Raw genomic sequence first — 142,833 nt, forward strand, 5'->3', positions numbered from 1 at the left:
ATGCGATAAAGATGCCAATTAATCCTGTGTTAATTGCCGTGGCGCGTTCTCAGAAAACACTGAAACATGCACATGCAAATGGGAGACAGGGCCTGCTGTGCCGTCCAGGATCCAAACTGCAAAATGTTGAGAGCATATTTACATAATGATTATGATGATGATGGTCGCGTGGATAATGATGATGATGATGTTGATGATTATGATGATGAGCGTTCATATCTAGACTGTATTTACTGTAGATTTTGAATAATGGTTGTCCCCCAGCTGATCACTAGCTGTAACTACTCTGATCTGAGCATCTCAGAGCGATGAGATCCGTCTCAAGGCAGAGCCCAGCCCAAAGTCAGACATTTGCATTAAGGTAATATTTGGTGACTGATGCCATCTCCTAATGATTCTGCATGCCGGGGCCAGGTAACCTCTCTCAACACTGTGTCTGCACCCCAAAGTGCTGAGATGACACTGTGCAGTTGGTGACCTCATTATCACTATTAGTGCAGTCAGGGAATTTATAACATGCATGTCTATGATGACAAATTCTATAAATCATTGCATTAAGTCCTGCTCAGAAGTCCTTTGCTGTGACATTCTCCTCAGCGCCGATGCCACCACAATCCATTTTCTTTCATGTACTCTAATTGCTGTCCTCATAGTTTTGCTCTTTTTCTTGCTGTGTTGACGTGCCGTAATAGTCAGTCCATCCAAAGTGGCTGCGTTGTCACTTGTGCCATTATGCGGGCCATTTTCATTTCATCTGCAGAGGTCCCAGCTCCTCACCTCGGTGACAGCCTCCCCCTAAATCATCCTCATGTGTAATTGCTCCCTACTTACCCAAATGGCTATGGCCTTCTCTATTTGCCTAAGAGCATTTACTCAGGCTTCTCAGGAATTCATGCTCCTGGTTCAAACCTTTTTGACTAGTCCTTTATGCCGGCTTCATTACTATCATTCACGGTGACGTCAGACTCACAGTGTTGTTTTGCATACTGTGGGAAAACCTTAAATTTGTCATCCCTTAACTTGAAGGATTACAGTGCCCTGGATCGGTTAAGTGTGTTGTTGATGACTCTGTCCATGAAGTCTTTCAAAACCCATCAGAATTATTATACCTGAAGGAAAAGTACTGTTAATTACAACTATTAAATAACACTGTGTTCAACAGAGTAACTGCAGAGCTCTATGAATATCTCTGGGAAAAGGTAAAAAAAAAAAAGCAACCATAATGTTGCTAATAATTTCTTATTGTGCAGGAAAAACATGAGTTATGCATGAACAGTGAGTTACAGTGTTTGTGGAAGAAAGGTTTCTTTACCTTGCCTAGCTGCACAAGCGGGGTGATATCCCCCCCTGATGGATAGTGTTTCTGTGTGTGTATTGGCGGATAATGTTACCTGGGAGGATTTCATCAGAAGATTAACGTTTGGGGCTGGGCCGTCAAAGGTCAAGGTCAACAGAAAAATACAAGCTTATATAAAAGTAGTGTCTATATTCCTACTGGATGCAAAGATGGTACATTTTTTTGTTCATTATCTGACTTCCTCATTGTGATGGAAGTCTTCTGGAAGCTGGTGAAAGGAGAACTCCGGCAGCAGCTGAAAGGTTTTTTCTGAATATTTTAATGTAGACTTGATGCATCAAGGGCATCCGAAGGTGAAACAATAATCAAACGCTTACAGAGTAACATGAGCAATTGTCAACCCCAAGTCTGAAGATGTCTCCCACAGCATCACCATATATTGTCCCTCACCTTGCGTCACCCATTCCAACAGCACATCCACGAAAGCATGCACACCTAACTCCTTACGTCTTGGTGTTATACGCAAAGGAGTTGGAGTTGATGCCTCTCTGTCTGGAACATCTGAGTTAGATATAAAAGTCAATGAACGTAGGCACTACAATGTGCTGTTGGTTGGCCCTTTATCTATAACCCGACCTTGGGTACTTCTGGAAGAGAAGGGAGTGTCTGTGGTCTATGTGCCTATATTCTCCTCATGGTGTACAGATGTAATAGGTGGGGATGGTCCAAATTCTCTCACACTCATGACGTCACTTGTCATATGATGTCATGTGACGGAGAATCACCTATTTTACCCTTTCATCTACTAGGTATATCCGTGCTTCTCAGATGGTAGGAAGGAGTATGAAATGGCTTCAGGCGGCGCTGCGTCTCACACTCTCTGAAACCTACGAACTAAAACGATATTTTGGACAAGTAGAGGACCCTAAAGAGGGATAGTTCCAAAATTGTATCCCATAATGTCCATTCAAAGCCCCTTTCCACTGGTCAACAAACCCTGCAGATTAATATTTGGCTTTTGTCTGCAGGTGGAATGGATCATTCCACCTGGTCCAATTGGCCCGCAGCGAGCGCAAAAAATAGAGTAGACCCCAAAACCATCTCTGTAGATCACGATCCGATCTGCCCTTCCTGGCGCTACCTGGTGCTTTGCTGGCGGTGCGACCAACCCAATGATTAACATGTGCGCGGAAATGAGGCATACAGCTTTTTGTGGCGCTTCATGGCACTTCCGCCAACGGTGTGCCCCCGGGGTTAGAGGATGATGGTGTGACGTAACTGCATTGGTCAACAGTGAATGTATCACGTCATGATAATTCAGCCTCTTGTGCCTCCCTCTCCGCATTTTGCGCCCTATGAGCCGCCCCTTGAAAATAATGACGCCATTAATGCTATTTACTCCTTTAACTCATGACAAGCAACAGCCTCAGAGGTTATTCACTTGGTCTGGTTCCTGCTAAACTTTCTCTTTGGAGTACAGTTGCTGAGCTAATTACACAGTGCAGATTTATTGAAATGCTGTTGCTGACGGAAGTAAATTGTGTCAAGAAATGAATCTGCCAGGCTGAAAATCTTGAGGATTAAAACTTTAGATTAACTGACACAACCTGTCAAGTTGGCATTTTGAAGGTTTCTGCCTGACGGCAGAGATGTTAAGGCCTATTTATGCTTCTCCGTTTTGACGGACACGGACCGATAGGGCCGCCTTCTTTGCCGTGGAACGCCCTCTCCGGGCTCCGAGGAGAGCTTTTCGTGCAGATCAGATTTTTGTAGCGGAGAGCCTACGGATAGCCATTTGCTGTGATTGGTCCGCTAACGACAGCATTTTGGAACGACATCATTTCCGGACCTCAAACTTCTTGTTTCATTTCCTATATCACAATAAACCCAAACACAACTACGATTCTACGATTAATGTGACAAGTGTGTTAAGCCAGCGGTTATAACGAACTTTCATAACGCCGCTAGCGTCCTAGCCACCATGCTAACTGCGGTGGTAACTGTGCAAAAACATGCAGTCACGACTTTAATTCCACGGTTATCATGACACTGTTTCTCAAATACCGACAGGTTAGAAGCAAACACTTGGTAGTAGTTAGTATCCGGAGTCCCTGCTGACTGTGTGTGGAAGCTGGGGGGGAAGCTAGCTGCTTCCGTGTAGCTTCAAGTAGTTGAATTAGCAACGCAGTTCGGAAACAAGACCGGGGAAGCGCTGCGCTAAGAAACGATAGCATAAGCATCTTGACCCACTTTATTTTATTTAGTTACCATCGTACACTGTGTGTGTGAAAAGCCGGGGGCAGGTAAATAATGAACGTGGACTTCTTCTGATAACTCATGAGGTAGGCTTCTCTAAGCTTGTCTTCCGTTGCGCCACCTACTCTTCTGGCGCCCAGTTGTTTTCAGCACCGGAGAACTAAAAATCAAAAGTGTCCGATCTGTCCGTCTGTCCGTCCGTAACAGACTCGGAGAAGCCTACATTGGCCTTTAGTCTTGTATTTGTGTTTATTCATGAGATAAAAGGTGACACCAGGGAAGACAAAGATGGCCTCAAACGCACGCACACACTCAAAACATGCACTCACACACACAAAGCAGCTGGCAGATTGTGGCTATCCAATATCAATGATAATAGCTTCGTCCATTGTGATGTCTCGCTTTTAATTTTTGATTCCGGGAGGTGAGGGAAGTCATTCCATTGCCGCCCTCACTTGATGTTGTGAACAATCCAAAGCCCCAGAGACTCTTCTGCACACAGACAACGCACACAAACCAGCAGCCACACATGGACAATAGATGAGCACACACACCACAGCGAGTCAGCCCACCCCTTGCTACCCACCCCCACCCGAAGTGATTTGCCCTGCCATTAGGCCCACGACTTCCACAGGGCTCCTGAGTGAATGGGGTGTCCCAGACCCACTCAGCGTCAGAAACACATCACTTAACCCTGACGGTCTCGCTCGCCTTTCCTCAGCATGAAAGCCAAAAGCCTTTTGCAGTTAGGCCCTGCCTGTCTTGCCTCCATCGATTTTGTGACAATGGAAAAGTCCAGTGTCAAATCAAGGAGCAAATCATTGAAAGAAAGTTTCAATTAGTTTTTTTTTTCTTCTTTCCTCCTCCTGAAATTAAAGGCTACAGTGGATTCTGCTCCATCCTCCTCTGCTCCATCATGTCATGGGTAATGGTCTGATGGCAGAGGCTACACAGGGCGAAGAAGAGGTAACAAGACCACAAGCCTTTTGAAAAAAGAAAGAAAAAAAGCCCTGAATTTGTCTGGTGTTTGGAAATGTTCACTGCAGTCATGGCATGCATCGACGAAGCATGGAGCCAATGGTAATTTTCACCCCATCATAATTAGAAACCAGCTCTGTGTAATCTGGCACAAACAAAACAGTCTAAGAATAAAAAACAATAGGAACTCACGGCATCACTGATGAAAGAACCAGCCAAGTTACATTTTCAGACATTGTGAAGATGTGATTCTAAACCTGCTCTATGCACACAGACATATTTGCAGATGATTATTTCAAATTCTCTGATGTAATGTCTCTTAATGAGGAGTGTGGGTTCAGCAGTGATTGGATTAGTTGAGGTTGCTTGTCTTCTGACTTCAACATACTTGTAGTGGAGTTGAAACTTCCTCTAAAGTGATTACTGTCTTATTTAATCGTTTCAGGGGAAAAAAATGTTCTAATCAATTCTGCGAGTGTGCAGCCAGATGTTTGGAGTTTCTATAATTGAGTTATTTCAGTCAGACAAACAGAGACGTGTTTGGTCTAATTAGACTCTGTTGTCAGGGAAATCAAAAATTCTTCAAGCAGGAGCTGAATGCCTTTACCACGCTGTTGAGTGATGTATCATTTTTAGAATTAATTTCTGATGCAATAAAAACTTGTCTGATCTTTGGATGTTCCTGTTCATCAAGAGCTGTCAGTTATTTTTGTCATAATTCCCTCAGAACAAACTGCTTAAAAAGCACATTGTTTGTCTCAGTTTGATCTTGCCAGAGCAATCAGGCACTCACAGATATTTATAGCACTTTTCCTCAATCTGGGATGGAATTAATATTTGTGCAAATGAGTTGCCTCTCTACTTCTGTCAACGTATGCGGGACGGAGATTATTCTTTTTTGTTGTTGTGATGTTAAAGCATATCTGAGCATCTTTAGTGTTGTGTATACATGCAGAGCTTTGAAGGGAAAAAGCATCTTTATATTGGATTGGAATAATGGCCTGATTTTCTTCCTGGCAGCTCGTAGCCTGTGACTTCATTACCCCCCCGTCAGGCCCGCCAAGCACATAGGCTAATTACTCAGTCAGTCCAGCATTGGCAGGTAACTGCACACATATTGATCAAAGTGCTTAAGGCAGGACTCTCAAGCAAAAGTTAATCAGGCATTATTTTTGCTGAGTGAAAATATTAAATCTTCAAATGATCCGTCTTTGATGTGATGTGAATGACGTTGGTGTTTACAAAGCAGTTTATACATATATATATTTAATTTGCTGGATTATTGCCCGAACATGCTATGACATCAGGCAATATGAATCATTGTGCAATGATGCAGAGGCAAGCCGGGTACAGGAGTCACTCTAATCAGAGTCCAGTCAGCAAGTCAAAGGTTTCTGAGTCTAATAACGGAGTCCAAAATATTCAGCCTCAGTCACAGTAAGACCGAAAAATACCCACTAATGTCTGCCTCTGACCTCGCCATGGAGCTAGAGCGCGTTTTTGCATTAAAAAGCAATTCAAATAAACTAAATGAAATGTGATATTAACATATTGTATATGTATAGTGAACTGAATTGTATTAGTTTCATAAATGTGTATGCACGGAACGAATATTTCTCTCTATTGCATTAACTATTTTCACTCTTGCATTGACTTGTTTTCCTCTCTTCTCTTCCTCTACAGTTTTTCTCTGTATGTTCTCTCCCTCCATGCTTGTGGTGTTGAACTGTTGAATATCTTTATATAAACCATATAATATCATATATCTATTAATATAATAAAATATTGTGAAATAGTCAAATTGGAGTTTTTTTTTTATCAAACAAACCGTTCTGTTGGTTTTGCGCACTGAGTGTGTTGAATTATTCCCCTCTTGATCCATGTCCATCCATTATCCAGTTGCGGGGAGCTGGAGCCAATCCCAGCAGATGTTTGGCGAGAGGCAGAACACAGTGTATCACAGAGTAAACATACACAGACAAGCAACCATTCACCCTCACATTCACATTTACCGTCAATTTAAAGTCTCCAATTAACCCAACCCCAATCAATGTCTTTGGACTGTGGGAAGAGGCCGGAGAAAACCCACCCAGTCGCACAGAAAGACCAAAACAGAATTCTTGCTATGAGGCAACAGTGCTTATCACTCCTCCCTGCAAATACAGCTATGTTTATATTCACTTCTATTGGTCAGCAGCTTGTCTTCACTGCCTTTCTGATGTTTCCCTGCATGTAATGAAGCATTATAACCACCTGTAGATCAGTGGAGTGTGACAAAAGCGCCGGTAAGACTGTATACATGTGTGCATGTACCACTTTCTGTGCATGCACTACTAGACAAACTGCACACAAACAGCTCCGTGGTTCCAAGTAAAAACAGCAACAGCAAATACAAATTCTGAAACAGTTTTGAACCCTGAATTTTTTTCTGAATCAACAGGGCAACAATGCTAGTTTAGTCAGTTTATTGCCATTTAGCAATATGATAATATTACAGTTTAATGCCTTCCCAACCACATGTACACAAACATGCACACAGAGACATTCAACATAACAGGTGGGGATTTCTAATTTCAGTTCTATTCAGCAGTGAACTTAATAATAACTTAATGAGTAACTTAATTTTCCATTAGGGGACTTTTTAATTAAATATACTCACATTTCACATTTTTTAGTTTACGGTCACTGTAACAATTTGTCTGTTTCCATGTGTCCTGATAAGCAAAATGATGAGTTGTAGTGTGTAAATTTGATCAGTGTCAGGAGTTAAGATGAAAGTATGTGCTCTGTAGCTCCGTGGATTTATCTCAGGTCATTTATGTAGCTCGGTGGGCTGCCAAGAAGCCTGGATTGAAACGTACATACGTCAGCAACGTGATTAACGGATAATGACAGACCCGGGTGTCGATATGTTCTGCACTCAGATTTGTAGTGTGGGCATTATCACAGGCTCAGGGCCCAGTATATCATCCAAAGGGAGTCAGCAGAGAAGTGTGGTGGGAGAGCAGTGTACGGGGGCTATAAGTATTCTCAGGAAGGGGGGGGCGGGGTGAAGAGAGAAGATTCGCGGCTCCCCTGATGCCGCGTGGACCTTATTTCTCATTTTGGTGTACAGACAGTAAATACCTTGCTTTTCCATCTGTGCTCCTGACCTGAACCCGTGACCTCCCCTTGGTCTCTGATGATACTCTCGCGGTCCCCTGCTCAAGGCTGCCGAGCAGGCAGCACGGCCAGATCCAGGCCTTGTAATTCACAGGCTTCTAGATCGCCTGCCACAGTGTATTGATTTTTGTTTCCCCAAGCTCCAGGAGAGAAGCAAAGAAAAGATTAAAAACACTGTCAGTTTGAAGTTGAATAAGAATCCTGCACAGGGGAGATACCTTGGAGAGCACGGGGTCACAGCTGAGGTACGAACTGTGGATCTCTGTATAGCTTTAACCCTGCCTCGGCTTGTATTCCAATTATCAGCAAACTGAGACTGCATGGGGTCAAAAATGTTAACCATAATTATTATTTTGATAAGCACATTTGATCATGCTAATGAGAAATCTGCCTTTTAGGAAAAAGAGCTACAGTTTTTAAATCTTCTTAGGATACCAGTAATGGGTGCCAAATTAATTTAGTGTCTATGTATGAAATGAGCTCAAGAGGAAAACAACATGTTTTCAAAGTATCTGGGTCAAAACACAAATCAGTATCATTCACAAAAGTCCATGACTCATCAGCTTATCATCAGTGCAGATGCATGTACAAACAATTCTGTCAACATGTATCGCTATATATATATATATATATTATGATTATATCACACATAATATACATAAACTTGGACTCATCTACGGCACCTTTCAGAGTGGATCTTCAGCTCACTATTTTGGTTTTACAGTTGCAAACATCACAGTTTTTTCGCCCCGTTCTCATCAGTCAAATGTTTTAGCTGTATAAAAACTCATAGTACACTTTGAGTCCAGAACTAGTTGGCAGACAGGAATCAACAAGCTGGTGAATGTAACAGGGAGCAGCTAAAGAGCCAGTCCAACAAATCTGGCAGCGTTCGATTCAGGGTTATTTCTGGAGGGTGGGAGGAAGTGGAGATGTGTCATCTTTTCACACAGTCTATGGCAGCTTGTCCAAACTGCTTACAAGATAGCAATATGTTTATATTGACAATATTGATTTTTTAAGTATATTATGTTATACTGTGGTCAACACGGGGCAGCACCTGAGATTTTGTAGAAAACCAGCTCTGTTTTCTTTAATTATCAAATAGTGAATAATTTTTTTCTGCTCTTTACTGCTTTTCAGTCCTGTGTCAAATTACTATTTAGGTAAAGTTACTTTTTTAGAGAATCTTGGCACTGCAGGATGATATTACATGGATATGTTTATGAATTGAACATGCCTTGAAATATAGAGGGGCTAATATAAATAGACTCCGTACCTCAGCCTTGACCTACATATTTTTCATAATGTAAATCAACAGTAGGCTAAAATACGAGGTTACATTAATCACACAATCTCATAAAAACAACATCATTAAATATATCTGACGCAGTGCACGCAGGCAGCCAAGACTCAACCGAAAGCAGGATTTCAAGGAGGAACCTCCACATGTATGTTTCCACCTTTCTACATCACAACAAAGCGAGCCATTGTTGAGCAAGGCTGGTCTCGTCAGTCATCCCTTCAACATCACTACACACACTGACCTGATTACCCTCTCACTCAGTTTCAGATAGTTTGCATTATCATCTGTAAGTGAAGTGCTGCTTCTCATCTTGCTCACATGTTTGATATTCTCAGGACAGTGTGTGTGTGTGTGTGTGTGTGTGTGTGTGTGTGTGTTGGTGTGTGTGTGTGTGTGTGTGTGTGCGTGTGCGGCGTGTCTGTGCTGGCATTTTGATCATGGCAGTCAGGCCCTATTCATCTCTGTGGTGTTGAAAAGGCTCCTTATTGGCCCTGACCCTACATGAAATATTGTCTTATCAGCTGAGCATGAGTTGCCATAAGACATTAGGGCTGGCACATATCTCCAACTCCCCTCTCCAACAATCCCCATCCACTGGAAAGAGATCACAGAAACACCACTGTCACTCCCTGTCCGCTGTGTTTACTTGATTTCTATATATCTGTGGTCAAAGCTGGGATGTCCAATCAAGTCAGGCTCTATGCGACTGTGTTTTAAATCTTACTCCAGTTTGCACTTTATTCACATTTTTAAAGAGAGCTGATTTCACAGATATAATTTAAATGTCACAACTTACAAGATTAAATATATCCACACTGCGAATTTACAGTAACCACAGGCCCACTGTACGAGGGACATTACACAGGCAGGGGATAACCTTAATAAAAGATGACAGAAGACATAAGAAAACAAATTACAGGGGGACAATTTCCACAGATGCTGTCAACCAAGGTTGAAATGGCAGACACTGTGTTCTATTATTTATTAAGTTAGTTGATGAAATGTCATCTATGATTTTGATCTTCACAGGCAACGCTGACGTCTAAGAAGTTTAAGTGACACGCTTCGCCGTAGCCTTGCCAAAAAGCATGTACTCTTCTTTAAATATTGAAGGCCTACATAAGGAGGAACATGTACTCCTTTGTGCTGCCTGTCATTATTAAACATGTGTCGGCTGGTGTAAATTAATTGTTTGGAATCCGCTTCTTTTCGTGCACTGATTAAAGGGAATGAAACACCTTTCAGAAATGGCCCCTGTGTAGCTTTTGCCTAGACCAGAAACATAAGAACTGAACACATGACTTGTGTTCTCACGTTTACTTTTACTTAATGGCTAAATTAGGAGCTTTTAATATTCAATACAAGTCAATATTATTCGCTGCTAAATGTTATACCATAAGATCTTTTATGAAGATTATCAAAATAAAATGGTAACATGGATACAAAGGAAACTGACAGGAAATACAGCTCCATAAAAAATTTCGGAGCACAACATTTTTTTTATGTTATTCATATTAATTTGCCTTCAGGCGACTTCACGAGCTTAAAGTCTCACACAATATGCCGGGCCTCCTCAAAGGGCATATTAGCGTTCGCTGTTGCATATTAATTTAGCATCCAGAATGACTGACTAGATACAAACCACCATGCTCCTTTATGCCTTCTCCTCACGCCCTGGAGGGGTAATATTGCAGGATTATGAGCCCTGTGTGTTATATTTATATATCCCCCTCTTTCTAGTCCTTTTATCTCAAGCAATTATGTATTTAACCCCATCAAACTGTCACTCAACATCTTCTCATACTCTCGGCTTCGCTCTGTACCACGTTTTGACCTTTTGATAAATTATCATTTGCAAATACAAAGATATCAAGTCAGTGCACATGATCATCTGAGGTTTGGAGAAGGAAGAAAAGACTGCAACAGAGAAGTCGTTAAAATCGAACCACTTGCAGAACTCGCAGAAAAAGTAAAGAAACACATCCCGTAGTTGCTCGTGGCTGAGGGCAAGATACAGCATTTGTATGTAGCATTTGTTACATACATTTAAGTTATTTTTTGCCACGTTGACGTGTCTCCATATGGCTGTACAGGTGTGAGGGGGGAATATGTGAGGAATCTATCTCTACTGTACCGCAGCGGCACTAGTTATTTTTGTTTGTCCCATCCTCTTTGGTGGAACACGGGGGGCTCAGGGAGCGCGGTGAGCAGAAATTGTGCGAGCAGAGGATCAATGGAAAAGCACACAAGCCCATGTGCATAAAAGAGGAGAAAACACAAACAGGACACACACACACACACATACACACACATATTCAAACATTATAAATACACGGCATAAACCCAGGTGGATTTGGTGCAAGCTGTTTTCACTGGCAGCAAGCTCCCCCTCCCCAGCCCACCATCCCCCACCCCCCATTCCCATCCCAGCCCTGTTCAGCAAAGCTGTCACAGCGGCAGCACTCATAATGAAGGGTAAAATATTTTATTCAGATTTATTAATTTGAAAATGAAGCATGCCTGTCGACAGAGGGACAGTTCTTCTCAATCTGTCAACACGGAGCCACTCGGCGCTGACACCAGGATTCATTTGTCTTGTCGGCTCTGACAGTCGGATTCTCCCAGAGCTCTACGGAGGGGGATCGCCCAGGGATTTTTTTGAGCTGGATAAAACGCATTCCGACAAGGAACAGCCTCTTTATTAATGCAAATTAGGCCAGAAAAATTCCGGCAACAGCTACTTGGCTCCAGAGTCCTGGCTCAGTTCTCTGGGTTTTTTTTTTTAAAAGGGGAGGGGGGGCTGTATTAATAAAAAGCAGCCTCTGAGTGTTTGTGAGAATAGGGCCTGCAGGAGGACCTGTCACACCGCAGCTGTGACACTCTGCACACACATGGGACCTACACCAAATCTTGGAGCCTTTCCTGCACTTCTAGGTGTCCTCTCCAGGTATAATACCTCACGTCACAACAATGAATAATTCCTCTAGTTTCTGGAAAACACACCAGACCCTAATGAAAAATGAAAATCCTGCAATGTGGGTTCCAATTTGAGTTTCATTTGCAGCAAGCACTCAAGCATTAAGGTTAACCTATTGAATTGCTTATGTTAAATAGGTCCACCACGCACTGCCCTTTATTTTCGATTCTCCTTTGCATTGGGATGTATGGATTAGTTTCCCTCTGCCCCACCTCTGTGAGTCTGTTTAGACCAGAGGCCAGGAGACTCACGAACTGTGGCTGACTTGTGCTTGCCTGGATGAGTGCGGGCGAGTTGTTGTTTTATTTCGCCGAGAGTCCTTTGACATTTATCTCTCTTCACCTGCTCCGTGATGGTGATTCCAAGTGACAGGGTCTCCTCTCTCTCTCTCTCTTCCTCCTCCGTCTTTTGTCCTCTCGCCCCCTTCTTCCTCATCGTTTCCATCTCTGCTCCTCTTGTACCATCCCCCCCTTTAATTTCTTCTTTCCTTCTTTTTATTCCCTCTCTCTCCTCCAGACCTCGCTGCAGCTTTGGAATGCGTGCATCCACGGCCACCATTGGGGCCGCTCAAAGTAAATTGAAGTCGGTGTGCTGGACCCTTAAAAAGGAGACACTGTCAGTCTGAGGCATTTGTCGGGAGACAGCACAAGATGGGACCGCAAGGGTGAAGACATGCATGATGGGATTGCTCTCTTATAATGTTTGAAATGGGGTGGCCTCTCCAATCCTTCAATTACTTAAATGGATGAGATGGGGAAGGAGCCCACACTGGCACTGTATCTCTACTGTAACGCTCAGATTAGTTAATTGGTTAACCTCAAGAACAAGGCAGAGGTTGTATTTCACTCAAGCAGACAGCAGGCGTCACTTGTTCTAAGTCCTCCCTCTGTCAATATAGTGTAACAGAGAAGGGTTTCTCTCCGGTGTCCTGCAGTGTGGGTTTACTCTCTCTGGAAGATGAATGTGGCCCATATGTGACCACCACAGGCTGTAGCTATTTCTCAGCAGCTCCATTTGTGCCAAAAAAATTCGGAGCAAAGACGTCAGAGAGAGTGGTGGCTGTTTTCATTTTGTTTTCATCCTGTGAATTAGCCAGCTCTTATGGGAAAAGTCACCTTAATTGCAAAGGCTTCAATACTTGACCTCAGCATCAGTTCATTAACCCGGCAATAAAAGGAGCCCTCATTCTAGCAGAACTGCAACCGCTCTGCCCATTTGAAAACCATCTCACTTCCACAGCCCCGTTTTCCCCCAGTGTAAACACCTCTGCTTTAGCCACCCACTTTATCAATTGCCTTCATAATTTTAAAAGCCTTTTTTATGTTGTTGTTTTTCTCTCATATAGTAAATGGAGCCATAATTTAATATTTTAATGCATGTTAATGTGTTGTTTAACCTTCTAGCAACAATCAGGCGTCTCTAAAAGGTTAACCTTGAACGTGAGCCAGTGCAGACAGCAGCACAATAACGCGTCAATCTTTGAAAAACATCTCTGTCTAATGGATTAGTGGTTGATTGCACAGCCCCATCTCGAGGTAGATGCCGTATATATTGGATAGGCATTAAAACGAGCATTTCTCAATTTTCTCGCTGCCGGCCCTCAGGGTCAATGGATCGCTAGGGCAACAAAACGCTGAGTCAACACTTGCCTGTTAATTTATCTTGGGGTTTGATTATAGCTTCATTTATGTCCCCGGCAGCCCAGCAGCGCAAACATTTAACAGGTTGGATTTAGAAGAAAGGAGGAGTCCCTTCAAAGTTCAGTGAGAGAGTGTTTTCCCCTCTCGTACCCGTTCACTGCGGAGAGTGTAGAGTGTGAAAACACACCGATCCCGCACTGACATGAGAGGTAAACAATATTGTAGGACAAATGACAGACACTGGAAAAGAGATAAAATGAATGAGAGAAAGTGTGTGCAGCTACTGGTGTGTGAAGGGTAACTAGACTGTCAGTAACTAGTATATGATAGGTTGACTGTATATCTATCATATTAAGGATTTGCCAGGTGGAAAAGCAGTGCTCAATCATGGCTTCAAGACTTCTCTGAATGTAAGTCAAGTCACTTATTTCCTACGACCTGAGTTATAAATTAGTCTGATGCTGTGTCTGCAATCAGTCACTAGTCACCATATAATCATATAGTTAGCTTGTCATTTTGTAGGGCTGTGTGAACGTTTAGTGAAAATTGCTCTACTCTATGTAGTGGGATTGTTGTATCCCACAATGGATTGTTAAAGGTAGAGTACAACCTGTGGTCACTATAATCGAGAAATATAAACCATTCCGCTGAGTGATAGACGAGAGGAGAGTTTACTGTATGATGTGGAAACCAAATTCTGAGTAAAAAGCCTCACACATGACTCAATTAAAGCAGCAGCAATCATAAAAGCCTTGATTGAAAAGACCTCAAAGCAGTCACCAAATATTTTTGGTTCATTCATGGGGGAAAAAATACTCAGTATGGTAACTACTGACCAACGTAAACGAGGTCTATTTTAAGTGTGTGACAACAATGAGCCGAGCAGTGTCCAAAAGTAAAATATTTTCATTTTCCCGCTGAGCTCAACATATCAATGATTCATTTCAGACACAATCTGTGATTCTGTATTTGGAATTGGGCAGATGAAGATAATTTAAACACTGTGGCTGACTTATTGCCTGCTCCTCAAGTGTTGCCATTTGTAACAGGTATTAAATGCTTTCAGCTTGACACATGGTCACATGCGCAAGTTAGTCTGAAGCATTCTGAGGTCAGAACTAAACAATTTATACCCGTAGGCAAAAATCGTTTAAAAGTGGTTAGTCTTGTGCCGTTTAGCATATGAATCTCAATTAATTAAACCTACCATTCAAATAATAAACTGTATTATAATCTCTTGTTTAATCCACATAGATGGCATAACACTACACAATGTGATTTCATAGGGAGGTAATGTACTTGCACGACTGTTTCATGGAAAGGAGCACTGCCTTTATGGTTTTTCATCCTGGCAAAAATCCTGGTGATCACTAGCATTTTTTTCTGAATGCTATGAAAACTTTTCTCATAAGTGAAGACAAGAGGGACAGTTTCTATCAAAACTAGGTGATTCCTGAATGAAGGCTCACTTTAGCTAGTCAGCTAAAATCATGTATAACATTTTAAGAAAACTACTTTGACTAACTATTCCTCTTGAGCTATCTGACTCTTCACAGCCAAATGTATAAGATAAATAATACAAAAAAAGAATTACTGTAAAATATCACTAAGTTCTACTCAAGCTTGGTGAAAACATATTTTAATTCTGATAGAATAAAATGTTAATTTTATAATGATGGACAATTTGCATAACACACTTGTATAACAAAAAGCAGTGTTAGTAAAGCAGCTCGTTGTCTGTCAAAGGAGATGTTTATCTATCTGCTGCCCATGTCCCAGGTTTCCTCAGTTTATCCACCGTCCTCACATCTGTCTTTATCCCTGCTCTGTAACCGGAGGCTCCTGCCCTGAAAAGGTGCATGTGAGATGCCTGTGATACACAACTGTGACAGCGGTTGAGCAATGGGCCTGTCTTGTTCTTGGGTCCCGGCTGAAGCACAGTTCCCCTTTGTTCTGTGATGTATTGATCCATTCAGACCTCCTCTTCAATGTGCTCCGCTGGTGCTCACTCTGCTCAAACCAGCTTGTACCATCTTCCTCTCCGTACACGGCATCAGGTTCTCCGCTAAAACCCTGACACTCTTAGTACTACTTTGCTGTAAAAACTTTATCTGTACCTGTCGAGCCAGTTGTACTTTCTGCTCATATCATTTGATCAGTTAATGTTTTTAACCAGTTTATAAATAGGGGTTCAGGCATATCAACTGATTGTCTCACTCAAGTCTTCACAGGAAGTATCATATTTTGATATAAACTAGTGCCCTGCCAGTTCTAAACCTGCCTGTTTAGAATGTGCTGTTTTTGTGTCCCGTGTTAATGCTCCAGAGCACTTTGTGTGCTGGACGTTGTGCGCAGAGCTTTTCATAAACATTCAATGTTGCAGAGTGAAGTTTTCCAAATTTCTGATCATCCCAACTGGTTTATCTCTAATTAATTCATAGTTAATGTTTTTCATAAAATGAAACTAAACTTGCTATTTCACTGTTCATGTATGTGGGTATATGTAAGATTGATTGATTTATGACTCAGCTGGTGTTATTTTTCCAAACACTGCATGTCGGCTTTGTCAGTGGTCTGTTAAGCAATTTGCTAATTTCTACCATAGCTGTAGTGGTAAGGACAAGGACATAGAAAAAGACATGTTCAACTTGGTCCACAGACTGAAGGCACGCTGCTTCACCTCAATTGACTCCGACGGAGCGCTGCTTTCTGGCTTATTTCATTTTTATTCATATTGAATAAATCGCGTGGCCTAATCACTAAAATGAATATTTCTCAAGTGGAAATTGAAATGTAGATAACCTTAAAAGATTGTTATTTTTTTGCATCCAAAATCTTCACATATCCCGGAATATTATAGCAGGTGAAGGAAGCATATACTGTAGTAGAGCTGCTAGGGTCTCTGATGCCAGGTCACTCAGAGCATAATTAACATGCAGCCATGGTGACTCATTGGCTGTGTCACACAGAGGCAAAGGAATGTTGGATTTAAAAACAATCAAGGTAATACGTCAACTGAGGAGTAACCCCGTGCTTTCTAATAAGACTAAATGCTTCTTTGAAGGAGTGAAATAGCCCACTTTTCAGGATTCACTGCCATACGTGCATGCTCTGCTGTACGTTTTAAAACGAAGCGGACATGGAGCTCCCATGCATCATTTTCTCAGTCCAAGCGTATTAGAATCAAAGAGAGGTTTATGTGTGTGAATCCTTTCCATTACTACTGCCTCCACACAGGCCAAATGCCGCTCAGGATGAAAGGGAGGATTTATCTGCACAACCCCATCACATGGTGTGACCCGGGGCCTGAAGTAGAAAGGTCTCTCTCTCTCTCTCTCTCTCTCTCTCTCTCTCTCGCAGGTGCCATGGAAACCAGCCCTCCTCTGGCTGCTCGTCCTGTCGTCCTCCAGTCGCCCTCTTTTTCCCGCGAAGATATGTGAAGGTTTCTCAGGCCTGTTGAATGTCTAAATCAGCTTTTTAACAGAATGTCCAAAAGGCGTAAGAACACTGTTTTTTTTTAATTCATGCTTCAATTAATGCACTACTGAAATCTCAAGTATAACATTCCTTTGCACAAGCCTATATCATCTCCAGACCTTGTGCTGGAGTCAGCGAATCCTTTTAAGTTTGTTCAAATAAACAGAGAAATACATAGAGAAAACCATGCAGCTTAGATAAACTGGTTTCACTACACTACCCTTTAGGTGTGAACGTGTGTTTAGCACCCTAAATTCAGTGAGCCACTCCACTCCACTGAGACAGGTGGAACAGCTATCCGATAACAAAAACACCAAATGAAGATGGAAGCAGCACTAACCATAACTTCCTGAGAAGGTGGTTTGAGACATATCCTCACCAAATGTTGAAAAGGGGATCATACATCCATCTTCTACTTGTTACAACTCCAAAGTGTAACCATAGCTGTCTTTCCACCACAGGATCTCTCCCCAGGATCTAGGAACCTTTGCAGGAACTCTGTAGATTCCGACATATTGCAAAGCCCCTTGCATGGGAGGGTAGCACTTTATGAAATTCCAGGAAGCTTTGGGATGAGGCTTGCAGTGCTAAAGATGCCTGAGTGATCGAGTGCTCGAGAACGGTTTTCACCCAACCGATCCCTGAGATGGCTTGTAAAATGTGTTTACTTACTTTGTTACTTGTGCTTGATTTAACAGCCTTTATTGAACAATAATTCATTAACAACAGCAGCACAAATCCCCTCTGCCAAAATATCCAAGAGATGGGTTCTGCTATCTTGCACGTTTGATGCAAGATAGCAGGTGTGGAGACAATCAGTATAAGTGGTGAATCGTCACATTTCAACCCGTTTCTATAGCATATAGAATATAGCATCAAATAATTAGATAAAACCAAACTTAGCAAAAAACGGATCAATTAACTAAACATGAGTGTGTTAACAACTACTACGACAGAAACCAACTTAGAGCAAAAGTTTATGACCTATACCGTAGCCAGCCACCAGGGGTTGGATTCGGTTTCACTTTTGGGAAGCTGACATGTCATCCATCTTTATGTAAAGTCTATGGATTTATATAGCGTAATCTTGTTGTATAGTAGCCTGACGTTGTCAGACTCACAATTCTAGTCAGAATGTGAGTCTGAGTCCGCTCCATTGGGCTGTGATTATGGGGCGTGTTTCAACTGACCAGGAAACAAAATTCCTCTTCGCTCAATTGGATAGACCTACAACCAATCAGAGCAACGTAGTATGTGACGTATGTTAAGCAACCCATTGTGAGTTATTTACTAACGCCGGGTTCACACCTGACGCTGAAGCGATGCCGAAGCGACGCTTCAGCGCAGCGCCTAGCCTTAAATAACAGCTGGCTCCCATCCACTCCCATGTTAAAACTTTGTGCGGGTCACACCGGAGGCTGAAGCACCGCGCTGCGCCAAGGCTGCCTCGCTCCGTCCAGCGATCGAGTCTATTTTTTTTTTTGCTTGACGCGAGCGTATTGCACCAGGAAACACACTGCAAAACGATTTTAAACTATATTGATAACATATCTTATATGATATAAATGATCAAATATGAAGTCCCCTTCTGTTGTCCTGTAGTTTTAATTTGACCAATGACATTATTAAATGTCCCCTTCTGCCCATCCACTACAGCCACACAAGCAGTGATACAGATAAAAAGAGAGCGAGAGAGGGGGCTACGTATTCTCCACATAGGCTTGAGTGGAGAATACGTAATTTACCCCCGACACCCGACATTTAACGGAGCAAACAGCGAAGTTCTTCAACAAGGATGACATTAAATTAATAATTGAAGTGGAGAAGTACAGGGAGTTGTATGATCCTCGGAACATGTTGTATAAAGACAACACCAAGAAAGACAAATGTTGGGACGCTGTTGCTTAATGTTGGAGCAACAAGTAAGTAAATGCTTTTATAACAGGTGATATTATTAGCGCTGCCCGGCGGTTCAGCAGCGCTTCAGTGTCCGGTGTGAACAGCCAAGCACCGGCGCGATAGGGATTAGCGCGGTGCTTTGGCGTCGCCTCCACGTTCTGTGTTCCTCTTTCAAAATGAATGCGCTGTCGATGTCTTCTAAAACAGACTCAATGGCAGCATCTACACATCTTAGCTCTCCAGCGGCAGGCATGTTTGTTGAAAACGAATTCAACCCAATGCCACTTTGATGACGTGGTTGATTACGTTACCGTTGATCATCTGTCCATCATTGTATAAAGCCCGCCCTGACAATCTGATTGGTCCGGATGATTTCGAACCGGGCATAATTTCTCCCCAACGGAGCGACTCCAGACCGAACTTCCCGACCTCAAATGTTGTGGGCGGGGCTAAGTTCGTCTGGCATCCAGGCTAGTTTTATAGTCCTCGGCACTAACACCACCTCGTGGACTGGAGCTATATGGCTTTATGTAGCCATCGCTCGTACATCAACAGGCTAATTCGTCCAATCTCTCTTGGTGTTTAGGCCACAGTGGAAATGGAAGTGAACAACAACCTGTAGGAACCTTGAAAAAGATAATTGAAGCAAAAGTTACAGGTAGTTTCGTTCAAAATGCAATTTATGTCCAGGAGCTATCTGTGGAGCCACAACTGCACTGACATTGAATTACACCTGTGTTATTGTCATTATTGTTTTGTTTATTTCACTCTCATGTAAAGCAATTGGAAGAAAGCTACTACAGCTATTGGACGGAATCTAATTTCATCATAGGGAGTTGTAAAGAAAACATGATTTTCTGTTGTGGTTTTTATATAGTCCTTGATCAGTGCTACCGTTATATCTGTATGCGAAAGGAGGCAGCCTGAGTGTGGCCTTGTGAAGATGAATGCAGCTTTTCTGTCAGTCGTCGTCCATCACTGTGGGTCACCAACGTGTTTGCTTCAGTTGACGGAAAAGCTAAACCATTATTGTTACAGCTAAACAGGGTCTTGGATGTCACCAAATGGTTTTGGGCGGATTACCACTGGCCTCTGGGGGAGTATACCCCATTGGCATGTAGTTTGGGAAAATCAAGACAGATGCAATCGGAATTATGATATAGTTTACATAAATACATTTAATTAACAGAATCTGGATTTGATCGAAAACTGAGATAATTACATAAATGACAATTGGGCGTAAATGTCTCATTTTGGACTGTTAATCCAAAATGTCCACTGTACCTCACCTATTGCACTATTAATTCCTTTAAAATATTCAAATTATTCAACTTTTTGAATGTTTATGGTACATTTTGCGTTTGGACAGGACTTCTCCACAACACAGCATCAGTGCAGAGGTGTGAGGGCGGCTGTTGTGTCGCCCACACTTGGGCGTCATAGTTGCCACTTCTGTTCAAGTTTTCTGTTGTTTCTTTTAATAACTGTGACAGTATCCCAGAATCCAGCAGTGAGGTCGGTACTCTGGCATGAGGAATTCATGTATTCAGCCCAGTGGTCCATAATGTGTTGTTTACTTCTCCTCTGCAAATTAAGCATTTTACAGGACGTCTATTAGCATTTCCCGTTTGATCCCTGATGAGGGGCCAACCATACAGTACACCAGCATGGCTATGAATGGATGGAGCTCACTGCCAGCTCTGCAATTTGTTTGCCTTGCCGTGTAGCCTGAGAGTATCAGCATATATTTAGATTTTTAAATGCCCTGCTAACATAACTTAGCAGATGTTGGGGAGTCATATGGATGTTGGTGTAACAGAGACCCCCTTAGGTATTCTCATTATTCTACTACTGAGCAGATGGCAGGGAAACTTACCACACTTACCATTATCCATCATACATATTCTGCTCCCAATTTACATAGGCGGTGCCTCAGCTGAGCTCCTACGGGGAGAGTACCTAGCTCCAGGATCGCTCTGCAGCTCCACCTGAGGCTTAGGAAGACAGTCTGAGATGTCACTGCCACTACACTTCAAACTCAAATATGCTAATAGTTGTACAAAGGACTACCGATGAGAACATCCCAGTTGTATTTTGAATTGCGAGTAAGGAAAATCTGCAGCGAGGTGATTTTTAAATAGTTTAATATCAATCAGGTGATGTTTTACTATGAAACATCAACAAAATCGTTGCCTATGTTGTATTCAGGAATTATTTATCAGGAAGCTAGGTTTCGCTGGCATTTCAATAACCCAAAGGGAAATGTCTGAGCCTTTAAAACTCAAATTAAGCGACAATTTTATCTTTGAACATGTAAAGGCCTTAAAAATCCCTCCACATGATTCTTTTTACGAGTGATGATATTAACAAATAAACCATCTCTGCTAAAGTGATCCCGTGATTCCACTCGATCTGCAGCTGGCGACAACATTTCAGGAAACGCAGTGCGCCACCAAAGCACAGGTAGTGTAGCCCTCATGAACGTCTCGTTTAACTCTGGATCGATTTGGAGCTGCTCACAATGAAACCCTCTGGAATTTTTTTAATATTTAAATACCATTCTTAATATATGTGTCACACATGTAAATATCCAGGCCGACAATTTGCACGCTACCGTTCCTACTTTACTTCCACACTGGAGGTTCTGTTTGCCCTCCTCCTCCTCCTCCTCCTCCTCTTCCCTCTGCATGGCTTTAGTAGTGGAGGGGAGCAGCGGCAGTGAGGCAGCACTGGGCCTGAAGGGCACTTTTCAGCCTGGCCAGACACACTCGGGTCTTACTGCTTGGCTGCGCAACATGGGTCACCGCCTTACATTAGGAGGACCCAGCTAAAGGCAGCCAAGCAGCGCCCTTCAACATACCTGAAAAACTAACAGAGTCGATGTACCATCGCCTACAGCAACTAAACAAGCGTGTTTGACTGTAAGGCTCATTTTATGCCATAAATATGAAATATTAATTATATCAGAAAGGTGTTTTTCACTATGTGTCTCATCAGTGGATGTTTTTTCCCTCTGTCCATAAATCCTTATTATGCATCCAATAATTTTCAAAAAATGAAAGGGCTTGTCCAGGTGTACCTTACATCATGGCACCACATGGGGATGGGGGGGTTTCCTGTGGGTCCTGATAAACGGATGCGTCTCTTGCTGAGGTCAGAATCAGAGACTAAAGCAGAACTCCGGTGTCAGACTTAGAGTTATTTATTTTGGGGTTCAACCTCTAGTCATCACCGCGTTGCCACTCCGTACCGTCTCGCTGCTTTTAAAGGCAGCAGCAGTCACCTTTCCCAGCTTGTACCCGGCATCCCACCCTCACAGCCCCAATGATCGACGTTTCACGAGAGGCACCTCAAGGTGGGGCTAAACGGTCTTATATTCCCAATCATGTCGCGTAGGCGGAGTCTGGCATCTCATGCGCTGTGCTACGCGGCTGCCTGTACTGTACATGACAAAAGCAAGGGGATGGAGTTGTTGAAATAAATACACACTTCTCATTATCTCTCGCGGCCACTGTTTTCCTTTTTCGCTCAATTGGCAGGAAGAGGTGGTTTCGGATCACTGCGCAACGCCACAAGAGAACGTGTCCTAGTTGGTGGTAGTACTAACCAGCAGCTTTTTACGCACACCCTGCTCCAGAGAAGGCAGCAGCAGCAGCTCAGATCAGATTTCACATTCAGCTCCGACCAGCTGAGAGAGAGAGACTCAGCCACAGAGCAGGAGGGCGCGTTTCTCCGCTTCCCCCTCATCCGATCCCCGCGCGCTCTGCTCGGCGAGCGCCACCAGATCCATCTGCGAGGAACCGACGGGTGCGCAGCGCAAATTATAAAACAACTCTCCATTGGGATATTTTTGATCCCCTGCCTCCCTTTTTTCCTTCTTTTTTGTATGAATTATTGCAGGATTTCAGCAGCGAGAGCTCCACACATAATTAGATAAGAGGGGGAAGAAGAGATGGACGAGCAGACGAGGCTGATGCACTCTCACACCGGGGTAGGCATGGCAGGACACCCCGGCCTGCCTCAGCACATGCAGGACAGCACCGGAGGGTCGGACGGCGACGGCAGGAAACAGGACATTGGAGACATTTTACAGCAAATCATGACCATCACAGATCAGAGTCTGGATGAAGCGCAAGCCAGGTAAAGATCCGCTCCAGACCCCGCTCTTCTCCCGCTGCCCGGCTGGCAGGAGGAGGCGGCGGCAAACTAGACCCAACATAGAATAAAAGATGGAAGAAAATTTGAAGAAATTCATAAAAAAAAAAATCTAAATCAACAAAACTACTCAATCGAGATAGGAGAATAAATGTCAAGGAACCACATTCCCTCGTGGAAAAGTCGACAAGACAACGATGGATAGAATACAATCCCTAAACTTCACATTTGAATAAGTCGCTCATGTGGTGTTTATTACTGTCACATGCCAACTTGTCGCTCAATGGGAGTATTTAAAAAAACACTTAACACCTCAATAAAGTCAGGGTGCATTCAACCTTCAACACAGATACAGCTGCCATGCAGGATCTTTTATTTCCATAGCTTTTTATTTTTTGATATCTCTTATAATTAGTGAGAAATAGTTGAGGCAGGTTTTTAATAGCCTGCAGCTTATTTACAACTTTCTTACTTATGATACATAATTTAGGATTTAATCCATTTAGTGTAATCCAAATTAAATTCAAGTGACCAAGTAAGAGGCAAATATTCTACATTATATTATAATATGTGTTTTGTCTTATGAAGATAGGTAATCAGAATTGTATTTATATTATGATGAAATTATACAGTTAGCTAAGAATACATCTAAGAGTAAATCTTTTATCAGTTTTTTTCATTCATAAGTGATCTAAGGCTCTAACAATGAAGCTGCAGCACTGAAACAATAGTTTTGCTATTGGTCCTTGTAAAGCTGTAGATATGTACACACGCAGCTTTATTGTCCAGTGATTGAGAGGTTGAACATGTTTGGATAGGACCCATGTTTTTGTGGTCTGCTCATGAAGCCCCCTCTCTGTTTCAGGAAACACGCTCTCAACTGTCACAGAATGAAGCCAGCGCTCTTCAATGTCTTGTGTGAAATCAAAGAGAAAACAGGTACGTTCCCACGAACACTGCACTCTCCTGAACACCGAACACTGCTTCCGTCTCCACGCCGTCCACAAGAAATGCTGCGAGTCTCTTTAACCAGGCTCCATGGCCACACCGGTGTATGCACAGTGTTTTCTAACAATGGAACATGTGGCAAAAATGAATTCACAGAGGCTGTGTGGGCTGTCCTGGTATCAATGGGACATTCACTATTCACACTCCAATTCACTCTAATTCAAATCTAATGCTGGATATGCAGCTACAGCACAATCCAGCACATACATTTCCCTGACAAGACACATGTTTCCTCCTGTAGCTGCAAAGTGTGAACGTTTTCACTCTTTCACAATAGCAACTCTGGACAATTACCTTTGAGTGGTCCTTATCAATTATCGTGTCAAACTAAGAATGAGCTCTTTTATTTGATGCTTTTGTGGAATAATGGAGAGTGTTGAGCAAAATTGTCACAAGCACGTTGATGTCTCCCCTTGTGAGTTAACTGTCAAGTCTGGTGGATACGTCTCTTTCCATTCTGTGTTGTGTCTCTCTATTAAAGCAGTTGTGAGCGAGCATGTCAGAAGAATAATTGCTAGGAGAGAAATATCGTAACATAGGAGGCGTAAGTCATGTTTCCAAATCATTATCCCCGTGACATTTTTGAAATTGGCACAGATAGAATTCAGTGCACTTCCGACTGATAGCGTGCATCTCATCTTTTATTTCCCTGTCTTCCCACTGATGTGCTGTAGGACTCCTCAAAACTTGTACTGCAGAGATAGTCCGTTGCCAAAGCATGCCAGTTTACAGCGAGAGGCAGCGCTTTCTGCGTGTTTCAGACTCATTAGTGCATGAAATCAAATGGAGGGGATGGAGGATGAAGGAGATATTGTTGTCACTGTCTCCAAAGTTGCACTTGCTCATACTTGACCTTTGTGGCGGCGATGACTGGCGCTGTTTATGTTGTTTCCCATTTGTGTGATCCCACCCTCGCCTGGTGCTTTCATGAATGTTTTCATTGAGGTTTTCATTGAAGTTCACCTCACTGCCTACCCCAAGCCCAACAATTTATCTGGAGTCGGCCAGTGCCTCAGGAGAGAGCCGGGGGCCTTTTGAAGCCTGCTGGCTCGCTCTTCTTTTTTGTTGTCTTTGCTCGTTTTTTTTTTGGAGGGGGAGTGACACAGTTATGCATAGTGTTTTACTCCCCGGCGCTTCTCGGAGTTCATCCAAAGTTCGGCTCTGCAGAGAGTACAAAGTAACTTGGACCTCTTCCTGCCTGCACACCCATTCTTTTCTCTTTCAGCTGGCAACCTATAAATACAAGGTGCAGCTTACGGAGCTTTACACAAGAGACAAGGTGCTTGTCTTGTTTTTGGAGAGAGATACCTTCACATTTACTACATTCTGTAACAGTTTCTCTGATTCAGGTACACTCAAGTAAATGGTCTTTATCTCTTATCCTTTCAAATTTAAAATAATAATGTACCATGCACGCATTTAGAGATTTGGAGAGTAAAAATATTATAAATTGAATCTCTCCCTCTCTGTCTATACACGCACACACACGCCTATATATATGTATGTGTGTGTGTGTGTGTAAAGTTCAGCGAAATTATGGTTCAAATATTATTTTACTCTGTCAACACTTTACAGTTTACAATTAAATAAAAAAGATGCATGTTTCGTGTTCTCTTTGTCATCCTTAGGTCCACAGATCAAACACAGAGCACTTGAATTGAGCTTGGTAATTCATATTTTGAATCATAATCATTTTTACTTAAAGTATTATTTTACATTGTGGGTGAGCTCAGTTCACTTTAGCTGAAAACGTATATTTTTTAAGTTTTATTTATAGTGAAGAAGTCGCAGCTTGTTGCTCCCTCTAGTGGTACAGTATCCTTTTGAAATGTAAACCATATCCGTGAATTGACTGAGTTTGCGACCAATTTCATTTTTTATTGTAATTTAAATTACACGCAGGTCCAAAGTGTTCGTAATTTATAGAAATTAAATTATAGTTGTTATAGCCAGTTTATAGTAAAAGTTAGTGGCTTTTCAAAACTTCTAACGCTTTTTAAAACTTCTAGCGACATTTAAAAGTGTGTGGCTCTGATGTTGCCTCTGTCTTACTGAGAGCAGCCGGCTGACTTTCAGGTTTTCTTTCTCTATGATTACTTTGACTGAAGTGAAGGAACAAATTATGCTTTGTTTAAAAGGCTAATGATACATTTTCCCAGAACATACACAACATTTCCTGTAATTTACTTTCCATTCCACAAAAAGGCTTTCATTTAAATATTGTTTCATTTCCCGGAGACAACTTTCGGAAATATTCCAGAGTGTGCACAGATCGTCAGAGTCCAGAAGCACTGGTGTGGTGACTCTTCGAAGCTGCAGTGGAGCCATTGTAACTTTGCCCCTCATTACCATCTGAGTGCAGAGACAGTGTGTGTGTGTGTGTGTCCACAGAGCTGCTGTTTGCTTGTGTATATTTTCCATCCCTGGCTGACAGCACCTGCAGGACACAATGCTAGTGTTGATCTAGGGCCTGAACTTCTGACCCACTCTGTGTATTTTTACTGGGATGAAATGAAGGATGGCCAACAGAAAGATTGTGCAGTATAAACAAGCACAATGCAGCGTGTGCAGCAGAGCCTTGGGAGGAAGGGAGGAGGAAGGAACACTTAATATAAACCAATGCTTCTTTTTGTTCTCTTTTTTTTGATAGACATCAGCTTTGTCTTTAACCATGTTCATTCCGGGAATATTTGGGTCTTTTTTACTTCAAAGGAATGCGGTTTTGCAGTGTGTGTCAGTGTGTGTTTGTGTGTGTGTGTGTGGTGAAGCACATTCTCGAGGAGAGATGAAGCATGACATTTATAAAACATATTAATTATACCACTCAAACGTGTCCGAAATGTGGAGCAAAGGTAAAAACTACGGCAGGGTTTGTGTTAGTGTTGGTCCCAGCAGCGTTGGCGTGCTCAGCCCAGAGAGATTCTCACAGAGACTTTCCAAAAATATAACCAAACAATTTGACTCCACTGCCACTGGGCCATGAAACTTTAACCTTTCACTAACTGAACCCTTGAAGTTAACAGACGGGTAAATATTGAGGCATCAAACGAGATGACACAACAATTTCTTTCATATGTGTGCACTCTGTTTTTCCCGTTGTGTAACGGATTTTTTAAGGTGGACTGTTTTTTTTCAGGCTCTTTTTTTATGATTGATGAAAAGGCCTCTTTAGATAAACTGATTTGGAAAATGAGCCGCCTTGACCTCTGTAAACACTTCAGCAACATCATAAATCTCTGGCAGTGTCAAACAAAACCACTTCTTGACGGAGCTGCTCAGTAAATGTGCTGCCCTGACTTGCTTTAAATTTTTTTCCCCCTCAACCCAAACAAAAGGCTGGCTTTCTTGTGGCCCGTGTTTGTGCAGTGTAAGGTTTCAAGCCTCAGGGATCCTCCATTTATAAAAATGACTGGGTCGAGTGATGTAATGTTATTTTTTGAAGGGTGAAAATATGGTGTTTTACGGCGGGTGTTTGACAGGATGAAACGAGCCAGAGGTCTGATTATGGAAGGTGCATGGAAGCCTACTCTACATTGACTTGTCAGTCCATTCAGCTGCTTGGCATCTGCCTATTTGTATGACAGAGAACTGATCTCAGCTGAGCCCAGCTGAACGTCACTGTGTAAACACTGTGGAGCGGCCGTCACCGCGACCAGGTACTATATCAACCTTAAAACATCTGGCAGTCTGGAGAAGTGCTGAAACTATTATTTATTCTTAACTGATAAGGTGATTGACAGAAAATGGATTGGCAACAGTTTTGATAAGTGATTATTAAACAAAAATGCAGATTCTCCTGTTCCAGGCGGGATTTTTATTCTTATACATCATTGTAAGATGGATATCTTTGAGTTTTTAGTTGTACTGTTGGCAGAGCAGCTACTATTGTAACAACATGTCTCTATTGATTAATCTTCCAATATTATTTTGTCAAATCAACTAAATACGTTTTTACCAATTCAAGACCAAGAATAATACTTTGCATTTGACCGTTTAATATTTCTGTATTAAATGAATTAAACAATTATTCAATTTCAAAAATAGTTAATTAATTCATTTCTGTGTGACCAAACTAAATAATTGATCAATATCTGCACAACTGAAAACAACATCACCTTGACATGAATTTATTATAGACTAAGATATGAATTCATTCATTGGGAAATTAACCAACTGATTTCTCAATATTAACTGGTTAATTGTTTGGTGTCAAGAAACTGCTGATGTCGTCAGATCAATAATTTAACCAAAAGTCTAAAAAGTTCAGTTGAGTGTCACATGAGAGCGAAAATAGCCTCATATCCTCATATAGTGTTAATGTTTGAAATTAGATCCCGTTTGTCATCGAAGGATGAACTGAAAGCAGCTGCTGATTAATTTTCTTTCAATGGATGAACTAAAAACGAATAAATAATCTGGTGATAATAGAACAGAAACATCCTGTCTTCAGATTTCTTCAGATGAGTTGGGAGTCACTATTAATTGTAAACCAAGTGACAGTGTGTGGCTCCCTCTCAGTATGACATGTTGGAGCAGATATGTGCTCTGATAGCGAGCATCGCGTCACGGGGCTGTGCCTCCGCTCTCGTGCGCGTCTCTCGGCGGACACACAGGCGACTGGGATATGCGCAGCTTTTGTCTCCCTCCCGTCCTTCCTCCTTGATGCTGATACAGCAGCATTCAAGGGAGAGACAAATGCCAAGCTCGCCGCCCCAGCTGTTTCCCCCCGTCTCTCTGCTTAATCATCCACAGAGAGGGGAAGAACCGAAGTCTGATCCAGGGAAAACTGGTTTTGATTAACCAGCACCAGTCCCACACTCAGTTTTTTTTATTATTATTTTTTTATTGGATGCAGAATCATAATCACAGAGTCATCAGTGAGTGACAGCATTGTAAATGGGATGTTAATACCATTACAGTAGAGAATAATGTGGTTACATTATACATTATGCAAATTGTCAGTCGCCTAATTGATACATGTTAATCATATTAAGGAGCTTAATTATAAAAATCTTACTGTGCTGCGATCTGGTAATTAACACTGACATCACATGTAGAAGGAAAGTCATCTATTTTCATTTTTTTCCTGGGACAAGTTTCTCTTTTCCACTCGTCCTTGTTATATTAATATTAAAAGAAAGCAGCAGTGCACACAAAACTGTGTTTTTGTGATATTAACGATAGATATTTCCCCCAAAATTCCTGAAGTGATGAATATTTTTTTCCGTCTCTTGTGAAGGCCATTTGTAGAAAAATGACACTTAGCTTGGAGCAGCCCTGCCAGTGTGTAGCTTACAGAATGAAGGCAGGACCTGAGCAGACTCATAGAGGAGCGTGGGCCTCCTTCTTATACCTGACGGTCGCCTCCTGTTCTCAACGCTGAGAAACGGCTGCTTAAATATCGCTGCTCTGCCATTTACCTCGTTCAAGGCTCTCTTAGCAATCTCAGTCCCTGCAGGTTTGGTCGGCCCTTTTTTTTACACCAGCCACCTTAATATGTTACGAATTTAATCAAGTCCGCAAATTTGTTATGCACGTTAAATTGAACATGCAACGGCACATTTGAATGTGGTTGCCATACCAACCCCCCCAGGAGTTCATTTTCCATAATGTAGTGTTTGGAATCTCATTTCCTCCACTCTCCCCTGCTGCTACTTGCAGACGCCACCTCCAGGCTTCCACTGTATGTTCACTATGAAAGAAGCTCAGCTGCCACAGCTTTCAAACACTGGAGGGAGGGAGGAGAGGAAAGAGAGAGGGAGAGAGAGGCCTCTCTCCACGTAGTGGAAATGACACAAATTAATATACACTACTTAAACCAGACCAAGATTAATGGTTCCCTTTCGCTGCAGCTTAGTCCCACTGTCAGTTGCCGGGTGCTCGTTGGACAAAATCAACACTAATCAACATTTATTCCACTTTTGCCCTGGGCTCTCAGGAGTCTGGCAGGACTGCGTGTCCCCCCCACTACTCCCTCCCTTCCCTCCCGGCAGTACCCCCACCCCACCCCTCCTTCCCTTCGTCCGTCTCGCTACGCTTTTCACCTCTCATCCAGCTCCTCCATACATCACCCTCCTCACACCGCTCGGCTCCTCAGAGGAGAGTGCGCCCCCTCCTATCAGGCCGCATTAGAGTCATGATAGATTTTCTCTTTTCATTTGCATCTGATATTTAACACAGCAAAGCAGTTGCTCTGTCACTTTACTGTACAAGTGTGTGTGTGTGTGTGTGGGGGGGGGGGGGGGAGTATGTATGAGCACAGGTTTTGGTCCGTCTGTGTTTTTGAAGCAGTCCTCCCAGTCAGTAATCTTATCTGCACTATGTCGCCACTGCATTATGAGAAACAGGATATGCATTCCCTGCTCAGTTCGCTTTGTGTGTGTGTGTGTGTGTGTGTGTGTGTGTGTGTGTGTGTGTGTGTGTGTGTGTGTGTGTGTGCCAGGTAGTGTATTTATACAACACTTTTTTTGGATTTTCTGGAAAGTAGTACTTTAGATTTCCCCCCTACTGGGAAACTGGACTCTGGGAAACCGGAGACTCTGCTAAGTTATGAGCTTCTTCTGACAAAATGTACGACTTTTCCTAAAATTACACACAATGTTCTGTTCCAGTCCAGACCAGAGCCATGTATCGTACATTTTCCTTTGATTTCAGTGTGTGGTAGGACTGGCTTTCACACTTCTTCACAGAGCAACATTAAGCATCTTACATAGCTACTGATCGGCTAAGCTGAAGCTGGGCCGCACTTCCACCGCTGCTCTTTCTTCGCCTCCATCGGCTCCAATAAAAACACACTCAGAGCTATTGAAAAATAGAAATAAAATGAAACAGTGTCTAAATCCTAAATATGAATCGTAATTCACATCATTCGAGATAGAAAGAAGGAAAACATCACTGAAAGTGCCACCCACAGTAATTACGAGTAGTTTATAGAATTTCGTTATTGTCGCTGCTGTCATTGCCTGGACTTTGATGTGTTTTAGTGTTTAATCACCCTCTTTGATTTCCCACAGTAGAAACACATGTTCTTCATTTGGGATTTTTGTGGTGATACACAAATAATTAATTTAAGTGAATGGAGATGCTAATTGTGCTAACTTCTTCATATGATAAATGATAAACTAATGAGGCCCATTTGTTGTATGTGTTGCTCCAACATTGTTACTTTTAGTATTTAAGTTTGTTTTTCCCCTAAAATACTGTGGTAATTCTTTCAAATTAGTGGTGTTGTTCCTTTAAATCGTGGTCGTGAAGAAACACATATTTAATAGTAACTTTTCTTTATTTCAGGAAGGAAACATTATCCCTTTAATCTGTTATTGTTATTCTATGATGAACATCATAGTCAAACTAGATACTATCTCCTTATATATTTGGTCCTGGATAAAAAGCATTGATATTCATTCATAAGAAAAGGTTGTTTTTTTGTATGTGAAATTTAAGGAGTTTGAATCAAATTTCATAGCCTATTCAAAAACAAGACACCGCTCCTTATACTCCAGCATGGGGGTTGGTATAAGACTGCACTCCCTGTCTGACCCACTGCTGGTCATGTTGTGCTATCATTTCACCTGCTGTTTTCTTCGCTATCACAGAATGATAAATGGATTATCATGACAGAGGTTATATGAGGAAATATCTTGGGTTTGACGCCATAGATTTGAACAGTCCTGAATAAAGACTGTTCTCTCTGGTAAGATTTACGGTGAAGGAAACTTGACCCCCTCTTAGTTTTAGTGAGAAAATCAGAAAATCAGTGCATTGTGATTTGCAGTTTATTTTTACATACATTCAGATTTTCATTCATCAAGATATTGTCTGAAGCACTCGTCCTATTTAGGGAGCTGTATGTGCTGGATCTATTCCCAGCATGCGCTGGGTGGAAGCCAGGGAAACACCCTGAACTGGCAAACAGTCCATTGCAGCGGCTCAGATTTTATTATCGTCCAGTAATCTGAGGTGGAATCCTTCCTCAGACTCAGAGTTTGCGTGTGTTTGCTTGATTCCCGTGTGAAGATGAGATTGTGCAATTAGCTGATGCATGCTTTCCTTCTTTGCCAAGATATTCAGTGCAGGGTTGTCCATCTTGTAGGACTGCATGGCCACAGGCATTGTCATGGAACCAACTGGCCTCATTGAAGTGACACAGTGTGCTTTGTCAGCTTCGCGTCTCAGGTGCCAACCTGCGCTTCCCAAAATAAACTGTCATGCAATGTGGCAGGACAGAAAAATGTAGAGGTGGCATGATGGGGCCCTGTGCCCCAGTGAAAGGAAACAAATGTTCCATAGCAGAAATGCATTCTGGTTTTGGGCACCTTCCCAGAGCCGACGCCAGCGACATGGTGTGGGAACGTAAAGCGTGCGGTGTGATCGTCTGCAGCATCAGCAGGGGTCACAGCAGGTGGGATCACAGACACAAAAATTGGAGTTTCTCTGCCTTCCTGACGCATCTTTTTATTTATTTTTGAAGTGATTTATTCCACCGTGGACCTGTTAGATGTTGACAGCTCTTTGTTACTTGCAGACATCCTCCTCCAGAAATAGCTTATGCTTACTGTAGTTAGCTCCTCTTCCTGTTTTGTAAATGGTATGTCATTCTCTCTCTGCGGTGCAACATTACACCAGGGGAACGAACGGAGGACGTGCTCTTGGCTGAAGTCGCTCTCGGACTGATGTCAGGGAGGCTGGAAAGGGTTAGCGCCGGGGACACGTCACATGCAGAGATTCCTTAGCGGCCTCCAGACCGTAGCCACTGCACGTATCTGCCCTGCTGGGTTTGGCCCTGAGCGTGTGATTCCTGTTACATCTCAGTGTGGCCTGTGTGCTCTACAGCTGCCATGACATTTTTATGACTAGTGAACTGAGGTAGAGGTGGGAGCCATGAAGGCTTGAAATGGAAGTTCAGTCCTCACCTCCATAATGAGGAAACAGTACCTAATCATGCAGACAAGGGAAAGGGATCGTGTAGCCAGACAGCAAGAGAGCTGTAATGATGTTTCACTAAACATGGACTGCAGAGCTGGGTTATGACTTGAACAGTGTTGGAGCTAGGATCGTCTCTGAGCTGGTGAAATGGGCCCATTAATACTTTTCCACGGGGTCACCGCTCTATATAAGTAGGAAAATAAGTGGTGCTGTTGAAAAAGGTGCACAATGAGAACTGACATTAGACATAATATCCACCGCTGAGCCACAGCATTAGAACCAGTTAATATATATATATATAGCTTTGTTGGAAAATATAACCAGTAAACTTAAACCTTTTGTCCAGTCCGATTGGTATTTTTAGAAAATTCTCATTAGTTCCATTGAATGATGCTCTGTAGTATTATATTGTTGGAATGATATGGCAAATAATAAATTGACAGATGGATATAAATCTAAATGTCATAGTCATTAATCACCAGATACTTGCAGGTTCCAACATCTCACATATGATGTTTTTCTACCTTTCTCTGTTTCATATAATTGTAAAGTGAATGTGTCTATGTAACGATGGGCTCCAGGAAACTGGGATCAACACTATTTTCTGACACTTTATAGCCTAATCAATTAATAAGTCAATCAAATACTTTAAACAATTGGGAGATTAATTGATAATCAAAATAATAGTTAGCTATTGATTGTAACAGCTTGTGGTCCACTCCATCATTGTTATTGCTGCTGATGAATTCACAGCGCTCCGGCTTCTGCTGTAAAGAGATTGTGTTGATAAGTTAATATTCCGACAACACTGACGAGATAAAGAGGTTTTAGGAGTTTGGAGGATAGCGTAACCTTGATAAAACGCTCATCTCAGTGACATTGATTTTCACCATCCATCTTCATCTGATATGAAGTATGCAAATGGTGGCATCGGCTGGGAGTGGAGTACAGTGCTGTTAAATGGCCCATTTCAAATGTTCTTTGTACCATGCTGACTCCCCCCCCCCAAAAAAAAAATCACTGTCAGGCAGCTCGGCACACGCTGAAGTCTTTCTTGGAGCCGCTTTTCAACCTCTATCTTATACCGTCGTCTATTTCTACCCATGACTTTCCCCCGTTTTTTTCCTCCCCTTCTCCAGCCTCTTCCCTTCCCTCTCTTTGTGGGCCATACAAATTATAGTATACTGACAGTGTCTCAACGGCTACTCATGAAATATTAACAGCTTGTAGAGAATTTTACATTGCTGCATGTCTCTTCATTTTAACTATGTCAGCACAGGCTGTGGAGCATTTATTTGTGTGAGTTCAGCAAGGCTATTACCCCCCCAGCTTCTTTTTTTTCTCTCATGTTGTAGATGATATCCATTAACCCTCTTTCCAGATGCATGTAGTCTCACCTCACTCCAGACATCCTTTCCTTGCAAATGGAAAAGGCATGTTTATTTGTACCTATACCACAATCTGGTACATCATCTGTGGAAACTAGATATGGATGGAACGGTGTTTAATCCCTTATGAAGCTGCTTATTATCCCTTTATGAGTAAGATAAGACCAAACACTTTGCATTAAGCAACATAGGGATAGCAAAACCTAACTGTGATATACAAATAAGTGCAATAAGGTGCTAGAATCATCTCTTTCCTCTTTGTCTGTTTTATATTTGCTTTTATTTTTATCTTTCTGAAAATCTCCCGTTCATGATTGCTCTCCAGGAACATTCAGCTAAGTGGGCGGGGGTTGCCTCTCTCTCTTTCTGCCTTTTTGTTGGATGGCCCCTGAGAAGATGGAGCTGTCAGTCATCTGCACACTCGGCAAGTCCTGTAAGGCAGCATCGGTTCTCAGTGAGGGACCAGAACAATGACTTTTGTTGTCGCAGATGTGCAGTTCTGTAGAGCATTCTGCGGACAGCGTATTACCCTTTAATTAAATTCATCCTTTCAGGCTGAATGACGCTGAAGGCAGACAAACAGTTCACATAGCTGATCTGGGTTGAATGCCACAAACATTTTCAGTTTATTACAATTTGGATGTTATTGTCATAGTTTCACACATCATTTCCATCAGTTCAAGTATTGCAATCCCAGAAACAATTGCTCAGATGTTTTGACAAGTTGTTAACAAATTGCTAGCTTGACCAGATTAGTTTACCCAATCTAACTGGAGGTAAAAATGAAGTCAGTATGTTGATAATAATCCTTCATTCCATGAAAAAAAACCACTGTACAAGATTATATTGTTTTAAATTTTTCAGATAAGTTTTTCTAAAGGCTTTGATCCTCAAAGGTTTATCATCCTGCCTGGTTTCTGTTCAGTTATGTTGCCTCATTAAGATGTCAGTCATTAACTATCCTTTTTTTTATGTTAAAAACCTAGAAAGCCCATAATTAAACCAATTTTCACTTACATTTTTATTTGAATTAAACATTTTCTTCTTGAAAATCATTAAGGGGTGGATATGGTTACAAATAACTAGACAGATTAATGTATTTTCTGTAAATAAAACAACAGAATCAGGGTTCTTATGTCATCACTTTACAAATCTTTTCAAATTCAAGCAATTCCACAAAGCATTGCTGCTCATTTGTTTGCCACATTGCCCCCAGTGATTTAATATACTGGTTCCCTCGCTGGGGTTCGTAACACAGGATAAACCAGTGGTTTTAACAGCTACTGGTTTTACAGCTAAATCTGTCACGGTTCACAAATTTGTATCATCTTATGGTACTTTATGTATTATACATATAAATCCATTGAAAACAGCTCACCTACAGATACAAAGATGAAGGTGTAAATATTCTGTCTGTGTTGCTGTAAAAAATAAATGGGCGGAAATTAGTTAATGAGGTGTATCCTCCTCTCTTATCATACGGGGCTGGGGCTTCCTCTCCTCTTGACTAATGATGATGTGTGGCACAGGTAGCTGTCAGCACGGCATGATTAATTAAAAGGAAAACTAGGCCAATTTGTCATATTGTTCTAACTGTGGTCAGAGAGCAAGCCAAGTGGCTCTGCCTGTGCTTCCACACCCTCCACGGAAGCTACACATCCATAACAGGTTGGGTTCTGTTGCTATTTGTGAGGAGTCTCATCAGCTCTGGGGGAGTTTTTATCAGCTCCTCTGCACGCACTGTCTCAAACACAGACCAGATAACAATTAGGAGGCGTCTTGCTTTGGAAGGGGGCTCAGAAATATGAGTGTGCCGGGCGAGGTTGACATAATGAACAGATTCAGCACAGAGGAGAGCACTCCTCTCTGTGCCGAGTTTGAAGTCTTGGAGAAGCGCAGTGTCTTTTGCTGCTTACAGAAATACAGCTGCGTTTGATTTTCTGTGTTTGCGTTTCGGAGGTCCATCCATGCAGCTGCGATTAGTATTGTTGGGAAGGCAGTGGCTCACAGCGCTGCTTTCAGTGCGCGCTGGCTGAGGCTTCTCAGCTACCAGCTGTGGGTCCCACTGCAGGCCCGCTGAAGAGAGCAGGAGTCTTATTTGTGCTGGACTGCAGTGTTGCTCCCAGCATGCAGCCTGGCCCTTGTCAGTGGCCTTGTCATATCTGTCTCGGGCCTGTCCCGACAGCCAGCCCGGACGCCCGCGTCACAAAGCCGGGCTCGTCCTAGGAGAGACAGGTGTCAGCAACCGACCGCTGCCCCCTCTCTCTCGTTCAGGCAGATGCCTGCTGTGACGGAGCCACATATTTGAAACTGAGCAACTTGGAAAGAAGGGTCATCTCTGCCACCCATTCTCAGTCGCAGTATCACAAGAGACCGGAGCTTCATCAGCGTGTGAGAGCGTTCATGTCAGATACGGAGTGTCCACCAGAGGAGACTGTCTCAGTCCAATAGCATTACAGACTGGGGCTGCGCCCTGACTGACTGACACACTGACTGACAGCTTTATTGTGTCCTTTGAGGAACAGGGATGAAAGGCTCTCATGAAGAGGCCGCACAAACACAGACCATACTCAGCCGTGCTCGACAAGAATTACTCGTTCCTTTGTGTGCATTGTTGTGTCTTTGTATAGCGTCCACGTCTTTTAGCTGACAACACTCTTTTTGTAATTGTACAAAAGCAGCCATGAAGGGATCTGACTCATTATATTCTGGCTGTAAAACTTCAGCCCCAAGGACTCAGGCTTCAAGAATTCGGGAGGATGTTTGCTTCTTGTCTTGTGAAATTCCTCTGATAATTGTTAAGCTCACTTCTACTAATGGCTTTTTTCATACGACAGGGGATACTCGCTACAGAGTAAGCAACCATGACCATTCCAGCCAGGCTAACGGCTTATTTTTTTACTATTCATCACAGACGCTTAGAGCTGACTAAATCTAAAACAACAACTTAACAAATTAAACTTGAAAGTCCATATTTCTAGTTTTGACCATATTTTATTCGCCTTTTGCAATGGGACACTGATCTCAGTTATAAAATACAGTGCAGCGTATTTCGTAAAGGTGCTTCACATTATATGTTTCCCAGTGGGGAGCTTTAAAGTGATGCTATATAACTTATGGCCAGATATTGTAGTAGTTGTATTGTATAGTTAATGTACTAATTGGTCCCAGAAAAACCGACCCTATCCGAAGTGAGGAACATTTGTTAGTATCAGCAACCACTACTAGGACAAGGCTACACGCTGAGGAGGCCAGGTAAAGGTCTGTTTATTAATCTAATTAATTCAACTATGATTTAAGGAGGAAGGACACATTTTTTATCTTTCTGAAATTACTAACTCTTTCTAAAGGGTTGACCATTGTCCCAGTCTTCCGTGTGCACTGAGAGCTATACGTACACGCCAAACGCTCAATTCAAATGGAAATAATGGCGTGGAATGTGTGGCATTTCACCCATGTGCACCTGATGCCACATTCTATACACTTCCATTCCAGTTGGTGTTTTTTTTTTTTGTGCCTGGACGATGAGCAGTCAACACGTACAGTAGGGGGGTCAGTGTGTTCCCTTGCAGACCTGGGTGAATGACGACGTTGATATCAGGAGGACTGTAACAGAGCAGGAGCTATGAATGTGCCGTAATGTAAAATACATAGCACAGTAATGAAACAACAATGCAAACCAGAAAGATATGCCACTTTTGAGCCGATGTTATGTTGCGATAGGATGAGCCAGACATCCAGCAGTGGACAAGTTGCTTGTTGGGTAATGGAGCATGGAACCCCACTTGTATAACTGATGCTAAAATTTAAAAGCAAACATGTCCATATTCCTGCCGTTCTACCTGCCAGTGCTTGACATTCCTATTCAAAGGAATGACATGATATAGTGAGAGCCAAATTACTAATGTACCATTTTCTCTCTCTCTCTCTCTCTCTCTCTCTCTCTCTCTCTCTCTCTCTCTCTCTCTCTCTCTCTCTCTCTCTCTCTCTATACTCTGATGCTCTCTCTCTCTCTCTCTCTCTCTCTCTCTCTCTCTCTCTCTCTCTCTCTCTCTCTCTCTCTCTACTCTGATGGCTATAGCCTCCCTATGTTCTCTCCTGTGTTATTTTTGTAGTCATCTAAATTGATCCACGGTGAAGCCAGACAAAGATTGCTGTATATTTAATGTCTTTCAGCAGCCACATTAAGAGTGCAGTTTGTACGGAGGGGGGGCGCGGGGGGGCCTGTGACATTAATAATTTAATTGCAGTCATGTATCTGAATGCTGCAGGAGCGTCAAGTGATGGATGTTTTTAATGATATGAAGAGTGAAGCCCAGAAAGATCAGCCAGCATGCACACGCACACACACGCACACACACACACACACACACACACACACGTGAGGATGATTGTGCTCACACACTAATATTGTTTTGGTCCACAAGCCGTCTGGTCTGATCTTCCGGGCTGAAGGTCTCCGGCCCAAATGACTCTGTCCCCTTTGCTGGTGCTGTCAGAACTGACAGTCCTCATGTTTATTTCATTTTGCGTCTGGGCTGTCTCGTTTCCCTACCCTCCAATGTCATTAACGCTCCGAGCCAGGACCCTGCAGTGGCGCGGCTAATGAATTCCTCTGCGGCTCCTTACTCCCCACCTAGTTACCCCAGCTCAAGGTGTCAAATTAAAACAGCCAGGGAAAAGAGAGAGGAACTGCTCTTGTATGTATGTGTGTATGTTTGTTTCATGTCCACCCTGTTGCATTATTTATTGTGTTTAGAACAGCGGTTTGTTTCAAGGGGAGAGTGTTGACCATTGAGAACAAACGCACACAAAAGGAACTTTCCCTTAAAAATATTGGACAACAACAGACACCTCTGTGCTGTAGATTGATCCTGTGATAAAAGAGCCGTTTCTGACACAGGCGTACAGCTTAGGGTGTCTTTGTCGAGGATCAGCGTGATCAGCGTGATCAGCGTAATCATGCGTTACTTGATGAAGATTTGTTGCTCTTAACATTTGGGATCTCTGTGATAATTTGGGGAATGAAATCAGAAGCAGTGAGAGGGCCTGGTTGACTGCTAATTGTGCTTATTTAGATGTCATTGTGATTAGCGTAATGAGGCCAGACGTGTTATTGAGCTGTGAGGCTGCAGTGGGAGAGCAGTTTTCTCACATTCACCATTCATCGATGGAGCCTGTGAAAGGAGTTTTTCATGTTTATGGGCAATGTACAGCGCGAATAATGTTGTTATCAGTCTGAATGTGATCATTTTTACATGTAGTTTGTTTGGGCTGCACTGATCTTTTTGCTCGACTGTGTGTTATAGTACAAAGTGCATATAAGGGTCAAGTGAGGCCAGCGCTGTGTGGTACAGTGTACATCCACTTCCCAGTGGAGAACCTTTGGAAGTGACCACAGTGCTGCTGCCTGAGTGTCAGAGGAGCGGCCTCCCTGTGTGGCTCACTCTCTTTTCCCGACAGCACTGGAAGATGGAAAATGGTGTCAATCAATTTATCAGAGCAACACGGGTGGCTGTGTGTCGACAGAACTGGGGGCATGGTAATGGCAGGGTGCAGGAGGAGCGTGGCGCATGATTATGGGTCCGTGCTGCAACCATTTCCCTTCACTAGTATGTGCACCGATCGGTCCGCAGCTACAAAAGCTCCCCGCCGTGAGTCCTGAAGGGCCCTTTCCCTGCGTGCTCCACAGCCACCGAGGTGCTTTGGACCACCTTGGCACTCAAACATCCACAGCTTGTTAGAGGAAAAGAATGTGCAGCGTTAATTAAAGATGTGTAAATTTGCTTGAACGAACTGCATTTTCACATTAGGAGAGATCTGCAGAGTCGGAGCTGTAATATATTTTAATTAAGAATTAATTAAAAAATAATGGGTATTTTATTTTTGCCTGGCAGACTAGCTTTTGGACGCGATTGTGGCGTCTGCTGTGAGCTCATCAGTGGTATATTGAGCATCGCTTCTCAAGGTTCTCGAAGCTCTCAAGGTCTCTTTAAAAGAAAAGCTCTGGCCTCTCCTCTTTGAAAAAAACAAGAAAAAAACGAAAACAGATATTTACTGTGGGAGGGAGTGGCCACGGTGGCTTAATTAAATTTTTTTCCAACCCCCCTCCTCATCATCACCCATCCTCTTCTCTCTTTTTCGGCTGGCAGAGCAGCCGAGTGGCTCTGAGACACGGAACACTAGTTGTGCTGGCAATTATGTTAATGGGATGCTATTAGGCCATGATTCCGTATGAGCGATCGGGGAGAAGAAGAGCCCCGGCGGCAGAAAATGATAACGGAGCGTGCGCCTCGTTGATACCGCTCCAGCAGGATCATTTGCATAATGAACCCTCCCCACTAACGAGGGGTGTGGCCTCGACACTGAGCTACTTAGAAAGCTCAGGAGTCGCAGCGTGAGGCGAGCTGACACTGAAAGCACAATGTGACAAAAAGATTCATGGACTTCACTAGTCACTGCAAAAGCCATTTTGGCACAAATGTAACTGTAGCATGCAAATTCCTTAGCTGGTTCCTCTGCAAACTCAGTGCACAGGCTCTGCGCCGTGTTTCCTTCTACACAGAGACATGACAATGCAATTTCTTTATAGTGCCCTCTAATCTTTAAAAATGAATGAGGAAATCTCCATATTGCTGGCTCCCTGCTCTCGTTCAGTCATGAGTCTTGGACTGAGGGAAATTGAAAGTGTTTTTGCTGCCTCTGCGTAGCGTTGGAACTTATAGCGTATTGTTATTTGTGGCAGCTACACTTTAAAATGTCTTTGGCTTCCAAAAATGTTTACAAATCAAATGTTCGTTCCAGTGCCATTGTTGTCTTTTTTTTCTTTCCTTTTTTAAAAACGGTTTTAAAAGCTTATCTGTTCAGAGTCGACATTTCTCCCTCCATGTGCAGCACAGACACACGCACACTGACACTGTAGCATTTTTGGCTGTATGATTCACTAAGCATTAAGAGGGAAACTACCTTGGGGCACCAAAGCCCTGTGGATTTCCTCGGCAGCAGAAATAAACAACACTGAGCGTGGACCGCTCAACTACATTTGCTAAACATACAGAATCTACATTTGCCTTTTTTTGTTACTTTTTTTTTACGGATGAAGTTATACACTGATGCTATTGATTCCAATCCTTACAATTTATTATTAATTTGGGTGCACAGTGCAGTATCTTTATTTATGCATGGCCCCTCTCTCTTGATGTCTTGATGTATTATTTGTGTGTCCACACAGCGTGTGTGTTTTCCTGCGGCACGGTCTGTCGTCTTTAGACACAGCCTCAGGATTTGATCAGAATGATCTTGAGGCCCATGGGAAGACATTAAACACCCAGAATGCCCCTCAGGCTGCTCTCCCCTCCTCTCTTTCTCAACCTTTCATTCTCCCTTAATGAGAACTCCTCCTAATTATTTCAGTGGCTGGAGCGTGGGGACACAGCCGGAGTTAGATCCCCTGCGCTCGGACGTGACTGCTATGCTGATGAAGGCAGGGGATCAATAATTTAGGCCCGAGCCTTAATGGCGGGGTGAGGAGAAAGCGATACATCTGAGTCAGAGATTACATTTTAAAGGCACAGCCTGAGCGCCAGCCGGGCTGCCGGAGTAAACTAGAAACCTTTGAATGTGCTTGCTGTAAACAGCTGACACATTTATGTTTACTGGAATCCTTATCGCTCTTCCTCTCAAGCTAAGTCTGTGTCTAAGTGCTTGTTTACCTGGCTTTGTATATCCCGCATTCCGTTATTGCAGCCTGCAGAGTCACTCTGAGAACTGCACGCTCGCCAAACGATTTGCATTTGAAGTACTTGGGGATATAATTGATTTAGAAGCATGAATATTGATAGTATCTTATCAGCTCTGTGCCCATCCCTCAAACCACTCTGCGGAGAATAGTGGTCCTCTGAGCATTTTTCTGGTCATCTTGCTTTAGCGGATGCACACATAATCTTTAAGTGTACAGAGCCTCGGCTCCAATGAAGCCCTTCCATTTCCCTCTGGGGAGGAATCCATGCATCTTTTAAGGACTCTTCACATCAAGAGGGCTTGAGCAGAGTACTCTGCAGTTTCTCCCTCAATTATTAAAACCGGGATTTTGATGCTTTGTTTTAACTTAGCTTCGGAAGAGAAGAAGAGAGAAGGGAGCAACATGCAGAGGACAGTAGCCTAGCCAAGCTTCATATCCCTCCCCAAAGAGAGAGAAAGATGGTGACAATTTTCTCTGGCAATTTATGAGAGGATTCTTCTCTTTTTCTTAAAAAAAAAAGGAAACTTGGAGGAGGTTTTGAAACCTTCATATGGATTTCATATCGCAGACATTCCTTCTTCAAACAGAATGATTCACTGCGGGTTGCATTACAGTTTTCCAGCACCGCATACAGTCACTGTGAGACAGAAAGAAAAGGGGCTGCATCCAATTATAACAGAAGACACATTTGCTCACAATGTTTCCTTTGATTGATGTGTGAGGGCTGTGGTTGGAGCGCTAATGAAGTCCAAATGGCTCGGATTGAAACGTTACTTATTGACTGAGCTTGACAAACAATAACATCAGCTACAGACAGTGTCCACTGTGTCGCTGGTGAAGTGGAAGTGGGAGAAATGTGGGATGAATCAAGTAAACACGAGACAGGATCTCATATAAGAAGATTTAGTTATTGCGTACAGGCTCAGGGTGCAGAATCCCACTTGGCCTTGATTGGACGTCATTGTTTATTTTTTTCATTCAAGTGTCATGGAGGTTTTTCAAATGCCTCAAATTGTTTAGCTGATGGCAACGGCACTCCATGTAAACTCCATCCAATGTCTCTGTGAATCGCAGCTGCCTTTAACTCAGATTAAATATTGATACCCATGTAAACGCTGGTGCCATATTGAGTAGTTTATTCAGAGTCACCCTCCGCAGTGTGTAGAGAGCTGCTGCTGGCTTGAGAAATAGACCCATTGTTTCTGGTCTCACTGATGATTTATGGTGACAAAATGGAAGTGTTCTGACACCGAGCTGAAATTAAGGCCCAACCAGTTTCCAACTAAGGCGTCTGTGAATTTGAATAAATAAATCCCTCAGCGAGTGCCAGCTAACACGCATGTCCTCAGTTTGCTGCACACTTGAATCTGCTGTGAACAGCGACTGCTGTCACAGTAATTTAATATTGTCTCCCGCTAGCATAAATATTCTCTGCTTGGGAAAAGACAGAGGATTAGTATGGCCTAATTGATAATTGACAAGATTGATTTACCGCCCACAATCAATCAACCCAACACTTTATAAAATGGTTTATGGCGTGAAAGCCAACCGTGTCGCTCAGTGTTTGGTTTTGATTGTTTGAAGTGCTCCACATGCTTGTGAATATGCTTCCATCAGCTGGAAGGTAAACATGTGTTCAGCTTTTTTTAACACAAATACCATAAAATATTATCTCAATATGATATCTTCTAAAACCCCTGCTTGGATGTTTCACATTAAAAGCCTTCCACTGGGCCAAAGACCACTAGAGACATTATCCTACTTTGCTTTAACTTTGAAACAGGAAGTGCAGGATGTCAAAAATGCAACACCTCCTTCTCGGATGCTTCACATTAAAACAAATCAAAAAAATGCTGTTGATTTACATTAAAAGAAGTACAGCAGCTCATGGATCACACCACCCTTCTCCTGGTAGCTTTTAATGCCAAGCATCTTTGAGCAGAAGCAATTAGTGAATGAAGAGTAGTGCTGAAAATAAGTAGGGTTGGCTATAGTATTTTTTTTTTCTAAATAGTTCTAAATAGGTTCCTCAACAACAAATGCTGTGCCTAAACGATGCCAGAACGAATTTGACAGTTGACTATAAAAGCAACTTTTTCAATGCTACGGCAAATTGGAAAGTTTTAATTTAAAATTTTACATCACCAGGTGCTTCATCTTCATTTTCTCGGTTTACTTAGGGATCACAAACAACAAGGTGCATACCCCCACCAATAGGGAGCAGCTGCCAGGTCCCTGTATCGTCTCCCCGCTCTCGTCCCAGTGTAGGCTAACGTTACATATTGCCAGAGCTATTTAGAGGCTGTTACCACCAGAGTTAAGTGTAATGTTCCCTGTAAGCCAGGAAACTATTTCAGTACAGAGCTCAGACACCGAAAGTACGCTGTGATTTGGTAAGGTAAGGCGTTTTGCCACGTAGGAACCAAAACCTGATCCGTACAAGACTCCGGTCCCAACCCTTGAAATTGTTGTTAGAGAATCAGAATGTACCATGTGAGCCACTATCATATGAGCCACCACAGGAGGGGGTAATTCTGTCGCCTGAAACCACAGTGTTTGTATTGTGCTCTGTATGGGTCAATATCTGAATCCCCACATTTATGTGAGAATTAACTGTAGTCAAGAGAATCTGGGGACAACATCATCCTCGATTGCATCCGCAGATGAGCTTGAGGCGCGGCGGAGCTCACTACCACCTGCGTCTTTCATCCTGCACTGCAATAGTTGCCACACACACTGAGATAATACCACTGTGAAGGGAGACATTTTCTCTCCTTCTCCTTGTCTGTATTTCTCTATCTATATCTCTTTTTTCACTGAGTAATACATCTCCTGCCAGTAGAGTTTCTTTTTACCCCCCCCTCACTATTTTTCTGATATCTCAGGGTCATTTCGATGGCTCTGTGAAATAGAAACATTATAGACTCTTAATGGGAGACGTGTGCATACAGCTCACCACGATCCGTGTCTGAAATGCCACGCTCTTGGGAGAGGGAAGCTATCCACATATAAGAAAGGAATGAGGTAATGTGCTGGGAGGTAATGGGTTTATGCAACATACTGGAACAGAGAAGCTCATTAGAGGACTGGAGCCTTAACCCCAGTGCTGCTTACCTTTACTCCTTTTGTCATAGCAGACTGGTGGAAGCAGGGGAATTTAGTACTGGAGAAAGGGAATCCATTTTGGGCGTTGGAATTCAATACAGGAGAGTTTGCACCGAGACACAGGTGGGTTACTTTATGTATGAAATGGCCTGTCTCTAAACAGCAAACCAGCCATGTCATTTCCACTGGTAGGGAAAAGCAATCAATATGAGCACACTTTTAAAACGATATAATTGACCAAATCTTGATGAATATGTAGAAAAGTAAAAAGCTGCACTGATTAAAATCTACATCCTGAAAACAAGAGCTTGATGAATATTAAAAAAACAAAGTCAACCAAAACTCACCAGAACAAATGTAAGCAATGTAACAAAGACATGCACTTTGGTTCAGACCATGTTCTGGACATTCAGGTGTGAAAAGGCCAATCGATTGACCTTTCATCATTAGTCAGGTGTGTGCTGTATTTTGCAGGTTTGCTTCTACCACTGGCAGCTCGCGTAGCTGGCTGTCGCTCCCCTAACTGGATAGATGGACCAGAGGACTTGACGTTATTATCAACAACTCTATTTTTTTCTCGAAATACCAAGAAAATCCTCAGATTTAGTTCAACTTTATAATGAAAAAAGTTCATTTTGCATGACCCTAATGCTCTTTAAGTCCAAACATCAAAGATACCAGTTTATAACCAGTAAGAAAGAAGGCAGGAAAATCATCCACCTTTTGATAGATAATATACTGTGTATATTTATGCTATTGTTAACTCATTATATAAAGTTTATATGTGTGTTTTTCACAAGGAATGAGCAGAGCAGAGTTGTATGATTCCTTGGAATCATTCTAACTCTCGATTCAAATGCCCTCTTCAGTGTTTCAGTGAGGATTTGTTGGTATCTGCACACAGCAGCACATCAACTGACTGAAGCGTGCTGCAGTGTGGTTACACTTCACTCTGCGATGGTGTTATAGCTCGTTGAATAACATGCTTCCATCATGTTTTGCATCATGATTGAGCAGTAGTTGTGGGCTTTTGTCTCTCCCTGCAGTGGCAGGGTTTGTTTGGCAGGCGGGCGGGCAGGCAAGCATCACCAGCTTTCTGGCCCGCGTGGAGCCAGAGTTTCCGGTCTATTTCCAGCGCTGCATGTTCATTCTAGGTGACTGGGGGGACTGTGTGTCATTAAAGGCCTGTCCTCTGCCTCTACCCAAGTGTGAAATGCTGCGCCTTGGAGATGCTGGTCTGCTTTTGTTTGTGTTGACCAGTTTGTCGCGACTCGGAAATCAGTGGCAGAAGGTTAGTGCAGCTCATAGAGGTCAACAACACGATGTTCTATTTGAATTTAACATTTCTCTGAGTTATTATTTCCCTTTTTAATACAAACTAGAATCAGAGGTTATGTCTTCATCATTTATCATGTATGGCTGCTGCTTGTTTTCCCTTCAGTGAGAGTTTTTCCACTTTAAGAAACCAAACTAAAGGTGTATTGATTTGATTAATTCAGACTATACAGGCTAATTGATCGCATTGTATAGTATACAATTTCTCAGTTACTGTCAGAAAAGAGAAACGAGCCCATTGGGACATATCACCATAGCAATAAAGTCGGCCTATTATCCCCTTGTTGACAGTTTCCAAACCATTTTATAGTTGATTCAAAGATATAAAACTTTATTGGATAAAAAGATAAGGGACAGGGCCCTGTATGGTCTTCATGGCTCTGGTTTATACTATCTAGATTATAGGTCCTTCATGACATTTAAAACTTTATTGGACAGGACTTGGAAATCTGGGGGCAGTATATAAAATGAAGAATTTATTAGACTTTGTGCCCTTTTGTGTAGACTGTGTTTGAATTATTGTCTATGAGAGAAAGATGAGCTCAGCCTGTGTGGCTCGGATGCTGCAGCCAGTCGGTGATGATGTGCAGTAAAGAGCAGGTAACAGATGCTGAAATAAAAGGAACATGATCTATCAATATTTAGCATAACAGATGTGATGTAGCATTTTATAATGCCAATAATCCCCAGATGACCCTGTAAGTCAGTAACAGCTGAGTGATTAGTAGATTTAACAATGCAGCGCTGCAGAACTGTCTCTTTGATGTTTATTATTTCAGGTAAACACATATACAGGGTTTTTATTTTTATGTTCAGGGTCATCGTCTAACGATATTCGGAGCTGAGATGTACTTTTCTTGCACACAGAACGGTATGATGTAGATGTGGTTCTGGGAAGGCTATAAAATCCACCGCACTGAGACTTTTTTCCCAGAGGCAGGTGTGCATCCTCTGCCACGAGAGCAGAATTTAAAAGGAGCCGGGGAGGTAGGCTCTGCATGGAAACCAAAGTAGGGAGTCAATAAGGCCTGAATTTTTTATGAAGGCAGAGGTATTCAGATCACAGATCTGCCGACAGAAAGAGCAGCCTTCTGCTCATATGAGGAGACAGTAGTAGTGGTAGTAGAGTAGCAGAGGGTCTAAATCTCTCCAAGATATTCCTCAGTCCTCATTAGCACATGGGCTGCTGCTCGTTATGGCTGGAAGGATGAATGTGTGGTGCTCTTATGATATAGTGACATGTTGGAAAACAAGAATAGTGTAGTAATGATAAACAAGGATGGTATGATACCGATCTATTTTGGTTAGTTAAATGTAAGTGTATGATTTTAAAGGATAAGTCTGGTTTATTACATCTTAGTACTTACTTATACAGTTTCATTTCCATAGGTTATAATAAGACTAACGATTGCTTTTATTATAGAATAAACTGCGGATCATTCTCGCTTACTTGTAATGGTATCTATGGTAAAAAAAAAATGAAAACAATACCAAACACAGTTTTCTAAAGCCCAGGGTGTCATCTTCCCATAGCTTGAGCCACTTCATTTTTGGCAGTTTAGCTTGTAAAATGACTTTAGTGACTATTTATCATTTAAGTACTTAACTGAATAACACAGCAACATCATTACAGCTAAGGGTCTGAATATATTCGCAGTTAACTGTCCTTGACTGGGTTAGTGGGTACGTCATCCGCGACGGAGATGGTGAAGAGTTTTGAACACAAGCCATGTGACCGGGTCCTGAATCACACACATTTGTATGATGTGACATTGCCACGGCACAGTTCATAGAACAGAGCACTCTATGATCATATACAGTTTCTGAGTTCTACAGGGTGCCATCTAATGACAGTTGTAGTACCTAAGCAAGTATGAACAATACTTGACAGTGTGTTGTTTTCTCCTCCAAATATGTTTTTCTACCCTTGACCTTTGTTTAAAACATGTCTGACTGACTGGCTGCTTGTTCTTTACCCACTTTGGCTCCTCCTCTTTCTTAACCACGTTGGTAAAGCTATGAAAATAAGATTCAAGTAGCAAAACATTTGGTTCAGCCATCTGATTGATATTTTTCCTGAGGAGGTGGTGGAGATCCAAAAAGAGCAAAAAGGAGATCGATGTTATTTGTTAGGCTGACAGAAACACAGGGTGATAGTATGTTAGTGTTTTAAAATGTCAATTAATGCAGGTTTAAAGATGTTGTTGGGAGCAAAAGATGAGGTGTTCCTTAAGTCAAGGCTGTGATGCTGCAATAACATACCTAGCTGTTCATGTTCACAGCTAGGGCTTAAAGACTGGGTTCACCCTCAGTCATCTCTGCCTGCTGTCCTCACCTCATTCAGACTTTTACTGAGCGTGTGTGAGTGTGTGTTTTGTGCTGAAAGACACAGCGTCTGAGTGGCTCTTGTTTACTAAGTCTGCGTCCAGACAAGTTTAAGTTTGTTATCGATTCGGAGACAGAGAGTGCGTCTGAGAACTGATGTTATGTGAAGCATCAGCTGAAGAATAGTCCACGTTGTGTTGAGAACGGAAAATAGCCCATCAGTGCCTAATCAAATTAATGCATACTTACTGCCGCCAAAATCTAATTTAGCATGCCGGGGGAAACACACAAAGACACCAAATGACACTGGAATGAAAAGGGAAAATATTAATTTGAGTGGGAAACAAATAACCAGCACGGCTTTAATAGATTCCTGGAAATGTAACATTGACGCTGCCCCCTGCTCATTCATGATATCGCCTCAGCTCACAGGAAGGAGCAGGTGCAGCATTGCAGAAAGGTCGAGGTTGGCCTTTGTGAATGTTGGCCAGCTACAGTGGGGTGGGAGATGTCCACAATAACAGACCCTTTTTATGTCCTTTTTCTCTCCCAGCGATGCTCCGCTGGCTCTCATTGCAATTAAAACCAAGTGTCCATCAGAGGCTATCTCTGCTCTGTGTGGCCCATATGTTTGGGTGCTGATAGAGCGTGGATTACTCTGTTTGGGACACAGATAACAGGCTGTTTATAACCTTGGCAGAGTCTGGGGCCTAATCTGGCAGGAGCATATTTCCCCTTGCTCCCTGATAAAGGCCTGTTAGCAGCTTTATCACATGGGCAGATAGAAGTCGAGCCAGAGCGAGATGAGCACAGCACTGAGCCCAATCTGGCACCACACACATGGTTCTGCTGCTTTATTTTTAGAAGCCTAGCCCTCCCCTACAAAAGACACACGCACACACATTTATCCAAATATCAGCCTCACTAGGAAGGAGCAATTAATTTCTACATCTGCCTTCTCGGGCAACACAAGGACCAACAACAAATTAAAAGGACAATGTCTCCATTCATCATTATAGCATTTGGTGTTACATTATGTCTGTTGATGGGAAAAGAAACAGGAGCAGGGAGGTGGAGGCCATTCTCTCTTATACATGTCATCACGTTTGGCTGTGTAGTTTAGACCCTGAAGGTAATTAGCTAGAGCAGGAAATCACAATGTATACTGGCTATACAAGCTATTTTTTTTTTATATAATCCGTGAATCGGTGTCTCGAAAAAATATTCCTGACTAAATAAAAGGTTTTATAGCTGCTTTCCTTCTTACAACTCTGAGTGGTGCCGGGATACGTGTGTGCCTGCTGAGCTATTTTCTGTATCCCCATCTTGATGGCTCTGCGTAGGCACAATTAGAGGGAGCGTTCCTTTCACAGCCGGAGAAAATTGTCATCCTCTGTAAATTGCTTTTGCCGCAGCTTAAAGAAGATCTCTTGTTACCCTCTCATTCAGTCTTTTCTCACAGCCAACACTCCCCCTCTTTCAGGAAAATTGCTTTCTCGCAATCAACAGATTGCTTCCTGCACTTAGGGGTAAATACAGGTAGACTAGAGCATTAGCATAACATTATTCAGACAAGTGTCAACCTCAAGGCAGTTTGCGCTGCATCTAAGCTCAGTGTGAGGTGAAATGAAGTGCTACAGAGTTGGAAAAGCTGCCGCCACGCCGCTGCTGCTCTGGCAGAAATTTTCAGAGAGGAGCTTGAATAGGCCGAAAGTGCAGGAGTAAGAAAATGTGATGTGCTTTCAGCACTTATAAAGAAAAAGAGTATTCTTAAAGAAACTCAAGAATAAAAGTGTGAAAATCTCGCTTTAAGGTGACTTCATGTGGACAGTTAACTCCCTTTCTACCTGCAGTGTGTACTGATTTCAGACTGGCCTCATTTTCCAACTATACACCATGTAGGGTAGACTTTGTTGATGTGGTGGGGCTGATACATGGTCCAGACATACAGGACTGAAAACAGAGCTTGATGTTGGATCGTCGTGCTACAGGAAAATGTTAATGCTTCTTCACGCGCGTCAGTTAGCTCAAATTAACCTCACGAGCATGAGTCTAATTAAGTTTCCTCATCGAGGCTTCGCACCAGTCGTCTCCTCTGCAGATGATTTGATACCCTCCGTCCTTGGGGACGGGCCGTGGAGAGGAGCAGTCGGGATCTTTCACCGGGGAGACACACCCTTCCATCCTCCTCCTTTACTCCACCCTTTTTTCTGCTCTTTCTTGATTGACAACGGGGGTTCCTTCTGACCTACATTTGCATCTGCTCCCTGACCCAAATAGGACCCCACGTAATGAGCTGCCTGGCCATTTTTTTTCTGAGCAGAAACTTGTGTGGTTTTCATCCTAGCGACAGGGGGGGGTGTAGCAGTGGCGGAGAAGCGATATCTCCGTGTACCCGGGGCTTTGTGTCTGGAGCTGCAGGGCTGCTCAAAGACACTACCCCACTCAGACGCCTGCCATGGTCACTGGGCCATTCTAGGTCATCTGATTACTCTTCACAGTGATTACTAATCAGTGCTAATGTGCCATATCGCCGAGCTGCAGTGGCAAAATCATCAGTCAGATTTCAATCTTATTTGCCAGGCGCTTTGTTATCAGTTTTCCTGATCTGTACTCCCAAATATGGCAATAAAGCCAAACTCCATTCAGTGTCCTGGCCGCGCAGAGCGTCGGGCTGTAATCTGACTGTGCAATGAGCCTGTCATTGTTTCCTCCCAAACATTAGGAACAGTCAGCGCTGGCAGCAGCTTGTCCACATATAGAGAAAAAGAGAGAGATCCCCTGGGATCCCTCTGTGGATTCCACGAGCAGGCGTGAAAGCCGTTTGCCGCTCTCAGGACATGTAGCTCATGTTGGTGCAGAAGCCATCACAGCTAAACCTGTCTGATGAACACAATCATCACTCTGGATGTATGAGCAGCTTCTTCATGAAGACGCTCTGTCAAGAATGCGATTGTCCCCTTCTCTCAACACATTAAAGTGATTTTAGAGAAAAAATCGCCTTTATTCTGTTCTTCTACAGTTCTGTCAGATCACATATGTCAGCTTTAGGTATGCTTCACAGTGTCAGACATGATCCCAACATTGTAACTTTGTGTGTTACTGAACACATCACACACATTCATAAACACGTCATACCAAGATTGGAGGGGAGATAACATTTTGCTGTAGCAGAAATATAAATTTAGACACAGGAACAACTCTGGAACTTGTTTCCTGGTTTCATTTCCTGTCTCTTCACTGTGGGATTTTTTCTTATCAGCGAGTGTGATATTATGTGAATAATTTCATTTTCCTGCACTCTTTTTTTTTCGCTGCCTTCATAATGAAAATTTCCCATATTCCCGATCTTGATTAACACCCTCGCTGCTGAAAGTGTTACAGTTGTGCGAGATCAAAACCGTCCCCCCTTGAAGAAGAAGGGAATGAGACGTATTCACCTAGAAATTGCCTTTCTTTTAATTAATTTCACTCCAGCTTCAGTCCAACTCATTTGATGTAAAATTGCTCCCATCTGTGTTGAACAAACCATTTCTAGTGGCTTCATTATGTGAAGGAATTTACCCTCATTGAATTGATCTTCTTCCATTAAGTCTCTTCTCTTGTGTTCAGTCTGTTTTCTCTTATCCAGGGGATGTCTGAACAGGCTCCCATGTCATTCACTACAAACACTAGTTCACTGTCTGTTTGTAGGATAGATATGAACATACCGATAAGGTAGATAGAAATAACATGCATCTACAACATGCATGGGGTGATGTTGTCCCATGAGAAATAACCGTACTCGTACAAATATTAAAAATGAGACAGTTATAAGGTTAAATGTGGAAACCAGGAAGAATTCCTTCAGATTTGGGGGCGGTATTACTCATTGTTTACATGGCTCAACTCTCTTCTCCTCGTCTCCTGACTCTTCTTCCAGCAGCCCACAAGATTTCCATCACACATTAGCTGGCCTTTCCTTTTCCTTGGGCCTGCAATCACAATGACATAATGTTGTGCATGAACGTCTGCAGGGCTCCTCGCTTTCTCCCTCGCTGCGGATCTGTACTTAAACAGCTTCACTGTCCCGATATGTATAAAAAAACAAATCCTATTATTTCTCCGGCTAAATAACACCGCTCCCGAAGGCGTTGTCTGATGTTTTAATGAGAGTCCCGATGCTCAACGCTGTCTTCTCCTCTGCATTTCCTTAAACTGCCAAGTAAGAGCCTCATTAATAATTCAGCTCATTAAAGTGTGTAATTAATCTGGAGCTGTGTAACAAGGAGAGACTGGGGCGCGGGGAGAAAACTCTCCAGGGGGGCACAAGAGAAACATTGGGCTAAAACACACAGCACACCCGCTGCGATGGAACCAGTTCCCCGGCACACAACCAGCTCTCCTGCATCATTTATCTGGCAGGAAAAAGCTACGGAGGGGCACTGCCGCCGCCGCTGCTGCTACGCACTGAAACATCTTCAGGCAACACAGCCAATCAACATTGCGGCACGGGTACACAGAAAGAGCCAGGACTGTGTGTGTTTGTGGGGGTGGGGGGGTGTTATGCTGTATTGGTAGCCACAGATTTGCAAAAAATTTACTCATAAAATTATAAGTTTACAAATTGCTCTTGGTTTAAGAGACCTCATCTTACCACTGTCTCCTTTTATTCTCTGCCATAGTCAAGCTCAGATTTTCTTTTTTTTAAAACATTAACTAATTATTGTTTCATTTGTTAAAAACATCATTTAGAAAATACAAACTGGGTCAGCATCAAATACCTGCCTGCATTACATAATAAGAATTAGAACATTATACGACTCTGGTATTACAGCTACATTTCCATATTTGGTGTGCAAAACTGAATGTCTGATAGTAAATATGTTGTTTAGATGAGTTTTAAATGGAGTTAAGTTTTAGAATGTGTACCCGTCTGGTCATAAAGTCAGCCAGAGTATTGTGGCTGATGATGATGACCTCAATAGCGAATTTAAATAGAAACTGTGATGACTTTCATTTTTACTGACGTTATTTTGAGATGTTTAAGAGAAAAACTAAATTGGCTGCCTCCATTTTTAGAACAAAATTAAATTTTTTGATTTTGAAATAGAAGTATATATAAATAACTTTTCGGGATTTCAATTGGTTGTCCAACCATCCGTTAGCCATATAGTTTATTCTCAGAGGTATGTGGGGGGGCTGCAGCCAATGCTACTTTACATTGGGCGAGAGGCAGGCTGCACTCTGGACAGTCCATCACAGGGTCAACACACAGAGACAAACAGACAGGCCCAGGCCAGCTGTCAGGTTCAAGCCTGGAACTGTCTTACTGTGTGATGACAGCGCTAACCACTGCACCGCCATGTTGCCCCAATTGATTATGTTGCCACTAATCTGTATTCAGGAAGTGACCACATTGCAAAGTAATCCGACCCAAGCTGCATTTAAAAGGAAGTGCAAACTGCAAGAAGTGGTGTATTCACTCGGGGATTGACTTGAATGGTTGTATTCATTATCCAAATTGATGCCAATTCATTTTAACTTTAGTTATTGATTAATGGATCGTGGTTTTAGCTCTAATAGTGTCCCATTACATAACTTAGTCACAAGTCATTGAAAAATGTATCTACAGTATCTTTATCAATACTTTTTGTTAATGTGATAATGACTGACATATTGTGTCTGCATACAAGCAAATGTTAGCCATTCTATGTGTTAAAACCTCTCTGTGTTGCACAATGGCTCCAAGCTTTAAATTTAACTTTATTTCAAAAATCTATGAAAGCATTTTCTGTCTTCTGATTGGTACGAAGGGAATTTTCACACCACTTGACAGCACATGGCCTAAAGTAAGCCATTGAATTGCGCCTGTTGTTGTTTGCTTTCAGATGTTCCAGGTAGACCTCAGTAAACAGTGGCGTTCGCACTCAGCATGCCTGCTGCCATTCACCAACTCTCAGCTGCTCCAGATGTGGCTTAATTTACTGCAACTTGGCTAATCATGGTGATTAAGGATTAATTACTGTTAATCACTTTTACATAAACTGGTTGGCAGTAGGAGAGCTGCGCTCTGTGAAAAATGCCACACAAGTGTGTGTAGCGGGAGAGATGGGACCGATCTGGAATCCGCGAGGCTTCCCAATCGGGTGTTTCTATGTGTCTACGCAGTAGCTTTTTTACTCATGAGAACACCAGTCAAAGAGAGTTAACCTCTAATAATTATCTGCATCAGTTAATACTGCTGAAACCGTATAAGGCCAGGCTGGACTGAATGTATGTGCAGATTGGTTCTCAGCATTCCCAAAAACAGTAGGAGTTGCCCTGAACACGTTTCTTGCAAACAGGAGAGACACTGTCAATATTACACACAGCAGTTTTCTCCTGGTCAGCCGAGGCCCAACAGACACTGCTGGGCTGTGCCACTGTCCTGCTACAGGAGATAAGAATGTGAAGGAGCATAACCGCTGTGAGTTCCATTAACACAAACTGACAAGGGAATCACAGGGACATCAGGGGGTCCGGGATGAGGCTGACAACTAAGCCACTACGCTGTGCTCCTACCCCCCCCCCCCCCCCCCCCCTGCCCCCTGCACAAGCTGAGGGTGGCAGTGTGGTCACCTTCCCTCCTTGGCCTGGTTTCACACTGTGACATGCTCGTCTGCTCTCCTGAAGGAATGGCTTTAATAAGGTAGAGCGGATCAAGGCGACTGTTAATGACATGGCAGGCCCAGTCAACACAGTGCCCGAGGCCATGGATGGCCCCAGTCTGGTACATGCTGCTGGATGCTTGCTATCTCATGTGGGACACACAGGACACTTGGTTGGATGCTCTTTAACTGCTACCCATCCTTTCTGTGGGCCGAAAAGTTGTACTTAGTGGCTAGAACCCACCCAACTTAGAGGATGGATGTTGCCATTTTTAGAATATTAAATTTGGTCAAAAGTACATTCAGGTATCTGGAATCAGAAAGCAAAGACATACCCTGTGACTTGTTTGGGAAATACTCTTAGTCTGTTCATGTTGAGCTTATTTCTGCATTATATGAACCAAATTCTCATTATTCTACTGGATTAGCAGGTTGGCTGTGTTAAAGAGCAGTTGCATTTATACAAATGGTTCAGATTAATGTATCTATCGTAGAATAGGTTCAGAAATGTGCTCCAGACAGATTATACAAGTTCGGACTATACAGTGGCTCTCAGGTTGGCATTATCTATGTGGAAAACAATAGTTTTGTCCATTGTGTTGATCATCCAGCAGCAGATTGTGTTAAAGTCAGTTATAACATGACAGACTATTAGACATTGCAAAATGTCCACAACACTTCATCCATTATTTACCTGTATTCCAAATCTTTGGTTGGCTAATCAACACAATCAACATTAATTTGCCACATGACAAAATCATTTAAACTCAAAATCCACCTCCTAGCATTTTCCACCTGACCTTAATCAGTGGAAAGCAGATAATGAAGAACATGGTTGACAGTTCAGAAAAAAAATATTCACAGCTTATTAACATATATAGATCCTCAACCTGTGATCAGACACTGGAAGAGGGAAATGTGTTGCTTTTAGAGGTTCATCAGCCCAAACAGTGCATTAAGTCTAGTGCATTAAAAACATTGAGTGATGTTCGGAAAATCGGTTGCATTCTTTATTTCTGGCTCTGTATTCACAAACAGAACAAGACATTGATGGAAGTGTGGGGCTGCAGGAGTGTGAAGTGTCTAAATGAAGTGAAGGATAACTAAGTAGAAGAGTTATACATGTAGGAAGTGTATGTCTAATGTACCAATGACTTCATTGTTGTAAATAAGTCAAAGGCCTTTGTGGACCAACTTCTAATTACCCCAACCCTCCTCATGAGTGGTATCTGCACAGGACTGGAGTGGGTGATAAGCTGCTTCTCTCTCCTCTGAACTAACAAAACGGAGGGACACATGGACAGTGAGACGGTAGCAAAGCTCTTTAATGTTAACTCTGTCAGTTCCCTTTGCGTTTCACGTTCTGAAGAGCACGAGGCCTTATCGCTTTAATTGACTCTTTATCTTTTTGTTAATTTCCCCCTTAGTGCAAAAGCTTCCGTTCTACCTATTGATGTGTCACTTTACATTGGCTTTTATGTGACTTTAAGGAAGTGGCTGTATAGATAATACCATATTTCATTAAATGCTGATTTCTCATTAAAAACACTGTCAAGGAGACCGGTTGCTTCTTAATTGTTTTGATTGTCCATGAACTTCTTTAATATTGTCCGTTTACAGTGTTTTCCCTTAAAAGGAATCACATAACTTTGTGTCTATGCTTTCAGAGTGAATGTTTTAAAATATTTTTATTCCGGACACACACCCAAAGCTCTTCATGTGTCTATCTAATGAGTCTGGTTTAATTTTATATTTCTTGCAGTACTTTAGAGCTTGAGTCCTCGCAAAGGCAAACAGAGGAGACTTAGGGGGAGCAGGATTTAACAGTTTGATGCCTGTCGTCTTCCTCCTGGTGTATGTTGGTTCTCTTTCCATTCCAGTACACTTGCGACTGTATAATGAATTATGCCAATGTTGAATTAGCATGTAGCTGTCGCTTCGGCTCTGGCGCCTGCCTTGTGACAGGACCACCGTAGCACAGGCCTGCGTCTAGTGAGAGGGCTTGTACTGTGATTTATTAACTGCTGAAGTCACAATGAAGTGTGCCCACTGAAGCACCAATGCAAACAAATAAGGCCAGTGCTGTCACTGTAAATCCAAGCAGACAGGCCAACCACAGCCCGACCAGAAAGGGTTAATCATACAAAAGCGTTTGGCTTTCACCAAACACACATTAAGGATGGACCAGATTACATCATGCTTCCATTTTGTAAAAAGTATGGCCACAAGCTGAATATTATTATTTGATAAAAAATAAAAAAATATTAAAAACAAATCCTCATATCAATATGAAATTATGTGTCTCATTTTAAAGGTCCTAAAATGAAAGGCTTAAATAAGAGATATCACATTAAATGACAAATATTAGACAATAAGTTTAACATTATTATTCCATCTAGCTAACAATTTTATGAATATCATTGAATATCATTAGTAATGATTATAAAATAATGTAATTAATAAAGCTAATTATTGCAAGTGCCTCTCTTTATTGTTTATGTATGTGTCAACTAAATGGCTCAGTGGTTACCAGTGCAGTGAAAATTCCTAGATATCTATCTATCTATGGATCATTAAGATGGTTCAGTTCATTTGCAGTGCAGGTGCTGTGCTATACCGCACCGCTGTACCATATTCTTAGAAGCTAACGCTCATGTAAGCGTATATACGTTATGAAAACAACTTGAGCTTGAATTTTGAGCCCTGATTGGTTCACTCGTACTATCTTGAGCTAATTGACTTAGCCATGTGGGGGGAGCTTGATCCTGTGTGTGTCTCAGCGAAAAAAGATTGTGGACATTCGTATTGCAGTTGAGGTCTCAGTTTCAGAATCATACAGTTGTTAAGTCACAGTCACATATACGCATAAATACGAAGTGAATATCGCGGGTCAAAATTCATCAAAGTTTCCATGTGAAGCCACGCTGTGATTTTCCTTTAAGTCGCCTTCTCCCTAGCACAGATTAGATGTGAACTGGATGTGAAGTTAGCCACTCAAATTTGCAGACGTGGCCCTTAGTCCTAGTGGTTGTTGTTGGTAATGCAAACAACCTATTCATTTTTCCCTTTCACCCAAACAGAACACTTTGTCTGGGCCTCACTTAGACAGTAAGAGTTTTACAAATTACAGACCTGTGTGACCCATTGAGTTTTAATAAACTGTGCATGATCTGAGTTATCACTGGTGATTTGATGTGGTTCAATCACATAACAAAAATGTATATGAAAATATCTAGTTTCACGTGCCCTTCACCTTTCTAATCAAAGTGCATTCACAAACGTCAGGCCTGACAAGTGTTGATCTGCCTGGAAGTGCTGTCACCTGACCAGCATCAGGTGTCACTTTTGGCCGACTCCCCCTAAGCTGCAACCCGTTATGTAACACTCCGGATCACATTTCAGCATCTGGGTGCAGAATGGAGGGCCTCTGAAGGTGAACACGGGCACCAAATATCTGTCAGAAGGCCTTATATTTGGCTGTCCATCTCGCTAACTGTGACAGAACGGCCCAACGTCATTAATTAAACATCAGGCTTTCCCCCATTCACCCGATCACCATGACGGGCTGCCATGCCAACAGTCCCTGTTGACATGCCTTCGAAATCTAGAAGGGGATTACATATGGTAATGGTTTTTGACAGCCTGCCATTTGCCTCTGTTAATCTGATAGGATAAGATATCTGGACTGCAGAGCAGGGTGTGCTGCAACACTTTGAATCTGATATTGTTATGCCATGAGGACACTGAATCTTTTTGAAGATGCAAGCAGTGTCCTGGAAGAAATCGTAATCCCCTGACAAGCTTTTGATACAATCCCAAATATTGTCACTGACTCAAACTGTATTTTTAGACCTGGATCTTGCTTGTATTTGCTGTCAATTTGAATATGTGTCACATTTTTTAACTCCTGTCATATATGGTGAGCTGATACAGCGTCTATAAAGGGCCTGTGTCCTTCCACGGTGATAACATTTCCTCCGATGAGCTGGTTGTGATGCTAGCCCCAGGCTGCCAACCCACTTTTGCTATGCCACGGTTTGTTCCACTTCAGAGAGAGGAGTTTATTCTCTGGTCTTCGTTCAATTAGGACTCACCACAAACTCTGATGTATGACGATGAATCTCTGTTGCTTGTCATTGAATTAATATTTTAATACCCAGACCCATCTTCATACGAGGCCACCAGCCTATCTCCTCGAATGACTTATATATGAGGAACAGAGATAGTTACACATGTGGTTGCTGAAAACAAGCAGCGTGGGGGGAGAAGACGAGGGCAAGCTGCTTTCCCTCAAATAGGGACGTAAATCATCGCCAAGCATTATATTCCGAGCTTATCCTCAAAGAGCAAAAGCTTTCTTCCCCTTAGCTGTGGGGAGATGAAATAAATATTCCCAGATAAACGACCAGACAGTTAAACATCCACCTCTCCAAAAGCCAATTGCCCTGGGCTTGTATTAAATATCGATTTGATTTGCAAAAGGCCAGATGTTGTGGGGTTGAATAAATGTCATGTTCTCCCATTCCAGTTAGCTTTTCTTGTCTTCTTGGTCTGTGACATTTTGTCTCGCTGTGTGTACACAGAGCAGTAAAACCGCCGACCAGCACACGCCCATCCTTACCCAATCCAGCCTAGCAGAGATGCATTCACCACGTAAACACATGTAGATGATACATGAAGGTTTCTGCTTTCTGCGTGTTATTAGTGAATTCATCAGCAGCCAAAACCAATGTAAACCCTGTTTTTATTCATTTTAATGCATAAAATAAAGTGAGGCAATATAGCCTGGTGCTTGCCCCCTTGTTAGAATTGCTTGTGAGAGCGGGAATAAGGCACCGCTTGACAACAAGCCATCGCTGAAACGCCTCCAAGAGGGAAATGGCATCCATTAGAGACATACAGAAAATGTGTGTTCACTGAGGGGGGAGGGGAGTCCAAATCACACACACATATATACACAGATAATTGTTTATCTGAACCTGCAACATTTGTCTGCTGGTGGCTAAGTAAGTTCACCAGCACTATTGGACAGGGAGTGCCCAGCAGACCCAAGGCTCGAAAAACATTAGGATGAATCAATTAGGCTGCCATTAGCCAATAAAGTGGCCCTCACTGAGTCGTGTAATTATGACCCAGAGCAAAGCAAATTTTATGGAGGCACATTATCCCTTTTTTTTCTTTATTAATTTTATTTGTTTGAGATAATCCCTCCATGGTTTTAATTATGTGCTTTAGGTTCTGAATGGAATGAATAAATAATCGTTTGCCTCCATTGCTGGCCAACACTGCAGGTCTGCGGTTTCTCCACGTGGGGAAACAACCCATCGCTGGAGAGGAGACTGTAATCATCATGTCTGTCATTGTCTATCGAGGATCATACTGATTAGTCACTTAAATTAAAAATGAACCTGTTCGAATCCTCCTCGTAGAATCCACATTAACCCCACTCTGAACAGGTTCCCTTCAGATCGTGTGATAAGAAGCGGCAGGAAGAGCAGATATTATAGGGAGCAGCTCCTCCGCTTGTTCCCAGCTCAGAGGACACTGTGTAAGTGTGACAGTGTGCTGTCAATGAGGGATGACAGTACACAGCCAACATGGCGTAATGCATTGTTCCTTCCTGGGTCCCTCCTGACAGATGCTCTCCAAGACAGCTGGATCAGCAGCAAGAATGGAGCTGGGATCTATGCTGCATGCGCGAGGAGAGGATATGATATGTGGCTTATTAGCCAGGGTGTACACGTGTCAACAAGCACGGCCTGGGGATCATGTCAGAGTTTGTGTTAATTGTCAGTTTAAGAGACATTTACCTATTGTTTTCAAGTATCAACCTCAGTCTCAGCGTATCCTCAGGTTGTGCTTTTAATGTTAATTACGATTAAAAGGCAGAAATGCCAGATGACACCAAGGTACAACTGACGATGATTATTTTTATTACAACTACCAGTCTTAAATATGACGGTTACCCAAATAGCCCCCCCTTCTCTCTAATGAGGAGTTGTTTTCTCTCCACAGTCGTCAAAGTGCTGCTCTTTGAGGGAACTGTTGGGTTTTTCTATATATTTTAAAGTCTCGACTTTAATATGTTATCAATTTTATTTTTATTTTGTGAAGCACTTTGTTACCTTGTTTAGATAAGTGCTATACAGATACAATTATTATTATTATTATTGTTATTATTAAAATTGTAACTATTATTACTTTTGTGGAATGTAATCCATTTTCTTTCCATTTGTCAATGACCTTTCATATTTCCCCCAAAAAGTCAGCCGACTCGTGTTTTTTCTCCTTCCCTTCCGAGAGATCTCCTAAGAAATGACCTTCTCTGCAGCAGCCGCTCTTATAAGACTGATGTTGGAGGTGCCTTCATGCCAAGTAAAATAAAACACTTCATGAATGTTAAGCTGGAACTTGGCAGACGTGAATCGAATCGTTTGTGTGGACACAGGGAATTTTTATGTTCCATTTTCATTTGACAGTCTAGACGTTTTATGGGTTCAAGAAGAAATCCGGCCTTGGATTTTCAGAAGAATCATCTTAAAAGAGCTTCCTCCCTAACATTTTTGTGCTGTTGCTCTTTGAATGTATTATTTTATTTATCTCGTTATTAAGGAAGAGGGTCAGATGAGATGTCCAGAAAAATAGGTTGAGTTTAAAAATCATCGTTTGAACATTGAGACATTTCTTTGACTCTTCTGAACCTCTTTACTCATTTCTAATCCGCTGGAATACCTAAAGGAGCTTCTCATTGTACACATTCATACGTTTTCTTTCTTCTTCCCCCAGTAAGTTTTTTTCCTGCTGGAAATTACTTCCAGAAAGTGCAGCTCATTTCTCTCCATGGGATATTGTGGTGTGCTCTCATTTTAACACCCACTTTAGTCTGGTATTTATGAGGTGGTAACTGTAGAAAAAATAAAAGCCGTGTGTCCATATTGGGGAGAGTTCAGGAGCTGTGGGGATGTGTGGGGGCCTCTGTTGACGTACGTTAACTAAAGCGGACAGGCGAGTATAGAGTTTCTGATGGAGCGGGTTGGATCGGGTCATATCGCGGTTGCAGCCGCAGCAGTGTGGAGGTGAGACGGGTGTGAAGCCATCCGAGATTTTCTCCTCCAAGCCTGTCTATACATTACACGAGTGATGAAGGAGTATGGGTAATGAGACAGGATGTTTGTACAGTCCTGCCGTCCCAAGAGACCCCCCCCCTCCCTTTCCACCTTCTTCGCCCTACTCCTCCGACAATCCTCCCTCACTCAATCTACCTCCCGCTGAGCCTGTGGCCTGAACCCCTGACCTCTTCCACTTGCCAACAGTTGCCATATTTGCATTTCCAGTCCACTTAAAGGCAGGGGGTGACTGAGGAAGCCCCCTCCTCTTCTTCAGCGAGTACAGCAGGCCTCATTCTCATCCCAGTGACCTCCTGCCCAGGCCTACCAACCCGGACAGCAGTCTGGGGTTAATGCACCAAGCACTCCCATTGTCTCTGAATTAATGAAGTGCTCCCCGCCTGTCCCTTTTCATTCAATGACAACAAGACAAATGACGAGTGGTAACGTTTTAAATGGCTATCGACACATGCAGGGCATGAAGTCACAGAGTCATATCTCCTGTCAGCGCTGCGACCGAAGACCAGTAATGGTAATGCCAGCTGCCGTCGATGGACTTTCGATGTCCACTCTGGGGTCAATTTGGACCCTAGCAGGCACCATGCGCCACACAGGAGAAGGCCTTTTATATTGAAATGGATGGTTCTCAGATGGAGGAGGAAGAGTCAGAGTCTGGGAGTGTTTTCACCTCAGAAAATGGAAGGTGGGAGTCTTCTAAAGAATGGCAAGGGAGACCTCTAGAGGAGGGCAGGGGTACCAATCCAGATTATTGTTGTTGATGCCGCCCTGCCTTTTACACTGTAACGAGCCACACTCAACCTTGCACAGAAATCATATCGCACATCCTGTGTCATCAGATCATATCATGTCAATTCACATCTTTCACATCAATTATATCTACAACACACAAACATAACCAGAACAAAATACTGAAGATGGAACCAAAATTATAGTGCTACAACAGAAACACTTAGAGGAGAAAAAATATCAAATACTTCATATTTTCCAGCAGAGTTCACTGCAACTAATGATTATTTTCATTATCAATTATTCTTAAAATTCACACCTCATATTAAAAATGAATCGCTTGGTTTATAACATGTCAGAAAATGGTGAAAATTATCATTAATATTTTCTAAAGCCTAAAATGATGTGATCGTATTACTTGTTTTTGTCTCAGAATGAATCTTACGCAGGTACTTTGTTTAAAAGGGTGGAGGAAAGAAGTAATTTCCCACAGTCAATAAGCTAGAAATAGGAACTTGTCGTCTCTTTTGCCTGACACAAAAAAATAAAAACAATGTAAAAAAATTGACTTCACGGCATTTGAATGATGAATAAGAGAAGAAGAAAATGTTATAACATGACATTTTTTACAACAGTAATTTGTCAAGAGGTAAACTAATAACTCACTAAAAAGTTGTAGTGTTACTCATTTCTTTGTGACTGCATCGCACACAGTGAGCTGCTGGACTCACTGTGTGGACGACAGCTTGTTACGGTGCATCAGGGCACACTAGGCGTGACCTTTACCACTGACCTCTGACCTTTCCCTGTCATTGCAGTTCTGAGTATCCGTGGCGCCCAGGAGGAGGAGCCCCCAGATCCCCAGCTCATGCGGCTGGACAACATGCTGCTGGCTGAGGGCGTGTCTGGTCCGGAGAAAGGCGGTGGTTCAGCGGCGGCGGCGGCTGCAGCGGCGGCCTCGGGAGCCGCGGCGGCGGAGAACTCTACGGAGCACTCCGATTACAGGGCCAAGCTTACCCAGATCAGACAGATATACCACACAGAGCTGGAGAAGTATGAACAGGTGAGAAGACCGTTACAGTATTGCTCAGACACCTGCAGTATGGGAATAAGTTTCATTTTAAGAGACAGTACCGTCATATCATTTTGAAACTCAGCTTGTCAAATGTATCTTAAAAGCCCTAGAGAAAGCTGTAAGGCTGTTAGCTGATTCTTGTCTCACCACATTCTGTCTAAAATTCACCATCGGAGACTTTTTTGTGCGATGAAATCAAAAAGTACTCTCACATTTTCCATAAAGTAGGGAGATGACAATGTCAACGGAGGAAACGGACAGAGTTGCTGCAGAAGAGGCTGCGATACCTTTACATTAAAGCCTACATTTCCCATAATACAACTGGGATGTATATTTGTATTGCTTGTCTCACTAACACTTCAATGTACATGAGTTTCGATGAACATACGTTGGGTGTGTTTGGTACTAAAAATGTGTTTTCTCCCGTCTTAAGTCAAAATATCCCCTGTAAACAAAGGCTTTTTCCATTATCCATTTATTACTGATAATTAATTTGGGTTTATTATTTCACAGGATAACAAAAAAACATAAAACCTCAGATTGTTTGTTCAAAACCCACAGATGTATGTGGTTTAAAACAGGAAATATTATTGAAATAGGAACTGATTATCACAGTTAAAGGTCAATAATTTTGTCAGGTGGCCTAATTGACTATTGGCTAATGTCCAGCACTACTAGCATTGTTCTTCAATATAGAGCCACAAATGTCTTAATACAGCTGTTCAGACACAACACTGAGACATACAGCAGACGATTACAACAACAACTACATGTAAACAACAAATATGTGAACCATGCTCTAAAACTGATCTTATTACAATCTATAAAATCCACATATCTGAAAATCCAAGTATCCAGACTTAACACTGGTGAAGACACTTAACGACACACAACTAGAGAACGCAATTACAACATAAATAAGTCAACATCTGTGTCTTTTTATATTTCACAAACTTTCCTTCTAATCCATTAATCTTCACTGCTGCAGACAGCCTTAAATCAGCCTCATAGCTTTAAATGGTTTATCAATACAAGTCAGTGACAGAAGGAATTCACTTAAGTTTGTGTTTTCACAACAGAATAGTCCATCATATTCAGAGTGTTGTGTGTCTCTGCATGTACTCCAATGATAGTCTTGAAAGTCTGTTAGAGGGGGGATGATTTCCTCTCATTGCCTTGATAACCAATGCGTTCTTGACAATATCATCCCTTTCGGATGAATGTGAGTCAGACAGATGAACACGAGGATAGACAGACACAGACAAAGCCTGACATGGATAAATCCAGAGAGAAATCGACAGGAGGAGAAGAAATAAAGAAGAGGTGGCAGCAAGAGACACGGAGTCGGAGTTTAATATCGTGGCAGATTCGCTCCTGGTGTCGAACAGGCGGGATGAATGAAACGTTGTGGCATGTTCGTCTCTCAGGGTGGCTATGCTGTGAAAGTGTGTCTGAGAAGGGAACAGCTGTCATTGGTTCCTCTCAACACACTGCCATCACCACTTCTGTTAAATATGAAATATATCAGCGCTTATGTTCCCCCTCGGCTCTGCGAGAAAGCTTGAGCCCCAGAACTACATTAAGCAATTTTTTTGGTGATTTCCTTTATCTGTGAATTTTGAATATTGCACTCACCCTGCATGTTTTGCAGATGTGTGATTCTGAAATGGTGCATTTGACTCATTAAGGCCCTGTTCACAGTGTATTGACTAAGGGAAAGTGTTTTTCGTGTCTTGGTTGTTTTTTTGATCTACTCCTCTGTGTTCTCATTACAGGCATGTAACGAGTTCACCACTCATGTGATGAACCTGTTGAGGGAGCAGTCACGCACGCGGCCCATCTCGCCCAAAGAGATCGAGCGCATGGTGAACATCATCCATCGCAAGTTCAGCTCCATCCAGATGCAGCTCAAACAGAGCACCTGCGAGGCTGTCATGATCCTGCGCTCCCGCTTCCTCGATGCCAGGTGTGTGTCCTTGTGTACACGTTTCTGTTCCAGCCACATACACGTACCACGCTCCATGCTAACCTCCCAATTTAACCACAGGGTTAATACTTCATTATGTGTTTCTGTTTTTCTGCCTCATATCCATATGAATGGCAGATGTAGGAGGCATATCATGCTACAAACATGCTGTAACACATGCTGTTTTGCTACTTACCACACAAACTGGACTGGTTTGCATCCACCGGTGCCATTTGGACCAGCATACCCAGCAACACAGGCCAATAACAGTTCGCTGCGTGCTCCATAACACTAACTGTTTCCCTTTTTTAATGTAATCGCTTGTTCCTTTTGATGCGTGCTTCGGATTTGCATATATTTCTCCAAGGATAAATCTCACTCAAAGTCTGAGTTGGAGGCATAACATTTAAATGAGGCATGCGCTCCCTTACAAAGCTCCCTATCTATTCTCTTGCAAATGACTGTGGTGGTGCCGCAGCGAGGCGAAGGGGAGAGGAAGAGGAAAGCTTTCACTGCCATGCTCAGCTCAGCTGATTAATCTACTGGCTGCTGGAGCCCATGCTGTGCACATTTACATATTCTCAAGCAGGCTTTTGGAGTGCGGGACAGATATTTTAGCACAAATCTCCTCACCGGTGGATACACGCAAAGATATTTTACAGGGTTCCCTTGCAGCTTATGTAAAGCCCTGTTTAGATGTGGCACATGCAGACATGACCTGATGGGTGCCTGAGATAGAGAGGCAGTCAACTCATGGGCATCAGCATATGATATCTGTCTGCTTTAAGGTGTTATATGGGGAGCGTTCAAAGGGTTCATTTTCATGTACAATAAGAATATGATTAAACAAATGTGTATTCATGTTTCATGTTTGATCAATTCAGCTTTGTTTCTGTGCTGCCATGCATTTGAGACACGCCATGGATTTCCACTGAGGTTCCACTGTTTCAGCTGTATTTACACACAGTTACTCTGTGTTTAATATGAATTGTCATCTACGATAGAAAAGTACAAAAAAAACTCCTCACAGGACTTGATACTATAGCTATAGTTTTAAAGCTGTTCCAATCAGTATTTATTTGACAAAACCATGTATATAACCCAATTCAATACGTCTTCTAAGCCCAAAGCCCAGTTCATTGTTGTTAAATTAAATGTTCTGGTTCACTGCTCTCGGCAACATCATTTCCAGACACGGCCCGTAGCTGTTTCATTGAAGAAGTTCTGATAAACCCTCTATACGTACTCAGCACCAGACCACAGACAAACTTAGCAAATAGCTGATGTACACAGTAACGCTTGGAGAAGATAATTAGCAATTTTTTTTGGCCAAGTGCAATTTACTACCAAGCCCACATGATCCCAATTTAAGTCTGAAGTTTATACTTGGTCCAATGGACATGTTTGTTCAGTACAGTAAAAGGATCAATAGCTGGTATTTCAAAAATTGATACAATCATCAGAATAGTTTGCACACAGCGCAATCAAACATGTAACGCTACATACAGACTGTGAACTTTTATGATCCGTCAACAACTAATAGTAGATTTGGACCTAATTATTATGAGTGTCTGTGTGCTTTTGTTGCTTCAGCCTCTCATAAACAGAGTTTAAAGTAAAGCTGTTCTGGATCAAATTGTTCTCTTGAGTCCTGGCAAAGTGTGTCAGAGTAAAACCGCAGCAAAACCGAACTTTTACTGTGGCAGAGGTTTACATAAGGGAAGTCATGTCAACCAAAGCCAGACAAGTGAGACCTCATTATTTGAACACTGTTATACCAACATCTTCAGCTCTAGTTTAGGTGATTGACTTTGAATTGTGAAAATGTGAAAATGTTTGGGTCAAACTAACATCACATGATTTATAAGCCTGGAGCAATGCCATGTTTACAGAAGTGGATGATTCAAACGTCACGGTTGCAATCTGAGAGTGTAGAAGTGTGTAAAAACATGGAGGTGGAAATATTCAGCTGTAGGGGGGTTTTGGGAGTTTGTGGAGAAGCTTTTTTCCTATCCTCCACAGCCATACTTGAGTTTTTCCAATTGAGGTTAAGGTAGTTTCAACTGTTTGACAGCAATGGCTGACATATACTGGGTTAAACTCCTGTTTTAACCCCTTGATGCTCTCTTTGCAGACGAAAAAGACGAAACTTCAACAAGCAGGCGACAGAGATCCTGAACGAGTATTTCTACTCGCACCTCAGTAACCCCTACCCAAGCGAGGAGGCTAAAGAAGAGCTGGCAAAGAAGTGCGCCATCACAGTGGCCCAGGTACACACACACATCACTGCCACACACACCCACACCACCTGTAGGAGCACGGCTGCACACAGAGCTGTGAGAACGAACGATTTTCAGTCTGACGGAGCAGCTGTGAGCGTCTTGGCAAGTAACCTAATAATACTTTTTCTGACTGTCATGAGTACAGACAGCTCCTCTAATCTTTCAGCAGTACCTTTCATTGAGACAACAAAGGACTCAAAGTATAAATACTCCGTGTCATAAGTTTGTAGTCTCATAAATCAAACCACACTAAGCTATTTTTGACCAGCGAGTGTTTCTACACAACACTGCTGTCCTACTATCTGCAGTATGTATATATATATATATATACACAGAACAAATCCATAGTCATTAAAATAACACAATGGATCTAAAGACAATGAGATATTTGTGCCAGTGATGCTGATGAGCAAGACAGTGAAAATATTTTGGCATCTTATTTATTTTTGTCATCTTTGCATTCTAGCGCTCAAGTTTTTTCAATCCTGTGCAGATTGGTAAAAAGGAAAGCAATGACAACGTCAAGGTAAACAGCAGTTGGTGTTTAGAATCCATCATTCGGAAATGGATTGTTTTTCTCAATTGGTTTCGTTAATTCACACCAAATGATTTGAGGATGCGTCTGGGCCTGATTGTGGAAGCTGCTCAGCGGCTGAATGATTTGTAGCGTTTCCGTTTGTTGGCCATAATAAAGGAGAATGTTTACCCACTCTGTATTGGAAACTTTGCAGGATTGATTTGGTTTTCATTTTAATGTTGTTTATCATTAGCGCTGGGATTACCCCCCTGGCTTCATCTGGGAGTCCATTAGTCGTAATGGGTGTTAGCGGATGTTGACTGATTGGTGCTTGCGTGAGTTCTGATGATAGCTGCAGTCACAGTGACATAATGAGACTGTTATTGGCAATCATTCCATTCTGGCACTAATGCGGATTCACAGCACCAGTCTATGTAGCTCCTACCTCTGACGGAGGCTCTCTGCAGTGTCACGTGCCCCATTAAGGCGGTGCACGCTAAACACTAGCACAAGTTATCTGAGAGGCTCTGTATGTTGAGATTTCACGTGAATTAAACTACCCTCTCTTGTTTGTCTGTTCAGGTTTCTAACTGGTTTGGGAATAAAAGAATCAGATACAAGAAAAACATTGGTAAGTTCCAAGAAGAAGCCAACATGTACGCTGCGAGAACTGCCGTGAATGCGGCTAATGCATCCTCACATGGAAGCCAAGCAAATTCACCCTCAACTCCAAACTCTGCAGGTGAGACAGGAAGTCCCTGGCTCTGCTCAGCTCTTAGACATGTTCCTCCTCTCTGTGCATCACTACAACTTAACAGCTATTGCAGATAATCAATTGAACGTATTAAAATGCTGGTGCTGGTGATTCTTAAGGAATGACAGAATTAGGAATAACAAAAAGGCAGTATTTGTAATGAACCTATCACCATCAATGCACCATTACTATTATTATTATTATTATTGTTATTGAACAGGTTCAACTTTTGCCCATAGCAAAACCACCCTTCTAGTTCAAAGCTGTGTCAGAGTTTAACCAACCTGAGCCCCATGCCAAGTCTCCATGTTCTTACTCTCCTTTTGTCTGCATCTCAATTAATCAATATGTTTCATGTATGCCTATTTAACTGTGTACTCATCCTGATCTACTGCACGGATGTTTGAAGAATGAGTCTGGTTATAATCTATATTTTTGCTTATTGTCAACAAGTAATGTAAGGAATACCAAACCAACAATGAATTGTTTCCACTAATAAGCATTGTGCGTGAACCCAAAGCTTGATACAGCTCTACTGTTATCCAAAGCACTGTTAAAACACATTAGTGAGCCATGTACTGTCATTACTATGCACACGCTCACACACACACACACACACACTGTAGTTATTATTATATTGTTGAGCACCAAACATGTATCTATAGATCACTAAAAATAGCATTTTGTCAAAAAAGTGTGTACTTGTACGCATTTTTAAAGATCACTCAATCTGAATATGCATAATTTCCCCAATACACTTCAGTATAATTCCTTGGGTAAAGAAAACAGCATGCAAATTAAATATGAAAGAGTTAAAAGTAAAACAACCACATTTAAAACATACACATCAGAGTCATGGGTGAATATAAAAAAAGAAAAAATCTGAATAACACTACCACATCTAAGAACATCAATGTTAAAAGGATGATTGAAGACGATCAAAAATGTAAAGAAAACCACATTGAAAGCTGAAAAGCTGTTGGACTCAACCAAGTTCTAAGTTTGAGGGTTGGATATAGTAGGTTTGAGTAAAAAAAAAATGTTTGTGTTGATTTAAAGATATCACCTGGACATGCTTCTTGAACATGTTATGGAAAGTAATTCAAGAGAAATGTGTGTATTAACTTCATATGAAACTAGAATGACATCATGACTCATATGAACAGAGTGGGTAACACCGACAGGGAAGTCTAGTGTGTAATAAAATATAAAAATAAGGGTAATCAATAAAGTAATAAAACATATAGAGTAATGCCAGACTCATCTTTCAAAGCTACAATCCAGTATTATGCGAAAAGTCCATATTTGCTGTCTCACTTGTAAAATAAGTTTTAAAAGTTTGTATCTCTAAAGCTGTATTTTTATGTTATATCCTGTTTGATGAAGTAGTCACAAGGCCAAATACAATTTAAGGAGCAAGGGTACTACTACTGTTTACATTCATATACTAACAATAGGTACTCAGACATGAAATCTGGATTAAGACAGCAAGTAGGTACATTCATCATAATATTGGATTTCCTCTTCCTTGTTTTAAATGTAAACATTAATAACCTCTTAATAGCACTCAGATACAAATTACTTGCTTATTTGTGTGTGTGCTTGTAAAAACCTATACTCGACACAAACACCTCTCATGGCGGGTTACAGCTGCAGCTTCTCTGTCCTCTTACTGTGTCCATTAGTTTCCTCTGAGCTCCGTTCCTCTGATCTAACGGCGCCTGTCTGGCTGCTAGCTAACTGCATGGTGCTCCTCCAGGCTGGAGGGGCCGACTTGCTTCCCCTGCTTGCTCTCTGTCTCTCTGTGATTCGACTGCTCCCTCTCTCCTTTCAGGTTCTGCTGGCTCTTTTAACATGTCAAACTCCGGGGACTTGTTCATGAGCGTGCAGTCTCTCAATGGGGACTCGTACCAGGGGGCTCAGGTGGGAGCCAACGTGCAGTCACAGGTAGGGGCCCCCGAGCAGCACAGCAGACAGGCCCTCCACCTTTACAACAGGCCGTTTACTTGACTGACTTTTTGTCTGTATAAGTAAAAGTAATTAAACTAATTTGCGTTCTTGGGACTTTTTCACGACAGACATGTTATCATGACATACTCTTAATTCAGTTACATATTATATCAAATTAAATAATGTATATGTAACAATATAGGCTAGATTTAAAGGGTCACATTTAATAATTGTTTACATTAAACACAATTTGATTGATTGACCTTATTTAAATGTGAACCTTCACATTGAAGTCATGTAATAAAATTACAAAACTTGTGACCTAGCAAACTACTGTGACAAGTCAAAATGTCTGCCATGAAAAAGTCTTATCTGGTCAAAAAGCGACGAGCCCAAAGTGAGAAAAAAACAGTAACGCAAATTACGTTGTAATTCTAAACTATTCTAAACCTCCGCCAAGGCCCAACAGTGTCTTTATGAAACCTCATTTAATTTCAATAAATGCAAATTTTTATTTGAATCAGCACCAAATTGCGAAAACTCATAAATATCAGTCGCTTAAACATGCCGTGACTTCTATTTAAATCACCGAAAATTTAAAAAATGCCCTAGTAATGTCAAAGAAAAAAAGTAGAAAAACTCGCCACCTTATCCCGCTCCATATTTGAATGTAATGGGTTCTTCATTGGGTTCTGCCCCACTCCTCTATAAAATGTCATTGAGCTTGGTGCTGTCATTTTTGCGTAATCCTGCTGACATATAAACAAATAATAAACAAACGCAGACGAAAACATGACCTCCTTGGCAGAGGTGACTATCAGATCATTTTGACAGGTGTCAGCGTTAGCTTGGTGGGACAAAGTGCAGTTTGACTAAATTGCTGTGAATCCACCTCCAATAGAAATTCAATAAAAGAGTGTTTACGAGTATCTGGATTTCCTTGCTAGCAAAACACACATAAGCAAAGCTAATTTATCCTATTTGCTGAAAATGATGGTAATGCTGCCTCGATAAGAATTCATAAGTGCTCATTTCCATTTTTCCTTTTCTGCCAACATCGCATGCAGAATCCTCTTCTCTTGATATCATCTGTGCTTGCTTGATGACTCATACATTTCGTTTTGCTGTTTGGTAATTTCTCGCAATCCCTAATATTGCTGGCCATGCTAGCACTTGAGTGCTCTCATAATTATTCATCATCAATTATATTTGTTCCTTCTGTGCTATGACAAAATATCTGTTGTGATATCGGTCTAAACAGACCTGTACTTGTCTGTTCCCCTTTAGAGCTTCTTCACAGTGTCAAGGGCAGAATATTTGTAACATGTATGTTCCTTGTGTGTATAAAAAAAAAAAGCAGAACGTTTTTTATCCGTAATGTTCTTCATGTTTGATTGGACCGTGTCCTCTCCAAGTATATTACTTTCAGAGATGTGCTCTTGTTGTCTCTCTTGCCGTCCTGTCGTCCCTCTCTCTTTTCTCATGTGTTGACTCTGACCTTGCTTTGTTTGTTGTTTCTGAATGTTCCAGGTGGATACCCTTCGCCATGTTATCAGTCAGACAGGCGGATACAGTGAAGGACTCACAGTCAACCAGATGTACAGTCCGCAGGGCATCAATGTAAGGATTTTTTTTTTCTGTCTCTCCTCACCAATTATTTCAAAGCCATGGGGCTTAGAATGCCACTTAGTGGGACTTGTCTCTGCTCTGCTCTCTGGTCACCTACTTGATTGGTTCTGTATCGTGGGCGCCATGGGCAGTGCCCTGCCCAGCGTATGCGAGCATGGGGCAGGCCGCACACATGCAGAGCCACCGTCTGAGCCTGTCATGGATAATCAGGTCTGGCCCTAGCACCTGCAGCCACGTATGGTCAGTCGAGAACAAACGGCACAAACAGGTGACACTTCCTGCGTTGGACTTCCCGATCTCAACCACTTGACCATGTGATTAGCAGACCTCCCCCCCTGGGCCAGCAGCTCCCACTAAAGCCTCCCAGGAGACAATGTTGCTGTCCCACTAAAAATAAAACCCCTCGCCTCTGGAAGCAATTCCTCATGAGCCACAGGGGTGTGTGTTCCTCTTGTGTTTGTCTTATGTTGCAGCAGAGTTCAGGTATAGAAGCAGGGGGGAGTGCGGGGGGGGCTGGGCTTTGCTAGCTGGCGGCTGCAAACAGTGGGGAAATTCACAGCGACAAGCCGTGTCGTAAAGGGGAAAATCGATAAGACAGACACAAGGAGAGCAGAGTGTGGACTTGGGACAGCAATCCAAGCGCATTGCTCAGATCATGTTCCTGCCACACTAATGGCCCTGACAGTGAGCCGCGCTGAGAGGACGAGGACGGTCACAGCCGCGGCTGGGCTCCTCCGCTGTCGTCTTCGTGCCTCAGTGGCCATATGATAATCAGATGAAATGTCTCCCGTATAAAAAACATGTATGTGTATTCAAATAGGCTTCCTGGCTGCTCCGAGCGCATCCCACAGCCAGCTGTGCTAACCCTGAGAGGCCGCTAACGTATTCAGGTCCTGTTCTTTCTCAGTCCTTTGACCTCATAGATACGGTTCTCCTTGGACGCCTGCTTGCTCTACCACATCTTACACTGCCACAATATGCTGTATTATTCACTTTTATACCCTATAAAGAAGCCCTGCAATGCATAATGTAAGAGTAGGATATCTGTCTTCCAGACGAGACGAGTCCGCTTCGCTTGTCCTGTCTTCTACACTGTGTGCACTGCAATTTTTTGTTTGGGTTAGGATTTTTCTTCCAAAAGTTAAAAAAAAGTAAAAAAAAGGTTAAATGAATTTTAGAAAAAAAGGATGGGTGGTGACTGTGGATGATTACAGCCGTAAGTACGATTTTGAAACAGACAGCGTCATCAAAGTCAAGAATTGTACAATGTGACCCCTCCACTGGTGATTACACTCTACTGTCTGATGCCTGGAATAACAGGCTTTGAAATGAAAGGCTGTCGAGGACCATTTCCACTTTTTCTGACGACTTTAATTTCACTATTAATATCCTAAATGCTCTTTAGCAGGCCTGTCTGTGGTGGTGGGACGGCCCGTCCAAAGCTCTTGTCATATGTTAACTCCAGCTGTCAGGGCTGTAATTAGTGCACGTGACATTGATTGGATTTGTTTTGTTTCAGATGTCTTTTCAAACAATTTACATATTATTTGTGTTATTTTAAATGTCAGTGACAGACCCAATCTTGTACTTCTCTTGTGTGTATTTTCTTCATTTAAATGAATTTGAGAGAGCAGTGTGTGATGGGGTACAGACTGTCTCCATTTCTGCTTGGTTGCAAATGTGATTTTATTTATTCTATGTGATTATCGTTCCGATATATTGGCTGTTATTTGAGCTAGGTTAGTCTAGGAGGGAATTTGGCTCAAGGCTGTATGTATCTGTATGCTGAATAACTAAAATATCCCAGCATTCCACACCGCGTCCGTACACTACACTTGCCCTCAGGACTTCAATTCATTGTACCTCACTGTCTTTGACTGCATTGGGTAATGAATATGGAAGCAATATACTAACCCCCCCACTTCTTGTTTGTCTCTATATTTACTTCTCTCAGGCAAACGGTGGCTGGCAGGATGCTCCGACCCCCTCGTCAGTGACTTCACCTACAGAAGGACCCGGAAGCGTTCACTCTGACACATCCAACTGATCCTCCACCCCCTCCTCGCTCCTCCTTCCTCTGCTTCCCCTCCTTCCTCAGCCCCCAGACCCTCCCCCCCACTTCAGCCATATCTCCTGAAACGTAACCCCATGACCCTGCTGGGATTGATCGTGATGTGCTGTATGTAGTCACACTGCAGGACACAATGTAGGGTCTGGGACGATTTTTTCACCATTACGGACAAAAGCGTTTCACCTTTCCCCGTTTGGACCACCACCGCACTGTCAGCAGCCTGCGTGGGGGACTCGCATCCACCCTCGCAGTTTGTACAGTTTCCACTTGATGTCCACGTTGCCTCATTGTATTTCTCTTACATTATATATTCACACATAAGGCACAGTTAGCAGCATATTTGCCCCACATTGTGTAAATCTTTCACACTACCACTTTTCGAGAAAGGCAAACAACATTTCGGTTAGATAACATTTTCCTAAGGATTCGAATCGTTCTGTAGACCACATGCCCTGTCATTACACCTCTGTCTTTATTTGTACTCGCAGATTTGTTTTTGTTTATCTACAGTGCCAAAGTTCAACCCTGGAGGTGAATTTTGATAATGTTACATCACGTGTTTTTTATCTCATGACCATACATTTTTCATGCAATACTTTGTGAAGCATTAATGTCTTAGTCAAGTTATTGTTAGCCAGGTAATATCCTAGTACTCAGCCTCAAGTTTATATCGTTTGCATTCAGAGCTTCTACAGCAGACTGTGTCATGTAATGCGTTTTATCTTTTACTGCCGGAGCCGAGGGTTTTTCTTCTCACGTGCAGTTCAAACAGAGAGCAGTCGCAGTTTTTACACAACCACTTAACCAATTGAGGTGTTGCTGTGTCACACACACGTCGACTGCATCAACAAAGAAAAATTGACCTGAAACACTCAAATCGATGACAGCATTAGCAGCAATTATGGCACGCCAATACGAATTAAAGCACAATAACACCGAAGGATTGAGCTCAAAGGGTTGCATCTGTACATGTCAATAATAGTAGTAGTCATATATGGAAGCAGCAGAGTGTAGATACATAAGATTATCAGTCAGTGTGCATCAGTGTAGCCAAATACTGCTGGTAACCAAATCCAAACTAAAAAAACTGTAATTCAGATTTTAACACACCACAACTCTCACTTAAGACAACATTTTTCATTTATGGCGCAAAAACATTTGTGTATCACCCTGAGAGACGTGACGGGACATTTCAACACAGAATACATTTTTGGTTTTTGCTCAAACTAAATTATTCTTCAGGACAAGACATTTTTCAACAAAATATATGTCAAATGCGAACAATAAGAAAAACTCAGTCGTCCTTTGAGAACACTAGAGGGAATGTTTGAAATTAAACACCTTTTGATTTGTTTAAAAATAACATTCATCAACACCAACCAATCCAAAATGTGAAGTTAGATGTGTGACTTTTGTTGTATGTACAGTAAAGTATGTGGTCTAACATGTATTCATGAATACAATAGTCCTCATGAGATATCAGCATTTACACACTTTGATACCAAAAAAAAGGCAGAATTTGTATCCTCTTACATTGGGATCAGCTTTATCAACGTTTTCGTTCTACTCTTTTCATAGGATTTTATTAACTAAGGTACGAGGGAGCAGCTCATAATGCTCCAGTACTCAAAGCCAAAAAAATGCAGTTGGAATACATTAGTGTTTATATAAATGAAATGGAAAAATACCCTGATGGCACACAAATCCAGATGATGTTTGGATATATTTTTATGTCTCCATTTTGTGAATAATTCATCATGTTTTTGTTTTCATATTACTGTGTTGCTTTGCTACAGGACTATGTTTCTTTTTTTAATGCTACCATTGTATGTGAATTAGCTCAAGAATGCTCTATATACAGTCTGTAGATATGCACCTTTACTCTTTTTTTTTTTGTTTACATCTTTAAAATTCGGACAGTAGCCATTTTGCCTGTTTCCGAGATAGCTGCTGTCCAAATGAAGGTGAAGTGAAAAGTCAGTGTTAACATCGCCCTCTGGCCCAGTTTTTAGCTCAGCTGAACCCTCACACGAGACAGGATTCAGTCCCAAGAGCCCAACCAGTCTCAAAACAGCCCGAGAACCACAGGAGTTTTATTTTTTATTTTTAGCAGTTGTGAGTGTGTTTGTATTTATTACACATGTATCAAATCAAGGTTGTTTTTCGGAGTGTGGAAGTCAACCACAGCGTGATCACACCAAACAGACTCCTTGGGATCATTCAGAGCGGCTCCTCCTCACCTATCCTGCTCAGTATTACAGTCGAGGGGCCGAGCACCATCCAAGTGATGCACAGACCCTGCCTCAGTCGTGTCTTCTCAAGTCATTGGAGTGAATTGACAGCAGCGGCCATGCAAGGCAAACACAAGGGTTGTTTTTGCACGCCCTTAGAAAGAAAAGGCTTAACTCTGCTTTTCACATTGCCTGTCAAATATTATCGAAGCTTCATGTAATGATGCTTTTTAGTTTTTGAATATAAAAGGAAAAGAGACATGAAAAGAAAAATGAACAATTTGTAAAACATGAAATGTTTTATTTGTTGCATGTCTTTTTGTTCTTCAATAAAATAACGTACTGCAGTGTTTTGAATGTTAACTTCTTTTTTATAAGGATTTGAGAGTGAAATCATGGAGCCTTTTTCTTGACAGGTTTTAACTTTTAAGATCTCTGCGTATGTAAAAAGAAATGAAATGGAAAACTATTTTTCATTCCAACTCAAAACCTGTTTTCTGTGGAGAAAAATAGCGGAAAGGTGTAGGTTCTATGGTCTCTTAATTTGTACTGGCAATGCGTATCCCAAATAAATAGTTTCTTTTGTTGCATAAATTGCTGTTTTGTCCTTTTTCCTGTCACAGCGCTTTCCAGCACCAAACTTGTGTGTGGATTTTCCTCTAGACTTTTCTGACAGGGTCAGGGTCAGGAGTCACTGTAGGACACATGTTTACACGTTGCAACCTTGTCAGTCCAACACCTCTGGATAACATTGAACATCTCACTTCCTACTGTGCTGTTGCACGGGGGCATTCTATCAGCACTGAGGCAGTGCCGGAGCTCGGCCGAGCTGCCGAGGGTGTGAAGGGAACATTTTCACAGTTTTCGAAGTGAGTGAAAGCTGTGCGCTCCTAGCCGACAGATGCCTCCTCCCCCCCACAACACTTCCCAACATCCAGCACTCCCTCCGAGGCATGGTTAATGTGCATCGCCTGAAAGAGGCGGAATCCGCACTTATCTCTCTCCTGCAGATAAACCAGACAGGATGTCTGATACTGCTCCTCCGATTCATCCCTTCACAGGGAAAAAAGAAAGGAGGAAGAGGATGAAACATGAACTTGTGGATTAGGGAGCGGTACCCAGGAGCATCCAAAATCAGGGAGCATGACAGGGACCGTGGGAGTGACATATGCAAACATGATCAAATGTAATTACATGGAGGAGCCTCCTTGTTCCTATCAAAGGGTTTCTTTTAGCCACTGTGTGAGGAATGAAAGGCGCCAAGTGCTGGACGTGTATAATTTATTCATGTGCTCCTGCAAACCAAAAGGCATTGTGACGCTGATTCAGTCATTACATGGTGAAAAGGTGTAAATCCCATTCTGAGCAAAATCATTCTTTGTTCTTTGGAATTTCTGATTCCTGGAACAACCTGGCAGGAGATCATGCTCCAACGTGACAAATGCTACGCAGGTTTTTAAAGAAGACGACAACACTGATCATTATTCATTTAACATGAGGAGGAGAAGGGAATCCAATCAGAGGGAGAATCAGGGAAAGTCTTTGATCCATCACTAAACACCTATAGCAGCAGTGGAAATCACAATATTGTCCTTCACTGACATTTTATAGTCAAAATTCAACCATATATTATATTTAAATATGAATTAGTTATTTATACTTTGATCAACTGGAAGAAGTACAAGCACCGATTTGCCCATTTGCAGGTCAAAAGGGGCCTTTGGTTGGATGGTGAAGGATTTTGTATGCGTCACATGGGCAAGATAAGCTCAGCATGTATTCAGCTCCTGTTTCATGAGGAGATATAATTTAATGCTGCTGAATTTAGAAATCTGGTCTTTACAAAAAATCTATGAACTTTTCACCCAAATCAATGTTGACTAGATTAAATGAACAGTTGAGCTAATCTTCAAGAATATATTTGAGACAGTCTTCAAATTTAAAATCTTTATAAAATATTTCCACCTGCACATATTGACCCATTCATTCATTGGTCACAAGCCCTTTTTTCCAGCCGACAGTTTGAAAGTGCCCAGAAATTGAGGCACAGGTGGTAAAAACAAATGGCTGGATTCCATTTCGCTGCTTCAGCGTCAGGCTCCAGGTATCGTTCATGTTCAGACTGTCATGAGTCACTGGGACAGTTAAATAGAACGGAGCCATGGTTAATGTTGTTAGTAACACCTGCTTTTACAAGTCAGACTGGGGCCACAGCTACAAGTGAGGTCAAGTGCTGTGTTTTATTTTTTTATAGATTTATTTATGTGATATTTATGTCATGGGGAGTTTAAAGGGATAGTTCACCCAAATATGAAAATTCACTCATTATCTACTCACCACTATGCCGATGGAGAGGTGGGTGACATGTTTGAGTCCACAGGAAACCTTTGGATTTCCAGGAGTAAACAGCATTGCAGCCAAATCCAATACAATTGGAGTAAATGGTGACCAATTCTTCAGGCATAACATTTAAAAAAAAAAAATTGGAATACCTCCATACTGCTCGCGTGATGTCATCCGAGGAATGTTGTGTTTTTTTCTGTTGTTTTGTTATATTTGAAGAAGTGATCACCATTTACTTAAATTGTTTTGGATTGATTAAATAAAATAGTTTGAAATATATAAATACAGCACCCTGATCTCCATCTGAAGTACGTAACTGTGTAGAGAAAGCTTTGGACCAGGCTGCAGCGAGATACAATTTACAATAAACACAGTGAAACATTAAAATAAAGTGTAATTATTCTGACATTTTAAAAGGTTTGGTACGAGAAACTATCAGACACAACGTTATCTTAGGGAGCTGAGGTTCTGCTGTGGGACTCACAGTATGTCTCTGATCTTGTCGTCAGTGTATTAAGTACAAACAACCTATTTCAAAATCAACCAGTTCCCCTTTCAGGACTCAATGTACCAGGTGTGAATATTATTCTCTTTATTTTCAACATCTTGTGATGTTCACCACAAAAGCACCATTGAAGCTATTGGCCTTCAGCACTGTTAAAATCTGCAACAACCTACTAACAACACACTTTCTGACTTGTTAAATCATGAGAGAGCATCATCATTGTTTTATTTCAGAGCAATTTATGAAAACATTTTGTTGGATTAATAAATCCATGGAGTGCAGTGTTTCTTTCAAAAATAATCTTTGGATCATTGATTTTTTTTGGAGGGACAAAGACGCTGACCTTGCACATATGAGTGTGTTTTATTACGGACCAGATAATTAAGAACTGAGAATAAATCTCCTGGATTGAGTGTATATTTTTGTGTCAATATTGAAATAGACGTGATTCATCCTTATTTTCTGTTGTCTAATAGTAAATTCAATATAGTTAGAATCTTAAAGGAGAGCCGTAGTCTACCCGTGTAATAGTCACACAGTATTTTATTTAGCTGATTGTTACAAACTTAAATTGAGCAAGCACAGATCGTTTGGACTTTTGTCAAACGATCTGCTACGCTGTAAAATGTTCGTTATGGCAAAAAAAAAAAAAAAAAAGTTAGGCGGTTCATTGTGTTGATGAAAGCACAGGTTAGTTACATTCGGAAAAGACCGAGGCACAGACAGTGTATCTTCCTGACCTGATCCTCATTGGTTAAGAACATCTGAGCCTTCTCATCACTGGACTTTCAAATCAATCATTCTCAACCAGTGGACAATGCATGTGGCACCTACAGTAGGGCTCAGGGCTCACATTATATCAATGACAATAACAAGGCTCATAAAAAGACTGGCCTTATTCACAACGCATAATATGCATCAGTTACATCAACGGCTGCCAGTATGATATACAGACACACACACACGTGCACACATGCACGCACACGCACACACACACACACAACACACGTGCCTTGAGGGGAGGGCTACTGAAGCAGATGATGCAAGGTCTGAGGTCTGAGGGCACGACATAATGGAGAGGCTTTGTCTCAAGGAAGCCCTCTGCATTAATGTAATGAAACAAGTCTCCTCTGCACTTAGAGATCCTCCATGAATCACGTCCATGAAAAGAAATCCGTCCAACTCCAGAGACAAAAAGGTTCTGCGGGAATAGGGTCAAGTAATTAGTGACTGTGGGTGTGTTCCAGTCAGTGTTGCAGATTTGGGAATTTGGAAAGTGTTCAGTTTGGCAGAGTCTTGCCGGTGGAAAGCGGCAATTTCATATATTGCCTATGCCACCCACAGATCTTTAATGAATTCCTCTGATCCCAACTTTCATAAAGAAGACATTTGGAGGAGATTTCACAGATCGGTGTGCGTCATCTGAGCCTTTCAGGTTATTTCAACCGTGGAACATTTGAATTAGAGGCTGCAGTATATTTGAGCATGTTGGGTGTGGGAGTTTAAGGCTGTAAAGTGTTTCTCTTTATTTGCCTAAAGCTTCCATAATGAGCAAGATATGGACCTTATCATGTTCCTCAATTATGAGGGGGAAAAACCCTTTAAAACTGTGCCAGGAGAAAGTTATCTCTGCAAAACACGAATCAGAAATAAAACAAAAAAACATTTTTGTGCTGATGATCAAGGACATTTGGATACAGTGTTGTTACAATAATTATAGCGCTCCCATCCAACAACAAAAGTGGCATCTTGATTCACTCATGCCGCTGTGAGCTAATTTGTTTTGGGGTTTGCGTCTGTGTTTTCATCTTTCTAAATGTTTTTCACTGCATTTCTGGACATGAAGTCATCAGACATATTTGGTCACTGCGGTGTGTCACTTTAGAGGGAGATTCTGTCTTTTCAAAAGACACCAATGCTGATTATGTTGTCAGGCTGGATTTATGTCTGATAAAAAACTGCCCTGTTACCCCTGCTCCCTGCACCCTGCTATGTGCTGTATATTGTAATTTAGGAGGCAGCTGTCATATTGAGTTTCCCCATTATCCACTGTGTAGTGAGACTGGCTGAATGTGCCGTATGTGACTATAGCGCCCTCTATATCTCACACACAACCTTGATCTTTACCTTGAGATGTAATTCTTTACCATGGACCTTAGGCGCTAAGGACCCTAAGGCGGGTCCTGTGACGCGCAGTGAAACGCTGCTGACCCCTCATGGTCAGTGAGCCTGCAGGTGTCTCACAAACACTAACAGGAAGAACCACGTACAGGAGGAACTACATACAGTTGGAACTGTAGAAACAGGGGTAACTACAGAAACTGTAGTAACTAGAAACAGGAGTAACTACAGAAACTGAATTAACTACATCCAGAAGTAACTGAGGATGAATTATAGAAATAGGAGTAACTACGGAAACTGTAGTAACTAGAAATAGGAATAACTACAGAAACTGGATTAACTATAGAATCAGGAGTCACTATGGGAGCAGGAGTTATTAGAAACAGGAGTAGCTTCACACAAATAAGTAACTACAGAAACAGAATTACCTACAGAAACTGGGCTACCTACAGAAAATGGAGTAGCTACAGGAACAGAAGTGACTAGAGGGTCACAGAAACAAGGGTAACCATGTGAACAGAAGCAACTAGAAATGAGTAATTGTAGAAACACAAGCAATTGCCGAAACTGGAGTAACTTAAAACAAGACTAACTACAGAAACAGAAGGTACTACACAAACAATAATGTCATTTGAATACAAAAATAATTTGAATTGGATTTTTCAGACATTACAAGAATACAAGTGCTTTGCTTACGATTCACAATTGTTAAGGATGCAAACTGTGAATTTATCCTTTTTACCTTTTCTTTCGAGAACAAACTCGCCTTCAGCTTTGACTACAGAAAAATAACTCCCAAAATAAGAATTATAAATCAAAATCGTCATAGATATTATTTTAAATACATTATTGGTAATGGCTAGGATAATAAACCACATTTATCCTACACATACTTATTATATAAAGGGCATATAACATTGCATTTGACTTGACTTTGATATTGGAACATGTGAACTATCTTTCAGTTAAACTAATAAAGTAAGTCCAATAAAATCCTCAGAGGGTCATGGTGGGGATACAATCACTAAATAAAATGCTTCTGCCTTTGCACTTTTCAGGCTGTGCACTGCAGATCACGTGTTACACAATTCTTCTGTTCTGCTGTTATCCGAAGGATACAAAACGTACTTATCTTAGTTTACCTCTAGCCATTTAGTTCCCTTTCATGTAATTATACTCTGAACATTTACTTCCAGTGACCGAATCGAACTACAAGTAGTGTTAAGATAATTATTCTGGTTTGTTCAAGAGAATGCAACATAGAAAACAAAGACATGGTAACTGATTCTTTAAAAGGACCAAGCCCCAGTGACTGATTATAAATGCAGTATTATTTGTGAAGTATAAAAACTGCATAATCCCTGAAGTTGTGGGTGACACCTCGGTACACCCTGTCTGCAGGTTGTCGCCTGTGAGCTCTTTGTTTATAATTTAGACCTCATCTGTGGACGTAAGTGTGACCTTGTGCAGCTTTGAGCTGTCTCAGCAGAGAGCCTGACCATGGCGGCTGACACAGCGAGACGTCCGCCTGTTTGGGGACAGAGGGTGTATGTAGGTCAGCCATGGGCCTGCACGCTGTGACAGCAGCACGGTCACTGTGCTGTGCGGCAGGACAGGGATTGGAGTGGACAGAGGGAGCCGGCGTGGAGAGAGGCCCCTCTCACACGTCAGCATGGATACTTCCTCATTTCCCTCCTTAAACACTTTGACATTATCAGGCCACACAGAGCAGTGTCCACCCTCATTATTCTCACCTTTGGTGCTGCTGCAAAATGGGCAAAGAGAAGCAGGAGGACAGGAAACTGGGAGAAAGGCTGGACAGACATCAGTTCATGGTGCATGTCTGAAACGTTGGGATGGTCATTTGATGGGTAACGTTCTGTCTGCATAAGTAATGTCAAACACTCATGATGTTCAATCACAACACAGTCACTGTTTAGACAACACAGACATTGTGTTAACATCATTATTGTTGGAAGATAACTGGTGCAACCGGATAATGGATTACTTGTGTAGGATATCAAAAGGCAAAAATCATTCTAAGAAAAATCTGTCTTTGTATTTATCCTTTGTAAATATGTTATTAAAATGCAGAAAAAAACATATTTAGTACACGACCAGGTAGTCTTTTTAACAAGTCCTTTATTGAAAAAGTGTTAAGAGTGAAGTCACAAATTCAAGCTGCTGTGATCCAGTGAATGATGACATACTGCCATCTAGTGGCTCCAACACAATAGTTGAGTAAAAAATACTCTGGTACATATAAATCAGTTACAAAGAGCAAAAGCTATACAGACTAACAGTTTCTTACAAACTATTGCATGCTAACACAGCATCCAAAGGTGTCATCATGTTCTTGATGTAAATATATCTGTTGTCGTATAAAGGTTCAGAATCAAACAAATCCAGGTGGAAGAATTTACGAGGTGGGAGCTCATCGGTTGTAAGGATGCATTGAACCGGACGCAGATTTGATGTTTGTCTTGATGCTGCTTGGCATTTTACCTGAGATTGAAAAACAGGAAGAAGATCACAAAAATGTTGTGACTATGGCCTAAAACAGCTCAGTTAAAATAATCAAATATGAACAATTGTGTATTAGCAGCAAAAAGCTCACATTAGAGTTAGTGAGTGAAATGTAAATAAAAGTTCAAAAATCCTAACCATATATAATTAAAGAAATAATTAAGTAAATGTTCAGTTACATATCCACTTGAGAATCTACAGAGCTCATCATTCATCAAGTTTTTTATATGCTGTGAAGGCCGATAAGTGAACAGTTCCCCAGAAAAATGAGGGGATCGTCTGAGATACAGTTCTGCCTTGTCTTAAAGTGGAGAGATAAAAACATCAGAGGTCAAGACACTGAGGTCACTGAGGTCAGAATATTTCCAGCAGAATCATCAGCTCCATACATGAAGTCACATAAACATTTATTCTGATATCTGTTCAACTAGTCCATTCAGCTTTGACTTAGTTGACAATTTGTTTGATGTTTAATATTCTAAATATAAAGTACATCTCAAACACTAAAACATCAACCTATAGTGCAAATATGGTTTATGTGATGTGTGTGAGAATCATCACACCTATACTTGTTAGCAGAATCTGGATGTCCCATCCCAGTGTACAATAATTAAATACCAGTAATATTCGGTCATTGTTACTTGAATATCTGGAATGAATTCATTCAGATTCTCTGGCATCCGCGTCCACAATAGCTGTTATTGTTCTGAGATGCCAACAAATGAACAAATCCATTCCTTCAAATAGACACGTTCAGACCTGCTTTTAACATCCGTCTCGAGTGATCAGGTCTGGATAGAGCCGAATGGTCCTGAGATCCGATCACTCAAACCACATTTGGAGGTGGTCTGGGACACATGTTGATTCATTCATGTTCTTGATGTGTGAACACAAATGTGTGTCCGGGGCCACATTAAAGGGGCCGCCTACTAAGCTGACATCCTCTGACCTCCTACAGTTTCACATTGGATCTAATGAATTTTTAAGCTTCTCAGGGTCCATCAGTTGACTTATTAAAAATGATATACATATTTATTTGCATATAGAGCAGGAAAGTGCGATCCAATGTCCACTTGTTGATGTAATGACTGGAGATACATTCACAGGGTTCCTTAAAAGGGGCAGGCCATGCTAACAACACTAGTTATTCGCGAAGTAATTTCCTAATCCAATAAATTGTTAAGACCTAGAAAAATATAAAGCATTCAGGAGGCATTTTAGTAACGGGTGGGTAACAGAGGAAATTAGAGCGGACCACAAGTGATTGGATCGCTCAGGGCCGATGTTAATACCAGGTTGAACAGGGCAATAAAGATTCTTGATTATGTTGCCTTCATTCTATCTGTCCTTGTCCTTCCACACACTACAGTGGATGTTTTCTTCCTTTGCTTTAGCTTCTAAAGTATGTGCACACATGCAAAAATAACACTCAAAGACAAAGAAGTAGAAATAGAAATACAAACCCAGCTCTCCAGGTCTCCTACCTGGCTGCCCTTGCTGCTGCTGAGCCACAGATCCCCCCATGGCTGCTTGCTGACCTGAACCACCACCGATGGTGACCTGCTGTAAGGTCGGGCCTCCACTCATCATGGGGCCTTGTCCGGGGTGTCCAGGGGCAACTGGACCAGGAGGCCTGCATTTAGAAAGCCCCTTTCCAAAGGCAACTGCTCCGACCAGAGCGTTGGTATCAGCGGGGTTGAAAGATGGTTTGTTTTGTCTCATTGCTGATAAAAAAAAGAATGCATCATTAAAATATACAAACATTCATTTAGAGAAAAAATCGAACAAAGGACCCCAGATTAAGGTGCAACTTACTTGCACTTTCTGAATCTCTGTCGTCACGTGGATTGTTCAGCTTCTCCAGTAGATTGGAACACAGCTTGTTCAGCGCCTGGATTTGTTTCTGTCGTGAAGAATATGCCAGGGTCTCTTGTTAAAAATGCTAAATACTCATAAAGCAGAAGAAGTTAAATACCTAATGTTTTGTGTATGTCTAAGACAGAATCAAACAGCTCAGTGTATATTACTGACCTGTGCCAACTCGGGGCCAATGCGTGCTGCCTCTGTACTGAGCTGTTTCTCCTGCTCCTCCACATCCGGATCAGGTTTAGTCCGCAGGTAGTCTGGTACGATCTCATGGCTGAACACCGGGACACGCTGCTCTGTTAGTTTCTGATGGAGAACAGGCAGCAGTGATAAACGGACATGCCTCATACAAAGGAGACACATTGCTGGCTTTCACCTGTATAAAAAATACTCACGGCTAAATCTTCATCTCTGTCCGGAGACAGGAGCAGAGGAATTATAACCTGGTTGCGAAAGGACGGCGTCTTCTCATTCTTGAGCAGTTTGTTGATGGTGTTCAGTTGACCAGAGAGCAGAGCAAAGTTGTCCAACACAGAAGGCCTGAGAGACACACAATACACATCACAGCATCTGACAGAAAAGAAAACAATCCGCTGAGAACATCTTAAAAGTGAAATTTGTCAAGAGTTACATTTGTAAATATATTGACCATTCAGTGACCAAGTAATGCAAACAGTAACATATGTATAGAAGAAAATAGACTTAAAAAGGGTGATATGACAACTTTGCCATCATTTTATAAAATCCCTAAAAATGATGTACTGTAGTTAATTAGTTATACATTATTGAGTATTGCCATATTAATATATTGTTTATGTAATTAACAACACAATTGTGTATGGATATGGGAATATAACAAGTGAAACAATCTAATCCCAAAGCTGCTCCTTAGAAAGGGAATTATGTGTTTTTGACTAAGTGAGCAGGGCATGGAGACACTTTCGAAGCCTTAAATTGAAATACAATTAATTCTGAATTAGAACGACAATTAGTAAAGTGCAAACCTCTGCCAAAGCCCAACAGTGCCCTTATGAAACAACATTTAAATGCACTATAGATCTGGAATTGTTTCATCAAGATCTATTAATTATTCCCTGAGAAATCAACTACAATTTTGAAAAAATATCTTATTACACAATGTCAAAGAGAGCAATAAAATAAAATCTTAGGGTCATGCCCCACCCTTTCACAAAATTTTAATTTTAACAAAACAAACGAGCAAAAAGGGAACCTCCTTGGCCGAGGTAATATACATTTCCAGGCTCAACACTTCCTCACAAATGAACATTTCCACTCAAAGCACAGATCTACTGTCCAGTAGTAAAATGCATTACTTACCATGTTAATCTCTCGTATTCATTTTCCAACTTGTAAATGAAACTGTGAAGAGCGTTTTTGACGTGAGCCACCCGAGAAATTAGAGAGTCCACAGACGCTTCCAACTGTTTCTCTTCTCTTTGCTGTAGAAGAAAAAAACGCCCACAAATACAAAAGCTCAGTCTCAGAAATAAATACAAACTGTATTCTAAGAGAGAGGCATGTGTTAAGCACGAAATCAAAGAGTGTGTATTATATATATATATATACACAGCTGAAGACACATGGGGGCTTTCTGTCTGTGCCTCCTGAATGCTTCTGGTGCTGATTACTATAATGGAGCACCATTTTAATGTGTTTACTGAACCTCCAAGAGAAATTATGTATTTTCATAGAGTTTCCAAAACTTTAATCTTATTTCTCTCAATAATTAAAATAACGGTGAAGACCATTATTATTATTTGATCAAAGGCTTAAATGCATGATTCATGTATAGATTTGTTTGCATTATTCTTCACTTAATGTTTGTGGTATGTTTACTTTGTGCATTTTCCCTGTGTGCCAGAAATATTTGACAAATAAAGCTGCCCCTGATTGTAAGAAGTGGGTTCTTGTGATGTAGTCTTATCTTAGACATGGGAAAGACTGAGGGGAAAGGCAGGGGAGATCCTTTCAAAGAACCAAAATCGTCTTAGTCGTTGATGGCAGCAGGAAAGTTGTTTGTTCTCCATAAATACGAATTAGGTTTTGTCAATTAAACATGTTTTAATTAAACATGACTTCTTATATCAAAGAGGAGTGATCTCATCATGGCAGACCTTAATACTTTGATGCAAAGAAAATGCTAATTGCCTCAACAGCATGTATTATAAAGTACAATACAACATAAAATAAAACACCGACATGGTTTCCCTTTAACTGAGATAATTATGTAATATGCACAAATTAGTCACTTTATATTGTGGTCAGCTGCTGATCTGTTTACATGCAGCATCAACACATGAACTCTTCGGTGAAGCTTCATCTCACGGTTTCCCACTAAACGTTCCTAAACTCTGTGAGAACCACGAGTCATCTACAGAAACTTTAGTTTAACTTAACACTAACGTTGGCTTCATTGTTATTTAAACCTTTAGCTCCATGCTAACCATTGCTGCCTGGTTCAGGTAGCTAGCAGCTGCTAGCTTTGTTTATTTTCAAGAGCGAACCACAGGCTCGCTACACAAACAATACTATAACTGATTCAAACAACGCACAGTTATTTACTAAAGGACCGACGTGAAAACGAGCATTACCTGCATGGCTGAGCTACAAGCTGACGATGAAATAATCGAAGCGCACTGGACACAAACACTTCCGGTTCACTGTTGTCAAAATAAAAGCACGTTTGAGTATTTTCAATTCAGTGACATATGCAAAGCGTGTCCATTGACTGTCTATAAGAGGCAGGGACTGGGCCTGTTTACAATTATACTACATGATAGACAGTGTTATTTTCACAGATCCCAAGCCAAAAGGTTCAAATTGTAATAATAACATGATAATTTCACAGTGTTGCAATGTAAAACTTGCATTTACCTAAGAAGTCTCCTGAAACGTAGGTTAGAAATATAAACTCACATTGACTGGAAATACTCATACAGGGTTCATTGCCAATAGGACATTTCGTAATTAGAAATTAACATCCACACAAAATTTATTTTGAGTTATATTCTTTGAAATGTTTTCTTTAAACGAGTGATTCCATGTGATCATAGGCTATTTCCAAATATTACAGGGCTTTGACTGACACTGTATGCTACATAGCCGTGTAGTTCATAACGGAGCAGAATGAGGCACTAGCAGCAGACACACCACACCACATGTGTACGCGTGTAACTTAACATGGAGATTCAATACATCAGTATCTCGCATCCTGAGTAGTAATTTGTTTGTTAAAAGTAGGAAAAATGTATCTAGTCCATGTGACTTTTATTCAGAAGCAACAGTCAAACAAAACAAAAAAATCTGAGAAAATCAGGCACTGTATCGAAAAGATTTTATTTTGGCAGTAGCTGTCAAACTGTAGCAGTTTAGAAAATCTGACAAGCTGTGATTAGCTGTTCTTTTTTTCTTCTGCTGATTTACTGTAGTTTCTCATTAAGGCTCTTGGTTCTTCTTCCACATACACACCAGCATATGTTCTTTTAAAATAGTGCATTAGTACATAATTGCCTTAGTTTATTTGTTCAGCACTTAACCAGTGTCACTTGTTGGTTAAAAGTTGAGAGCTGTGAAGAAGGACATGTTTCATAGTAAAATGCCTCTCCAGGTGGGCAGAATTAAAGCAATCATAGGCAGTACAAAGAAGTGTATTACATGTACTTGAACATGTTCAGTGCTTAGTACATGACTACAGGGGAAAATGTTAGTCACAGTCCCAGCACAGCAGCCTCAAATCGGTGAGGAAGGTTTAAAAGAGGCTCTCGACGTCACCCATTTCCACGACCACGGTCTTCAGCTGGGAGTAGTACTCGATTGTCACCTGGCCGTTCTCTCTGCCAAAGCCTGGTGAAGCACAGAACAGATCATGAGAGCACTGAATCACCAGACTGTCATTCAGTGAAGATGATCTGGGTCTCACAATGCCACAATATATATTACTATGAATGCATTTTTCTTGCAGGTGCAATTAGCATTTTATTCAGACTATTTTAACATGACAGCGGCCCACCTGACATCTTGTATCCACCAAACGGCACTTCCACAGGGCTGATATTGTAGTTGTTAATAAAACAGGTTCCTGCCTCCAGGTTCGCAGCTACACGATGGGCTCGAGAGATATCCCTGCGAGGGGAGGACACATTTATACACAAAACAGAAACACTGCATTGTAGAAGGTAAAGTTGTTTGAGATATAAATTATTATTTTACTATACATGTTCATTATTATCTACAGATCCTTTTGTCTTCTGAAATTGCGTCAAACTCATGATGACGGTTGTGTTGGCGTGACCATACAAGGTATAAGAAATATGCAACTTTTGTTCCATAAGACACCTGACTTACTTTACTGTGGTAAGATATATGTATACAATAAATTCTATTTGAACCCTTCAGTGTTTTGTGCCTGCATCTATTAAGTGGTTTCGAGCCATTTCCAGCACAGGCTTACATGCGTTGTATGTCTGTTCCAGAAGGAACAGTTTGAGAGAAATTCCCTCAAAGTGTTCCTGAGATATTGCAATTACAAGAATTGGGACAGATGGATGGATAACCTGAAAACATAATACCTCTTGCCAAGGCAGTCAACAGAGTGGAGACATAAAGAGAGTTAATACTCTGTATCCAGTTTGATCAGGAAGAATAACCCTAGTCAAAGAGAATGCTGTTGCATAATGAACTCTTCCTGGAACTTTCCACACCATGTAAAACCCTGGTGTGCAGCCAGCGGAAAGCAGTGGCCTCATTATCTACGAGAGTGAACCTTTAGCACTGTGTAAACAGAGGTTGTGATAAACCGCTGAGTGATCATAAATTCAAGTGATCTGCTTTTCCTCAACTGACCTGGTGAAGACTCCAGAGGCCAATCCGAAGGTGGTGTCGTTGGCTCGCCTGAGAACTTCTTCCTCTGTGTCGAAAGGCAAGACCGACATGACCGGCCCGAAAATCTCTTCCTTCACACAAGTCATATCATCTCTGCAGTTATCTGTGCCAGGAGAGAGATAGTGCTGGATGTAGTGTGGGGTTCATACTGGGCCACAAATGTGGAAAACAACTGATCAGAGTAGTGCTGCAGGAAAAATGGATAGGACATAGGACAACATCTAAGACCTACCAAGAACACAAGGTGACATGAAGTAGCCGCCTTTTAGTTTGGGGTCACTGGGGACAAAAGGTTCTCCTCCACAAAGAACTGTGGCACCCTGGCAGAACAGAAAACTTCATTTAAATCAATTGTGGATAAACTCATCAAAAGCCTCTTGCACACCAGTAAAAAAATAACTTCTTTCTGATCAAAACATGTATGAAAAGATGTACCAAAAATGAACAGAAATTAAGAAACACCTACACGCTGTTTAGAAAGTTTGTGGGTGTTTCTTAAGTTATCCGATTTGACTGGATCAGTGAAATTAGAGCCATTATCAAAGTGGATGAGTAACACACCTGCTTCTTGGCCTCACTAACAAATCCCAGCACTTTCTCCAGCTGCGGCTTGCTGATAAGTGCTCCCATTCGAGTGCCATCCAGCAGAGGGTCACCCAGAGGGATGGCCTTGGTCCTTTTAACCACTTCCTCCAGGAACTTGGTCATAATCTCTCTTTGAACATACACTCTGGTTCCATTGCAGCAAACCTGTATTTTCATTGGACAGAAATCTTAACCTCTAAGGGCTGACATAAAGGGTCGAGCTTGAGATCATGCAAAATGGGGATACATGATGACCCGACAATCTCCTCCTCACCTGTCCCTGTGTGAGGAAGTTTGCCATGAGCGCTCCTTTCACTGCATTCTCCAGCTCACAGTCTTTGAAAATAATGAGTGGAGATTTGCCTCCAAGCTCCAGAGTCACCTGCTTCACCGTCTTTGAAGACATTTCCATGACCTGAGAAACAAAGTCAATTCTGTGTTATGACATACTAACATGAATGCAGTTAAACCAAATTCCAAAAATCTAAGACTACGTTTTACTTTTCTAAAATACTACATGTTAATGCCTTATGCAAATAGGCATAAGTGCCAACATGTTGTGTCCAGAACACGTTTTTATACCTTTTTGCCTGTTGGCACGCTACCGGTGAAGGAAACTTTGGCAACCATCGGGTGGTGACAGAGCAAGGTGCCGGTCTCCGCGCCGCCTTGCACCACACAGAAAAGCCCATCAGGTGCGCCTGCTTCCTTGTAGATTTCAGCCAGAATGACGGCCGTCACAGGAGTCATTGGAGAGGGCTTGAATACCATGGCGTTACCTGACAACACAACACAAAGTTAACACTGCAGGTCCCTTAATTACAGCTAAGGGACACAAGAAACGTGACGGCTGGATAAATAAGAAATAATGGTTTCAAACTGGATAATCGTAGTTCGTAACATGTACGTGCTTCGAAACTCACCACATGCCAGAGCAGGAGCAGACTTCCACGATGCGATCTGAAAGGGGTAGTTCCACGCACCAATACCCACGCACACACCAAGGGGCTCCCGCCTGGTGTAAGCAAACGCTCCCCCGGGAAGCTGGATGTGCTGGCCTGCAGAGAACAAGAACAAAAATCCATCATTATCTTTATATAACATTTTGGAGCAGTAGTTGGTTGAGTCTTCATGCACTCACCTGCCAGTGTACCAGCCAGACCAGCATAGTATTCAATGCACTGCCAGGCAATATCAATATCCACAAGTGCTTCAGTGATGGACTTGCCGTTGTTGATCACCTCCAGCTTTGCAATCTTCTCCCTTCTTTCCTGTTTTCATGGAATCATAATGAGAGTGTGTAATGAAAAATTTCACTGATCAATGTCTTACTAATGTGAAGAATGTCTTACTACATTTTTGACTGTTTTCTGTGCACTTAGCTGATTCAACATCAATGTCTTCCACCTCCTGTTGACCTTTATTTGTGCAACTGTGTGCTGGTTTTGTTTCCCGTTTATCACATTGTATAAAAACCTCCCTTTTTAACTTCTCGGGGTTGCACTCTGAGCCATGTTGCTGGCTGTGTAACCCTGTGCAGAGCTAATAATTAAAACTCTAAGGACACTCCGGTCTGAGAAACTAATTATTTCAAATCTCATGATAAAGTGTAAAAAACAGAACTTATCAATACATGTGTATACCTTTTAAATTATGTTATGATAGTGATAGATTGAGGTTGAAAAAACCTTCTTCACACACTCCTCTTTGTGCAAAAAATGTAGGGCAGGGGAGGAGGGGGACTCTTTTAATGAATAACCAGTGTCTTATTGCACAGTTGCAACAGCCAAGTCTAATCTCTGTTGCACAACACTGAAAGTGTGCAAAAACCCCACACAAGCTGTTCACCACCAGACTGACAATACGCAACCACTCAAAATGTTGACTGTCTCACCCTGATAATACGGGCGGCCTCAAGCATCACCCGTGCCCTCTCCATGCCTGCCATCTTGCTCCACTTCAGGTAGGCAGCGTGTGCGCTCCTGATGGCCTCGTTCACCTCCTCCGCCCCGCAGGGCACCATCTGACACAAGACACGACCTGAAGAAGACACATCCACACACAGGTCACAGACAGACCCCAAGACATAAACAACTGTTGATGTGAAATTATAATTTTTGAAACAGCTGATCGTTGACTATGATTACAACTGGAATGCTTAGATATAATTAGCCTACTCACATATAACTGTATGTAACTGTTTCTGGCAATACCTCTATCATTGCAATTGGCATTACTGCTCCCTGCATATCAGACATTTTTCGTCATCAGACTGTTTTTATTCCCCTGTTAAAAAGTTTTAATTTGGTAGTTTTTGGTTGAGGGCAGAAGATGTTGCACCTTGTTATGCCCTATGAATCAAATAGTATTTTGTGAATATTGACAATATAAATAAAATGGTATGCGTTTTTATCCATGAAATAAATTCCATTTAACAGGGAGAGATGATCCAGTTTCCTCTATCAAAGTGGGCGAGTCTCTATTACATAACAGCATATCTTCCTCATGGGGGCTCCAGTGCACAGCCATACTGGCACATTAACGTGATATTACTAGTTCTCTGTTAACCAGGCTTTTACGGTGTTGTTCTCACCCGTCGCAGGTTCGAACACGGGCTCGGTGTTTATCTCCTGTCTGGGTTTCACCCGCTTCCCACCCCAGAAGTTCAGGTGGTCTGTGACGGTCACGGTCCCGGTCGAGGCTCCGGGCATCATGTCGAGGACTGACTGGGACATGTTGGAATGGAGAGGACCTGCAGAAACAAAATGGAGACTGACGGGCAGGAGTTGTTGTAAAGGACATTTCAGAATAATACTTAGGACACGTGCTCTCAGCTGCACGGAACGTTAGCTAACGCATTTAAATAGCAGAGAAAATGCTCCGCTGGACATCTTTCACACACAGAGGGACACACAGAGACTGACAGACACGCACAGAGAGAGACAGACAAACAGACACAGAGGGACACACAGAGACTGACAGACAGAGACATTTGGACTGCCTGCCACCGACCCACTCACCTGTTGTCTCGACGAAGAGCTGCAAACTGAAATGTGTGAGACCAGCTCACGTTATCGGACTCAGCCCTTTATATACGCAGCCAGAGCGGATCGATACTGTGTCCGGGTCGTATAGTTTCCGTTGCAAGCTCGATGCTCACACCAGAACATCGATATCTAAACGGAGTCGTTAAAGGTCAATTGGGGTTATTTCACCATTGTATTTTCCACAGAAGTTCCCTTTCTAGCCGAATTGATAGGAACTACTTGTCCTTCCGCCAATTACAGTCACATATGCGCTGTGACGTTCTGAGGCAAGATTCACCGCTGTAAACGGTGATTTTGTTGTAAGGTTCAGCCCCAGAGAAGTTGAGACATGCAACTGTCCGGCAGCCACCTCCTGTCATCCCCAGACTAAATTGTAGGGTACGAGTTGAACATGGCCTTATTTATTTAGCTGATTCGGACAAATAACTTCTTGGCTTTTTAAAAGTTTTTAATTGCTTTTTTCATTTCATCTCGTATTGAGGACTTTGTAACAATGTTCTGAAAAGTGCTGTATAAATAAAGTTTATTATTATTATTACTACTACAATACTGTTTTACTGTTCATATTTGCTGCTCCATCACGATAAGTTTACCCATGTCGGGACTGATAAAGGACTATCGTATATTATCTTAGTTTATTTAATGTTGACCTATGAGCAGTTAATAACGTTCACTAACCCATGACTCAATTGTTTTGACTGGCAGCTGAAAGATTACTTAAAAATGTGTTGACTTTTATTTATTAACTTATTTATTTCAATGGCAATATTTATGTAAATGTAAAAATAAAACAGCAAGTCAATGTGACTTGACTACTCTCCTCTTGATGTCTACTGAGAAACTTTTCACACATTCTCTGAACACAATGTACTGTGATTAGTGAATCCAGCTAGTGGTACATTCTTTGACTTCTTTACTTGAAACTTGTCCCATCAAGTCAAGTGTGTTAGGGTGGGAGTGTCACTCCTCACCTTATGTGGATTCTTGGGGAGGCTGCAGAAAGGCAGCTTAAGATCCTCTCTGCACTGGATGAACTTAGGTTCAGTGTTGCCAACTCCTCATTAAGGAAAGTAGCTATTGGCTGCCCTAAAAGTCGCTAGATGTCGCTAAATGACGTCTTCGTCTAATTTGCATAATGTAATGGTCGCTATAGGACGTACAGAAAGTGAGAAAAAAACACCCTAAATATGTTTAGAACTTAAAATAAGCTTTCTTCTACAGATGCGTATTACATTCACACATGACCCCAAAAAATAAAAAATAAAAGTGAATGCAGTACGCTTCCTTATTCCTCTGTTGATTCTTTTTTTTATCTTGCCCTTGAAATAGGCCATTATATCTCCAAATAACTTCATGACTTTAATGCTGTATCTAGACCCACATACATGAATCGATTTTGTCCTGTATTGTTAAATGTTAGAATATCAAATTAAATCAAAAGGCTGTTATGTGGGGTGGAACTTCTAGCTGTGGGTCCAACCCTCCTCCTTTGATGTGCGCAGGATGAATTGCTCCGCAGGATGATCTGATTGAGACGTGTTGATGTTGTTTTGATTGGCTACTTAGACTGGTAAAAACTGAGAAACTCCTCTGGGCAGTGAGGGGAGACACTCGCGCACTAGGTGGGCGGGGCTACATTCGCCTGTATAGGTGTTTATTTTACCTGCACTACGTCTTGCTATGGAGGACCATACATGACATAAGTAAAAATAAATACATAAATAAATGTATAAATAAATACATAAATAAATAAATAAATGAATAAATAAAAATGTTAATACCAAAAGAAATGTCAAAAGAAATGTCTTAAATATATTTTAACATTTATTTTTTCCCTGATACATTTCCTTTGCATTTGCAGTGTCATTATGCTAATGAGAAAGGCGGGCCTAACCGCAGTCTCATGCAGGATTGGTCACAGGAGTGTAATGATCCAGCCCTACTACTTCTGCCTTTCAATGCTGGTGTCCAGTAGCTGTTTGCAGCGTTGAGCCAGTTCACACTTAAAATGAACTAGTTCAAGTTCAGAGGGTTAGTTAAGGTTATATTTTATTGGGATGATTTAGCTGTCAGTAGTCCTGACTGTGAGCGTCACGTCTCCTGTTCTACTGAGCACAATGATCGAGCCGAGAGGAGGAGGAAACAGAAACTCCAGCTCGGTACAAACCACCTGCAGCCTCTGCTCTGATCATGAAGACGCTGATCTCTGAGCAGATGTGACCAGAGAAACTCTGTGTTTTCACTGTTTCCACTGTTCCACAGAGTCACTAACTGGCTGCTTCACGGTGAAGAGATCAAGTCTCAGTCACTGCCCGTGTCTCTGAGCGAGTGTGTGACGGAGCGCAGGGGCTGTGTGTGTGTGTGTAGCTCAGTTGACCAATCCTGCTCGAGACTGAGGTTAGGCCCGCCTTTCTCATTAGCATAAGGACACTGAAATGTGGAAATAAATAAATGTGGAAATAAATAAAAGTTGCAATAAAAGTGGAAATAAATAAATAAATGTGGAAATAAGTTTAAGACATTGATTTATTTAATTCTGCATTTATTTCCATATTTATTTATTTATTTCCACATTTATTCCAACTTTTATTTTTCGATTTCAGTGTCCTTATGCTAATGAGAAAGGCGGGCCTAACCTCAGTCTCGAGCAGGATTGGTCAACTGAGCTACACACACACAGCCCCTGCGCTCCGCCACACAATCGCTCAGAGACACGGGCAGTGACTGAGACTTGATCTCTTCACCGTGAAGCAGCCAGTTAGTGACTCTGTGGAACAGTGGAAACAGTGAAAACACAGAGCTTCTCTGGTCACATCTGCTCAGAGATCAGCGGCTTCATGATCAGAGCAGAGGCTGCAGGTGGTTTGTACCGAGCTGGAGTTTCTGTTTCCTCCTCCTCTCGGCTCGATCATTGTGCTCAGTACAACACGAGACGTGTCGCTCACAGTCAGGACTACTGACAGCTAAATCATCCCAATAAAAAATAACCTTAACTAACCCTCTGAACTTGAACTAGTTCATTTTAAGTGTGAACTGGCTCAACGCTGCAAACAGCTACTGGACACCAGCATTGACAGGCAGAAGTAGTAGGGCTGGATCATTACACTCCTGTGGCCAATCCTGCATGAGACTGCGGTTAGGCCCGCCTTTCTCATTAGCATAATGACACTGCAAATGCAAAGGAAATGTATCAGGGAAAAAATAAATGTTAAAATATATTTAAGACATTTCTTTTGACATTTCTTTTGGTATTAACATATTTATTTATTTATTTCTGTATTTATTTATTTATTTCCATTTTTATTTATTCATTTATTTATTTATTTCTGTATTTATTTATACATTTATTTATTTATTTATTTTTACTTATGTCATGTATGGTCCTCCATATCTTGCAGGCGGGTCGCGATAGTATATTGTTTAGTTTACAGTGTGTAGTTCAGCTCCGACACACACAGACTGTTATTAAGTCATTTATTGTTATTGTGCCTTATAAGGACCAGTTATAAGCTAATGTTCAATAGGTCCATATTGTAAATGTTTATATTTCTTTATGAGTGATAATGTATATTAAGATGTTTGGAGGCAATAGACACCATAATAATTGAATGTATGTTTTATGCACTTTAAAATGAACTACACTCAGAGAAATGCTTGTACTTGAAATTGTGTTTAATTGGAATAAGATGCATTCCGGATGAGGAACTGAAGGTTTGTGTCGTTACTGCTGCTGCATTCATGCTGTATTCTACATATATACTTTGTTGCTGTGGTATCAATTTTGGGACCCATAACATATACCTCCAACCAATATTTTGACATTATAAAAAGGAACCTAACATTAGGGTAAAATGATGCAAAAATCGAGGTATGTACTTTCTTGGTGTTGTCAGAACATGCTAGCACATTGAGACTTACGGTAAGAGTGTGTGTGTCCAAGCAACTTCGACGAAGAAAGATATAATTTTATAAGTTTTCGTGGAAAATCATTGGAAAATATTTTTTATTGTTCAGGAAATGGACTGGGTAAAGGCTTGTACAGTAAAAAATAATGTGTTAATGATTGCTAAAAAACTATTTGTAGTCTTTAAAAGGGAGGCATGCAAGAAAAATGGGCTTAAATCAGCTGCACGTTAATAATGGCAATAGCAATTACACAACACTTGATTATTATAGAGAACACAGAAATTCAGCTTTCATGTGAAACATGTATATCTCAGATAGAACTTCATAAACAAATTAAAAGGACAACTAAAATTTAATCATAAAAATTTATTATCAATTACATATAATAATACTGGATGGATCAGATGTAACTATGCCAATTAATAATTAAAATCCCCCCAAAAATGTTGAAGGGCATGTTCTAAATACAAGATAGTAATTTCTATAATTTGGTAATTAGTGATGTTAAGAACAACTTTTATTTCTCTAATTTCTAGGTGAGACAATCTTCAAGTTAAATAAACAACAAATGAATGAACTCAAACAGAAGACAGTGATCACAGCAGCTGCAACAGATAATACATTTAATCCAGCCTAAGCAGTTCTGCAGGTGCTCAGGTGAGGGAGCTATGAAGTTGCAGAGCGGGAGCACAACAGAACCTGTCTGAGGATTAAGAAAACTTGGCTGCTTGAGGAGGAGGTCCAAGGAAGCCACCTGCCTGTTTTGTTGCAGCTCTAGAGGGTGCAAGGCCAAGCATCTTCTGAATGTTCTGGGTAAAAGACAGCAACACGAAAATGTATTAGGTTTCCAGCCAAACATTTGTGACATAAAGGTTAATCAGACATGAAAATCACTGCAGGTGACCAGATTCAAAACACAGCTTAAACAAGGGTTAATTATTCTTATCTTGAGTTTAAGACAATTTCAATTATAAATCAAGTGATATTTGTTTTCTTATGCTCGTCATTAGTCAGGTAATCAATATAAAAGTGCTGACTATTATCTAGATAAGTGCTTCATTGATAATAATGAGACACAAAAATATGCCAAGTGAAATACAGTAAACTCAGTTCTTAAGAGAACTTTCAGGTATCGGCGAACTGCAGAGGATATCATAGGAAATTGTAAAAGATGCCGTTGCGAGAGAAATTTGAATATCAAGACTTACAGACAAGTGTACGACAGCACAGGCGCCTTATGGTGTGATTTTATTCACTTGATTCTATTGTTTTTTTCTGTTTGAAGAATTGGTTGCCATTTACTTATGCAATGGCTGCAATGCTGTTTACCCCTGGAACTCCAAAAGTGTTTTGTGGACCCATTCTTCCATCGGCAAGGTGGAGAGTAGATAATGAGTGAATTAAAACATTTTCGGTAAGCTATCCCTTTAAGTTTAAAACATAGACGTTACCTGTCTGATGGACATGGTGCAGAGGATGTAGAGGAAGATAAAGGAGCAGTCTGTGAAATCCTCGCCCAGGAGGTTACGATGTGACAGACCCTGGATGTAAGACAGCGGCACGAATGGCAGTCTGGCCACTACTCTCCCATCAAAGCTGAAGAAAGCAAAACAGAAGATTGTCAAAATTTATGCACAGCTCTGAAGACATTTTTTACTGATTTAAGAATAGTAATCGATCATCATGTGGTGATCCATTTCAAACAAATTTGGGTTTAAACTGTAGCGGGTCAGAGATGTCCGTTGAGTTGGTGTCAGTGAGTGTGTGTGTGTGAAAAAAAGATTGTCAAACAAAAAGGGCGTCACTCTGAAGGCCGGTGTGCATCAAAATGTATCACCTCTGAAACAAACAGCACCTTGTGGGATTTATCACACATATTTCCAAACAGATGCACTCTCTTTCACCATTCTGCAATGATAATACATTGACCTGATGTAAGTGTGTGTTGGACTTACATGGAGTTGAACATGCCCATCAAAGCCGTAAAGCAGAAGCCGATGGCGAACATGGACTTCATGCGTACCTGCATACAAACAAAGATTAAACATATAAATAAAAGGAAAAGAAAAGATTGTTTTACGGTTACATACTAGACAATTAAGAAAACACTTCAGACACAAATCAGATCTTGATGAACAAATAATACAAGATCTTGAGTCATGTACATTGTATAATTTGAATCAGCCTGTATGGAGAGTTAATGGTCTGTACTTACATTGTGATTTTCTAGTGTTGACGACCATTTAAAGCACTTTACAGAACAGTTTTACATACATTCACACACACACATTCATACAGTGGATCTATATACAGCACTTTTCTCCATGAAAATAATCTAGCCTCAGGACCCTTTGGCATTCGGAATGGGGAAGACCATCAAGACCTTCTGATAAGAGGACCACTGAAGCCCCTGAGCCACAGCCTCTGCGACCCACCAAGGATATGCCTCCCCAGACTAAAACTGACCAAATGCCAAACCGGTCAAGCGGATTGATGTTACAAGCAGCAGTGTTCACCTTGGCTTCTCCAGGCTCTTTCACGCATGTCACATGTGCTCAGTGTGAACCTGCTCTCATCTGTGAAGAGAACGGGGCGCCAGTGGCGGACCTGCCAATTCTGTTCTCTGGTGAATGCCAATCGAGCTGCATGGTGCTGGGCTGTGAGCATAGGTCATGGAGGCTTTTCTGACAGTTTGGTCAGAAACATGCAAACCAGTAAACTCCTGGAGGTCATTGTGTAGGCTCTGGCAGTGCTCCTCCTGTTCCTCCTCACACAAAAGGAGCAGATACCTGCTGCTGAGTTGAAGCCCTTCTACGGCCCTTTCTAGCTCTCCTTGTGTAACGGCCGGTCTCCTGCTATCTCGTCCATGCTCTTGAGACTGTGCTGGGAGACAAAGCAAACCTTCTTGCTAAAACACGTTATGGACGTGTCATCCTGGACGAGCTGGTCCACCTGTGCCAACTTTTGGGCTGCAGGTACTGCCTCATGCAACCAGTAGTGACAAGGACACTGGCAGAAGATAACACTAGAGAGGAGTCATTCAGGATGGAGAAGGAGAGAGACGCTGTCTGTTGCCCCCACATGTAAAACCATTCCCTTAATGGAGGTTGTTTTGCCTTTTCTTCTCCATTGTACCTGCTGTCACTTTCATTCGCACCAAAGCAATTGAAACTGAGTCAAAATCCTTGTGCTTATTAAGTGGAAGTTTAACTGACTTGGTGTTATACTATGACGATAAAGTGTTCCCTTAATTTTTTTTTAGCAGTACAATTGACTCACCATGGAAAGGTCTCTGTTGTTGTTCTTCAGTTTCTCTTCTTGTCTCTCTGTAAAATGTCCAGAAGCACTTTGTTCATAAAATATTTAGTTCCTCTTCACTTTATCTTCAAAAAAAGTTTTTACAATGCCTTCACTTGGTTCTTACCAATCTTCTTCTTCTGTTGACGTCCTGAAGATTCTGTGATGGTTTCCTTTTTCTTCTCAACTACCATGAAACAGGTAACACAGAAAACAATAAACAATAAAATCCCAATAGCATGATGCTTACACTCATTTTGTGTCACTTACGTTTTTTGCTTTGTTTTTCCACTTCAGCCTTTAGCCCCTTGTACTTTTCAGTGCGATAAACTAAAACCCATGTAATTCCTGCAGAAAGAATCAGAAGAGGTCTGTTAGTTAAATGTCACAACTCCTAAATGATCTCTGAAACTAGGGTGTGACACTGGGTCAGGTGATACACACAGAGAACGATTTAAATTTGTCATCTCTGAATTTTTTGTTCCTGTCATTTAATTCGTCAGATTAGTTTATCTACTGAATAAGTATTACAATCCCATTCAAATCAAATAAGATATAAATATACTTTTATTATTTAATCAAGAAACCAGTTTTTCTGATTTCCAAGAGAATATAATACATCATCACATGTAATCAAATCTATACATTATTGTTTTTATGATAATTTCAGGTAATCTGGGACAATGGGTTTTGGTGGGACACCCAAGCTCGAGCCTGTTTATTTACTTTTCTAATGAAATCTAGTCAACAGGACTTTTACTATTAGTTAGCATGGATATCATGTGACTGAAATCAAATAACTTCATGGTGTCACATTAAGCGGGCGGGCACTTTGTCAAGCATGATCTATAATGTGGAACAGCATGCTTTGGGTAAACTGGGATGGGACAGTCATTTAAGTTCTTTCTGAAGATTCCTGATTTAAAAAATAAATAAATAGATAAGATATGTAGCATATGATGTGCACTTGTCAGCAAGGAGTGAATGGTAAATACAATCTCTGCCTGTTTAAACCGATAACTAGCACATCATCAGCAGGCTCTCTAGGACAGAGATGATCCAAAAAGCACAGAAGAGTCTGTTCTGTGGTCTGATTAATATGTTGATCGAATGTGTAAAGCAGACAGTCAAAGATAGAACAGTCAAAATTGCAAAGAATGTCCCAGATTACCAAAATTCACCCTAAATATATATATATATATATTGTTGTTTAATACTTTATAGAAATACCAAACACACTCTTTGTGCAACACAAACTACTCAATAGATAGATAGATATATATAGATAGATAAATACATTTAATTTCATTTAAGTATTTGCTATTTGCCAGATTCATTTAAATTGTAGAAAAGGGTAAAAAGCCCTATTTTGGAAAATCTAATAAAATGGATATGTGTAGAGGTGGTCATATTTAATTAAATAATCATTTTTATTTATATTCCCTTCAATGACATTGGCTGAAAGGTCGACTTCCACTAAAGCGTTCCAAACACCTTACAACCATATACTGTATATAACGTTACAATGAACTTCTTGCTAAAGATTATTGTGAAAAGTTTAGCGGAAGTTGAATTGCTGGTTCCGTTTGACTTTAGCATTAGCTTGGTTGGCTAAATTCGCTAGTTAGCTTGGCAACTAGCGTCTGATAATGGACCAAATCAAAATGAATTCATATATTTTTTGCTAACAATGACAGCGTTGCTTCGCCATGTGAATGAAGAATGGAGCAGAGCTGTGATTCAGCAGTGAGTTGAACAGCTTGTCAACCTGTCAGCAGAATTTCACTCACCTTCGGCTAACAGCGCCGTACACACCGAGATGAACACGATTAGGATAGTATCTGCAAACATGGTGCTCATGTCGATGTTACCCTACCGATCCGTGCGCAGAAGGAGAACAGGAACACTGTGTTTTCCTGATTAGAAATGAGCCTGTGAGCGCATCACTCCAGCCCGAGTCTAAGGCTATGTCAGCATTAGTGACGACGAGGTCAGCCCAGGGGGAGAAGTACTTCCGGTTCACCGTGCCCTCAACGTTATCATTGCACAGGCCACACAGCTTCACTATGAACAAGAAATACAGGTGACAGCTACTATAAGGTGAAAGAGTGACAGCAATTATAAGGTGTTATACTCAATATTTACACAATGCACTGCTCATGTCATAGATTCTGATGATAAAATCACATATTAAACAACAAACTCCCTCTGTGGGTATCGCGAGGCACTTCAGTGTCCTCATTCAAAAATGTTCAAAATGGCTTCGAATGAGAATTTTTTTTTTATTATTATTTTTGCTATATAGCTTAAACCAAACTCTCCATTGTATTTCGCACTAACTTGTTTAAAAGTTGGATTGTACTGCATGTATTTTCTGTTTAGTTTTTGTTTGTTATAGCTCCAGTGAAATCTATTGGCAGAAATTAAATGTAAAATAATCAAAGTGATATGTTATGTGTGTTTATTTTAATCTAAATTGTTGTTTTCTTTACCCCCGCCTGGATTACTGCAATTCCCTTCTCTTTGGTCTCCCACACAAAGTCCTCCATAAACTCCAACTGGTACAGAATGCTGCTGCCCGTATCGTCACTAGAACACCATCCATCAGTCACATCATCCCCGTTCTACATCAACTCCACTGGCTTCCTAAAAACTGCATTGACTATAAAATCCTCCTCCATACATTTAAGGCCATCCATAACCTTGCTCCTCCATACCTTTCTGCCCTCCTCCATATCAATGCCCCTACCCGGTCGCTCAGGTCTGCTTCCTCCATCAGCCTGACCGTCCCCCGAGTCCATCTGTCCACCATTGGATCTAGAGCCTTCAGCCACTCTGCCCCTCACCTCTGGAACTCCCTCCCCCCTCACATCAGGAACATTGACCCAAATTCAATCACTCTTTTTAAATCTACCATCAAAACCCACCTGTTTAGGCAGGCATATAACTTTTAATGTTCCTGTCTGCTGAAGTTGTTGTTCTGCTGCTGCTCTGCTTTGTGCATTTTAAAAATTTTAATTAACTGTATTGTTGACTGTTGTACGGCGACCTTGAGTATCCTGAAAGGCGCCTTATAAATAAAATGTATTATTATTATTATTATTACATGAGAATGGGCCCTTTATCTAAATAATTTATAAATATTTCATCAGGAGCAGTACCTCTCTAGGTCTCAATGTTTTTTTTGTACAGTAGCCCTGACTGGACAAACTAAAAACCTTGTGAATTTGTATGTCAAGTGAAGGTTTTCATGGGCATTCAGCTGCTACATGCAACTACACCACTAGATATCTCTAAACTCTACACACTGAACCTTTAAGCATTTTGTCAAAGGGTTTTTGAAAGGTCCTCAATAAATAAAGTGTGTTATTATTAGATTATGATCAAAATTGTTGTTGTTTTTATCGTTATTTTAAATGCAGACATAATGATGCAAACAAAAATAATAAACAATTAAATCAAAATAAGAGCTGGTTTCGGCCAACTCCCTGCTTAAGTGTAACCAAAAGAACATCGGTGTAAACCATCATTATCCCTCCTCTGTCGTCATGGTGGCGTCGGCCTCATCATCACCATCTTCCTCATCACCATATGGGAGGAGCAGCAGGCAGCGGACAGACTGGCCGGTGTGTCAGAGCTGGGCCGCATCGCTCCGTGGCTGCAGATGAAGCATGGCAGGCGACAGCGACACAAAGACAGGTGACAAAGCCCGCGATGAGAGCTCCAACTGGCATCCTTTCCTCATCGGGGTGGCCGGAGGCACAGCCAGCGGCAAGGTGGGTATTTATATCCCCAGGTTTTTGTTTAGTTTTCTTAATTTGTATCTCCTGGTTTTAATATTGGGTTGTTTGTTTTCTGTGACACATACAGAGGGGTTGATATAGTTTGATTTATGTAATTTACAGATAACGTGCGTTGGAAGCCTATTTATCATGTTTCATCAGATTGTGTTGATCAGTGTGGAGTCTGTGTAGACCATCCCTATATGCTGCATGTCAATACAGGGTAAAGTGTATTGTCAAAATATGCCTTCACTTGTATGGTTGATAAAGAAGTTTGATATATGTGACTCTTACTCAAACACTTCTCTCATTATTGTGTTTTCACATGTTTTAACTTGAGGGGGTTTAAATGGAGACAAAGGCTAAAAGGACAACTGTGGTTTAAGTTAATTGTAACAGCTATTCAGGGTCTGCCTGTGAAAATAAGAAACCGTAAATAAAACACTTGAGGCTAAAATCTGGCTGTTGTGTCAGGATGCCGCCATGCTGTCTGCAGGACATAGATTTAAGGATATAATACATCCAGATCTATTGTTCCTGGATGACTTTCTTCTCTGTGACACTGATGTATCCACTGGTGCTGTTTCTTTGTTCGGCCAAATATCTGCTTCATCATTCTCTGCTCTGCGTATGGTGCCTTGTTGTAAAGGTCTCACTCACTTCTTTTGTTGCAAAGCTACTTTGCAGAGTAGATTCTTGGTATTCACAACTCGATACAAAATTAAAAACTTAAATTCTACTTTAATTTAATATGTATAGTGCCAAATCACAACATGTATTATCCCAAGGCACTTTATATAACAAGGTGAAGAACTTTCAATATTTTAGAGAAAACTAAAATGCTTGTTGTGGGAACCAACTGTTCCCACAACAAGCAATCAATTGGTAACTGTGGAGAGGAAAATTCAAGAGGCCATAAGCGTAACAATAGGCGTAATATTCATAGATGTAATGATGTTAGCAGCACCAGTTGTTAATAATAATAATAATAATAATAATAATAATAATAATAATAATAATAATAATAAAGTGGTGTCAGATCTGGCAGCTCTGGAGTCACATATTTGTTCAGTGAACCGTCAAAGAGGCAGTTGTGGTTCAAGTTGACTTGATCCCAGGCTCCATTGTGACATTTTGGCCAAGTGAAGTTAGTTAAAATTGTATCCATTATTTTTTTATTTAAGTAGCCTGTTTTCTTTACATTAGTTTTGTAGCTGACAGTTAGTTGGTTAAATGAACCAAACTAAATCCTGTGGTTCAGCAGACAGTTGTTGCTGGGTTTGACTTCCTGGTATTTTCTCTGTTTTCTTCTACTCGAATAACTGCTCACAGAACCACCTGGTGTCCCTCACATGTTTTCTGAAAGGGGAGTAGACTGAAATCTTAGTGTCTGCCAGTTTCACATGTGATGCAAACAAATAGGCAACCTTTGAAATCGACAATTATTTTGATTAAGTCCTGAAACTTCAAGGCCACAACAATGTGACTGAACTATGCCAAGTGGAGATTAAAGTTTTTCAGAAAAGACGAGCCATACATTATTATAGTGCTTGTTTTGTTTTTCTTGTATGGTCAGTCTTCGGTGTGCGGCAAAATCATGGAGATGCTGGGACAGAATGAGATTGACCACCACCAGAGGCAAGTGGCCATCCTCAGCCAGGACAGCTTCTACAGGGTCCTCACCCCAGAGCAGAAGGCCAAAGCACTAAAGGGCCAGTTCAACTTCGACCACCCAGGTACATTATTCACCGAAATACCACAGTGTTTATTGTAACAGTAGGGCCATATACAAGGGCCATCTGCTGGCCTGAATCATGTGTGCCTTAACCAGCTGTCAGATGATACTTCATCCTGCTGGAGCAGGACTTCCCAAACTTTTCAACCCCTGACCCCCAAAGTAAAGGTGCCAGAGAATTTGGACCCAAATTAGGCCAGCAGGTGTTTGAAGCATACAAAGAAATTCATCAGGAAATCACGAGTTTGTACTCTTTCGTTTTAGATGCATTCGACAACGACCTCATAATCACAACTCTGTGGGACATCAAAGAGGGAAAAACCGTACACATCCCTGTTTATGACTTTGTTTCCCATTCCAGGTGAGTGACTCCCTGAATGGGTCTGTAGGTGCAAGGACAACATTAGAGGAATGTGTTTGCATGTTTCCAGATTTGAGCTATAAAGTCTCTGATGCATCATTATGCAACAGCAACATTCACTTTAAAAGCAGACATGATGGCCACTGTGCTTGACTTATTACTGTCAATTTTAAGCAATTTTTTTTATTATCATAGTCAAATGAATGGAAACTAATGGCTGCCTGAAACCATACAGTCTGTCTGGAACATAGGAAAATACATTTAAAAATGTGAAACGCCACAATAAGGCTCATTCCCATTTCAATAACCTTTTCAAAAATATATCTAGCATGCTAACGCTATCGTAATTGCATGATAATCCTGTAGTTTGACATAATTTCATGTCGCATTGTGTAGTGCTTTTGATTTATACGTAAAATAATGATGAGCATTAAAGCGTTTCAATTTCGATTGGATGAAGGGCAAATGTCATTGTGCTGTACAATTATTGCAATAGTACAGAAGGAAAGCAGGAAAACATGTCCTTAGCATTTTCCTGGTAGTTTGATCTACCTGCATCAGCATAGATGTTATATATATTATAGGTTTGTCACTTTAGTAACTGCAAGCAATAGCATTGGTTTATTTAAGATTTCAACACTGTCATTACAATGACATCCCCGGCAAAACTTTTTGAATCGTCGACTGCTGATGACATAACAGCTTCTTGAAGTGGTGTCGAAATTGTCACTTGTGATCAGCAAATGATACATACGCAAGCTCAAAGTGTTTTTATACTGAATGCGTTTGGTATGGCAGGAAGGAGGAGACTGTGAAGGTGTACCCTGCTGATGTGGTGCTGTTTGAGGGTATCCTGACGTTCTACTCGCAGGAGATTCGAGACCTCTTCCAAATGAAGCTGTTTGTGGACACTGATGCAGACACACGTTTGTCTCGTAGGGGTAAGACATAAACTCGACAAGACCACTCCACTTGGTTCTAAACACAAAAGGCGCTGAAAGAGATGCTAACCGCGGGCAAAGGGTGACATTTAGGGAAATACACTTCTTTCCCTTCGTGGAGGATGGATACCACCCTTGTGAACCTATGCAATATGTAAAGTTACAACCTACAGCTAGTTAGCTTAGCACATTGAGTGAAAACAGCCAATTTAGGTCTGTCCAGGGGTAACAAAGTTGTGCTACCAGCCACTCTAAAGCTCACTGACAGATATTACCTCATATTTGTGTTGTTTTAATCAAAGAATAACATGGGTGATGTGTTTCTAGGCTGGGAATACTTATTGAGAGGGCCCCATCACGATAACTATGCAAGCACATAAACCCCTGTTGAAGCAAGGGTGCAGTTTTTATACAAATTAAACAAACAAGATATATAAAAGATTGGTAAGCTTTGGAGGTACTGGTAAGTAGACCTATTTTTCCAACCTTTGGACAGGCCAGGCCAAATTTGCAGTCTTTATGCCAAGCTAACCATCATTCTGCTGTAATCTCATATTTCAACACATTTGAGTGGTATCATAGTTCCAAAACTACTACCATAACCTTTATTGTCCAATTTTCAGTGCTGCGGGATATTAGTGAACGTGGTCGGGACCTGGAGAGCGTTCTCGCACAGTACATCAACTTTGTCAAGCCCGCGTTCGAGGAGTTCTGTCTGCCGGTGGGGACATATTCTACCAGTACTACTACTTAAATCAAGTTTGCAAGATTGTGAAGATGAACTGAGTCAAAACACTCTTTTTCCCCCCTTTCTTATTTATACTATATAGACAAAGAAATACGCAGATGTTATCATACCAAGAGGAGCTGATAATAATGGTGAGTATGGGTGCTTCTTTAACTTGAGAGATTCTTCAAGTGTGAGAGCATTAGAGATGATGTTATTGACGCCAAATGTTTCAGACGCTATAGTCTCAACAGTGTTATCATGAAGGACACAGCAGTGTTTGTTAACCTTCGGACTAGGAACTGCTGTGCTCTCAAAACTAAGGAAGAAAAAGCTTCTGCTCTGAGAACAAAACAGCTCCGTGTGTTGACTGGAGAGAAGACCATCCAAAACAAACGGCTGTGTGTTGAAGTAGAATACTCTGACCTATCCCCAGTTTGTACCTCTGTGCAATAGCATTATTTTTGAGCCACTGATCAGATATGGTTAGACATCTTTAAATAGTTAGTGTTTATTATTTAGGTGAAAGGGATCTATTGGCAGAAATTAAATTTTAAATGAGCCTAGTGGATTACTCTAGTTTGTTTAATCTAAACTGTACAAATCGCTGTTTTCTTTACCCTATGTATTAAATTACTTTATATTTACATACGGAGCAGGTCATCCCCATGCAGGCCACTATGTTTTGTTTTTTTAACAGTAATCCCACTGGACAAACTAAACTTCTTGTGAGTTTATATGACTTTTTTTATGATTTTTAATGTTTGGTAGGCGAGGGTGAGAGATGTATCCAGCTGAAACTTGAAATGTTACCACTAGCTGTCCCTAGATTCTACACTGAACCTTTACGGTTTCTGAACATGTCTTCAGGAATGTACTTTGGGGCTTTTTATCAATAGATTACTGGCTATTTATTTCCGCAATGATGCTATTAATTGTTAACATTATACACTGGAGACGCTGAAAGCTCAGACTAACCCTGACCAACATCTGTTTATCCCTCAATACAGTTGCTATAAATCTCATAGTGCAACACATTCAGGATATTCTTAATGATGGTTTGACCAAGCGGCTGAACGGGTGGTTTAATGGTTACGGAACAACGAAGAGCCAACCAAACATGGAGTCCAGCAGTCGGCCTCACTGAGCACAGTGCTGTGCAGAGGAGGAAGAGTTTCACCTGCACGTGGCGAGTGTGCTCTTCATTGTGGCCAACAACACAGGAGTAACTTCCAGGACACCAGAAGGCATGCTTTTTATGTGATTACGCTCAGATTGAGGAAGAAAACATTTTGCCCATGGTGGATATGATGTAAAGCAGTTGATTTCATTTTAGTTTGTCTCTTTACTTATTCTATAAGATATAAGAGGGAGAAATTCACATGGGCTTATTTAGAATTTAATTCAAAACTGATGCTTGCCTTTACCACTGCGCTGAAACAGAGACACTCAAGAAACTGCTATTATGTCTAAAAAAATGTTTAATCCTAGCACTTGACAGCCTTTAGCCACACAATAGATGTGGTGTAGCAACATGATGTTAAACAGCAGGGCCTTAGCTTGTCTCACTCAGTTGAAAGATCACTGTGTGACCGGACTTATTTCCTTTATTGATGCAACTTTTTTTTTCTTTTATTAAAAGCTCCATTATGAAGCATATTTTGACTTCTACATTTTTAACTTTAAACTAATAGGTTAAGCCTTCAGGTGTGTGTCATGTGGCCCCTGAGCTGTACTTGTTCTGTCATGTGGAAAAACAACTTATTAGACTAATTTAACAACCGGTTTGCACCTCAAGTGATGTTATGTGTGACATCCTCTCCAAAGATAATTTTTCATTCTGTCCTTTTGAACTAATTGATTTATACCTGAATGCAGTATTGACCTCACTGTAACTCATTTATTAAGATGTTGATGTAACTCAGAACAGTTGATTCAATTGTCATTGAATTACCAAAACAAAAATAATTCTTCTTGAAACAGCAGCTGCAGGTTTGTTAGGTGAATTCAAATGATGCATTCAGCTGTAAGTACAAGACACCCAGTGTTTGTGTTCTGTAAATGTTATTCAATTGGTTTCTCCTGTATAGATATTTCTAATGATAACGTTTTCAGGTACTCTTTATTTGCTTGAGTTGACATCTGTCATGAGTCTTTTATTTGATATATTTGTATGACTTACATATTAATTTCTGGTTGTTATGATAATCTGATTCAGGTAACTCAACTGTCTCCCATTTAAATATAGTGTAGGAGTGGAAAACCTGTAATACAAAGTAGCGGAAAACATGAATTAATTAAGTTCTGTCTCTGAATCGATGCAGAGTCGTCCACGTCCGCATCACGATGCCACTGAGAATCAAGAAATGTTCACAGCTCAAGTATAAACTGTAAAAACTGCCATGAAGTTTAAGGTAAACACTTTACTTGAATCATTTGACACTTGATCACAGAAGAAATATTTTGATTCCTTGAAGTCCATATAACATTCACATACAAATTATATTATAAGTCATAAGGTCAACAGTGCTGAAAGTGTCAGAATAAAGGCCTCGATTGATAAAGAACTGAATGTGCCTTCTGAGTCCATTTTACTCCTGTTACATTAGACCACTGTAACTGTCCACCTCGTCTGAATCAGATCTCCTGACGAACAGCAGGCCCCCTCTCCCCATTCAATCTGCTGCTCTGCATCTTTTGGGGGATGTGGTATCCTGGCACTCAGCATCTGCTCCACATGAGAACCTCCTCAACGTCACTCCCTGACAGAGGAGTTCTGACCAAAAAGGCCACGATAGAGTTCGCTGCGAGCCTCGTCGTTCATTAAGCTGTTGTCAAACGGAGCCATAAAATTCACCAGCTTACTGTGGATGTGGAATCGGACTTTGCGCCCCTTGCTGGCTTTGGTATCCACCTTCTTCTTGATCTTGCTGCGCAATTTCTGGATGGCCAGCCACTGTCGGCCCATGGCCACCTGGTCGTTGGGATCTGCTGCATTCGTCCTGCGCTCGATGAGCTCTCGCAGTAGCTGGTGGTAGAAGTCGTCGTCGTCAAATATGTCCTCGTCCACGTCTTTGAGATGCGTGTTTGCTTTCAGCTGCTGCTCAACCTCTTCATCTTCACAGGGGACAGACTCCGAGGTGAAAGCAGAAGACTCTGTCTTCCCCAGGACTCTGTATTCTGAGCGTCGGGTCTGGGTACGCCGCACCAGCCTATCTTTGTCCATCAGCACCTGCTCCACCTGAGTCAGTATGTTCCTATCAAATGCCCCAAAGCCCTTGCTGCTCTTACCCATGGTCAGTCTAGTTTTGTCGTGCCACTTCTGCAGTGTTGCGTTGCGGTAAGGCTGGAAGGCAGCGAAGCGTTTGGCCATGAAGTCTGGGTACTCTGCCATGTCCAATTTTCGTTTCGGTGCTACGCCCACTGGCGCTGATCCCCATTCGTCGTCATTCTCATCACTGTTTATCTCCTCGTCTTCACCCTGAGCCCCAGTCTTTCCCAGAGCGATGGTCCTCGTGTCTGCGTTCTGGCACAGCAGCTGATCATGCAGCTCCAGCAGGGACCTTTGGAGAGCCTTTAAAGCCTTGTGTGTGGTCTTCAGCGCCCCTGCCATCTCAGCACCGCCCTTCCTCTTAAACTCTGAGAAGGTCTGCGGCTGTGGAAGCTGGTTGGCCGTCACCAGAGCTTTATGGAACTTGATTCGCCCTTCAAGCAGTTGGTCCCACAGGGCCAGCTGGTTCTTCACAGCTTTCCCTTTCTCGACCTCTTCATCTACTTTCTCTTTGGAAAATGTGCGCACGGTTCCCTCCTCCTCCCCATCATCGTCCTCCATGTCATCATCATCATCATCAGAGGCGTCATCTTCGTCGCTGCCCTCAGTTTCTTCGCCACTATCATCATCACCTGCATCTTCTTCACTCACTCCCAGATCATCCATGCCCTCTGTCAGCTTGTGGAAATCCACTCCCTGAGGAAATCTCACGCCAGAAACTTTTGTCTTGACCGCCAACTCTTCCTCATCATCTTCTAGATTGTTTTCATCATCCCCAGGATCCTCATCCACCATGGAATCCTCTCTTTCCTTCTCGTCAAACCCTTCTATGCTGCCGTCCTCCTCCTCCTCCTCCTCCTCCTCTTCCTCCTCCTCATCACCATCATCTTCATCATCATCTTCATCATCATCACCAGATCCCCCGATATCTATCTGCAACTGTTTACGGGAGACTGCTTTACCCATGTACCGCCGGTCTGTGTCTGAGAGCAGGGACGCGTTGTGCTTCCGCAGGTTACTGAGGCCGAGTCCGTCTTCGTCTTCGTCGTCATTGAATTTCTCGATTACTTTGGCTTTGGTCGCTTCGTCACCATCGTCCTCTGGATCCACGAACTTAGGCAAAGGATTCAACAGCTCCTCGAGCTCCTGAGAAAACGAGGCTGCCATCGGGAAACGCTTTCAACAGCCACACGTGGGACGTATCAGGCACTGCTCCATAGAGTGGTGGGTGATGACGTCAGTAAAAGGCGACGAAGATATTGGACACTAAGCTCCCGGGTTTGTCTTAAGGCAGAACCATTTGTCAGAGTGCATATAAACTCATGATAAATCCTGTTACCATATTAAATTAAAACAAATACAACCATTTGATAGAGATGTAATGGTACTGACTCTACTGACTCTACTGATAGGTAATGAATAACAGTGACTGAGTTACAGATATGAAGGTATACTTGGAACTGAAATGTATAAAATAAAAATAGCATCAACAGATTGATAACAAAAACTAATAATGAAACGTCAGACACAATGGGAAATAGTGGCAAAATCCTTTAAAATGTCATACAATCTTGGTGCTATACCTCCTTTGACTAACTTGTTAACGAGGGATTCAAGTACGACTTACTTTATTGAAGTAACCACTAAATTTGGGAGATGATTTTTGAAAACTAGTACTGTGAATGAAAAATAACCAAAACCATTGAGATTGAATCGCATTACAACAAAGGTCATTATTAGGACCAACTGTTTTATGACTTCTAGAGAGGAATGATTCGATTTTATCCACTTGTGAGCAGCTGGCCCAAACTCCTGAAAGACAGATCTCGGGACTCAACCATATATTTATGGACTCAACAATTCTACTTCCGGTATTGAGTCTTAACGCATGCGCAGTTGTGTTTTGGTGCTCCGGACTGCTACTGCTCGCAGAGTTTTGTTCCGCAGTCATCTCCCGAAAGAGCACCTTCTGGAGAGTGAACATGTCGACGAGCGACTTCTATTTACGGTATTATGTTGGTCACAAGGGGAAGTTTGGACACGAGTTCCTGGAGTTTGAATTCAGACCTGATGGTGAGTAAAATTTGGCGGTAATACAGACGTGTTAGCTCTCCTACCTCCAAGCTAACGTGGCTAGCCGCTGTGTAGGCCGCAGCTCACTCACAACCACTTGCTAGCACCAGTTTCAACTTGTAGTTACCATTGTATGATACATTATATTGGTTTACGTATAGACTGAACGTATCCCTTTAACGTGTGTAATTTAAAGTTAGTTATGCTTTAAGTAATATCCTTTGGACATAGTAGCGCCACGCGGCCTTAAGAAGGAGGTAGCGAACTCGTGCGTGTTGTGGAAGTGATCCATTGATTCAACTCTCTGCTTTAATTTCACCATGTTCCTACAGGTAAACTGAGATATGCAAACAACAGCAACTACAAGAATGACGTCATGATCAGGAAAGAGGTAATCTATGATTAGCAAGCGTCTTTGTTTTGGCGTTAACAGCAACTGAACATATTACAGCTCTCTTTGTGTGGTTTTCTTTGGTATGTATGGTAAAAATATCTGCTGCCATACTATAACGCTACTTTTATCATAATGCCAATCTGTGACATCAATATGCGTTTTTGCAGCATTGTATTTAATTCAGGGGTGGATTCACAGTAGAATCCAGTAGTGCGAGTAGAGAGGGTCATTGTCAGTCAAATCTTGTTTTCACAAGCATGGTCAAAGTATGTAATTGTACACATTATCAACGTGGAGCTATCCTGTAAATATATGGCACAGCTCTAAATGTTCTCATCTCCCCTCTGTACCAACCCAGGCATATGTACACAAAAGTGTGATGGAGGAGCTGAAGAGGATCATTGATGACAGTGAGATCACCAAGGAAGATGATGCATTGTGGCCGCCTCCTGATAGAGTTGGCAGACAGGTTTGTGAATCCACTCACCATAGATAGTTTGTTACACTTTATTTTCTACGCCTGAGTTACAGACATTCTCCTTTTGACAGGGCTCAACTTTACAAACATAATTCAAATTTGAAGACGCACTGTACATATTTAAAACAGAGCTCGACAATACACAAAATTTACCTTTAAACACATAGCACACATCTAAACCCAGTTCTATTAAGTCTAGAAACTCTTTAGGAGTCTCGGGGTAAACCTTTTTTTACAACAGAATACAAGTGAAGCAAACAGTGTCTTAAACTTCAGACATAATAAAACGGAAGAAACAAAACAAGCCTCCATACTGCTCGTGGAGTGTCATCAAGGGGTCCACAAACCCCGACATACAAATTCGACTCAAAACAGCATAATTTAAACCATACTTTAAAGCCTAAATGTCCGCTGATATCTCACGGACCCTCAGACACCATCGTGTAGCTACTTCTGCCAGCTTAACTACTTCCAGTGGCCTTTTAGGCTAAGAACATGGTTTCAAGGAACTGGATTTTAATCGAATATGAATGTCAGGGCTTGCAGACACTTGGATGACACCACAAGAGCCGTATAGAGACATGTTATGTTTTTTCTATTGTATTACATCCAAAGTTTAAGTCACCATTGGCTTCAAATGTATTGGATTCTGCTGCAATGCTGTTTGCCCATGAAACAGTGGTGAGTAGATAGAGGGAACTTTTTTTTTTTGGCGAACTATCCCTTTAAAGTTACTGCTAAATCGTAAAATAATTGATATTTTTATGTGATGTCATAGTTATAACTTCTCTGTATTTGCGCTACTATTCACAGGAACTGGAGATTGTCATCGGTGATGAACATATTTCATTCACAACTTCCAAAATCGGATCCTTAATTGATGTCAACCAGTCAAAGTGAGTATTGTAGAGTTGAGTGATCACAGCATATTTGTCACTGTTAAAGGGCCACAGCTTTAAAAATCTTCACTTTGTTTCAGGGACCCTGAAGGTCTTCGCGTGTTCTACTACCTGGTGCAAGACCTGAAATGTCTCGTCTTCAGTCTCATCGGTCTCCACTTCAAGATCAAGCCCATCTAAATGTGGATTTTGCTCATTTTAATTGCTTTAGCTAATGTTTCTGTTGTTGAATTACCGCATTTGTAAATTTGCCTTTTGATGAAACCATTTTTTATTTTAAATAAACAGTGAAGACAAACGTTGCTCTCTTGTTTAACTTTTGAGTGTTCTTTGCAAATATAGACGCTGAAGCCTAGGTTTAAAAAACAATTGAATAGTCTATACTCATGTGAAAAGAAATACTGTATTATTAGTACAATTATTTAAACAAGAAAATTGTCTTGCCAAAATTATTTTTGGAATAATTAGGTTTTATTTCAACTTGCACTCACCCACACCAATAAGGCTACATGTGAAAAACTGATCACTTAAATAACATGTATTATAGAGACATTAGTTAATGCTTTCTGATAAGGCACATCATGTCTATATTGTAATTGCAGACAGTTCTAAATCTAAAATGATTAAATGCATCCGTTTTGTGACTAGCACTCTTAAGTCTTAGCTGACATTGTTTCACGTGTTGCTAAAACTGAGAAGTTAGCCAACCCTTCACATGATGCTACAGTACAGGTATGTCAAGGTGTAGCTGTTTGAATCAATCACAACTTAAAAGAGAACACTTGGATGAAATAAGCCAGAGTGAAAAACAGCTTTGATGTTCATTGTACCATAAATTAAAGTGGATACTGTCTACAATTAAATGCAGAAAGCTACCTATTCATTTCACAACTGTTTTTATTATAATGACACTTCATTAAACCTGTAATTTCCAAACCACCATTTGCTTTTTTTCATAACTTAAAACCCAAATGCTGACTCCTTTTATTCTCCTGTGCCTTATAAAGTATTTCTCTTATTACTTACTGCACCATAATGCAGAAATTTTAAACCAAGTGAAATAAAACAAACTTAACAATTTTTTCTTAACTAAGTGGCTTTCCCTCCAGGACTGTGAAAATGTCTTCCAAAGACTTGTGGACACACTGCAGGAATTCATGGACGTTGCGAGCAGGGTAGCTGGACACATTACAGCCGATCCAGTCATCATGGACCCCATAGCCAACGCCAAACCCATCAGGTACCACTGGGGCGAAGCCGCCAAGGTTCACGGCTGGACTGGTGAGGGTGCTGGTCGAGAGGATGTTGTGGTTTATGGCAGCGTAAGCAGGGTCAGTGTACAGGTCTTGTAGAGCTAGGCCCTTGGAGTTGGCCAAGTATCGAAGGGCAAAGAGGTGTCGGTCAAAACCTTTGCCTGGTGAGAGAAATGGAAAAGGTGGTTAGTGCAGCAGCTGTTAGTTTACGTGTATGTTGAAACCACTGCTGTTGTGTCAGTTTCAATGTGTGTAGCTACACAGAGGATGTGTGATGACTGTGAGCTACTCCAGGCTAATTAAGAATGTTAAGGCACATAATCTTGGTTGTGATCATGAGCACTGTGATGACTGTTTGCCTTTCAATAACCAATGATCTGCATTTAATCCTTTCAAACAGCCCCAGGCTTGCTAAAAGCATCACACCCCTCTCTCATTCCAACTGAAAAAAAAATCTGCAAGATAAAACTCTGAAAACATCCGCAAAATGATAAATTATTTCTTATAAAAAAAGAAAAGAAAACAATTGACTTTGCCAGGTCTAGAGATGTTTTGACTAGACCTTGATCATAAATACAAAGTTGTTGAAGAAAAAAAGGAAAATAGAGAAAAGAGTGCAAAAAATAGATCACACATTTTATGATATGAAACCAAATGATCAGGGTTTTATATAAGTTTATACTAAATGGGGACAAATCCGTCTTTACTGTTGAAATGTCTAAAAAATTGTGGTTTTGTTAAATCTTCAGATCACCACTTGTAGAAATGTCTTATACACACCCATAGCTGCTTCCTTGGTGAGCTGTCCATGATATTTGGAGCATTCATGGAGCATGGCCTGCAGTTGCTCCACACTGTGTTGTCCTGGCTGACAAACGAAGGCGTGGGCACACTGTTTGGTGAATGAGCTAGCCGGTCGGATCGTCTCTGTGCGACCATGCTTGAATGCTGCGGTGCTGCACGACTCATATGTTGCCACGGTCTCTCCATACTGCCTCAGGAAGCCCATCTGAAAAGCCAGCTGGGCTATAGCATCTGGACTCAACTTGCTCTTCTTAAGCTGTTTCTTCCCACCCCTCTTGAACTCCATGGCATCAATAGTGAGTTCTGACACAGCTGAATCAAAGTTCTCCTTTGCTTTTTTGATGCCATTTTCCAGCTCACTGTCCAGCCTAAACTCAAGTCTGCGCACAGCAGAGGCTGAATCTACAGCAGCAGCAACAGAGCCTGGGTGCACCAGTGGCTGCTCCGTGGTGTCTTTGAAGATCTCATTCTGCAAGCGAAGCACAGCTACGCCATCGCCCCATGAGTGCTCAAAATTAATGGATGCCTGACCATCCTTTGTGAGAATGATGCTGAAGGACTTGTCGTACCACCGGTTGCAGCCATCACCGTGCAGCATGTTGTGGGAGATGTGAATATGGTCTCGCATGGTCTCATCATCCAGAGAGAAACAGAAAATTGCGCTGTCAACAAGATTTAGTTTCTCTGCATTTCCAGCCGCTATCAGTTTTTCCCTTAGCCGAGCCCACGTATTCCTGTTCTCACTGGTCAGCACCCCAAGAGGTAAGGCAGGCGCTGGTGTCGGATCAGACAAAATGTACTGTAAGTGGGACTGGATCTCTGCAGGCTTCACTAAATTCCCATCTTTGTCGACGATGTCAAACACATACATGTTGCCTTTTCTCATAACTAAGAGATGTCGCCCTTTCTCATTAGTGAAGAGCTCATCCCGCCCACATTTCGGAATCCGAGTTGAGTTAAAGAGGCGATAGTACTGAGACATGTCCAGGGGGTAAGCATTCATCATGTATGCTCCATACCAAGACAGAGAGGACGGGACCCAGCGGATGAACCTTTTGAATCCATCTGTGTCACTCTTTGCTGGGTTTAGATGAAAAACCTCAGGCTCCAGTACTCCAGCTCGAAGTGTTTTCATGAAGCGAACGGCTGAACACACCATATTAGTTGCCCGTACCAGCTGGTTATTGTACTCTGGGTTAGGGTCCAGATTGAAGTGCATGAAGGGGTTGAAGTTCAGAACCACAGAGTCACGAGCAGACAGGTACATATCAAACCAGGGTCCTGAAATGAAAGAAAGTCAACCAGTTGTATTAGTAATTGTATGAATTTGACATGCTCAACTTCAGGTATATAATTGTCGAGAAAAAGGCTTCACCTGAGATGTAGCTTGTGTGCTTATTTCTTTTATCCTGGGCTACTAATTCCTCATGCAGCTGTTTCCCCACACCACTCTGGAAATCCTGTGCAAGTTTCTCTGTTGTTCTGAGGGAACACAAAAGAAGAATTTTGCAAGATCTTAACTGTTGATATTGGCCATTAATGAAATTAAATAGGTCGAGTGTCTCACTGCACATACCTGTAATGGTCATCATCCAACAGGGGCCTCTGGGCAGCTAAATACCTCTTCATAGTCTCCTCCAGCTGTGGTATGGGTAGCCTGAACAATTGTCAAAGTAATCAAGGAGACAATTCAGCCTTTCAAAAGCTCAGTAAATATTAAATTATACAGAAAACTGAGTAAAGACAATCATGTGAGGATTTCCATCAGTTTTGACCTGTTTCACAAGAATAAAATGGCTCTTATCAGGGCAGCAAGGTTGTGCCTCCTCAAAATTAAAGAATGGTGCAGTATTTCCTATGTTAAAGGAGATAAAATAGGAAGCATGGATTGGATTAATAATCCATAGCAAAGGTCAGGTCCAATTTTACAGTTTCATGACTAATTCCTATTTTGGGGATGCTTCCCATATTATATTTCTTTAATATTTCATGTACTATATCATACATACATATTTATACAAACGTTTCTGTTTTCGTCAATTATACCTAACCTGTTTGTCTTTAATCATGTATATGATTAAAATACCCAATATTGGATGAAATCATTTTAAACAAAAGACACTGATCAAGGGTTTACACTATTTTATAGTAAACTGCAGAGGTCACTCATGTCACCGCCCCCTAGAGGCTTACCGAGCTTAACACAGTGCACTTTCCCCTATATTCATCTAAAAGCTAAATGCGGCACTTGTTTAAACCTGGTAACACTTCACCACATTCACCAGGCATTTCCAAGGCAAGAAAGTAATATTCACACAAGGCCAATAATTAATAATAAAGTCATGTCAGTGTCATACTTGATATGAATACTTGAGTAGATTCCCAGTGAGCTCCTTACCTGGGTAAACTCTTCTGGTAGTGCATCGATGGCACCACACTTTGGTGGAGGTACTCGGAAAGAGACGCTTCTTTCTTGCTGTAGTTTCGCTGACTGACACACAGTGCTGAGGTCCTGAGGTGAAGCAGACCTCCGCTTCTCCTCAGGGAGGCGACGCACGGCACCGAAAGCAGACTGGCCATATTGAAAGTAAATATCCGGTGTTGTTCACCGACCTAAAGCCTTCCGGTTTGTTGAAGCCTGCTCGCTGTCACCACAGTCGGGCGTTCAGAGGTGGTGTGGAGCCCCTCAGGACCGTCAGGTTAATACTGCAGCTAGCTAGCATGAGCAGCTAGCATTAGCTGTCAGATTTCCTCCGCTGACCACGGTTTGTTCCCGCAGCAGTTGAACAACTGGACGAACTCACGATTGATCCGACAACAAACTTAATAACCCCCACGTCAGACCCTGTGAAAAATGACAGAGCAGAAAAACGACCCCAGTTTAGAGTTTTGAATGAATAACAGGAACTTCCGACTACGGCAGTCACGTGACCTGAGGTTCGTCTGAGGAAGTGTTTCTGGAGGGTTCACAGTGAAGACTTGTGAATGGCTCTGTGGAGCAGTCTGCAGCAACACAATGGGATCAAATAGCTGATATCCTGAATAACAATAATCGAAGATTAACTTTCCTACATCTATGCACCAATAACGATTCGCACCAATATATTGAATTACAATTATATCTGGGGGAAACTGAAAATGTCATAAAAACAAGATCAGATTGTACAAAAAGTAATAAACTAATCAATACTCTGCAGTATAAGATCAACTTAAGTAAAACCAGCATTAAAGGGATGGCTGCCCAAAAATTCACTCATTATCTACTCACCACTTTAACGATGGATTTGCTGTGGTGGGTGTGATTGAGTCTACAAAACACAGCGTTGTAACAGAATAAATACAATTTAAATATGTGGTGACCAATTATTTAAACAGAAAAAAAACCTCCAGTCATACGATGTAATCAGCGTAGGGGAGGGGAAATAGTGAGTGAACTATCCCTCTAAGCTTGACAAATCAGACATGGCGACAGCCCATGTCAGCCAACATTTGGTTATGACAGACATAATGTAATGTTGACGTATATCCCTGCCAATAGATGTCAACTTTCAGTAAATGCCAAATATAAGATTGGGGTAATTGAGTATCTCTTTCCATAATGTTTCCACCAAACAGCTCTTACTAACTTTTTAACAGTAAAATTTGTATATCTTTGTGTGTATCATACAATTTAAGGCATCCATGTTGAAAATGTGGGGCGTATATCAATTGTTTTTAAGAAAATATATAGTGATATAGTATGATGTGATTTTCCCCATCAAAATCCAGTTCAGGCATACTTTAGGCTACAACCAGTGGTCAGGATGTAGAGAGAAAATGAGTAGGACAGAATGAAACCTGTGGAGGAAAGGAAAAAGTACAGGGACTGAGATAATAAGGAGAGTGAGAAAGGTTTGAAAATCAGAGGAGTGAAGAATCGAGGAGTTAATTGGAACATAGGTACCAGAAGCAGATACGAGAATAAGATGTGAGACGAGAGAATAACATATGAGATAAGATATGCAGATGTACAACTTTTTTACATCTTCAGTTCATGACCAGAAATCATATTCATTTTGTGTAATAGTTTCTTCTTTCAGAGTAGTTTTTCATAGAAGGAATAGTAATCAGTCTAAACAGAAAGTCCAACACACTGCTGACTGAAACTGAGTGAGTTTATAACAATTGGATCACTTCTTAAAGACATTTCAGTTGACAGGGATGGTGAGTTGATTTAATTAAAGATCCAAACTCAAATTGAACGTCATGTTTGCAGTAGTTATACAATTCAGTGAAAGGTCTGCACATTCAAAGCAAGTTTTTTTAGCCGTTTTCTTTTCTGATGATATATATGCCAGTTAAAGCTTATGACAGACATGATAACCGTGAAATGTATTACTCTGTGTATATCTTTGTGTGTATGGCACCCTTATTGAAAATGTGGTGGGTATCATGTGTTTAGAATAAGAAAATATCCAGATTTATTGTTATTTGATTTTTGTTTCATTAAATACTGATGTTGCTATCAACACCAAAAGTTCAGTTTTCTTTCAGGCTTTTAAAATAAGACAATATATGTATTCATGACCCAGACTGAAGAGTCTAACTTCTGTGTAAGCATTACTGTCTAACTTATATCACATGGCAGACTATCAACTATGTGTCATCTCAAAGACTAAGACACATGGTCTTCTTATTAAAATATCCATCATTTACACTGATTTCTGTTAGTTGGATGATTATGAAAGAGTTGTGCTGCATGAAGGAAAATTAGTTGTAGCAGATGTAGAGAGGAAGGAAGCATGTTCTGTTTAAGACTGAGCTGTAAAGTAGTTGATGGACCGCTGCAACTTTACCTTTGGTATCATTGAAACCCATGAGGGTTGCACTCTTCTGTCAGCATGACGGGAAAATAAATAAAACAATTAGTCAGAACCAGGTTTTATTGGCCAAGTAAGTTGCACAAACAAGGAATTTGACATGGTGAAGTGGCTCTCAGTGTGCTTACATAGAATACACATAACAACATAAAACAAAACAGATGGTCTAAGAAAAGAAAGAAAGAAGTGCAGGGATAAATATTGAACGTATGAGTATTCATTGATTGTGTTCAGACATTATCCAATAACCAGTAAGTGCAAAAAAAAAACACATGTTATCTTTCAATACCGTAGCAGTACAGCATTAAGAACACATTGCTGCACATTTACATCATCAAAACGTTAACATTAGTTATGCACTGTCCAGCAAATTATTATGTCCAGCAGGGGGCCATGTTCTCCTGGTTCATTTTTTTCCTCTTCTGATCTGCTTAAACTGAAGTCCTCCCCCAGGCAACAGCTTCTGTCACCACCATCTGACCCCCTCCCCCAATATACCAAAGAAGTGAGGTTGATAGTTCACTTCCATTAGACTGATGACATTTTCTGATGTTTGTCCCAACTGATGCTGTCACTTGCTGACCTGCTCTCTTTGCATTGCCGCTGGTACACAACAACCATCTGCACGTTTTAATTGACTCTTATCAAGGCACCCATCAAAGTATGCCATTATTATATGGATTGTTGAAATGTGACCCCTTTTTTTGCTTTTCGACTGATATCGTTGTGGTAATTTGCAGGTGCATGTTTTTGTATCAGTTATGTGATCGTAAAGGGAGATTTATTTGACGTGCAGCTATGTCTGCAAAATTGAAACAAAACAAAAACCAGGATAGCAATGTAAATTCAATGTAATAGAACACAGACAGAACTCGTGGTGAGTCAGAGTGGAGGAGGACAAAGGAACTCCAGCTCGTAATCTAGCGACTTTTTCTGGTGATATTAGAGACTTTCTGGTGTTTTGGTGACTGACGTGAAAGCACGTATCGTTCTGCAGTTACTGTCCTCAACGAGCAGCGGGTGCTGCCGTGAGCCCCTCCGCCGTCCCAACGCACTCACAGGCGGTCACCCAGTAGCCTTACGCAGGAGTCCTGCAGTCAGAGCAGAGAGGAGACCCACACTCCGCGTCCTCCAGACTGCAAATGAATCGCGCATGTGCAAAGCCACCGCTGATCCTGCCCTGTCTTACAGAGATGGATGTAAAGTGTCAATGCATATTCACTGTCACTGGAAAATATGAGTCATGACTCATTGAGATCAGTCTCTTCATCGATGCAGAGTCCACAACTCCCGTGTGGAACGTGGACGAAACTGAACTCTTTCAGGACCCTTAAAAAAAAAAAAAAAAAACATGCTCTGCCAGAGTGTCTCTTTTGGCTAATTTTGCTTGTCCCAAGCCTGGCGCACATCATCCTGCGGCACACATCTCTTGCAGCGCACATCATGTTTCCGCACATCATCCTGCAGCGCACATCATCACCACACATCATCGTGCGGTGCACATACTGCTGGCATGCATCATCGTGCAGCGCACATCATTGTGCAGCACACATCATCCTGCAGCGCACATCATCCTGCTGCTCACATTATCCTGCGCAAACATCATCACCACACATCATCGTGCGGTGCACATACTGCTGGCATGCATCATCGTGCAGCGCACATCATTGTGCAGCACACATCATCCTGCAGCACACATCATCCTGCTGCTCACATCATCCTGCGCACACATCATCACCGCACATCATTGTGTGGCGCACATCATGTTGCAGCGCACATCATCCTGTGGCGCACATCTCGCACATGTGCGCCAGACATCGTCCTGTGGCACGCACACATCATCATGAGGCGCACATCTTCCTGTGGCGTACATCCTGCAGCGCACATCATTGTGCGGCGCACTTCATCCTGCAGCGCACATCGTCCTGCGGCGCACATCGTCGTGCGGCTCACATCATCTTGCAGCACATCATCCTGCAGCGCACATCCTCACCGCACATCATCCTGCAGCGCACATCATCCTGCGCACACATCATCACCGCACATCATCTTGTGGCACATCATCGTGCAGGCACTTCATCCTGCAGTGCACATCATCGTGTAGCGCACATCATCCTGCAGCGCACATCATCTTGTGGCGCATATCATGTTGCAGCGCACATGATTCTGTTGCGCACATCATCCTGCTGCGCACATCATCACCGCATTAAAGTCATGAAAATATTTTGAGAAGTGATGGCCGATTTCAATGGCAAGATAAAAAAAAAAAAAAAAAACAACAGAAGAATACTGCAATATTGCATTCACTTTTATTTTTTATTTTTTTAGGTCATTTGTCTCGGAATTTGCAAGATAATTATCCCAGAAAAACAGAATAATTTTTTTGTGAAGTGAATGTAAGCTTATTTTAAGTTCTAAACAAATTTACCGTTTCTCACTCACTGTACGTCCTATCGCGACCATTACAATATTCAAATTAGGCGATGACGTAATTTAGCGACATCTAGCGACTTTTAGGACAGCCAATAGCTACTTTCCTTACTGAGTTGGCAACAGTGGAACGAGCTCAGATCTCACTGCTTGTGTTGCTCTGAGCGACTGAGCGGGGGCGCGAATGGTATGGGTACGTGGAGCGGCTCATTCTGAGCATGCGTTTAAAAGTTACTCTTAATTCCACAAATTAATCTTCCCGAATTAATGCGTTGATTTTCACAACTCTAATTTTTATAGGATGAAGGGATTTAGAGTGGTATTCTATTTTCTGATTCACACTCCTGAGCAGAAGGTGGCGGTAATGCTGAATGCCTACCGCCGTAAAACAAGAAGAAGAAGAAACCGGAAAAAACAAGGAAGTGTAGTTTGGACACAAAGTACAAGCTAACCTGCCCCAGTTTGTCAGTCAGTCAGTCTGTTTGTTCACCTGACGCAACAGGAAAATGCCTGAAAGACAGAGGTTAAGGTAAGAATCGTAAGCAAGATGTCATTGAGACCCTGAGCTCATGTTTTTAAATGGTTCATCCTCGTTGTCCCGGCTAGCACACTAACGTGAGGCCACGGTTTGCTTGCTAGTAAGATATATGTCAAACATTCACGTACACTAACCTGCATGTTAGCTGGCTGATCCATTGCTACAAGCTAACGAGCTGCTATTACCTGCTATTGGTAGCAATGTTGTTTCCTTATGAATAAGCACATCCTACTAGCAAATGGAGAGTAAAATATCTATCAACAGTTCCCATGTTAATTCGTGTTTAGCCACTTATCTTTGTCAGGTTCATAAAGATGGTGATAAGATGCACGCAGGATTTTAGATTCATCGACTGTCACGACTGTCATTTCACCGTAACCTTGTAAGAGGTTGATACCTTGGACCTTGTGTTGTGTTACTGCATGTTCTGCTCTGGAACTGACAAGCACACAGAGAGCTCCAGTGGCTAGACACATGCAGTACATCTCTTTATGTTTCTTACAATTAAATGTCTCATTGAAACTGACCGATTGTTTAACCCTTAGATGCATAAGTGGGTCAAAAATGACCCGGTGAGGTTGTTTTCTTGAAATATCTTCGTAATGACAATTTGTTATCATTTCATATTCCAGGTATTCCTCAAAAAACATGTTTTTGATGTAATGCCATTTACATTTTTAACTTACCTTTTATACATTTTAAGAAATTGTAGTTTTTGTATAACTACCCCAAGCTTCCATAAGTGGGTCAAAAATGACCCGCATGCATTTTCTATGGAATCCAATGGGAACCACTGATTCTTATCAACTCTGGCTGTCAGGAATAAATTAACTGTGGACCACACAGACTATATCAGAAGTGTCACCCCTCAAGAAGATTATTTTACACAGCAAGAGCTGATATGTGTAAGTATTATCTTCATATAATATTGTGTGTGTGTCTTTCATGACTGTTGTTATTATTATTTATCAACAGATTAGCCTACTTTATAACTAGCTAACTAAGATAGCTAACATTACTATATGTATTGTGTGTGTGCGTGTCATTCATGATTGTTGTGTCAAAGAGTATTTTATTATTATTTATCAACAAATTAGCCTACTTTATAACTAGCTAACACGAGCTAGCTAACTAATTAGCTAACATTACTATATGTAGTGTGTGTTTGAGGGTATTTATTTATATAGCTGCATATTGATCTATTGAAAAAATTACTCTTTTGCTTCCTCATCCAAGGTGTCATGGCTGCTAGATACACAGCTGAAATGGTCCGACAGATGCTGGATGATGGAGAGGCAGTAATGCTGTTGGACTCCGAGTCTGACATTTCTGATGATGAGGACCAAGACTATTGTCCAGGTGGCAGTGGCAGTCGTCCACCTGGAAATCCAACTGAACAGGATAAATCTGACCCAGAAGAGTCCTCTTCTGTGTCCTCTGAAGAAGAAAGTGTCCAAATCATGTCCAACAGAATGAGTTGGAAGGGCTGTTACTGGAGCGAGTTACCTCCCACCCAGGGCAGAACTCAGAGCCACAATATCCTCAGAAGTCGGTCAGGGCCTGCACAAGGGCTTAGCACCACTGTCTCACCAAAAGATGCATGGGAGCTCTTTATCAGTGATGATATAATACAAGAGGTGATGAAGTGCACAAACTTGGAAGGACGGAGAGTAGCAACAGGTAGAGGATAAGATTGGAAAAATTTCACCAAAGATGAATTCATGGCCTTCATTGGATTGACCTTGCTTGCAGGAAGTGAGAAGAACTGGGATGTATCAGTCCGTGAGCTGTTTTGGAGTCCTCTACATAATCCCATGTACAAGGCCACTATGTCTGTTGGAAGATTTGAAGACATTCGCCGTACCTTGCGCTTTGATGATAAGAGGACCAGAGCCTTCCGACTGGAAACAGACCATATGGCAGCCTTCCGCTATGTATGGGACCTGTTCCTGGTCAACTGCAGACATTGATTCATCCCCAGTGATTGTGTCACTGTGGACGAACAGCTTGTGCCATTCAGGGGTAGGTGCAAGTTTCTACAGTACATGCTCTTCCTCAAAGAGCTGTCAAAGGAGCTTGTCACACCACACATGATGAGTGGACTAGAAGGCTGGCCCCAACTGCAAACCACGATTATTGAAGCAATGGAAAGGTGTGGGGTGACAAAAGCCACAACCCAGCCACAGGAAAGAAGCAGACAGGGCACTGCATGTCTGAACTGCATACAGTGATGAGACAAGAAGGCAAAACAGGGAAAAGAGAGAGGAACTTTCAATGACTGGACAGTAACACACACACACACACACACACGCAGACGCACACGCAGACGCACATGCACACACACACACACACACAATGGATGTTCACATTTTTCTATTGCTGTTCTGGGTAATTTTCTTTTTCGAAAATGTTAAAAAGTGAAAAATAAAGATATGTCAAACATGAAATCATTATTGTGTGGTCCTAAATGTAATACTAAATATTATACAAGTGATTATTCTTAACCAAAATGACGAAAATGGCTTAAAAACCCATTGATTCGAAGGTGGGTCATTTTTGACCCACTTATGGAAGAGTGTAGGGTCCTGTCACTCGTGCATCTAAGGGTTAATTTCTAGTAGCCAGGCATTTTACTTTTGTTTGTTTCCATCACTGTCTATTGTTAATGACCTTACTTTTACATTCTTTCACCTTCACCTCCACCATGTCAAGGATTGAAGCCATTAACACCAGTGCCAGTGATGGGCTGGAGGGGTTCAAGGCCCATGCTGTGTTCCAGGAAATCAACAAGAAGCTTCAGGAGGTAATTGAATGACTTGTACAGTAGAAGATAAAATTATGAATTACAGACCAGTGTTTATTATCCTCACTTGTTACCAGTTTGTACACCATTTTGTTAGTTCAACTTGACTCGTTGTATTCACATCAATTCCCTACAGGACACATCTATCTATTTAGTCATATATACTATAGCTCTGTGCCGTGTGGTGGCACAGTTGTCTCAGTCATTCCATGCCATGGACATTTTGTACACTTGCAAACATTTGATTCTAATCAATTGATCTAAAGTCGTAGTATTGGGAAATAGCAGGACTAGAATGTAGACAAAGTAAATTCAACTGACTGTGTTCACATTGTGCTGAGGTTTCCGTCACCTAAAATAAATCTGTGTGTTTCATACAGGAAGGGGAGCAGTTTGTGAAAAAGATCGGGGGAGTGTTTGCCTTTCAAGTGAAGGATGGCCCAAATGGTCAGGAGGCAACTTGGTTTGTGGATGTGAAGAATGGCAAAGGCTGTGTTCATAATGACACAGGTAAGACAACTCAAGAAAACTCAGCAGGGCTTTGTATTGTCTCATATGACAATGTCATGTAATCATGTTAATATTTAACTTTGGGTGTAATTTCAAGGCATGCACACACTGTTTTTATATCAGTGCTATCTTTGAGTTAAATTAAGCTCTTATTTCTACTCGGCAGCTAAGAAAGCAGACTGTACCATTTCCATGTCGGATACAGATTTGTTGGCCTTAATGACAGGGAAGATGAACCCACAGAATGTGAGTATTGACAGAACTTTTACAAATATACAACCAAACTCATTGTTTCTTGTCAATAGAGTTAGAGACTTAGACATTTCTAGACGTAGTATTAACTTCTGTCTGAGAAAACTGATAATATGTGGAAAGCTCTAAGTACTGAACGTCTGTTCACATCTAGTATTGAAATGAATCCCGACCACTTGTGATTGGATCTCATTTACCTATATGCAATCACCCACTATTTATATATTTATGTTCGTGAAGACAATAGTGTACAGTCACCCACACCACTCTCAAACTCAACAATGGAATAATCTTTCTACATCAAATCCCCACTGTCCTTGTTTTTTAACTCTCCTCATCATGTGATAAGACTCTGTAACTATGTAATGTGACTCTTCTGAAGAGTATCCGGGCTTGGGTTCAGACAGAAAAACAGCACCTGTGTAGTTTGTGTTGTGCACATTTTCTTTGGTCAGATTTGAATAGGACAATAATCAGTGGCCTGAGTGGATTCACACTCTTGTAGATTGTGCTTTAAAGCCGACTAGAATAAATAGGGCTGTTTTTTTAAGAACACATAAAAGATATAAGTGTACACTAAATTAAGACTACCTCAGTCTGTGTGCCCCATCTCCCTAAATAGTGGAACACATTTCCCGGTTGGATGTGTTAATACAGAGGAGGAAGAACTGACCAATGTGTAAAATTGAATGACATCTAGTGGTGAAGTTGCATGTTGCAGCTAAATAACCCTCACCTCCTCCTCCCCTTCTAAACATGACAGAGAACCCTTGGAAGCCTTTGGGACAGTTAATTTAGATGTGGGGAGTTTGAAAGCTCTGATGTAGTGTTTTACCATTTTCATGACATGACATGGTACAATGGCCGTGGAATGGCTGCAGAGAGGCTTAGTTTTAATTTCTGCTCCCATGTTAACAGATTAGACCAGGCATACTGGCTGATGCTGTGGCACTGCTCAGATGTGGTTCAACCGCGGAAACAGCGCTGCTAATCTAAAGGGTAGAGGTTTCTCTCTCTGATTATTTCTGCGCTCTGAATGCTTTTATCACCAGAAAAAACAGTATAAATTATCTTTCACCACACTTTTATTGCTCTGTCGAACATTTTGGACGACACATCTTTGTAACTTATCATTTTTTAACTTGACCATTTTTTTAAGTCTTAGCGATCGTCTTTCATGCTATGTGCAAATGTTTTCATACCCTGAATTGTAATTGTAACCGGGGTGAAAAGCAGTAAACCATGAACAGAGGTCTTTTTTACCGGAAGAGTAATGTGATGATACCTGTACATTCCCACCATCAGTCCATGCCCGTATGAGTGCTTGCCTGGGGATAACCTGTCGAACAATCTTCATGTTCCAAGAACACAGTCGAGTATTTCCTCTGCTTCATCCTCCAACTGTGTCATAAACTGGTGTGAAAAAGCTTGAGAACGGCTTTGATACTCTGAGACTTTCCTCTCATGGTGGTTGATTCATCCCCGCCTCATCCAATTATTTTTCTCTTTTTATCACTCCAGTCCACATACAATCGAACTCTACACACACTGTGCGCCATGCAGTTCTCTGACATTTCATAAGCTGTTGTTGCCATTGCCCCACTTTTCCCTGGCTTGAGTTAATCTCCGATGGCAACTATTTAACCCAGCTGCATATTCGTTCTCTCTTGCACTGGCCGAACAGTTCTTCAGATTGCAAACTGTGGATGATGCTCCTCACCTTTTCTCATTTACAGGCGTTTTTCCAGGGTAAGCTGAAGATCAAGGGAAACATGGGACTTGCCATGAAGCTTCAAAGCCTGCAGCTGCAGCCAGGCAAAGCCAAACTGTAGATGAGACCTCGGAGTGAGCTGTAACTTCCCCTCTGAACACTGAATAGAATGCATTTCAGAAAAAAATGTAACAGGGCTGGGAACCTTCTCATCACTGGACTGAACCCCTTTCCCTACTAGTGACCTCACTGACAACCAGGGGACTAATCCTCAGCCCAGCCAATCTAACCAGCCAATAATATAAATGGATAATTCTCTAATCAAGTCCCTGTCTGCGGTCTGTCCCATGATAACACTTTCAGAACACTAGCGTAGAGACGGGTGCTCCTACTTTCTGATTTTAGTGATGTTTGTGTCCACTTTTCAATAAATTTCCAGTATCTGTCTCAAATCAATTCCTTATGGAATTGTTTTGAGAAGTATGTGTTGATGATTTTCCACCATCATGGACACAATAGTCGAAGTGCCTCCTTGTCTCAGATTTTTAGTTTTCAACCAATAATGCGAAATGGCTTTTACTGTGGCTGCTCAACATTTTAATGGAGGGGGCTGTGAATATCTGCTGTGCTGTCATTATTGTATAAAAATCTAAAATATTTCTACTTAATAAAAGTATCTGTGCTGCAAGAACCAGTGGGCTGTCTGTCAGCTTTTTTAAAACAGGAATGTAGTCTTAATGTAATAATGTTTCTAAGAATTTTGTGGACATAAAGGGCAGAGTGGAACAGGTCTGTGAGATGCCGCTTGAAAATGAATTTCACAACAAACTTTGGCCAGATGTCCTAACACAAGCTTCAGTGTTTGTTCAGCGTAGATGATCACACTCCTCCTGGCTCCACACAATGTTACACTCACACGACACCTCCCACATAATTTAGGGGGCCTGTTCAAGGTTGTATTGGTGTGACTTACCACAATAATGTTCCTGTGTTCGGACGGGACCGAACTTGGATGTTACGGTCAGGCTGCGCCTATGTGTGCTCCGCCTTTTTTGGAAGACCTTGCACTTTTCCAAAAGCGACCTGGTTCCAGACTGCCACGCTGTTGTTTTTCCTTTGTAAACGGAGGAGTATGGCAAAAACACAAATCTGTTAACTAGCTCTCACTCAGATTCCACTGCAGCTTTGGCTTGGCTACTTTTCTGAGTCTTACTCTAGTCAAACACCATCACTCCCTAATGGCTGCTTTTTTAGTATTAGATTTCATAAGTTATCCAAGTTATTTGTATTTTGCAATGTAACATTTGCTTTTGATGAGAGGTGTTGGGCTAGTTACATCAAGCCTGTATTCACAGCATTGCTCACAGTGAAAAAATGTCATCAATGCTTTACTTTTCATGAGAATAGCACAATTGAGTCAAACAAAGGTTTTAAGATCATCAAAAACACATACATCATGCATGGTACATATGAATGATAAGTGTGTTATTAAAGGGGCACAGAGAAATGTAGGCCCAAGAACTGTCTGGGCTTGATCCATAAGGCAGACTTAAAATGTGGCATGTCTGTCACAGCTGCATTCATTTCTAGGTGTTAGATTGGAACAGTACACTTTTTGGGACATGGGAAATTGATGGGATATGGACCAAACAAAACCTTGCTACTGCGGCTCCATCCCCCTGTTACTGCTGAACACACCCTGGTTCCCTGGACAGTGGGCTGAAGAGACATGTCCTTCATCTACAGTTTGTTTGCTAGAGTTAAATTGTTGGTGATGAGCAGCTAAAAGATCTATTGTTCACAAAATACACTCTTTGGGACCTGAATCCGTGATTTGTGTTCGGCATTAAACAAAAGAGTTGCCCTTTAAAGAGCTGCACCCAGTGGAAAAGAGTTAAATCAAGCAAAAGATGAAAGGATTAGTTTATAAGAATGGAGACAGGATGTCATCTGTATGCAAGAGAGCAGGCAATATCCCCGTTGTAATTGGTGCGGACGAAGAGGCTCTTTGACTGTGTCTTTCTTTAAACGCAGCTTGGGCAACTGTGTAAGTAGGAATTCAAAAATAGAGATTAGATGTCCCATGGTTCCACGCTGATCTGGATAATAGCCAACACAGTCCCTGCTGTTCTGTGATGTGTCCTGAAGAATGACATGAACCTGGAACCTAAAGCAGAATTGTGATATCAGTCTGATGGAACAGCCATATCTCTGAACATGTTCCACTGAGAGAATGGAAAGTTACAAATAACATAGAGCTGTGACCAGAGAGCCCGCCAAATACTATGATCAGTAGAGAGGAGAGCCGGAATCAGTGTGTGTAGTTCCCTGCAGATTCAGGAAGAGATTCATGGGTCCGTCTCTGCCAGCCTGAAACAGCAGCTCAGCAGACATAAGTAGATGAGACTCACTATAACCATACAGGACCTAGCAATCATCCCTGTCTTCATTGAAGTCAGTTGGTGGCTGCGAAGTGAAAAGGGAGGAAGTAGGGGATTTAAATTCTCGAAAACAACTTCAGAAAGATTTGCAGCAGTTGCTCTGAGTTGATTGGGTCCAGCTGAACTTGATGAAAACATTTCCAGTTTTGAATTTCAGACTAAAAAAAAAACACCAGACAGATAAATCTAGAAACCGATCCTGGACGGATTTTATCGTGATCTTGTAATAGTTGGCTCTAATGGAGGAAAAGAGCTTTCTATGATGCCAATATAAATTAGGTTTTCTGTTTCACAGCAACTTGGTTTTCAACGACAGAAATCCATTTCAGATTAGTCCCTTTCTTCAATCAACGTTTGAAGACCAGGTACTTTCTAGGAAAAAATTTTTAAAGTTCCAGGAAACAGAGGGGAGAATAAGGGACACATAAAGCCTTTATTCTAAACAACATCAACCCATAATTGGCTGTCAAATTTAACTGAAAACACATGTTGGTTCTTACAGATTGCTCTTTTACTAAGATTTGTCCTACAAAGAAAATCGTCTTTTACAGAATAGGTGACTAAGAGGAAATTGGTATGACATTTTCAGGCTGACAACCAAACTCTTCAGTGCATCCAAAGGTTTATGCTGTGCCTTTCTCTTCCATTTGTCCTTAATACATGTCAAAGCTAAAAAGTTGGGGTCCCGACTTTCTCCTGAGTTTTCGTTTCACTGAACAAAGCAGCAGGGGGGTTCTCTGCTCAGACGCATTGACAACAGTAACAAATAATCTGCAGGTTTCAGGTGAGGGGTTGTGCAGCAGACAGAGGCAGGAGGTGTAAATCACGGAGGCTCACACGCTGACATTTGTGTTCACACATACACCTCCTCTAGAGAACATGTGGAGGATCTCTGGAGCTCACTGCATGTCTGAAAGCAGCACGGGTAGTTTCTACCCTGATTGTCTCTCACCTCTCCCCATTGTGTAATCCATTTTTCAATCCTTAGTCGTCAGGTGTCATCCATATTACTATAATTTTGTTATCATAACCAACATTTTCCTCAGAGGTATTATACAGTTCTTAATAACACTCCATATGACAGATATTACAATATACTGTGCACGTCTACATACTCTTCAGATCATCACAACACAACCCCACTTGAAGGGAGCATTAGCACTAGTGCAGTGCATTGGCTGCTGGAAACCTGCCTGATGGGAATGGGCTGTTAGTTTGACCTGATCCAGATCCTACTTCAGAATTATTCCTTATCATAAATGAGTTCTCAAACAGAACTACAATATAGGCTGAGTGTGACTTTTTATTTTATTTGTATTGTTTGTTGTGTACTGCACATTTTAAGGACGGATTTGTAATAACAGTCTATGATGAAGAGTGAAAAAAGAAAAGAGTGTATTTATTTGACCTGGTTTATAAAATAGTTTTAAGGAGCTTTATTAGAGCTAGTAATGCTTTTTGTTAGATTATGACAAAGTTCTCTCAAGTTCTTTGTTTCCAGTCTTGATGTTCAGCTATAAAATTGTAGTTCAGCGAACTGTGCTAATGCATCATAACGGTAACAGATGTTTGCACACCGGCTAATAGAAGGTGGGCTTGCTGAAATAGGGGTCCAATCAAGATACACAGACACCCTTATCTGGCAGGCTGCTCTTCCACTTTTTAAACACTAGAGATGACTCATCTTTGTGCCAAAGCAAAGTCATCTCATAAAACATCTCTGTTCCCAACCAGAGGAAAAAACTGTTTATACGTACCTAATACAACATCGTTTATCAATAATCTGCAACACAGATGTTCGGAGTCACTACAACCCAGAGAGCGAGACTGTGTTTTAGCTGTTACTCTTTCACATCCAAGATGTGGCACACCTATCTGTTCGAATTGATATGTTCTTTAAGTGCATGAATCAAGAGGAAACTCCAACAACCAAGTGATCACAACACAAACTTCTAACAAGACCTGCATTGACGGGAAACAATTCAATACTTTGGGGAAAAGATGAGGGGAAAAGATGAGGGAAAAAAGGAAAGAATTTTCAGTTTTGGCTCCCAGTCAGGTCAGAGCTGTCTCTCGTACTCACTCCCTTCCCTTCCACCCTCGCCTGTTCCCTTTCCTGTCTTTCCCTTGACTTTCTCTCTCTCCTACTCCCACTTCTTTCTCACATCTGGTGGCTGTGTGACTCCTTGCTTGCTGTGGGACAGCCTGTGTTTGGACTGGACGTCAGACTTGAGTGCATTTCAGCTAACGTGCGGAAGAGGTAAAGTAAAACTGTATAAGTCAGCATGTTGCCTTTGCAGACCTATAGGTTATAGGTGGCTGTTATGGTATACCGATGGTATACAGAGCATAGACTGAGCTTTATGCATCAAGGTCATTCATCCATGCATGACAGTTCTGGCATGTACATTTCAGATGACTATTTAACAGTGCAGTAAATCCACTTCAAAACCTCTGCTTAGCTGAGACAAAGTAAAGCAAAATGAAACTATAAAGACTTTCGAAATGCTCAGTATTTGTTTTGACCGTTAACTACAATTATATGGAAATATGAGTGGGTTGTTGACATTGATGGCTTTAAACACCTCTCTGACCCCTGGATGCTGTTTTCAATCAAATCATCGACAAGATTGAACAGTCAAGTGCAAAGCAGGCTTTTCTTTTTCATTGTATATGGGTGTTCCGATGCTGCTGTTTAAATTTCTGGTGTGTGTGTATTCACTTGTCAGAGTGTTTGCCACTGTCATTCTGGTGCTTGTGGGGACACAATCTGAAAAGGTTCTTCTGATTGCTGCCTTTTAGACTTTTGCCTCGAGAGCCGCCTTGGCTGGAGGTGATAAATGCTTTTTCAAGGCTTTACCAAACACTAGCCCCAAAAACTTCACTGTTCTTTTGCTTGCAAGACAAATGAAAAGGCTACATTCATATTATTTCATGAAATATACCTGAAACTGATGTTTGTGAATGTATGATTGTTGAATGAATGTAAAGCCAAGCAAGCCAGGCGTAAGGATTGATGCTTGCATTCCTTTTTCAAATTAGCTCTTGCAGCTGTTGAGGACTTTTTGTTTTTGCAAAACACAAATCGGAAATGGCACTGTAGGTAGAGATGAAGGTTTATGGGTAGAGAAATGTCTAGATGTGAGTTTTGCTTGCTTTGAAGGACTACTTTAGTGATTTACTAACTTCCATATAGTTATATTTGATGGTCAGATTAAAAATAATAACTTTTCAAGGAGTTTTTTTTGTATCTCGTATGGATAAAAAAGATACTGGGTCCCACACTTCCAAAAATGCCATTCAAAAATATCTACCTGGTTTAAGACTCAAGTTTTGAGCACAGTTGATGAATCAAGCACACATATTTAAATGGATTATGTGCACAAAATATTCAGTTCTTGAACCTAATTCCAAAAAAGACCAGAAATGCTGAGCTGTTAACATTGCTAACTTTCTCTTACTACTTCTGTTTACATAGAGCCATACATACTGCAGCGATATTTAAAACGTCCCCATGATGTCATTTGGCTACGCCTCTTCTAACTTTATTACTCTTCAGAGATCTTTCATAATCTAAAAATAGGTGTATCTCTTGTGAGCTTTTCTTTGTCTTGTTTCTCTACCCGAGCCTCGCAAACTGTCTAACTGTATTGTGTACAACTCACAGAGCTGACTGTAAACAGGCAAAAGGCAGTGTGTTGCAAACTGCCATAAAACCCCTTTTTGAATAGCATTTTCAGAATTTGTTGTTTACATTAACAAGGAATATCCCTAATGCCCAGATATTATGATTTATTAGGGCATTTTGGAAAAAGCACAATTTGGACAGTTTAAATGATCTGCATCAATTTCCAATTTTCTGAATAATCTGACATTAGCACGAGTCTTTGATCATCAGAATATCAAGATCAAAAGTCCATTGCCAAGCTAGTGACCATGCTAATATGCTTAAAGATAATGACAAAATGCTAATATTTCACAGGTGTTATATGCACACCATCACCACTTAGCTCTTAAGTATGCACAACTTTTGCAGTTAACAGAAAAACATGCAGGTTACTCATAGTTGAGGGTCCACATTTATTTTGAATACCAGATACTTATAAAAGCCTGAAACAACAAGTTTGATGGTTCAGCAAACGGCACAGGCACATTTTCCATGCTTATACATTTTTCTTCCATTTCACCCCTGAGGGGCTCTGGTTCCTCCAGCCACAGTTAACATTAAACAGCTGTTTTCACAGAGTGAGAAGTACTCACTGACATTTAGAAAGAAACCAAATGCATCTTATTGTACACATCGCTCAACAGGCTGCCTGATCTGAGGCAGTTTCTCAGGATGAGCAAAGTGTTGTGTTTGAATTTGAAAGCACAGGAAATGGTCAAAAATGCAAGCTTTGAGATTTCGAAGAGCTCTACAAACTGTGTTTCGAAATTTAGAAAAAAATTCAGTTTGAACATTGAAATTATTTATCATTTAAAGTTTTTACACTTCAATTTCACTGTTGTGAGTGAGTAAAGCAGGTGTCCTTCTGGACAGGTGTCCTTCTGGAGTTGTACAGGTGTATTAGTCAGTGCATCAACCCCATGACTTTGTCGATTATATTTCCTGCTTCATAAAAAATGTATTGAGGCAGATGTTTTCATATTCACTGCAAGGTCTGGAGCTACTTCAGAATTATTCCTTTTCATTAGTGCATCCTCCTCAAACAGTTCTACAATGTACTGTCACTTTTTATTGGTCCCTTAAATGCAATACTTTTTGTGTAGTGAAGATTTTACTGTCAATGTTTTTATATAAAATTAACTTAAGGTTTTGGCATCTTTCACCTCATTATACATACGTATACTTTGCCTGCGTTTTTCAGCCACATCCCCTTTTGAGGAAATGAACTTGTTCACCATACAAGCTTGACATATTTCTTTGTTTCTCTGCATTTTGTGGATAGTAAATGTCAGAACGAGGTTGTTATGAATCACTGACAGGCAGTTGGCTTCCTCACACTTTAGGATTACCTAATGCAAAGTGTTGAGTGACAACAAAATGTTACTCCCACCACTTTATTTGGTATCACCCAACATATAGAAGTCCTAGAGTAAAAAAAGAAACCTGCTATTGCTTCAGTATCAAAAAAGTAGCAAATTGCAAATTTCATACATAGCCTGATGATTTTAACTTTGCAGCATGCACATGTCCTCGTGCAACAGGAGAGCTCAGCAGTGAACATGGCCTTTCCCAAGCCCTCCCTCCTGCGGGCCCTGAGTATGCTGCTCTTGGCCTCAGTATTGGTGCGGTGCCAGGCCCCTCTGGAACAAGTGGAAGAGGAAGAACCAATAATGGAGACTGACATTGCAAAGTTGGCGACACAATCTCAGCCTGTCCAGTGTCCACCAGACTGTAGCTGTACATCAGAGGAGGCAGTGGACTGCGCTGGAGTCGACCTCACAGAGTTTCCATCCGATTTGTCAGATAAAATCAGTCGCCTCTCGCTGCAGGTCTGGCACACCCACATATGCAGTAGTGGGCATTTGCATTTTGTAGTTCAGCTCAGAAATGACTGTGTTACCTGTGCTAAACTCATCATTTTTTCCTCTCCGTGTTTTGTGTCCTGATTTCAGAACAACAAAATCAAGCAGTTAACAGTGGAGCACATTTCCCATCTGTATCAGCTTGAGACCCTCAACCTTCAGAACAACTGGCTCACTACAGATGGTAAACACTAAAATGTTTAAGACTAAGATTAATATGCATTTATTAGTCCCAATCCAGGTTCGTCTTTTATTGTCTCTCCGAGGAGTCGAACCAGAGTCGAACCAGAGACGAACCAGAGACCTCACAATATAAACACCTAGCAGGACTCTGGCGTATGCGGCAAGGGAGCAGATTATAGTCAGACAGCTGGATTCCCACTTGTCCTAATTTGCTCTGAGTCTGGGCTGACTTTTGGAGGCTAAAAACGATGGGTCGATTTGGAGACATTTTTGCTCGATAATAAGTTGTTCTGCCACTGAACTGTTCTGTGTGTCAGCACCATTCTGAAACGTCCTGTTGTAACCGACTGTGAACGTTGGTTTTCTACAGCTGTACCCAAACATTGATAGCGTGACCCTCAGTTGTGGTCATTGCCATTTGTGTTTACCAGAGAGGTCTCCAGAATGAGACCGGTCAGAGGCCTTGTCGTGTGTCACTCGAAGTGCAGTCAGCCAATCAGAGGAGTGGCTCATAAATAATGAATTAGGCATGCAAAAACAGCCTGTTCTGTCTGGAGCTCCAGAGAGAGGCAGAAGATAGGACTTGGAAATACCCATTGCAGAAGATTTTTTTTACTTTAAACCACTGACATATCATCTTGGGGGTACCACTAGCTCGAATCATATCCCAGAAAATTGTAAAATATGGGGCCTTTAAGTTGTATTTATAGGGACCAATCTCAATACTGAAAATGCAGATGTATACATCAGTTGATCACATCAGTATCACTTGAAAAGGCAGAAAGTAATGCTCTGAAATGTGAATGAATGCAAACAACATTGCAAGTTCCCATTAACCCTGACCCTTACCCTGACCCTTACCAATAATGCCCAAAGGTTAGTCAGCCCATTCCATCTACACTAACCACATAATACCAAAACAAAGCGTGAGTCATGTATTCTTGAAACTGTTTGTGCAGCTAGTGCCAGTTGCGCATTACCATTCCGCGGATTCTAAGATGAAGATTCTGTGGCTCTGTTTATTTCTGGCCAGATGTGGTGACTGCTGGTTTTGGTTTTCCTTGCTCAACTGACTGCGGCTCTCTGATACTTTGATACATTTTGTTGTAACGGGATATATTGCATGTGAGGTAGGGTGGTGAGATTGTGTACTAATAATAATAACTTTATTTGTATAGCACTTATCTAAACAAGGTTACAAAGTGCTTCACACAAATCTGATCACAGTTTCTATGTATAAAAAAGAGAAGACTACATATGTTCTTACATCTTTAAGTACACTTGCAGTCTGAGAGTCATTTATATAATTAAAAATGTGTCCTTTTTCCAACTGGCTCAGACAGATCACTTTCCTATTCCAGTCCTAACTTTTTGACACCACAATTATAAATATATAAGAAATATAGTTAAATTACGACCAAGATCTGAAAGAGTGTAGTGTGAAAATGTTACTTGAAACTGGATATTCCATTTTGTCCATTTTTATGAAAATTGCTGGGAACATTTTGGACAATGTAGGTAAATAACTTACAAAATATATAAGATTGGTCAAGTTGCTTTTATATATTTAACGTGTAAACACAATTTATTAAACCTGAAATTACCAATTAAATCTTAAACTGTACAGGGGCATACTGCATTTGTTTTAAAGTGAAGGTGTTGCCAGTGCCTAACTGAGACAAAATCAACAAAGTACATAATAAACTAACTATGAAGCAGGGAACTGAAGACATCTGAAATTTGAAACTTACTGAAACCAAAACCACTGCGGTATGTTTTTCTCTTGACAGGCCTTGAAGAGGAAGGTTTCGAGATGCTGGAAGAGCTGGC

The 142,833-nt window shown here is 41.5% G+C and overlaps 11 protein-coding genes across 15 annotated transcripts in view; 6 read left to right on the forward strand and 5 right to left on the reverse strand.

Annotated features, from left to right (window-relative positions):
- Positions 1–22,506: 22,506 nt before the first annotated feature.
- Positions 22,507–78,525, forward strand: LOC133961091 (pre-B-cell leukemia transcription factor 1-like). 3 transcript variants are annotated; one of them, XM_062396047.1, is made up of 9 exons: positions 22,508–23,132; positions 24,013–24,086; positions 64,275–64,519; positions 66,307–66,497; positions 68,632–68,767; positions 69,879–70,038; positions 71,885–71,997; positions 73,531–73,620; positions 75,584–78,525. In XM_062396047.1, exons 1-9 carry the CDS (start codon positions 22,945–22,947, stop codon positions 75,674–75,676), a joined length of 1,290 nt encoding a protein of 429 aa, XP_062252031.1. In that variant the 5' UTR covers positions 22,508–22,944; the 3' UTR covers positions 75,677–78,525. The 3 variants fall into 3 exon arrangements, with proteins under 3 accessions (XP_062252032.1, XP_062252033.1, XP_062252031.1); XM_062396048.1 differs by lacking the exon at positions 71,885–71,997 and having other exon boundaries at positions 22,507–23,132; XM_062396049.1 differs by lacking the exon at positions 71,885–71,997 and having other exon boundaries at positions 22,507–23,132; positions 69,879–69,927.
- A 6,500-nt stretch (positions 78,526–85,025) lies between these two features.
- On the reverse strand, positions 85,026–89,989 carry med8 (mediator complex subunit 8). 2 transcript variants are annotated; one of them, XM_062394931.1, is made up of 7 exons: positions 89,905–89,989; positions 88,631–88,752; positions 87,688–87,832; positions 87,458–87,598; positions 87,242–87,329; positions 86,911–87,150; positions 85,026–85,405 (listed from the first exon to the last, which is right to left on the reverse strand). In XM_062394931.1, the coding sequence occupies exons 1-7, from the start codon at positions 89,908–89,910 to the stop codon at positions 85,335–85,337; spliced, it is 813 nt and encodes a 270-aa protein (XP_062250915.1). In that variant the 5' UTR covers positions 89,911–89,989; the 3' UTR covers positions 85,026–85,334. The 2 variants fall into 2 exon arrangements, with proteins under 2 accessions (XP_062250915.1, XP_062250914.1); XM_062394930.1 differs by having other exon boundaries at positions 86,890–87,150.
- A 641-nt stretch (positions 89,990–90,630) lies between these two features.
- aldh9a1a.1 (aldehyde dehydrogenase 9 family, member A1a, tandem duplicate 1) lies at positions 90,631–95,957 on the reverse strand. Its single transcript, XM_062394928.1, has 12 exons — positions 95,800–95,957; positions 95,373–95,531; positions 94,674–94,819; positions 93,921–94,050; positions 93,703–93,837; positions 93,362–93,558; positions 93,054–93,194; positions 92,756–92,944; positions 92,427–92,514; positions 92,156–92,297; positions 91,323–91,435; positions 90,631–91,156 (listed from the first exon to the last, which is right to left on the reverse strand). The coding sequence occupies exons 2-12, from the start codon at positions 95,512–95,514 to the stop codon at positions 91,062–91,064; spliced, it is 1,518 nt and encodes a 505-aa protein (XP_062250912.1). The 5' UTR covers positions 95,515–95,531; positions 95,800–95,957; the 3' UTR covers positions 90,631–91,061.
- Positions 95,958–100,083: 4,126 nt separating this feature from the next.
- tmco1 (transmembrane and coiled-coil domains 1) lies at positions 100,084–105,029 on the reverse strand. Its single transcript, XM_062395759.1, has 7 exons — positions 104,820–105,029; positions 103,300–103,377; positions 103,157–103,216; positions 103,012–103,058; positions 101,688–101,755; positions 101,184–101,328; positions 100,084–100,541 (listed from the first exon to the last, which is right to left on the reverse strand). The coding sequence occupies exons 1-7, from the start codon at positions 104,887–104,889 to the stop codon at positions 100,443–100,445; spliced, it is 567 nt and encodes a 188-aa protein (XP_062251743.1). The 5' UTR covers positions 104,890–105,029; the 3' UTR covers positions 100,084–100,442.
- Positions 105,030–106,663: 1,634 nt separating this feature from the next.
- uck2a (uridine-cytidine kinase 2a) lies at positions 106,664–112,428 on the forward strand. The gene is made up of 7 exons (XM_062395094.1): positions 106,664–106,805; positions 108,388–108,547; positions 108,811–108,907; positions 109,706–109,848; positions 110,472–110,569; positions 110,679–110,727; positions 111,586–112,428. The coding sequence occupies exons 1-7, from the start codon at positions 106,701–106,703 to the stop codon at positions 111,720–111,722; spliced, it is 789 nt and encodes a 262-aa protein (XP_062251078.1). The 5' UTR covers positions 106,664–106,700; the 3' UTR covers positions 111,723–112,428.
- Positions 112,429–112,978: 550 nt separating this feature from the next.
- Positions 112,979–115,088, reverse strand: aatf (apoptosis antagonizing transcription factor). Its single transcript, XM_062395092.1, has one exon. The coding sequence runs from the start codon at positions 115,011–115,013 to the stop codon at positions 113,331–113,333; it is 1,683 nt and encodes a 560-aa protein (XP_062251076.1). The 5' UTR covers positions 115,014–115,088; the 3' UTR covers positions 112,979–113,330.
- A 639-nt stretch (positions 115,089–115,727) lies between these two features.
- magoh (mago homolog, exon junction complex subunit) lies at positions 115,728–117,992 on the forward strand. Its single transcript, XM_062395096.1, has 5 exons — positions 115,728–115,919; positions 116,252–116,310; positions 116,672–116,782; positions 117,605–117,687; positions 117,771–117,992. The coding sequence occupies exons 1-5, from the start codon at positions 115,829–115,831 to the stop codon at positions 117,868–117,870; spliced, it is 444 nt and encodes a 147-aa protein (XP_062251080.1). The 5' UTR covers positions 115,728–115,828; the 3' UTR covers positions 117,871–117,992.
- Positions 117,993–118,139: 147 nt separating this feature from the next.
- cpt2 (carnitine palmitoyltransferase 2) lies at positions 118,140–122,719 on the reverse strand. Its single transcript, XM_062395095.1, has 5 exons — positions 122,146–122,719; positions 121,324–121,404; positions 121,123–121,229; positions 119,724–121,028; positions 118,140–119,104 (listed from the first exon to the last, which is right to left on the reverse strand). Exons 1-5 carry the CDS (start codon positions 122,325–122,327, stop codon positions 118,776–118,778), a joined length of 2,004 nt encoding a protein of 667 aa, XP_062251079.1. The 5' UTR covers positions 122,328–122,719; the 3' UTR covers positions 118,140–118,775.
- A 4,689-nt stretch (positions 122,720–127,408) lies between these two features.
- scp2b (sterol carrier protein 2b) lies at positions 127,409–133,544 on the forward strand. The gene is made up of 5 exons (XM_062395416.1): positions 127,409–127,565; positions 130,287–130,377; positions 130,758–130,887; positions 131,054–131,133; positions 132,876–133,544. Exons 1-5 carry the CDS (start codon positions 127,543–127,545, stop codon positions 132,969–132,971), a joined length of 420 nt encoding a protein of 139 aa, XP_062251400.1. The 5' UTR covers positions 127,409–127,542; the 3' UTR covers positions 132,972–133,544.
- Positions 127,573–130,021, forward strand: LOC133960645 (uncharacterized). Its single transcript, XM_062395414.1, has 3 exons — positions 127,573–128,479; positions 128,811–129,254; positions 129,327–130,021. Exons 1-3 carry the CDS (start codon positions 128,476–128,478, stop codon positions 129,542–129,544), a joined length of 666 nt encoding a protein of 221 aa, XP_062251398.1. The 5' UTR covers positions 127,573–128,475; the 3' UTR covers positions 129,545–130,021.
- Positions 133,545–137,444: 3,900 nt separating the features above from the next.
- The window catches only part of podn (podocan), a 12,171-nt gene continuing 6,782 nt past the window's right edge, over positions 137,445–142,833 (forward strand). Inside the window, exons 1-4 of one of the 2 annotated variants that reach the window (XM_062395940.1) lie at positions 137,445–137,551; positions 140,476–140,787; positions 140,911–141,004; positions 142,794–142,833. The exon at positions 142,794–142,833 is cut by the window's right edge and continues 25 nt beyond it. In XM_062395940.1, the coding sequence (XP_062251924.1) occupies positions 140,518–140,787; positions 140,911–141,004; positions 142,794–142,833 (404 nt within the window). In that variant the 5' untranslated portion in view covers positions 137,445–137,551; positions 140,476–140,517. Of the gene's footprint in view, positions 137,552–140,080; positions 140,788–140,910; positions 141,005–142,793 lie in introns of those variants that run through there. The other variant, XM_062395939.1, reaches the window with a different exon arrangement.

Source organism: Platichthys flesus, chromosome 9, assembly GCF_949316205.1.
Source record: "Platichthys flesus chromosome 9, fPlaFle2.1, whole genome shotgun sequence".
Lineage (NCBI taxonomy): Eukaryota > Metazoa > Chordata > Actinopteri > Pleuronectiformes > Pleuronectidae > Platichthys > Platichthys flesus.

Coding starts and splice junctions, on each gene's coding strand:
- aldh9a1a.1 (XM_062394928.1), bottom strand. CDS start 95,514: ATGTCCCAGTCAGTCCTCGACATGATGCCCGGAGCCTCGACCGGGACC. Junction 92,945..93,053: donor ACTTCCTCACACAGGGACAG/GTGAGGAGGAGA, acceptor ATGAAAATACAG/GTTTGCTGCAATGGAACCAG. Junction 92,298..92,426: donor CATGTCACCTTGTGTTCTTG/GTAGGTCTTAGA, acceptor CTCCTGGCACAG/ATAACTGCAGAGATGATATG.
- scp2b (XM_062395416.1), top strand. CDS start 127,543: ATGCCTGAAAGACAGAGGTTAAG. Junction 130,888..131,053: donor CTGTGTTCATAATGACACAG/GTAAGACAACTC, acceptor TCTACTCGGCAG/CTAAGAAAGCAGACTGTACC. Junction 131,134..132,875: donor GGAAGATGAACCCACAGAAT/GTGAGTATTGAC, acceptor TCTCATTTACAG/GCGTTTTTCCAGGGTAAGCT.
- cpt2 (XM_062395095.1), bottom strand. CDS start 122,327: ATGGCCAGTCTGCTTTCGGTGCCGTGCGTCGCCTCCCTGAGGAGAAGC. Junction 121,405..122,145: donor TACCAGAAGAGTTTACCCAG/GTAAGGAGCTCA, acceptor ACAATTGTTCAG/GCTACCCATACCACAGCTGG. Junction 121,029..121,122: donor GCACACAAGCTACATCTCAG/GTGAAGCCTTTT, acceptor CTTTCATTTCAG/GACCCTGGTTTGATATGTAC.
- uck2a (XM_062395094.1), top strand. CDS start 106,701: ATGGCAGGCGACAGCGACACAAAGACAGGTGACAAAGCCCGCGATGAG. Junction 106,806..108,387: donor GAGGCACAGCCAGCGGCAAG/GTGGGTATTTAT, acceptor TTGTATGGTCAG/TCTTCGGTGTGCGGCAAAAT. Junction 110,728..111,585: donor AAGAGGAGCTGATAATAATG/GTGAGTATGGGT, acceptor CCCTCAATACAG/TTGCTATAAATCTCATAGTG.
- LOC133960645 (XM_062395414.1), top strand. Junction 129,255..129,326: donor AGGACGGAGAGTAGCAACAG/GTAGAGGATAAG, acceptor CCTTGCTTGCAG/GAAGTGAGAAGAACTGGGAT.
- magoh (XM_062395096.1), top strand. CDS start 115,829: ATGTCGACGAGCGACTTCTATTTACGGTATTATGTTGGTCACAAGGGG. Junction 116,783..117,604: donor CTGATAGAGTTGGCAGACAG/GTTTGTGAATCC, acceptor TACTATTCACAG/GAACTGGAGATTGTCATCGG. Junction 117,688..117,770: donor ATTGATGTCAACCAGTCAAA/GTGAGTATTGTA, acceptor ACTTTGTTTCAG/GGACCCTGAAGGTCTTCGCG.
- med8 (XM_062394930.1), bottom strand. Junction 87,833..88,630: donor GAATACGAGAGATTAACATG/GTAAGTAATGCA, acceptor TGTGTCTCTCAG/GCCTTCTGTGTTGGACAACT. Junction 87,330..87,457: donor TTGGCCCCGAGTTGGCACAG/GTCAGTAATATA, acceptor TCTTCACGACAG/AAACAAATCCAGGCGCTGAA.
- tmco1 (XM_062395759.1), bottom strand. CDS start 104,889: ATGAGCACCATGTTTGCAGATACTATCCTAATCGTGTTCATCTCGGTG. Junction 103,059..103,156: donor TCAACAGAAGAAGAAGATTG/GTAAGAACCAAG, acceptor GACATTTTACAG/AGAGACAAGAAGAGAAACTG. Junction 101,329..101,687: donor ATGGGCATGTTCAACTCCAT/GTAAGTCCAACA, acceptor TGCTTTCTTCAG/CTTTGATGGGAGAGTAGTGG.
- LOC133961091 (XM_062396047.1), top strand. CDS start 22,945: ATGGACGAGCAGACGAGGCTGATGCACTCTCACACCGGGGTAGGCATG. Junction 24,087..64,274: donor TGAAATCAAAGAGAAAACAG/GTACGTTCCCAC, acceptor CTGTCATTGCAG/TTCTGAGTATCCGTGGCGCC. Junction 71,998..73,530: donor GAGCCAACGTGCAGTCACAG/GTAGGGGCCCCC, acceptor TGAATGTTCCAG/GTGGATACCCTTCGCCATGT.
- aatf (XM_062395092.1), bottom strand. CDS start 115,013: ATGGCAGCCTCGTTTTCTCAGGAGCTCGAGGAGCTGTTGAATCCTTTG.